Raw genomic sequence first — 144179 nt, forward strand, 5'->3', positions numbered from 1 at the left:
TATATATATATATATATATATATATATATATATATATATATATATATATATATATATATATATATATATATATATATATAACAATATTTTATAACAATTTATTTATAATTTCATAAGTGGGTTTATATCAATATCCTAGTATTCAAATATTCAAATTCCATTCCTATATTCAAATTCAATAATATTCAAATTTTAAGTCTATCAAACTATTTTCCTCTGCAACCCAAAACATCCCCTTGACAGTCTATCTGTTTCTCCGTCAATCGCTACGTTGCAATCCGTAGCTGAATTCTAAATTTTCGAACACCAGCGTCCCAGAAATATCAAATATCACACTTAAAAGAATGCGCCATTGTTTCCACTCCTAAATCCATGGTCTACGCTCAAATCTATTTCGTATTTGATCTCCTATGTAATTCACATTTCTCTCAAAATGTTTGAAGCTGAAAATGTTTACAAGATATAGACCCCTAACTAATTCTTTGAAAATTAGATAAATAATAGGATTTTGGCCGAAGTTCGACCCTAATTCTATTCGTGAAATGAAAACTGGCAATTATTTCACTATTTTATCGTTTATCCGACCCGCTACTGAGTAGCAATGGGCGTGTAAAAATATCGTTCTTCAAATGTCAAACCGGGGTTCGTGGAGTGGGAAGCTCATCCTTCTGGAAATGTAACGTGATCCAATTAGTAAAATTCTGTAAATGGAAAATTCCACGTTCGTTCAATGAATACCTGTCTCTTACGTTCCTTGGAAGCAACTTATTGATACTGGCATCCGCTGCGCTTAATTCAGTGGGTGTAAAATGTATTCTTTGTTTTTAATCCAATTACTCGGTGTCTTGCAAATTCATCGAGTGGCAGGCAGCACGTATGGAAATTCTGACGACATATTAGGTTGCGGCGGTTTCTTAAAAAGTGACATCGACTTGAATTTTTCAAGAGTAGAAGTGAAGTTGTGAGTACCCTATTGTATCTCAGGTTATGAACTTAGGTATAGTAAATAATTAAAAATGGCTCTATTTGGAGCAGTAGCAGTTTTTGATATTGAAGTGAAATAACGTATTTTACCCACAGTTAAATTAAGTTTAGAAAATTAACATTTATATCTGAAAGTATAAATCGCCGCTCTTCGCAGTCACTCTTAATTTGTTTACAACATGACACTAACCGTTACCCAATTCGTTTGACAATTTTTTAATTATCTCTTGGTGTTCTATTTAACAATGTTAGTCAGTATTTTAATGTTCCTCAAAGCAAGTGATTCAATTTATATTTATGTTACAGATATACTAAGCAGGGAAGCCTTAAATATCAGTCTGATTGTGCCCCAAACAATGGTTACTATTTTTTACCTTTATATGATACTGGGGAGTATATACTGAAGGTAGGTACCGTGATAGTTTTATAGAAATAGGCTTTGGGATATAAACATTTAGTTCAAAGTATGTCTGGTTTTATTAGATTGAACCTCCTGTTGGATGGAGCTTTGAGCCGAGGGAAGTGGAGCTTACTGTCGATGGCAAAAATGACCCTTGTAGCCAGGCTCAGGATATCAACTTCATTTTTAAGGGGTTTGCCGTCATTGGAAAGGTATGTGTGGAATTTCTATGATTTTTTCTATTTTCAAAATAATTTTTCATAACCAAAACATAAAAATGTATTGATCCTAGATGTCTCAAGGTCCTTGTTCTAGGAGTCGGCTTAATGTCAAATTCATCTAGAATCCATTTGGTTTAGTCTAATTTTTTTCAGACCCGTTGGTTACACCTTGACACAAATGTTCCATCCTATACCAGTTTATATCCTTACCCATCCCCCTTCAGTTTTTATGTAGTCTTCGACTTGATTGTTGAAGTTGAGTTAGGTAAACCATATTTTAAATCATATCAGTGTATATAATATGATATTAGAAATTCAAAGAGATTGTGTATTGAGAAATGATTCCAATTGCTGATACAAGATTGACATTCACAACATCGGCTAATAAATGCTGTTTTTTGCGTAACTGAGGTGCATCTCATCTCTTTAACCAAGAATCTATCATTATACCAGTGTCTTCTCTCCTTGCATAATTCCTTGTTTCAATGTAATTGGTGCCTACTTGTAAAACTTGTTCGTGCACCTAAGATTTTTCCAAATGGAGAGTTTCTTTTGTGTATAGCCTTACCTGCAACAACATTACTGAGTTAATATCCTTATACAGTGGTACAGATTATGCTAGGTTTGTAGTTGCCATAGTAATTAGTTTTTTTATGTACTGGTGACACCTCATTGTTTTACTAATTTTGTGACTTTATCTTATTTATCGCACAATGACAGCCATTGGTGAGATCCTCAAAGATAGAATTTTTCTATAAAACTAATTGTAATCAAAGGATTTTTGGAAACAGTAATGTAATTCATCATCATTTATTTTCCATTATTAAAATAGAAAGAAAGACTCGTACTTTTCCACAGATTTTATTATACGGTACAACGTGTTTCACCGACTTGCGGCATCATCAGGTACCTGATGTACCTGATGATGCCGCAAGTCGGTGAAACGCGTTGTACCGTATAATAAAATCTGTGGAAAAGTAAGAGTTTCTTTCTATTTTAATAATGGATATTAATTAATTCCACGAAGTGAAGCCTGAAACAATAGAATATCATTTATTTTGACTGCATTCAGCAGATCACATCAATTAATAACTGTTGAGCAATTACCTGCTGAAAAAAAACTATGAGAACACACCAATAAGTTATCAACCACCATTTTAGCTATCACAAAAAGCAATATTTTGTGATTTATTTGTTAATTGCATTTGTAGAATTGTATTTGGCACCAAGAATTGAATGATTAAATGTCTGCCAAGAAAATTCTAACAGTTGTATCATGTTGTATGTACACTTTTTACCACTGAGTATGAGCATTATCAACCAAGGCATGTTAAGTTGCCCTTGATAGTGATGCATCTGTCAGACCCTCCATGGAATGTGAATTCCATAGAATCACTAATTGTTACATGATTGATCATTAAACATTTTTCTGTGTTTACAAATAATTTTTTCTTAAATTTTGGGTACAGAAAGTTATCAATGTGTCATCGTTAACTTTATGTATTTCTGTAAAATTTTTGCTTCTATTAATTGGCATCAGTCCAGTTATTACCTCTATTCTCCAATGGAGTGCTAATTTTTTTAGAGCAAATAAAAGTGTTGTTTTTGTTTTGTTTCAATTCCAACAAAATTTAAGTTATTTTGTTGTCATTAGGTCGGAAGTGAAGGAGCCGTTACTGGAGGTGGTCCCGCTGGTGTTAGAGTTGCCTTAATGACATCAGATGGGAGTTCTGTACTCCAGGAGAAAGAGACAGAACCTGGTGGTGGCTTTCTCTTTTCTCCAGTGGCTCCAGGAAATTACCTCCTCTCAGCTTCACATCCGAAGTGGGTACTTTCTCGCTCCCGTGCTCCAGTTTCAGTCATTGGTGATAATGGTGACAGTGGGACCTCATTAGCTGTGGCAGGGTGAGTAATTTCATGTGGTGTTTCATGTTGAGCAAAATCAAAATATGAGACTGCAATGGTGGCATTGTTTTCTTTTAATAGACACATATTTCTGGTCAGCTCATTCCAAATTGAAGGAGACTGTTTTCACCAAAAGCTTATTGGAAAGAGTTAAAATTCAATGAATTTAAGAGTTTAGATTTGATAAATCCCTAAAAACTGGAATTTTCCCAAGCCCTCTTAAATCAGCAAAAATTGTGCCAATATGCAAATGCAAAGGTTGCAAAATGGCAATGAATTCTTATAGACCAATAACCGTGTTGAGCCTGTTGGGGAAAATATTTGAAATAGTTTTCTATCATCGTCTAGTATCATATCTTGAAACATGCAACCAATTATCCTCATCTCAACATGGATTTAGAAAAAAAAGCCCACTACAACAGCCACATATCACATGGTGAATCAAATACTCGAAGGATTGAATAATAGAACTGAAACTTTAGGATTATTATTTGATTTCATTAAAGCTTTTGACTTTGTCTATCATTATTTACTCTTGTATAAACTGAAATGCTTTGGTATAAGAGGCACATCCTACAAATGGATTGAATCATATCTAAGTGAATGGCATCAGCATGTGGAGCTCTTAAGAAATAGCTCCAACTTTGTTTCTCCTGGCAGAGAAGTAACACTGGGTGTTCTCCAGGTTTCTGTACTTGGTCCTATTTTATTTTTAATCTATATCAATGATCTACCAGATAAGCTTAATTTCATGAAGGGAATAGAGCCATTACTGTATGCTGATGATACAAATATTATTGTGTCCGCCTCCTCAGTGGACAGTTTGACATAGAGAGCAGCTGAAGTAACTCAGATTTTCAATGAATGGTGTCTTCTTAACTTCCTAAAACCCAATTTAAATAAGTCCAGCTTGATCATTTCACTAATGAAAACAATGTTTCAACTGCAATCTCAGTAGATGTAGAAGGTGTCAGCATTCCCCAAAATTCTAAAACCTAGGAGTTATCCTCCATTGAAAAATGTCTTGGGAGGAGCAAATTTTCAAATTACGTAGAAAGTTAAGGTCACTATGTATCCTCATTAGAAATATTAGATATTCTCTAAATTTAGGGGTCCTTCTATCCATTTACTACAGTGAATTTTATTCTCGTGTTACTTTTAGTATCCCCTTCTGGGGTTATTCTGCCTTTGTGGGCATAATCTTCAAAATCCAAAAGAGGATTATATGTATTATAAGCAATACTCCTTGTGATACACCATGTAAACCTCTCTTCAAAGACTTGGTTTATTACCAGTACCTTGCATATATATATATATTTAATGTCATCTTGCATGCAAAGGGTAATATTTCTCCACTTCTTTCTAAATGTAGATTGCTGATGCTTCATACTGATGATTTCTGAATGCTTCATAGGTGTGCTTACTCTGCCAGCTTTTAACTGTTTGTGGTGGTGGTTAGAGATGCACAATATTATAAAAATGCTCCCTCAAAACTCAGAATCAAGGTTGCGATTAAATACTTATGCAGTGGAACTTCGTACAAGCATAATTTGTTCTGTGGCCTTTCTCATTAAGTGAAATACTCGTCTTGTGAAACATTTTTTTTGCATATAAATTAATGTAAAATACAATAGTGTATTCCATGCCAAACAAATAAAGTATGTACTATGTTTATTCAAAGAAAATTATGCCTACATTGTTCAGGATAGTGGATCATCTTTCCTTCTATTGTGGAATGAAGCAACCAGGAATGCGAACTTGATTTGTAAAAACAAAAGAGAATCTAATTAAAAAGTTTATTATCTATGATACATACCCAATTCCTTTTTACTAGAAAACTGTCTAGAGACTTCTGTTTTTGCCAATGCTCCAAAATTTTGTAAAAATGCTACTCAGAGTAATCATTAAATAAATGTGTGGTGCACATAGTTACGGCATAATTAGGGTGATGCTTCATAAGCATGGTATGATGCAACAGTTTCCTGTGACCTCCACATCACAGTTAGCCTGCTGATTTGGACTAAAAACATCTTGGAGGCTCATGAAATTTCTGAATGTTGAATAAGCAGGGGTTTCATTTTCAAATTGCTGGCTGAATTTGTGCGAAATATCAGCGTAAGATGACCTTTCATTGACTTGTGGCTGACAATGCGTTCTCTTTTACTGTTATTTATACAGATATAAGTTTGTTTTGGTAACTTCCAGAAGAAACCTGTCTCATCATAGTTAGTTGGGGCCTGTAACCCTCTGAATCTACGAGCTCCTTGAAGTCACTGATGTAATTCTCTGCTGCCTATTCTCTTAAACTTCTTGAACCTTGCATGGTTCCCCTTAAATACTTAACTGTTGATGATCCTAAAATCTTCTTATCAAGGTCGACAAAAATCACTTTTACCTTCTCACAAATGATATTCTTGTTGATATTGTCATATTGCAATTGCTTTTCATGATTCCATATGAGAAGCAACCTTTAGATTCGTTGAGAATACTTAATCTTTTTGTAGATATTCTTGTCACGCTTTGAAGTAATTATCTTCTCAATCTTGTTCTGGAAGAAAATGCTGTTGACTGATGCTGCTAATTGATGTTGACTAATTGTATATGTGTGCTAGATCAGCCATGCTTACACCTCATTCTCACTTTTCATTGATTTTACTTTTCATTTCTATTGTTATTTTTATTCTATTATGGCTGTCTTCTTTTGAATTTTTTCTTCAGGAACATTTTTTAAACTGCATAAAATATTATTAATTTTGCACACAAAAAATCATTAATGATACGTCTGAACACAAGTGAGGGAAAACGTTTGATCAAGAGTGGCCCTAGCATGCTAGTGGAATGAGTTCTAAACACATACTGAAGTGGCAGGTGCGCAATCATTCCGGGAATGCCCCTCTCTTAACCACTTCTTATGCAAAAAGTCACTTGTTTAGTTTTTCCACTGTACCCATTGGAGTGGTGATTCAACAGTTGTTGGTTGAGTCTCTCTGCTCTGGGGTTGGGAAGATCCTCCAGAAATTGAGTGATCATCATTCGGTTGATCATTTGGAATCCATGAACAAGGTTTTTCATGCTGATATATGATGTGAGAATCATATATTATTAAGAGAAATAAATTGTCGAGTACACAGTATGAAGATGCAGTAATGCAATGCAAAAATTAAATTAGTTAAGTTTCAAAGGAATTTATTTTCCTTATGATTGTAAAAACAATAGATACTAGTTGAATCCTGCACCATTTGTCTGAGATTTGTTTTAATGGACAAAACAAGGAATCGTGAAAAATCAGTCCAAATCAGAAAGTAATCAGGCGGCGCAGGAAAATTGGATAACTGAGAAGTCCAAAATTATGAAGTTAAACTCATAAGGAGGAACATGTCTTCTGCAGTATGATAGTGCAGGATTCAGAATGCAGGAAAGTCTTGGTGGTATGCAATTGTTAATTAGTCCAACCAGGCTTGTGGAGTTGAGCTTATCCTAGACTAGGTTGTCAAATATAAAATGGTTGCTATTTTGTTATATATAATGGCAAGAGATTAAATTTTTCACAAAGGTGCAGATAGCTGCCATTGTCTTCGTCAATTTTTTCCCTGAAACACGCTCAGTTAGTGAATCTTTTTTGAACCTTCTCAAGTGAAGCAGCTTTTGTTGAATGATAGAGATTCTATATCACTCTAACATGCTCAAGAAAGGAGTATGCCTTCATATTTAATGCCTTAGTGATAATTGACACTGTATCTGCTGAAGTGATTCCTTCTTATATTTATTCCTATGTGCAATGTTTAATTTATTCTTAATGTGTGCATGACAGAAGTTTATGATAATTTCAATCACTAGGTACGAAGTGAAAGGCCGTGTACTCGCTGGAGGTGAACCTGTGGCAAGTGTTGGACTGACAATGCTCCATCTTGCCCCATCTGCAGAACCTCCGTCTACTGCCATCGCTGATGAGAATGGTATATTCATTTTTTCTACTGTGGCTCCTGGCCGACACCGAATTGTTCCTCAGCGTGGTGAGGATGACATTCGATTAGATGTAGTGCCTGCTGCCATGGAAATAGAAGTCGGCCATGGAGATTATGCCCTTTCTTCAGCTTTTGAAGTAAGTCAATGTGAATTTCACCAATCAAATATTTCTTTCATTATGTTTACATTTAGCCCTGAGATGTATTCCAAGCTACTTGGATCCATTATTTAAGACATGGTTATTATGAATAACTAGAAATAATATTGATTGAACAATATTTATATAGCATTGGAAATGGAACATTGTTATTCGAATGTATGTAATTGCCCACTTGCAGAATCTCATTTTACATACCCATGTTTAGTGAATCACATTTAAACATTATATTCATTTAAAATAAATCCTTGAACAATAGAAAATTATAAATATTATTTCAATTGACTTTCCTGTTGTAGACACATTTCTCTTAAAAATTTGTGTATTCTCTAGAAGACTTATTGAACTAAAATTTACCAGTGGTATGTCTAAAAATGTTGACTTCTTATATAGTCACTGTAGGCATATTAAGTGTGGCAAATTATTGAATTAGTCGATCATTTTTTAAAGGTGAAAGGCTTTGGGGTGAATGGTCGACTGTTATCAGCCCCAGATGTTGGAGTTGGTGGAGTTCTTATTTATGTTGATGGAAAGAAAGCATCTGTAACTGATTCAGGAGGACATTACAGGCTTGAAGATGTTCAAGCTGGTCAAAGAAGACTCACATTCCAGTCATGTTTGTATATTCCAAATGTTTATATATTTCTTAGTATTAATAATGAAGCTATTACCTATAAAGTGCTGTACTAGGGTGCGTTTATAGTTCAAGGTATTGTGTAATAGGTTTCCTGTGTGTATTGGTAATCTTTCTTGATCATTTTAATCAAGAAAATGTCTATTTCCTACATGTAGTAATCATTAGCCTATAGAAAATAGAAAGTAATAGCTTGAAACAAAATGTAAACTAATTTATTATGTGCTTGTAATTGAGCGGTGCTATACTGGCTGTTAGGTACATACTTTGTATGTTTTCCATTAATTTAATTTACTTTAATTTGGCCTACTTCTGATTATGTTTTCAAGTGATTCTTGAGTGATCCAAGATTATATTGGATTTGCGATACTGTAAAAACTTGAATTTGAGGAATGGAACTAACAAAAGATTTTGTTTCCTAGTTCTGTAATGTAGGGGTCAGTAAATGGTGAAATCGTACTAAGTATTTGAAATAAGGAAATTTAGACATGCTGAGTAGCTTCCCACATGATGTGGTGGAAGTCAAACATAGTGAAAACTGATATCACTAACTATTATCAAGTGGAAAAGTGCTACGATCAGTTTTCATTACATTCAGTTTTCATTTAGACATGCATTGAGTATGTCAGTGGTATGCAGCAAATCAATACATTTAATAACTTTTACTGAACTTTCATTTATGCTGTAAAGGAAATGGATAGCATCATTCTTGAAACCAATCAAGTAGCCTTATATCCTTGATGACACAATTATCTATTGTGTTCTTTGGCTTTCAAGTATTGGGGATTGATCTAATAAAACATCCTTCCGTACCCATTTCATCTCTGATTATGTGAATATCTTGTACCACAGCTGTTGAAATCAGATGTTCCACGTTGTATGGTTAATTTATATAAAGGAGCTAACTGCATTAGTTGTTGTTGCATATCTAGTTCACATTTCCTCAATGTGAGTAAACAGTTAATCATGCCTAATCTTGAAATCCATAATCCAGGAACACACTATCTTGGCAGGTTTGCAAAAATGATTTGCTTCCTAACCTGCATTATGTGGATTTTTACGTTTAAAGTCAGAGATCAGTTGACTCTAAATGTATTTCTTGAGAATAATTATTTATATTTCTTGTTTAATGTATAACTTAAAGATATAATCCAATTAAAATGGGAATAGTTTAATATCAAGAACTTACCCTAACATCATAGTAAATTATTACTTTTGGTTTTTGACCCTCTGCTTGAAAATTAAATCATATGTTTGTTTCACATCCTTGTGAAATCGCATCTTGAATGGTGTGTATATTTTTTCAAGCTAATCTGCAGCCACTAAATGTGGCGATTTTTATTATAATTAACTGCTGTATCTCAGCTTATGAAATAAAAGTAGCAGAAGTAATTAACCGAGGAGTGAAGCATCAGAATAATAATTATCGACTGCGGAAGTAGTAGTGATAAAAATGTATGTCAGTACATCAATGAAATATCTGCGTGAAAATTACTGTAGTGTGATAAACCATTATGACATTTGAAAGCACAAGGAAAAAAATAAGTTATATGCTAAAAGCAAGACAAAAAAAGAGATGGCCAGAAGTAAGGCCATAAAAGAAGGGCCAAACAATAGTATAGATTATGTGCTTATGTACTAGTTTCTATTTTATACATGTATTGAGGATAATTGGTCCAATTATAATGGAGCGGGTGGAACTTTTTCGTTCCAAAATTAACTTTAAATTTAAAAATAAATGGATTTTAAAATTATTTAGGATTAAATTAAGATTAAAATTAAACCAGTTTATGTGATTACATACCTTTGAATTAAAAAAGAGAAGTTGCTAGTCCTTTACCTTTTAGTTGCTTGATGGTGTAGGAGCTTGATTTAACATGCTTAACTGCAGCACATATCCTATGCTTCGTACTGATAAATATTTCTATGGGGATTTTTTCAATTCCAATCTTCAAAGATCATGGAATATTGGGTCTATTCAATTGTCTAATTGTTATCTCATTCAAAGTCCAATGTAAATGCCGAAGTGCTGTTTTTGGACTAATGCAAAATAAATAAATAAATGCCATTCACGAAATAATTATCAATCCAATGTGGAGAAATATTTTATTTATTAAATAATAATAATATTTATTGATCCCAGGGTTTAGCATGGTAAAATATAGGACAAGTCAGAGAACAAACAATCAGATGTTTCAGTGTCCCGAATACTCCAGAAACTTTTCCACACTATAATAGCATTTATCTATTAGAAAATACTTGAGATATTTCTTAAATGTATCCCTAGAAGGAGCAGATTTTATGCCTGGTGGCAGATAGTTGAAAGTTTTGATGGTCACATGAAGGGGCCTTTTAAGATGAAGTTAATTTGATTTTGAGAGCTTTAATGAGTTACTCAAATTTTAGGCTTCTTTTATATTAGTTAGTGCACAAATATAATTTAATTATCAAAGAATACCCCAAAAGGTTAGCAGGTGTATGTAAATGTTAACCAAAATCCATAAAATGCAAATTAAAATTAAAATAGAGGCTAGCATAGTAAATATACTTAAGCATTTGGTGAGATAATCAATGCATTGAGCATTTAAGGACTCCAAATGTAATGAATATCAATAGCTTCTGAGTCAAATATTCAAAAGAATATGTGTTGATTTCATGTTGGTTAGGATGTATTGGGACGTAAATATTATATTTTTTAAATATTTATTTCACAGCTAAAACTTGCTTAATTTTTTTTATTTCAGCTGACTATCATTTTCCAAGTTTCGTAGCCAGAATAGCTCCTGACTCACCACGTCTGCCAATTGTTTATGCTGATAAATTCAGGATGTGTGGTCGAATATCTGGTGATGGACTGCCTTCAGGAACTTCTGCTTCTATGCGCAGGATTATTTTAGATAAAACAGCTGAAAATGGAAAGTGGGAACTAAGTGGAGAATTGGTATCAGGATCAGATGGTCGATTCTGTAGATTTCTGGCCCCAGGTTCTTACAGAGCACGTGCAGTTTCTACAGAAGAGGAGCAGATGACTTTTGGATTGAGGTTAGTCAAATTTTATTGATTTTATTTCTTAAGCAATGTCAGAAACTTTAAATTATTGCTTCCAGCTATAAATTTTATTATTCAGTATGTGACCACCTGGGTGGGAGTCGGAAAAGATACTACATCTTTGGGCCAAATAAAAAATCCTGTCATCTTATCTATAAATAAATTATCAATGTTACTGAAGGTCTTCACGCCCTTAGAGATTATACTTTCAAAGTATTTTTCATTAATGAGTGTTAGCATATTGAAAGAACACACAAATTTACAAAAATATATAGCACATATCAAAAACTTTACTATTGATTGCTTAAGTGACTAAGTTTTAGTTGAATATCTAAGGTAAATCTACATTACATACAAGCATGTAATGGCATATCGGAAATATGAACTTGCATAATGAATAGACATAACTTACGCAATTGACCCTTTAATATTAATTATTTCAACAACCATGTTTAGTTTGAGAAGTTAGGTTTAATTATTACTCATAAATTTATTTTTAAACAAAATTCCATAATTTGATTAGTTTCTGATGTTGGCACTTATTAAAAACATGTACAATATAATCAGTGCCTCACTGTTTTTAACCCCCAATGGACTACAATCTTGATGTAGTGGAAGGGCTTGGATATTCTGATAACCCCTAGAGCTGTGCTGGCAGGAGCATTGGTTATTGCTTCTGGTAGGGTTATCCATGCCAGATATGCCAAAGAGTATGAGCCAGATGAAAGGTAGTCTCAGCATCTGTTTCTCAGTGAGGTGCCTGCAAAGGTATCTGACCCCAGTGAGGTGGCCATTTGAGTGATAGTGTCTTGTTAAAAACACTGTTGATAAAAGCAATGGGAAACACCTCAATTAATTGTCCCATGGAACAATTATGGACAGATCAGAGTTGAGGAATCGTCAAGGTGCCATTGCAAAAGGTCTTTTCAAGCAGACACATGACTCTACTCTTGGTTGTCTGTCAAGACCTTCAGGACGAGTTTAGTGCAGATCTGTTGTGTTGCCAAATTTTCAGTGATAAAGGTGTGCACTGCCACCTTATCAATGCTGTTACGATTTGTGATCATGTGCACATTTAACCGATGGTCTGAAATCAGCACTCCACACATACGTCAGGAAAAAATTGTTACCAATACTTTTTATACTAACCTTGTGTATGCCACCAAACACTCATAGGGAGGAAGAAGTTGAAAGGCTATGCAATCAATCGAAGGAAATAATTATGAATGTTCCTGAAAGGAAACATTCGATAATGATGGTGGATTGAAATTCAGCAGTAGGCAAAAGGAGAGGTTTCAGTGAGATAGGGGAATATGGTTTAGGAACAAGGAATGGCCATGGGAGAATGCAATTGAGTACTGCGGCAGACTGGGCTTAATCATAATGAATTCTTGATTTAAAAACATTATTATCCCAGCTGTACGTTTCTCAGGTGTGAGTGGTGGATGTAGAGTTGGGATGGGCAATGTTACATAGGAATAGGGGGGTAAGACGGGTGTCCAATGTCACCATTGCTTTTCAATGTATGTATATCTAGAGGAAATGGTCAAAGAGGCATGGGAAGAACTGGAGGTAGGAATGAAAGTCTGTGGGGAACTTATAAAATCAGTTAGGCTTGCTGATTATCAAGCTGAAGGTGGCCACTCAGCCTAGGATTGGAAAAAGTTGCCGAGTGCTTTGGATGGGTATGGGATGAGAATAAGTGTGAACAATACAAAGTTTATATGGTTTTTGAGCAAGAGAGATGTCAAGTTAATTATTAAAATAGGAGTTCCTGAACTAGAGCGGGTGGAACGGTTTACTTATTTTTTGGGCAAAAATTTTCGAAGTAGTAGTAGGGACATAATAAGTTGAATTATGTCAGGGAAAGAAGCGTTTGCAAGGAGAAGTGATGGCATGGACATTGAGTAAGGATGTTCAGAAAAGGCTTTTTAAAATTTTGTTGTGGAGCATGGTTAAATATAGCCTCAAAACATTGTAGTTGAAGCAAGATGATATACATAGATTGCAGGCTTTTGGAATATGAGTTTGGAGATGGATAGAAAAGGTGAAAAGGACTAAAAATAAAACAAGTGCTGGGTATGGTGGGGGAGGAGAGGGGATTGTTGGGAGAAAACCAAAGGAGGCAGGAGAGATAGATACAGAGGGTTTTAATTGGTAATGGGATGTTGAAGACTTGTCATAGAGGGGGGAACCTTAGACAAGCGAGGAATGGGTAGGAATAGGACAGCCTTATAGAATGGAATCAAGGCCACTCAAGGTGGGAGGAAGTATGCAGAATTGAAGAAGAGTTTATTGAAGTGTTAGATGTCAAATTGTATTTTGTTGGGAGAGGCAAAGAAATGTATAGTTTACTTCTGTATAGTCTGTGTCTACCCTAAACTCCCACGAACAGTTGAATAACAATAACTGTTCATTATTTTGTTAGGATAAGAGTTCAAGGTATGTGAGGCTGAAACTATGAAGGAGTTATTGGCAATCTTGGGGAATTGAGAGAGCAAGGTTGAGATTAGCAGGTGCAGTTGCACAGGTCATTTTTTAACATGAACGTTTCTATTAGATTTGGTAGGCAGTCTGTGGATATGATTTCAAAAACTGTGGCCATAAAGAATTATAGCTGATGCCATTTGAAAATTTATTATAATATTGGTTCCAGCAACTTGAACCCTGCATCTCAAAGCTGCCAGCCAATCTATAAGTACTCTGAAAACAGGCTTTAATTGCATATCTAATGTTCCTCATCGCTTATTGTGTAATGCAGGAAAGTAACAAAGGCTGCTCCATTAATGACCATCGGCAGACTGTATATGCGAATTGCGAGGACTTGTCAGCTGGCCTGAAGAAATGTTTTGAAATAGGTGAGCCAGGGCTTATTCATTAATAAGAATTTTTTATTCTTTGAGGACCCTTTTGGTGCCATTGTTTTGTTTGTTTGGCTATGGTGAGTACTTATTATGACACCCAATCATTTTAAAGATGTAAAAAATTGCTTATGTTTTCTGCTTTATGACTCTTCTTCAAATAATGCAACTTCAATGACTGTACCATGGAGAGAAAGGAAAATCTTGGTTCCAGTGCTAGGATAACCTTCTGCAAACCTTTTTTTATCATTGTTAATGGCTCCATATCTAAACAAGTCATTCCTGTGATCCTATAATTAGAATAAATTACTAGTGGTCCTGCAGGATGAATTTTCTTAGTTAATCAAATGGGATGAAGATGATTGAGAAGATTAGGGATTTCGAAACAATGAATGGTATCTGATTACTATGTATAATATATTTTAAACAGCTGATAATACTGGAGAGTGTAGACTACGACTGGTAGAGAAACTTGTTGACGCTCGATACCACTGGAAATTAAAGCTTGTTATGGACCTGTTTTAATTTTTAATAGATGAGGCTTAGAGGATTTACTGAGGTTTTTCTTCAGAAGGCTTTCTTAGTCGTGGGTCAGTCCTACGTGTTTTCTGATTACTGCGCTGGTTTGGTTCTTGGTTTTGATGGTTTTGGTGACTGGATAAACATCTAGCTAATGAGAATTCTGTTATTTTGTGAAATCTTGGTTACAGGAAAATAATTTTTTACCTTATTAGAATTGATACTCAAGAGTTTATGGGAAGTTTCATGCTATCACAAAGTTTTAAATATAAACCTAATATTTTTTTAAAATTTCAAATGTTAAATTTATAGATACCAATGTACTAAATGGTAAATTTTTCATGATATTTTTTATAAAAATGTTAACTGCTTATTTTCATTTTAAATTAGATTATCATACAAATAACATTTTTGTATTATTTCTTGGAAATCGAAACAAATATATGATAAGTAGTTTCTAAGGTTTTTAGCTAAATAAAATAATGCTTTGAGTTAGTACATACACTGAAAAGTTTTTGAAAGGGAAACTCTTCTTGAAAGTTTTTTTGTAGCTTGATAAACTAAAATGAATGAGTTTTGATGATTGTGCATTCCACCAAATTCCATTTTTGAAATCAGAGTTGTTATTAAAAAAATTAGGAATTATGTGTCATTTAATGTGACAAAATTTATGCGTGTACTAAGTGATATTTTTTATGTAATGAAACCTGCATCCATTATAGATGATCGTTTTAATATATCATTTCTTTACACCATAAGAATCTACTAATATAAACCTGTTGCAAGTTGCAAGAAAACTGTTGCAAGCAGGATCAGTGTTAAAATAGCTGTTTTAATTGAACCATCTTAGGATCTTACAAACAATGAACAATTGTAGACCATATGTCTGCACAACAAATTCAATTTTTGACATTGTGAAACATGTACTCCTAACTCTCAATTATATATGAAGAAAGGGAAATAGTTATCCTGGATAATGAAAATTCCAGTTAATCCGATGACCTCCCAAGGCAGTAGAATTTTCCTGGTGGGCTTCTGGAGATAGGAATGCTTATCAAATAAAGTGCCCGCTAAATTATGAAATGGCAATCTCTTGCAGTGCAACAAACTTTTCAAAGTTTAAAAATCATTTGCCTTGACCGGGATTAGAACCTGGATCCCTCGATACTCGGCCAAGTGCTTTAGCCACTTAAGTTGCTGAGGCAACCTCTGGCAATCCAAAATTTTGGGGCCTTTAAAGCACATTACACATGGGCAGAGGTGCATTAGCTGATGACTCCGTTGGAAGTTATCGTTCCAACTTCTCCCACAGATTGTTTGAATTTGGTGATCCCTTTGTTGGCCTATACTGAAGGAGAAGGTTTTCTAATAATATGGTATGTGGGTTTATTGGGTTCTTACGATAGGAACTTTACAACTCGTACATTTTTAGTCATCTTTAAGTTTTAAAACTCTAAAAACATCGTAAAGACTGTAAAAGTTAGTGGTATCATGGAACTTCTCATAGACTTAACAGATACTTTCCAACAGGGAATCCATTTTTTAAGCCTACAAGTTGATTTAAAAGGCCACTGAAAATTCTTTAAAAAAATATTATATAATTTTCCAATTTCTATACTTTGTAATGTGTGCAGGTAACAAGTTCTGCAACATCTTCTTTGAAATAATGACTCAATCCATGCTAATTACAGGGGCTAGTGAAATTTCTAATAGCTTTGTAAAATGTCCCCAAGGTGATAAATTTTGTGAAGATGATCAAACTTTTGGTTACTATGGCAACTGTTAATAGCTCAACACGTTTTCATTCATTGGAAGTGGAAACAAGGACCTAACGTGGACTCGAACCAAAAGAAGTATAACCCGCCCATCACTAGCTTTGAGGGTAATATTGTGAATGGTAGCAGGCAAGTTTTTACAGTTTCAAAATCTGCTTTCTATTGTTCATTATGAATACAGTATTTGAAACCGCATCAATTTGCCTGCAACCATTCAAAACATTGACCCTAAAGCTAGTGATTGGATGGTTACCCTTCTTTTGGTTCCAGTCTCTGTTTGATCCTTGGTTTTGGTTAAAGTCCAATTACACCTACATGTAACAAACTAGTTGTCATTGAACTTCATTCCTATGCAGTTTTTAATTACTTTCATTGACTAATCATTTATATTCCAGGTTCACCCCTGATCCTGCCTCATTTGAGGTTGTGGACAGACCCGTTCCCCATGGTCCTTCATTCTCTCGTGTGCGATGTGCTCTCTCTGGCCGTCTTTTCTGCCTCCCTCCAACTCCGTGCCCTGATATCCTAATATCTCTAGCACCTGTTCATAGGCAGTTATCCCCTAGGGAGATGCCTCCTCCTGTTCTGTCTAGGCGTGGGACCTACACTTTTGAAGGACTTGCTCCTGGGGAGTATGAGGTGGTTGTTGGCCTAGGGGGTAACAGATGCTGGGAGAAAGATCTCCACGTTGTAAAGCTGGACTCTGCAAAGACGTGGGCTCCTCCTTTCCGGCAAACTGGATATTCTGCATCCATTATTTCGTCTCATGCCACAGAGGTCACTTTTACTCCACATAGTGGGATGTCACAGGGGTTGGTTAAAGTTCCTGCGGGGACGTCAAGGCTATGCCTTCCGGGTCCTGGGCCATATGATTTAGAGCCTGTAGGAACCAGTTGTCATGGTTTTGAGCCAACTCATGTTCGTTGGGAGGCAGGAATGACAGTTAACCTCAGAGCTACATCTCACACAGTGGGGGGAATTATTTTGTCTTCAGATGCAGTGGATGATCTCTTTGTGGACATAGATCCACCAACAGCAGATGGAAAGGTAACTGTAGAAGTTTATATTCTTGCACAATTTATTTTTCATCAAATTTATAAGAAGGTTATTTTAAAATTATATTTTGGATATTATGTATTTACTGCTATATTATTATGACTTTTTATATAATTGAATCAACTATCAAAGTTCTATTAAAATTTAGTTTATTAATTAAACAGATGCTTAGTAATAATTTGATGGCAGATTTTGATCCACAACTGCTTAAATTCTGATAATGTAAATATAGAGACGTCTCCAACAATTTGACCGACACTATGAACTCGAACGAATCTGAAACGGAACAGAAAAGCTCTCTCTACATGCAATGTTTGTAGTGGATTTGATGAGGACTTATTGCATCAGTGCTCTGGTAAGAGATCTGTAGTGCAGATGCACGTCTGTTGTTGTTCCCATGTAGTGATTTGTGAAGATGGAAAAAATTAAGATTTGAGCAGCGATTAAATACTTCCTCAAGAAAGGTGCCACTACCCTAGAAATTATTGCAGAAGTGCATAAAATGGTCATGGAGGATCACTGGCTGAAAGTGCAAGAAATAGCTCAAGCTGCAGCGATGTCATTGGAACGCGCATATCACATTTTAACTTTGGAATTGGACATGAGAAAATTATCTGCAAGATGGGTGCTGCAACTCTTGACGCAAGGTCGCAAATGCATCAGAATGAAAATTTCCAAACAATTTTTGACCCATTTTAAGAGTAACCAACTAGATTTTCTGCGTCAGTTTGTGATCACAGATGAAACTTTGGTTCACTAATATACCCCAGAGACAAAACAGCATTGAAAGAAGTGGAAACATATTGATTCACTACTGCCAAAGGAGGCAAAGGCAATACAGTCGACCAGGAAGGTGATGGCTTCATTTTTCTGGGATGGGAAAGGAATTCTGCTGATAGATTATCTGCCCACTGGTTAGACAATTATTAGACAATACTACACTAATTTCCTGGACCAACTAGAGCAAAGGATGCATGAAAAAAGGCCAGGGTTAGCAAGGAAGAAAGTAACCTTTCATCAAGATAATGCTTACAGGTATGTCGTTGCCATGGCAAAAATACGTGAGCTAAGATATGAACTGTTGCCACACCCACCTTATTCGCCTGATTTGGCTCTATCAGATGTCCATCTCTTCCCCAAGCTCAAAATTTTCTTGGTGGATGGAGATTCTCTTCAAACAACGAACTAACAGCCGAAGGAGACTGGTATTTTGCAGGCCTGAAGGAATATAATTTTTGAAATGGGATCAAAGTATTGGAATATTGCTGGACCAAGTGTATTAGTGTACATTAACCCCTCAGCGCAGTTCTCAGTACGTGATACGTCGCAGTCGTTAGACCTTATCCACGGATTGACGATCAACGTACTCCACTCCCTCAGTTTTGAATTTTTTTCTGCGTGCCATCAAATTAAAAAAATATATATGGTAGCCCCAGGCCTCTCAGATAATGAGTCTTTCTAATCATTCTGTTTCGGCTACATGAAAAGGCACTATACTCTATAGTGCAAGTTCAAGTGAGGAAGATTGGTCAAGAGACACTTTGTTGAAAAGATACGGCCGACTGGGAAGAAGTTCAGGCCTGAAAGAAGATGTCAGGTGTGCTCCGCACGAGCTAAAAGGAGGGATACAGTGTACTGATGCCCTGAATGCAATGCAGGCCTATATTTAGAGGATTGTTTGAAATTATATCACACAAAACTGAACTTTTAGAATAGAGGTTCTAAATTTAAAGGCGGATAAAGAAGTGAAAATATAATATATTACGTGCGTAAAATTTTTACTAAATAAAATAAACAATTTAACATGGTAAATTTTTTTTTAATTTTTAGAATTAATATTTAAAAAGGTATAAATTATTTTCATCAATGCTGCGACAGAAAGTGAGTTTAGAAAAATTAAATACTGTGAGTGGGGCCCAAGCATTTAAATGCCTATACTGGCTTGAGAGGTTATGATATAAAAAAGTTTCACTGAGGAAAGTCGTTCATTTGTATTCCATTCTGGGAGCTTTTCTAATCACCCTCGTATAACAGGGTTGTTTGTGTATACCAGGAATACTACAGCACAAAATCTACAAAAATTATTTTTTCCAAAATATAATGGTGATATTAGGAGAATTGGAGTATGTATGATACTTATAGAATTTTAAATATTAGACTTACTGGACATACCTTCAGCTATAGCTATCATAAATACTATCAGGCAATGTACATAGTTTCTACTGCTATGTAAGGGGTATATTTTGTTTTCAGTGATTTAACTCATTCAAATTATGCGTTAAAACATGGCATAAATATAACTGTAGAATCGCATGGATGAATATTGCTTTTTGAGTAAAATATAGAATTGTAGTGTGCATGCCCAATGTCTGTAATGAAAAAGTATTATTTCTTCGAATATGCAAAGTTCTCCCTTAATTATCAGCAAACTTAGAGGGTGAAGAGGACGGTGAATCTTGGTCAGAATTGTTGAGGGATAATTGTATTAAAAGTCATGTATTTTTACCTTGGCAGCTGATTTCTCAATATCTCAAATGTGTCCTGTGATCAATGCATAGTTATACGCCAAAAACTATTTTTTACGAAATACCATAAATAGTACGTATTCTTTGACAAAACAAAATTCTCCCTCAATTTTCATAAAAATCTTGGAGGTAAAGCATCAAATGGTGGTCAGAAGTGTTAGGAATGACCTGTTATTCCTACCATTTGGTCTTGCATATGTATTAAACTCATGTATTTTTTTTAACTTTGCAACTAATGATTTCATTAATTATACTAATATTACAGACACGAGTGGGGCCATTGGTTCCTTCTCGAGAAAAAGTCCCTATGGGGACTGAACGCTACCGGTATGTATTCAACATGAGAGCTTATGAGGGAAAAGTTGTGACAGTGCGACCATGGGCCAGAGAATTGCTGTTTGAGCCAGCAACACAAGCAATAGAAGTGGGCTCTGATTGCCGAACTGGAGCAGTCACATTCCAAGCACGCAAGGGTATCGTTCTTTCAGGAGGTACATCTCCTCCTGTTGTTGGAGTGATCATCACAATACTTCAGGTATTTATTTTATTCCAAAAGAATTTTATGGTAAAGGAAACGTGAAGCACCCTTTTGCTCTTAGAATAATGCTTCTATGATCTGTTGTTATTGGTCTTTGTTTAGCCAGAAAGTGTAAATTACTGTACTGTTAGTATATGACATAATACTTAGTTTTGTGGTATCAAAGTATTGGTATAAAAGGCTAAGAAAACTTGTTTTTTATTGTTCTAATACTTGTTTTCATCATGGAAATATTATTTAAAATATACTGTTTAGATTGGTGGATATTTATTGTACAGGATGTTTTGCATTTGGCCATTAGCTCATTTTATTAAATTCATGAAATTCTTCTTAATACCAGTCTGAACCTTCATCCATTGAAAATTTCATCCGTGAACCTTGAGCTAATTCCATCATGCCTTCAGAATGAAATTGTCTAAAACCAATCAGTGTATAAATGCTAATTTTTTGTAAACCTATGTGCCAATCCAAGTTGATAGCTAAAGCTTTTTTTACTATTTCAGCAGAGTGGCACTTGACTGTGGAAAGTATTCTTAAAAGTAAATGTCATCCTAGCTCAAAAATCCCCTTGAGCCATTTTGAAAGGATGGCAGAGTATAAAAATGATGCCATGTTTTGATCGATACCTACTCATAAAATATGAGAAGTGTACTTTTTGAGTTAATTTTGTGAATGATAATAATTGTGAATAATTAAGACGGGACTGAAATGTTTCAACTTCTAAGTGTAAAAATCTAATGCCTTGACTGTATTACGAATTATTGTTTACACTTTGTCATTGATGCATTTTAATTCTCATTGGTAAATGACTCTATTAAAACTACTGCCATGGTGTCTTCCGCAGTTCTTTGAAGTTTGAAAATGGAACTGCTGACCTTGTCTTTTGAGCATTTGTTTTTGTAATACTTGAGATAAACATTTATGGATGAAAGTGCTCTCTTGTTGTTTAGCAAAGAAAAAATAAAAATGCTAGTGTGGTAGTTAATGGTTTACTCTTGAATGAATATGGATATAATTTTAATTTTTCTGTAGAAATGCAGGATTGTAAATTTTCTTTGTACGTGTAAAAAGTTTTTTTATTTTGTGCTTGGAAACTTAAAAGTCATATATTTTTTCTCTATTCAGTTTTGAAATGATTAGGTTTTCTGTAAATATTACAAAAGCAGTAAGAATAGTGGTAGTTCGTTAGTTGCTATCTGAAACCAGAAATTTGAAAAAAAACTCTCACCTTTGGGAAAATTTTCACCCATCTTCAAAGTTTGGCACTTGAAAAAGTAGTGCGCTATTAATTGTGATATTAATTTTATAAGATTTCACTTTCATGGAAGTAGCTCAGAAGAGTTCTCTTGTATTGCTTTGAATGTATGTTTATTTCAGGAAGGACAGAAAGAGATTACTACAATAGTTGAGACAAATGCAGAAGGGGTATTCTCAGTGGGTCCCCTCGGAGGGGAAGGACCATTTGCTGTAATGGCTATGAAAGAAGGCTATGTTCTCACCCCTATCCCTGGAAAAACACATTGGTTTAATGCCCGCAGACTTGCAGAGGTTCTGGTGGAGGTTGTTGAAGAGGTAGTTTCAGGTATGTGAAAGAAAGTTATAGATAATTGTACTTTTTTATGAGTTTGTAGACATTTTAAGATGGGAGATTAAAATAATAAGTGTAAGATATGTGTATTTTATTTTGGTTCACACGTTCACGTTGGTATTAATAGTAACAATTGGGAGCATGCATTTATGCATGCTCCCAATGCAGTTTTTGCAGCATGCAGTTTTAATGCATCCTAAATTAATTAGATGAGAGATAGATTATTTGCCATCTAGTTTGCTATAAGTATCAAGAGGGTCCTATTTTAATATGGGTGCCATTGCTTTATTAAGTACCAGCAGAAGTTCTGAAATAAGTGGTCTCTTTTTTTTTATAAGGCCATTCTCTTCAGATTATTACATTTTCATTGCATAATTTTATATATCATAGATTGAATTCATTGATGCAAGGCTAGCTAATTAACTACCTTCTGTGACAGATTGAATTGAGCATACACTGCATTATGTGGTTCTGCCTTAATGCTTTTGAATTATTGGCCTCTATTAAAACTGTGCAGGTAAGTTCTGACTGTATTCTGAATTTTTCTTCGTGGTATACTATGGATTTATCATGACTACTTGTGATATTAGTCTATTCATTATGTTATGATTTTACTGTGGTTTACCAATTGTTTTGATTGACTTTTCTTCTTTAAGTTTGAATTCATTTGCACTGAGCTATGTTAGAGATCCTTCTACCATATAAAATATTTTAGTAAATATTCTCTTCTGAAATGACTCTTCAGTCAAATAATAGTTATTTTGCTATAGTATTTTTAATTGGTTTCTTTTAATTTTAGAAATTTATGTCATCAATTTTCAAATCTTTTGTACTTTTATAAAAACCTACTGTATGCCACTTTAATATATCCTTGATGAAAAAATGTTGTACTTAAGAAACATGGTTGTAAAAACAGAGCATTTAATTTAAAACCGTCTAAAAAAAATACTATGAATAATTTGTCTTATGACAGGCTCTGAAACAACCACAGTTCCTCTTGCCGGAGTTCTGCTATCTTTATCGGGAGCTGAGCAGTATAGGCGTAACAGTGCCACTGGTAGTGATGGACGACTTGCCTTCGGTTCTTTAAGTCCTTCTGAGTATTTCCTGCGACCCATGATGAAAGAGTACAGTTTTGATCCACCATCAGAGATGGTTGAAGTTGCAGAAGGTGCCACAGTAGAAGTGCGAATTATGTAAGTTATTGTTCAGGTTAAAAACTTTATATTAATAGATTTTTATACCTATTATTTATCCCTATTGACTAATAGTCAAGATAAGAAAGATAATGTTTTGGGGAGGATGTTTTTTGCGAGAAAATGAATGGTTGAAACATGCTTTAATGACTTTGTCTTGTACCTTTGTAATGAGTACATATAACTTTGCAATTTGCAAATACCTAATGGCCTACCTCGTCACAGGGAAAATTTCAGATTAAACAATAAGTTTCTGAGTCATGAGACTAGAAATGTCTTCAAGTTTCCTTGTAAATATATTCAGTTTAACCATCCCAAAAAGCATGCAAATTTCTATGATTTTGGTCTACAACCTCTCTCCTCAAATTATGCTGCATTTCATAGTAACTATGATTGAAGCAATGAGATATTAGTGTATATATTTTGCATATATATCATGGCAACTGTCTGCATACCATGCAAGTTTGTTTATGTTCAAAATTTTACTATTTGCCATAATTTTACCATTCAATATCTCACTTTTTTATTCTATTTTAAATTAGAATATGTGAACATTAACTTTGAAAATAGTGGGATAAAATTATAATGGCATATGCACAGAAATTCTACCTATATGGATTAAAAATTCAGTAGGTATTAACAGGAGATTGTATTGTATGAACCTGTGTTTTTTTATTTGAGATTTCAGCATTACAAATATATGTGAGATCCTGACTGTCAATACATTAACTATTTCCCAACTAAAATAGTTCCATAAATGCAATAATATCAAAGTACAGTAAACTCTCAATTATCTGTGTAGATAATTCATTTAGCAGATTGTCCATGCAACTCTCATCCCAGCACCTCAAAATTTTAATTACATTACAATTTTGAAAATAATAAATGCTTTGAAACTATATTTATTAAAGAAATACTAATTTGAAATACTTGGGCGTAATTAAAAGTTTTTAATTTCAGGAAGTAAAAGGGTTACCAATAGTATTTAATGTTTTAATTCAAACATTTTATTAATCTCCGTATGTTTGATTTCTTGAATGTATGGATAGTACTGAGAGGTACTAGTACTCTATTAGTTATGTACAAGCATTGTGTAGCTTAGGAGAAATTTCACTTTGATTCATTATTTTCTTTGAAAACCTGGCCAGTGGAAATTGAATTTTGAGTCTGAACAACCTTGAAAAGTCCGGTAAATTTATAGCTTTAGTTACCCTTTGTTAGGTGATCCACAAAATTTTCTCAAACTCAAGGTCTTTTAACATTTTTGGTAGTACACCTCTACTGCTATGCTTGAGAATGCATAATTCAAACATTTAGGCTCCGTGGAACATTTCCTTTCTTATGCCATATTTTTTCCTAAAAAGTTCTGGCGTGTAAAAATTGTGCAACTTGATTGAAATGTGGCGGAGTGTTCTGAGGTATTAACCCTTTTAGTGCAGTGGGCCGGTATATCGGCTTTTGCATCTGGGATGAAAAGTTCGGCAGGCTGATATATACCTGTAGGCGCAAACGTTGGCTATTGTTCATGATTAGTGGACTCAAATAATTACAGTTATTCTGTAAGACAATGTAAAGTTCATTATTAAATATTACCTAATTCAGTTAACACACGAAAAAACTGCATACGGTTATCAATAAAAATTACTTCAAAATATTTTTTCCCTTCAATGATACATTTGATTCAATTGCCCTCTGCAGATTTCACTAGTACCCCTGGGAGGAAGAGAGGGTTACCCCACAGAACAGAGAGGGTTAATTACCAGATACCAATATTTTCCAAAACATATGTTCCAGAAGGTATACCAAAAGATGTATGTACCATAGAAATGTGGTAGTCCAGTGGGTAGAGCACTGGGCTACTTAGTGGTAAGCCCAGGGTCAATTCTGGGTAATATCTCTGAGCATCATCAGCTTCATCAAAACTGTGGTTTTTCTGTTGCCAGATCTTCTTGGGAAACCATTGGACCCATAAGGAAAGGTGCTACCCCCCCCCCCCCCCACCCCCACCTGTTATGTTAATTTCGCATGCCACTGGGCTTAGTACTAGTTGAGATCTACCCTCACTTATCAATCCAATCTTCAGGGTGATAAATGTGGGAAGTGGTACCAAAATGTTATTCCATAAGATGTTAAAAAAATTGCAGGATTATCCATTTTCAATATGTTGGTCAACGAAGCAGATCTGTCTGGGAAAAAAAATAAAATGTATATATGTATATTTGTACTGGGTCAGAGACTTTGTAGGGGGACTGCCTGTTTGAATGGGGAAAACTAGGTGAACACATTGGATAAATGGGTTAATTAACTGCATTAACACTGATAATTCTCTATCTTTTTTTATAGAGGACGTAGAGTTGCCTTCAGCTGTTTTGGAGCTGTAACATCACCCTGTGGTGACCCTGAGATAGGAGTTGTGGTTGAGGCTGTAGGTGTCGGTGGTAGTTCCAAGTGCCACAATCTACAAGAAGAGGCTGTTTCAGAACGTACTGGGCAGTTCAGGATTAGAGGCTTAGTTCCAACGGTAAGATTGTCATTCATCTAGTTATTTGCTATGCCAAGAAAGTAGTATAGCAAAGAATCTTTTCAATAGTTACTGATTAATATATTTTTTAGTAGAAGCTAAAAAACTGGCTGCTGATTAAAACTCAGTTTGGAATATTACCCTCTCCAACTATGAGGGCATTTACTATTGCTTAAATATTCCAAACTTTATTTAATATTTCACCAATAAAAATAACTTTAAATAGTTTTAGTAATTTACCTATTATGGGTGAAGTTTCCTACTGTAATCTCAGCCAGTCGGAATTCTTTATGTGATATTGCCACCTGTACATCAGTTGTGGTAATGAAGCTAATGACCAGAGTTAGCAGGTGAGCCTGGAGCAATCTGAGTCAACCAAATTTGTTTTTGGAATATAAACTGATATCCAGTGTTTGTCCATTCGATATCTTACATGTGTGCTAGCTTGCCTTCTTCTTCAATGGGAGGGGTGTGAAAGTAGAGCTGTTCAAACCGTAGAAATGCCATTCTGAGATTTTCAAATGTTGAGATAGCCCTAAGCCATTTTATATTAAGCATATTTTGAGGCTCTCAGAAGATCAGAAAAATAGTACAGTGGAACTTAATACAATGAGCATAATTTGTTCCACAATCTTTCTCGTAAAGTGTAACACTCGTTAAGTGAAACAACTTTCGCCACATCAATTAATATAAAATGTGATAATGAATTCCATGCTGGAAAAAAATAAATAATGTATGTCGTTTATTCAAAGAAAATTTTATAAACATTTTTTAGGGCTGTGACTCATGTTCACCTTTTCTTCTATAGCAGAATGAAGCAACCAGGAATGCAAACTTGATTTTTAAAAGCAAAAAAGAATCAAAAATAAATAGTTTATTATTTATGATACATATCTAATTTCTTGTTGCTAGAAAGCTGACTGAAGGCATTTATTTACACTGAAGTTTCAATATTTTGTAACAATACGACTCAGAATTATTATTAAATAAATTTCTGTCGTGCCTAGCCACTACCTTATTAGGGATATGCATGGTACAATGAAATAATTTCCTGTGACTACCACATAACATTTAGCTTGCTGATTTGGACTTAACACTTCTTAAAGGCTCATGGAGTTTCTGAATGGTAAACAAGCAGGGGTTTAACTTACAAATCGTCACTTGCATTTGTGCAAAATAATATCGTGAGATGGCCTTTCATTAGTGTTTAGCCAAGCAATGGCAAAAATATTTTTAAGTCGCAAAAGGAAAGTTGTAAATTATCGAAATAATTGAGGGGAATATAGATTAAAATAACATCAGAGTAATTGTTCAATGTTGTTACTAACATATATTTTCAAATAGTAACATTTTTATTTGCTGAAAAATCAAGATGTGTCATATTTCTTATTTGTGTACTTTTCATAATTTTTAGTGCACTTATGAAGTTAGAATGAAAACTGGCCCGCAGATAAATGAAGATTTTGAACGAATCACACCAGCTGGAAGTAATGTAACTGTGAGTACATTTTTTTCTGGCACTGCAAGTAAGGGCAATTATGTAAGGGATGTCATCCCCATAATTTGTCTCTTATTTTTCTTCTCTTTATCATGTATATGCAATTAGTATTAGCAGGAGAAAGATTTTATGATATAATTCTTTCTGGATTATTTTCCAAAGTATAAGATTTCTGATTTCTTTGATGATTTCTTAAAAAATCAGAAAATATAATATAATTACGGAGCCTATCTTTTCCGTGCTTGGGCCATCAAGGTATCTCATATTTATTTTACTCAGAGTCATTTTAAATTCAGATCAAACAATAATTAAAATGTTAGAAAGAATTAAGCGGTCAATCTATTTCATGTATAAAAAGTGTACAAGTAATAAATGTCATGCCTAAGGCCCTTATTTATGCATCTGCTCCCTTCTTATGCTCTGTAGTGTCTGCTAGTTGCCCAAGAATCCTAATTTTTGTTGATGTTTCTTTAGAGCAAGACTAGAAGTATTATATTGATTTAAATTAATTTAATTATAAAACAATTAAGAAAAACTTATACTAACTCATTGTGTCATTATATCACTGACAAATGGTGTCTCAATTGTTCATAACGAGTTCTGTGACTGCACTGAGGTATGGCACTCAACTTAATGCTCAAGTTAACCCATAAAATTGGCCAATATAGCGGACCTCCATAGCTTGTGTGTTGTCTATCATGATTTAGAGATGTCCAGTGTTAAAGGCTTAGCAATTAAGCTTAACTGTCTTTAGAATGCTATACTGTGGCATGTGTTTACTTCTGTATTTATCATGTGGAAGCTGATATTCCACATTTTCAGGTAAAATTTAAATTTTGATTATGTTAGCGTGTCATTGAATTTTATTGTAATTCATGGAGGATCAAGATGGTTTTGTGTTTAGTGTACTGCCTTCCCATCCTGAGGACCTAGGTTCAAATCCTGGTGTTGGTAAAATTTTTCAGAGGCACTATATCCTAATTCATACTTTGGTGCAATATGGGGAGCATTTAAAGTGGAGTGAGATGTCTATTAGATGGAATATTAAATTGTAGAACCCTTAATGCCTATAATTAAAGGTAGGCTAATGCCAATACCAGGTTTCTCTCTTGACCCTTTCACCATTCCCTAAACATCCTATGCCTATCAAATTATACCTCTATCCCTAATGGTGCAAATAACCTTAGCTGCTGTTTGCCTCCCCTAATATCTACGGCGACTTGTCATTCATCACAAGAAGCTATCCCAAGAAATGAGAATTTTTTCAAGAAAAGTTTCCTTAACTCCTGGAACTGAAATGTGTATTTTATCATGATAATTCAACCTAAGTAGCATGATACACTGCAGTATTGTAGAAAGCATAATTCTGTTTTGATGAAATAATCTTATCGATCCTAATTGATAAAGATAATTACCATTTCATATGCCAACATTCTTTTAATGCTAGTATTGGAATCGGTCATTTGTGTTATATTTTATTATTTTATCTTTTTGTTCAGATTATCCTGTTGTATTGTGTTCAGATAATTAACATTGCTTTACTTTCTAATAATAAATGTATTTAGTCATTAAAAAGCACAATTTTCAAAAAAATTGTTTTTATTATTGTGGAATTTTATTTACAGATAACTAATGGTGATGTGCAAGGCCCCAAGCTTGTTGCTTTTAAACATCACCGTGCTCATCGAACTGATGTCTCCCTAAGAGTTCTAGTTCCAGATTCATCTTTGTTATCAGATATGCGGGTCTCCTTGATTCGTCATGAGGGTTCGGATCATTCTGGAGCAGATGATGCAGATGACCTTGCAGAATCTTCTTCAAGGGTAAGCCAAGGCGTTGATCTAATAGATGTCAGATAGATATATAACAGTGCTGGCTCACCCTTTACAGTTTGAGCACTCCTTGGTTTTATGAAGAGAAACATCTTTCGTTAGGCAACGTAAATTTCAGGTTCTATGGTGAAACCAAATAAACATTCTCACACTTTATATGTGTGGTTTACCAAGTGCATCTGGACAAATTGCACTCTCATCTTGCAGAGATATAGTCTTGGTATTACACAAACCAAATGGAACTGGCAGTTCCTGCTCCAATGAAGTTTGTCTGGAAGAGATATAGAGGGAAGTGGTGAGGTAGAACAAATGTTAAATGAGAAATCAAACTTCCAGGTTTGATTGCACCTATGCTTGCTTTGCTGGAGAGGAATATGATATAAAATGAGCTGGGCTGAAAAGACTTAAGGATATAGGGTGGGGATGAAATTGTCGTGTTGAAGGTATGTGATCTGAATGAAATTGTTGACAATTTGAACAAATATTGAGCTGGGAGTTTCTTAGAAATGGAGTTTAGCGCTTATGTTTGAGAAGCCAATTGTAATACTGTATTTTCCCATCGATAACACATGCGTTAGCTATACAAAATAGTTCAGATGATTGAAAAAAAATGACGATGCTCGTTATGTAATGAAAATTGAAAAAATCCAAACATATACATACCTCTGTACACAATAATTTAAAGCAGAGTCTCGCAAAAATAAATTAGTCTAGAAGCATGCCTTTCTAATTGCTTTCTATTATACAGATCTGCCACTGTTACAGTTATTTCATCTCATAAATCCATGAAAAAAAGAAGCATATAATTTCTATACTTCATTTATTCTAATTCGTAGTACCTCTTTATTCTAATGCTTAGTACTTCACGTATACATAGAGTACATCGTATTATATACACGTACGTATAAATATATGATAGGATCTGTGCTAGCTGTTAAAGATAAGTCAGGTATGATAATAGTTGACTTAAAAAAGATCCAAGAGAGATGGAAAGAATATATAGAAGAACTTTATGGTGAAGAACTTAGGCCTACAAGTTTAGACATAGAAAAAGAACATGACGTAGCGAAAGATAGCTTAGGTCCAGGCATACTCAACAATGAGATAGAAAGGGCTTTAAGCGAGATGGAATGAAATAAGGCCATGGGGGTGGACAACATTCCTGCAGAACTACCAAAAGGCTTAGGAAAATGTGGGAGGAAGAGGTTATGTGAGCTGATTCGTAGTATCTATGAGGTAGGAATCTGGCTGGAAGACTTTGTGACATCAGTTTTAGTTCCTATTCCGAAAAAGGTAAAGGCTACATCATGTGATAACTAGAGAACAGTAAGTTTGATATGCCACGCAGCTAAAGTTGTTCTCAAGATCATCAATAAAAAGAATAGAGAGCAGGGCAAATGATTACTTAGGGGATGACCAGTTTGGGTGTAGGAAAGGGAGAGGTACTCGTGATGCCATTGAAGTAATGAGATCACTAATCGAGAGGAATATAGAATACAATCAGGAAGTATTTGCCTGTTTTGTACATTTCAAAAAAGCATTTGATAGGGTGAATTGGGAAAAACTAATGAGTACATTGAAGAAAATAGAAATACATTTGAGGGACAGGAGGCTAATCTGGAACCTTTACATGTCTCAGACTGCTCAGGTGTGAGTGGGGAATGGGGAGTCCAGATGGGCAGCGTTAGGAAGAGGTGTAACACAGGGTTACCCATTGGCACCATTGTTGTTCAACGTATATGTGGAGGAAATGATTAAAGAGGCATGGGAAGAACTGGAGGTAGGAATGAAAGTCGGCGGGGAATTTGTAAAATCAGTTAGGTTCACTGATGACCAAGCTTTAGTTTGTCAATCAGCCAAGGGTTTACAAACATTTCTGAGTGAATTGGAAACTTAGTGCGACAGATATGGGATGAGAATCAATGTTAATGAAACAAAGGTTGTGCGATTTTCCAGAAACACAATAGCTAAGCTAAACTATACATGGGTATGTATATCTATTTTGTGTGGTATTCATATTTTAACAGTGTATTCAACTTGTGGTGCTTGCTGAATCTGTGTGCCTGGGATAAGAAAATTCTAAAAATATGATATTTAATTTTAGTACTTATGATATATGGAAATATGTATCATTATAAAAGATTTGGTGTATTGTTTCATTTTCTAGGTTGTACATATTGTGGGACTTGAACGATGGGCTGTGGGAGGAAGTAGTTCAGAGGCTGGTGCCCTTGTCCTCTTCCCTCCAATTGTTTCTGATGGACGTTTACACAGCCTTCGTCTTGAGTCAATTCATGGCGGTGCCGCAGCCCTACGAGCCACATTCCCTCGGCCCACAGTGTCTTTCCGTGCTGATTCTTTCCATAGACATTTCACATTAAAGTAAGTATGACTTTCGTGAAGTGTTTTGTTTGCTTAAAATATTCCCAGTACTTACAGCTGCTAATTTCAATTCAATGGGAAACATGATTTTTTTAGCTTTTTTTCTTTCTCTGATATGACTGTGGAAGGTTGTGGTGCAGACAATAATTCTAGGCACTAGTGATGGACTAATACCAGTTTTTCTTGATATTCAATATAGAGTATGACGCCACCAAGTGTTCATGATACTACTCAATACCATGGGGTACTGTTATCTTGCATACATTTGAAACTTTTAAAAACATTTTGTCTTATGTGGTCTAATATAACATCCGAAAACCTTGCATTTAAAATATTGAGTATTTCTGTGATAATAATAATGCAAATTAAATTCTCACAGTAAATTATTTGTTCATATTATCATATTTTAGCTATTTATTTGGTATATAATTCTAAAAATAATATAAAAACAGTGAAACCCGGTTACAATTGAAAAGGCTGCCTATTTATGACAATCTCAGTGTCAGCTCCTTAGTGCCATGCCCATTTTAGTGTTTTGATGAGAACTTTCTATGCCATGTCAAATCATCTCGTGTATGTCATAGCCTTAAGTACGCTAGAAAACAGTTTCGAAAAAGCAAAAAGTAAACATAAATAGTAACATTTTGTTTCCAACTCATGAACATTAGATTATTATTTTAAATACTGGCAATATCTTGCATCATCAAATCAGTCAGCACACATAAAATAAATATTTATTTGTAATTTTGTATTTCATACTAATCGTGAAAGATTGATTTGAATATAAAAAATATTCCTTGAATTATCTCTTTTCTTATTTTTCGTCCCCTTTCAAGTTTTAGTACACCATTTTTAAATCTATAACCAAAGATATATTATGAGGAAAGATTTTCCCAAATTTTCTTGAATATGTTCTCTGCATCAGAGATAGAATTAGCATAGCTGGGCAGCTCTAAGATCAACCATCCATTCCAGGACTAATATGCAAGGAAGAGAGTAGAAGCTTCATCCAAAATGTCCTATTTTGTATATGATCTCTTTGTAGGATATTGTGGAACTCACTGTCAACCTTTTTGCCTTTACTAACAATTGCATTAAATGTTTATCCGGGGAAGTTTAATTTTTGCAATAGTTACATGTAATAAATCTGTGAAAGAAACTATATTTCTTCGGCAGTATTTTTTCCCTGTAGTGGTGTCTATGTCTGGTGAGTTAACTGCTGATGTTCTGAATGCAGTGTAGGAATAACTTCCTATCTACTCACTAACTCTTCTCCTTCCAAACAGTCTCACATTGTTTTAGGTCCTTCCTTGGAAATGTGAGTGGAATTCCACCTACAAACTCAATTATTTGACCTAAGAGAAGGGTTTGTTATTTAATAATTTATGGTATAACTTTGCAGTGTATACAGCTATCTATATAATTTCCATTCAATAGATAAAAGATTTGTAAGAATGTAAGTACCCTGAAAAACCAGATTACTCGAGAAAAACACTGGTTCTTTCAAATAGTTTATAACTTTAATAATAATATAATTTATGACTAGTGTTGGAATAAAGAAGAATTAAGATCTTACCAAATTTTTGTAGATATGACCCTGGTGTGAGAGAAGAAGGAGTAGTTGGTGTGGGTGCTCGGGTTGGAGGTGGTAGTGGTGAAGGGCCCCATCCTGCCCTTCCATTGGCACTACCACTCTTCTTGCTGCTTGGTGTTGGAGTAGCCCATTGGAGAAGACTGAGGCCAGAGGGTGAGGGTGGTGGGGGAGCATCCTTGGCTGGTATGGGGATGGAATCTGGTGGTGGGAGGGGTGGTCGTGGTGTTAGCTCTGAAGTTGGTGGTGGGGGGGATGGAGCTGGAGTGGAGAGGACCCAGGGCAGGAAGAAAGCCAAGCCGCGTAAAACATGAAAATCATGAGTGGATTTTTTTAAGACAAGTTGAAATCATTTGGTTGTTGAAAGGTAGAACTCTCATGGTGTTGTTCTTCAGTGTCATATTTTGTTTTCTTTGTTGGTCATCCTCAGCCTTTCATGGCAGTTGTTTTAATAAAGTATTATTAAATTATACCTGTCTGATGATTGTATTTCCGATATGAAGCTTTCCATTAAGTTCCATCTGGAAGTGTTGAGATGAGGTAGATAATAATGTTGCCATAGATTATTGGTTTATTATCTCCTGTTGGTTGTAGGTCTAAGAGGAAGAACCATTGCAGAGGGTCATCACAGTAACTGCATTAATGTAGTTTATTGTCAGCTTGTTCATAAATTTTATGCCTGAAATTACTCTTATGATGCAGTCTAATTTTCTGTCTATCACTGGATAATTTTCCACTACAGTTGTGTCCAGATTATTGAAAAATGGTGTACAGTGGAACCTCACATAGTGAGTAATTTGCATTATGAGCAACTATATTGGTCCTGAGAATGACTTGCTTAGTGAGCAACTTTTCACACAGCATGTGACGAGGAGAAAGGAATTCCTGGAATAATTGCACTCCTACTAATTCGGTTTGTGTTAAGCAGTTGTTCCACTAACATCTTAGTGGTATTATTGATCAAATATTTTTCCAAACTTGAGTTCAGACATATCATTAGTGATATTCTTTGGAAAAATTCAATGATGTTTTTTGTTTAGTTTTAAAAATGAACCCAAATAAAAATCCATATGAAGAAAGCCATAACAGAATAAAAATAACCGTAGAATTTAAAAGTAAAATCATTGAAAATCAGGATCAAGGTGTGAGTGAGGTTGATTGAGTATGCATATCAGTCGACGTCAACAATTTACATTTTATTCAAGAATAAGGACAAAATTAAGAAGATTTTTAATAAGAGTGGCAAGAATATCTACACTGTGGTTATGTGTTCTCAACGATGTTGACAATTTGCTGTTCATATGGGTAAAAAAAGCAATTGCAGTGCAACACTATTAATGAGGATATAATTTGTGAGAAGGGGAATGTGATTTTTGCTGACTTTGTTGAGATAATGTCAGAATCATTATCGGCTGAAGAAGTATATAATGGGAACTGTGCATGGTTCAATAGGTTTACCATAAGAACCGGCATCCACGAAGTTGTTAAGCATTGTGAAGCAGCAAGCTCTGACCTCAAGGCTGCAGAGAACTTCATCGGTGACTTAGAGAAGCTCAGGGGTACATACTTCAACAGGTTTATAAGTGTGACGAGATGAATCTCTTCTGGAGGAGGAAGCCAAAGCAAACCTGTATTTTTACTCGTAACAGTAGAAGAGAATGCATTGCCCAACCCCAAACAAATAAAAGACCATCTCAAGCTGTGATATTGCACAAATGGAAGTGACAATTTGACAATTAAACCCCTGCTTGTTTACCATTCACTAAGTCCACTAGCCTTCAAGAAGTGTTAACTCTAAAACAGCAGGAGGCTAAATGAGAAATGGAAGTCACAGGAAACTGTTACATTGTACCATAAGTATGAGACATCGCCCTAATAAGGCAGTGGCGATGTACACTAAAAATTTATTTTATGGTAATTCTGAGTTGGATTTTAACAAAACTTTTTAGCATCATCATAAACACATGTCTCTGGACAGCTCTCTAGCCAAAAGGAACTAGCTATGTATCATAAATAGTAAACTATTTATTTAGATTGTTTTTTGTCTTTACAAATCAAGTTTGCATTCCCGGTTACTTCATTCCTCGATAGAAGGAAAGGTGATCCACAATTCTAATCAAAGTATACAAATATGATTTTCTTTGAATCAATGTTGTACATAATTTATTTTTTCAGGCATGGAATGTCTGGGACATGGGACACTATGGCATCAGAGGTATCCCTTATAACTGGATCAAATCTTACCTCAGCGCAAGGCACCAACAGGTTATTTTGTCAAAGAACGGTACTAATTTTACTTCTCCTAGTAAAGAAGTTACATTAGGTGTACCCCAAGGCTCAGTCTTGGGCCCTATCCTATTTTTACTTTACATTAATGACTTACCAAAAGTTCTGCAGTCAGTTCCAGGAGCCGAGCCAATTTTATATGCTGATGACACTAACGTAATTGTATCAGCACCATCGTTAAACAACTTGACCTTGACAGCAGCTAGAGTTTCCGAACTTCTTTGTGAATGGTGTTCACAAAATTCTCTGAAACTCAACCCTGACAAGTCTGGACTCATATACTTCTCTAATAAAAATAAAGCCCCTGCTTCATTGGCCATTGACCTAGGGGGAACGTGTGTACCTCAAATTTCTAGATCCAAGTTTTTGGGAGTTGTTATAAATAAAAATTTATCATGGGATGAACACATATGCAATCTTCGTAGCAGGTTAAATTCCATTTGCTTTCTTATTAGAAGTATTAGGAAATCTGTAAGCCTTGATATCTTACTTTCAATTTATTACGGAGAATTTTATTCTTTAATTATCTATAGTATTCTGTTCTGGGGTTCTTCCCCTCATTCTGATTCAATTTTTAAAGCTCAAAAATGTTTAATACGATTAATATGCAATGCTCCCTACAATACACCTTGTCTTTCCTTCTTCTAAAGGTTAAATATTCTGACTGTTCCATGTATTTACATTTATGTCGTATGCATTTTTGCTAAAAGTAATATATCCAATTATATGACAAATGACAACGTTCATTGCCACCAAACCAGAGCCTGCAGAGACCTGCATCAAACTTATTGCAGGACTTTAAATACATCCCTGGGGCCTAAATCAATGGGCCTCCTTGCACTGAACAGGCTCCCTTACGATTTTAAGTACGTAAAGGATCCAGTCCTGTTCAAAAAGAAAGTAATATCATTTTTAAGGAAAGAACAGTTTTATTCTGTAATGGAATTCATGGAGAAAAAATAACCATACTGAATATGGAATATATTTTATGCAAAAAATTTATTATTGTGTCATGCTTTTCTGAATTTCATCATTGTTTAACATCTATATGTACATATGACGTGTCCTATACACTTATCTGATGTATCTATTACACTGTGTCAGTGTCTTCTGGGCAAATAAAGATTATTATTATTATTAATGCATTATCGTATTTTACGTTAATTTATGTACCAAAAGTTGTTTCACTAAATGAGTGTTTTGCGTTACTAGAAAGATGATGGGACGAATTATGCTTGTTGTATGAGGTTCCACAGTAATGTGATTAGTGATAATTTGGTTCTTATATTCAGTTCTCTGATTCATTTTCAAAAGTTCTGGTGAATGTAAAGCTATCAATGTTGAGTTAATGACAGTTGCAGTAGTAAATAAAATTGACCATATTCAAAGAAATCACTTATGGTGTTGAGGTGAGAGGTGGGGGACAAAAGTAATAGGTGAGCTTTCCTTGTTCAAGGAAGGGAGTAAAAGAGGAGATACAGAAAATGCAAGCCTTTTCCTCACAATTTGACCTTGTCATAGCATGTTGCAATGCATCACTAATGCATGGCATACATTAATTCTTTCAATTATGCTTTGATTTTGGAGCAGCACTCAAAACATCACTTACTATATCATCATTGCACTATATAAAATTCAATTAGTGATCAAAATGAATGCTAATGCAATTTATATAGTTTATACATTATTTCAAAACTAGCAATCACTAGCCCATACCTGAAGTTAAAATTCTTTCTAATCTGATGAACTGAATCCTAATTGAAGAGGAGCTGAATTTCAACTCAACTAAGAAAATTGAACTGACAACAATTTGCCGATAGTAGCGTAAGTGCCTTTGAAGGAGGACAAGTGGGATTTTCACCACATTGAAGTGCATCTCTGATTTCTTTCCATTATCGGGAGTTGTGAGGCCCTTTGAGTTTTCGCCCAGTAACTGAAGAATGGAACTTTGGATCAGCAAATTGTGCACTGGCTCATGTCATCAGCTTATCAGCGTGATTTTCTACCGAAGCCCTTGTTATTTCCGACAACTCGTCTCTTCAGAAAGATATTTTCAGTTTCAGAAATTTCTGTAAGCAATTTTTTCTCTATTTTCACTTAAAACCCTCCAACTAAGCTGCAAAGTCAAAGAAAAGTGGATGTTATTTTTTCCCTGCATTCAGGAAAGGAAACAACATAAATATATACATCTTACTTAGTAGTTTTTTATATCGGTCTCCATGTACAGGGTGAAATGTAATGCCGAGGAATCCTTAATAATAAGCATTCATTTTCTCTGGATAATTTACACATAGTGAAGAAAAATGTCCCTGTTTGTATTAATAACACTAGGAATAAATGTAAATCAGACTGTACTCAGGAATGTATGTAGTGTCAACAAGCTGAGTCGAGGGAGGTCCAGCTAGCCGTAGTTGCAAGTTCGAATCCCATCATAAAGGATAGGTAAGTGACCTAAATACCAGTCAAGTTTTCTCATGCATGGGAGTATACTATTAGTACTAGTATTACCATGAATTTAATTTTTTTAATCTTCTTGGTTTGCTGATCAGCTCCCTCCACTGCAGCTTGAAGTTTTGTGTATTGAAAACAGACCCCTCTGATTTTCCTGTTGCCTCAGTTTATAAATATCAGTAGATAAGAACTATATTTTCTTATGTACCCCATGCATTTACTTGATCCAATTGCTTAGTAAGTCTTAAGGAGATGGTATAAACCATAAACACAGTAATCAATCCGAAGGTCAGTTTGGTATGTGATAGTAGAGTCCTCCCAGTACTAAGCCCGACGGTGTGTGAAATTAACATCAGGGTAGGGGGGCCAGTTCCTTTCCCTGTGTCGGCTATGGTTCGATTCCCAAAAAATATCTGGTACCCAAAAGATCACATAGCTTGGGTGGAGCTGCAGGTGCCCAAAGAGGCTTGCCTGGGAATCGAACTTGGGACCTCTGGTCAGCAGTCCAATGCTCTACCCCCTGGACTGCTACGACCCACAGAGATGGTATATGGTGAGAAAATGTCTTGGAGAAAAACAACTCTCTCATTAAGGATTACAATTACGTTATTGAACAAACTAAGTTAATCAGAATAATGTATTGCTGATATCTTTTACATTTAATACTTTTATTATGAAGCATTACTAATACTTGCAAACAAAATAAATTTTACAAACTCAGTTGATGAAAATTCAAAATTTGTTTGCAGTTAAAATTTTAGCCTATGGCGAGGCTGAGGTCATATAAAATGCCTAACATGACCTTATATAACTTTAAAATTTGTTTTGGTATTTCTGTAAATTGAAATAAATGTTATTTACACAATTTAATCAGTGAAATCACTTCTAATAAATAATGCTATTAGTTATACTGTCTTACTCAAACCAAAAATTGTCATCACCAGTAATATTTTTAATTAAGCATGGAACCAGAATTAATTCTTAAATCTCTGTAAGACAACTAAAAATAAATGGAGCTAGGTACCTTAAATGCAGGTATTACTTTGCACCAGTACATTTGTCGATGGAGTTATGGCTATTTAAAGATACTCCAAAATAATTATTATTTTTGATGCTGCCACATTGAAGAAAGTGAAGGACTTAATCCCATTAGACTGAAGAGCGACCATCCAAATGTTCATGAATGAGACATCTTAGTTATGGCAGTGTGTGGAAAATAATTCACAAAAAACGGCATATCTAAGGTGCCAGCATACTGGGTTCCATGACTACTGACTGTTTTCCGGAAGCAAACATGGCAGGACTTGCAGACAACCAGTAATTAAAGGGATGTGGCTTTGAAAATTTGCCGCATTTGCCCTTTTCTCCCCATCTTGTTCCAAGTGAATTTTTCAAGTAACCCAAAAAACCATTGTGAGGTTGCCGATTTGACAATACATGTGATGCCAATCATGAGGTTGAACAATGATTTTCGATACAATGCTGAGTTCTATAATGAAAGCCATCAGAAGGTCAAGAAACAGGATAAATGTGACTATGGATGTGGATAATGTAGGGAAGTCTTAAGAAAAACAAAAAAAAACTAAGCTTCTATTTCGATTATTTTCAGTCATAATTAAAAGTTCACAACACACTCTCATATTTCACTTTGATTGGGCCATGGTGAAAATTTCACCAACAACACAACACTTTTCAGCACAGCCTATGAATCAGATTGAATTTACGATTAGTCACAATTTTCCTCAGCTGAAGAAACATTACGACCAAGTTAATTAAAGTTAAAGCTGAATGCTGTCTTCCATTTAAAAAAATAGTAATTTGGTACTTTACATTAAAATCATTAAATATCAGCATTGAAGGGTTTCTCATAGACAGCGGCATTCATCATTGTGCACCATTTCTTACGTTTTAAAATCAGAAACAAAAATGCAGCTGTTATTTATTAGGTGTCATTTAAGTGCTTTAAATATTTCCATTGAGAGCACAAAATAAAAGTATCTCATTTTATTCAACTGCAATGAGAGTTCGAGGAGGTATGTATATGCCCTGGTGACTAGTGAATTCCTCTACTCACCAGATGGTTACTCTGGATGCACTTCGATATGGCTAGGATGCTTCCCTTGTGCCAAACTTACGTATCAGATTGTCTTGGAAAACTACTGGTGACATGAGGAAAATAAGAGGCATTACTTACCTGGTGTATGAATTTCATACACTATAGGGCAAAGTCCACGAAAAATAGAAGATATATTTCTGTATTAATTAATTTACAGGCTTTGCAATTATTATTATAAAAATCACTTAATCAAGCAACAAAGGAAACTATCAAAACTTCTGAAAAATACTCTTTCAGTTATACTCTTTTGCAAGATCTTCTCAGGTGTACTATTACTAAAATGTAAAATATTAATTGCCAATTTTTCATCTTGGACCCTATTATTTTTTGTAGGTTTCTTGATTTGATTAGCAATCCCTCAGGTATACCAAACTCTTATGCCTCTCTTTCATTTTAGCCATTGAACTGCACAAAAAGAAAAATCTTTTATATACAGTATTAAATTTTAAGCAGGAATTATGTCAATCTTTGGTATATGCTCCATAGTTCTTTCAACTTCCACATTTCATGATAGGTTTCAACATGCTGTTAAATAAACCATCACTGAGTATCACAAAATTATGGATTTATTAAATATATACAAAATATGTACCATGTACACAGAAATATTATCATTTAGTAAATAATTGTCATAGACATCCAAGTTAACATATAACTTAACAAACAAATACATATATGAAAACACTGTTGTCTTTCTGAAAGACAAGAGCGATTTTAACATTATATTCTCACTCAGAAGAAAAATGGCAAATCTACTCATATAACCAATTTTACATAGTAAAATTAGTATATTTATATATATTTTACAAAAGTCAATAGTCATGAGAAAACCATGGTCACACTTGCTACCATGAAGATGAATTGATGATTGGGTTGTGCATTTTCACAAAGTGGTCAATAGTTGAAGAGCAAAGTGCACTTTTCTTAACTCACAATCAGTCCATTAATTGCAAAGTAGCTGAATGCAATAGCCAAGAAATACTTAATTTACCTCAATTTTGATAGGTATTTACCTACTATTAGATGTATCAAACTAAAATAAAAATATTCCGATGTTACTTCACATGTGAATATCTCTTATCCTTGGACATCTTAGGGTATGTAAAAGAAAAATTTGGGGTAAATTATACACAAAAATTTGGATATTTGGCTCTTACTAATCTTACTCAAGAGCATGACTGTATAATAACAGCTGTGCTCAATGGCATGAACATTTCAGAAAACCAGCCGTGGCATTTGATCGAATACAGAATGATTTAATGAGTCTCAGTCTTTAATTAAAAGAAGGTACTCTAAGGACTAGGATTAAGCATGGAATGATCTTGTATTCTTCGATGAATCAACTTTGACCATCCAAAGAATTCATCTTTTCAGCTGCAAGGACTAATGCTCCATGTCATCTGCTTTTCTCTTCAGAGTAGAATCTCCAGAATGGTTGAGTACCTGTGATTTCCTCTTAAAATAAGCATCCAATCGAGCAGATGCATATTCCTACCAGACAAGAAAAGTAAAAATTCATACCTAAGTAAAAATTGTTCTCTATATGCTTATTACATAAACACATCTAACAAGTGCTCAACTAAAAAACTCACTAATTAATACCAGGAGTACATAAATGTATGTACACGACTCTCAGTACTGAACACACTGAATCATATGTCATAAGAATCATTTATTCCATGGTGAACTGGCTATTTTGCATGATATTTTCTCTTTGTTCAAAATAGCAATAATCTTAAAAATATTAATTGGTGTATACCAATTGAAGCAACTCTTTTAAAGAGTGAATTAATATGTAAAACAATCATTCCATTGCAAGGACATATTTTTGACAACTTTTAAAAAACACATATTCCTAAAGTGTGAAAAAAGATTTGACAAACAATAAAGGTGACCATTTTTTATCTTAACTATGAGTTGTATCATCAGGTAACACTTAAATTTGCAACAGTACTAACTAGGTCACAGTTAAAGACAAAGGCTCCTTATTTTCCCTTGTCAGTGATCACCTATTGCACACATCACCCTTTTATAATACTTGAATGATGTGCTATGAACAGAAAAGAGCCCCTAGGACCCAAAAATATAGTGACTCTGTCACAATTAATTCATTCTAATCTACAATACGGTCACACTCAGTGAAAATTAATGATATGGCCTTAATTTTGGGTTACAGTTAATTTCTTAATTAAAACAGTCCTTCCTTTCCAACCTTTTCTACAGCCTCCTTGCAGAACATTTAGTAACATTTTGGCTGCTTAGATCAAAGAGCATGACTGCTTGGTGGGATTGATGAGGGCACACATTCTTATGTTGAATCTACCCCACCAGGATTTAGTGTGCGTTGATATATGAATTAAAATTGCGAAGAGAAATTTGATAACCTTTGAGTTACCAGGAGTACATCTATGTCAAATTATATCTGGTTGATTGTGCTGAATAGTATTTTCTAAGCAATTTTAAATTGATCACACTACATTCCATTTCCTCTAAAATGATATGTATTTTTTTATCAGCGGTCACAAACGCATCTTGATGGATTTGTAAAATCTGAGATCACCAGATGGAAAAAACTCTGCTAATTTAGGATAAGCATTTTAAAATGAATGTACATTTCCTTGGCAGATTAATTTGCCATTAACACATTCGTAAACTATCACTTAAATATTTATGGAGAATACACTAATTTCCACAGTGTATCATTTGATTTTCTGTGATAATATGAGAAACAAATTAATATAAATTGGCAATCACTGTGAACCTCTAAAATGATATTCCTAGCCTACAAAGACTTCCTGGCTTAAAACACCTATAAAAAATTCCCAGAAAAGACGGGAGACTAGCATTAAAGGGTAATAGAGAAAAATTGTAAATGCTGTTAAGGAGGTGCAATGATTACCTCTGTAAAAATTTTTGTCAAACTTAAAAATAACAGGTAAACAGTGTTAATACAAAAATGTATTTCAACTTGCCCCACATTCTGATATCAATATTATATGACCAGTTAAAAACCTGAATAATTTTGTTTAATCAAGCCAATTTCGTATGAAAAGGAATTAGAAATAATTCCCACAGCTTCTGCATTTTCAATTTACACCTTCTTAGTTTGAAAAACTGATCAACTGTAAAATAAAATTAATTGACATATGTGAATTTTCTTACCCAATATCCAAATGGTATCTGAGATATCTTAGCATTCACAATACTCCAAAGGCCCCAAAACAGATGGGAAGCCATTGTGAAAAGTTGAACCTCCATCATGACTTGTTCTGCTTCATTGTCAACATCAATGCCTAAGGAAGCCTGTTGATACCTCTTACTTTTTCTCATTGTCAGCAGATAAGACCGGATAAACATGAGCTGCAATGAAGTTAATGTACTATGAGTTAATAAATTCCTACAAATGAAAATAGCTAATGAATATTTTGCTATGGAATATGTATAGGCATATAATAATTTAGTATTATTCTACATGACTGTTTTTAACCATTTGAATGTTCACTACTTCTAGAGTATTTAATGTGGTTAACTGATGAAAGTTAGTTTATGAACCCATCTAGATGGTGATCCAGCAAATGCATGGGAATACAAGTTCATAATTTATAATCTTCTGTCTTCTTCGTATTTGCTAAAGAGCAGTGAAATGCCAATTGATGACATTTTCATTAAATTGTGCAACAGATAAAAAGGTAGGGTAATGTTGTCTCTTCATCTTTGAGCACAACTTATCATCCTTCTGAGTTCAGAAAAAGAATGATATGGGAGGAGTTCACTTTAATCAGAATGCTGACCCCAGCTTTCTTAGAAGGTTTTTTCTCTTAATTTTTTGATGAAGCCATATGGCCAATCACTGGTGACTCTTTGTTATACTTTATTAAAGATAATACTTCAAGATGGAGAAGTCTCAAATTAAAATTAAGTAGATTTTATTTATATTTCCCAAACAAATACTATAAAGCTTTTCATGAAACAATGATTATGACTTATTATTGTTTGAAACTGCCCAATAATATGAGGAAAGAAATTATTGGAGAAATAAACATTTAATTATCACAAATGAAAAGCTCAGAGAGCAGAAACTTATAAAAATGATACCAAGCATACACTTACATTGACATCAACCACTGAATCCTTGATTATTACAGAAACGATAATATGAAAGATATTTTAGATTTTAATCGCAATTCAATGTATTCATTAAACAATTCGAATAAGTTTGCAATTATTAATTGATATGAATCCAGAATTGCCTGATTAATATTTCTTTTGCAAAGTTAAAAGATAGAAATACATAAAACGCTGTCAAATGCAATAATATTTAACTTGAACTGATTAAGTAAATCCTAAAAGCAGCACATAGCAAAGATTTTATCCAAGCCTTAAGAAAAGTATCATAGCAGGAACAGTATGGATTAGCCGAACCTTTATCCAGTTATTTTGAACAAATCTTCATTCTTAATCCAAATATTAATTTAATGTAGTTTCACTGAAGCTTCTACATGGAATAATCCTTCTCTCGAAAGCTTTTACTCACTTTTTCCTGTCCTGCAACAACTATCATTTGGCTATGACACATTTAAGTGGCTACTGAAGCACAGTAGAGACCAGATAAGTCTTCTCCCACTCCCTGCCAAAAAAAGCATGATGCTGAAACTTCTACCACCCTTGTCATTTCTCCAAACTTTCTGAGAAATGGACTAATTTCTTACCACAGAACAAAAGAGATATAAAACAGTAAACTGATTTAAAAAAGTTATGACAGCAGTTTTTAAATCATTTCCTATATGAAATTCTTTAAGATTTTTTCCTAATTGAAAAGGTTAGTCGAAGACAGTTTTTTTATGTTCAGTCAGTTCAGATGAACATTCCCATGAGCCTGGCATTACAAGGAGCAACCTGATAAGTCCTTCTGTTATAACAAATGTTCAAACAGGTAGGAAGGTGCCAAGATAATGGAAAGATGCAAGCCAGAGCAAATTACACTCATCATGATGGTAATAATGATAAAGATGAATCAATGAAAGTATAGGTTTATAATAGCATAAGATTTTTCATGATAAATGATAGATGACATATAAATTTTCATAAAATTATGCTATTTGGCCAAAATAACCGCTCATGGGCTATGAAAATAGACAAGTTTGGTCTGCAAAAGATAAAACTTTAATTTTTCTGTTCTAAATTTCACTTCACGCACTAAAAGAGGTTTTTGAAAGTATATTGTTCGGCAACCAGGGAAGCAAGGCAGAGAGGTAGACATTTAACAAAATTTAAGCAATGAAAAAGGAAAACGCATTCACCAAGCAACAGCTCATCATGATGCTACATTGCAATGCCTTGCCCATGTCACCTTCAATGGAAAACTTTAAGTTAAGGGTAATCATTAACTTCAGGAGTAATTTTAGTTATCAGGCAATCTACAGCATATCCTAATGGAGTATTTACTTATTGACCTCATTAAGATAAAAAATTCAATGGTCAAGAAGAAAATAAAGCCATTTGATTATTGTCCTTTTGAGGATTTAGAATGTAAGCCAAATCAATATTCTCCATTAGTTATGCTTTCAATTGCAAAAAATTCAATCTGTCCAGCACTAAAATATTTTTTTCAGAATTATTAAAGTGCATTTCTTATGGTAACTTGAATGTTGTTAAAAATATCAATTGTAGGTAATTAACAAGGAAGGTTCCATGTACCCAAATGAAAAAGTGCACGAACTAAATTAAGATAAATAAGCTATATTTTTTGCTTTAAAAGAAATTTCTGGATGCCATTTCATATCAAACATGCTTTAAAAAGGAACAATAGGCGCACAAAACATATCATAAGTGCTCAGTTTTTTTAGATGTAGGCATTAAACTGGTCATGGTTCATTTAATATTAATTAGAAGAATTTGCACAATGATAACATATACCATTTCAAGGTGCCAATGTTAAAAAAAAGTTTCATTTTCAAGGCACTAGGATTATTCAAATGCTTTTAGTCACATTTAAGTTTACATATTTTAAAAGCATTTTTAAATCTTATATAAAAGGGAATAGTCAAGAAATAAAATAATATTTTGCCCAGAAAAAGTTAAAATTTTCAAAATCCTTCATTAAAAAACTGAGCACATGACACCATGCACATTTTTCATTGGAGTAGTTATCAAAACTCAATTTAAGAAGTAAAATTGATTATATTGTGCTTGAGTAAAATGGAGTAGATACCTTATGAACTCATGAATATTTTTCCTTAAATTGGAAAAAATTCACTTCAGTATATTCATGAGTCCATCAAGCATTATTAATCTTTATCAATGCATTTGATAAAAGCCTTAAATAGGAAAAGTGCTTTTACTATTCAACCTTCCAACATAATTGTCCAATAGTGCATTCATTTCAATTTATATAAAGCACAACAATACACAAAAGACCATTCCAAAAAATGTCACAAATATTTCCGCAATATTCCTTCTCTAAGTGGATTTGCCATTAAAATTTTAATGGTTAATTAAAAATTGTAATCAACTTTAATCAGTGAAGCATAATTGATTAATAAGCTTTAATTCATACAGGAACACAGCCATTTTTACACAGAAATGATCTTTCAATGGATTTCATAATAAAAATAGCAACAACTTTGAATAGCCAAATAGGGGTACTCTAACTGTCAAAGCTTCACATACACATTATTGTGCCCTTTCATGCTTCATTTTACTGTAATTTTATTTTACAGATGCCTATTATATATTTAATTGAAGTATAAATATCCAAATGAATGTAATTTAACTGAATTGTCACACATACCAACAATACTTTATAGAATGTTTTAAGCTATATGTCATTAACCTTCAGCAAAATGGCCAGATATTATTTAACCTATTCAGCCCAAATGGGTGAAATACTGGTGCTTTACATATACACATGCAATTGTCAATGCCATGGGTATTACTAGGGGTGCCTTTGTGTTATCTATTCCTCAAATTTCCCGAAAATAATCTATCAGAAAACAAAATTTTTAATTGATTTTCTAGCAAATTAAAATAATTATTAAAATACCTGAACCCAAGCAGAAAGAAGAATTCAATGGTGGAAAGTTTAGACATACCTAAATTCAATATTTAGCTGTGATAAATATTTTTCAAATTCTGAAAACCTTAAAGAAAAAGATATTTGAATAAAAGTGTTAGCATAGCCATGCAGATCCCTTTGTATAAATTAAAGCTTAAGTTTACCCAAACAAAAAATGGCAAGAGATTATATTTGATGGAATGACCTTTTGGCAGTTGTTTCATTTCAGGAAAAACTTTCTTCAGTATTTTTTAACCTGTAGAGTTACAAACTTTTTATGTAGTTTGATGCAGATAAAAAAAAAGATAGTCAAAATCAGCTCAACTCCTAATTAGAAATCAAATTATTCTAATCAATAATCAAACTTTTATTATAATCTTTGAAGAAGCTTAGATCAAGAGGAAAAAAAATAATTTTTATATCAAACAACTATCTCATAATATAAATGCTGTCATCCTTTTCATATTGCAGATAAGCAATGCTGGACAGAATGATAGTTATGCCATGAGCATACTTGTAGCAAATACTAACAGCCTGAAATTCTTTATTCGTTAAGGAGGGTTAATTTCTCATCAATCCGCTATTGCCGTAAAAAGTAAGTCAACAGTAGATACTCCACTGTTGCAGCTTTTTCGCTATCCAGCCAGGCGAGTAGGTGTGTTGTGGGAGTAGGTGGGGCCAGAGTGACTAGTCACACCAGCAGCAGACCAACCACTACTGCTCGGTGGCAGCGACGACTGAGGAAGGAGAAGCACACAAAAAAAGGGCAAATCGAGACAAAAAAGAAACATGCATCCCCTCCTTCAAAATAGCATACTTACTCCAGAATTTAAAACCAATTTAAAAGGGGCTTTGAGGTCCTCATTTCAATTGGTCTCCCCCAAAGTAATCCCCAACCATATCCTTAAAATCATAATGTTAACCAAGATTTACTCCAAAAAGATGTCAATTTGACAAATAAATAAACTATCATCCATGATATTCAATGCATATTCAATAATATTACACCAAACTAACTGAGATCAAGTTATCATATTTTGTTAGGTTTCAAAACGATTTTGTTGCAAAAACCTTGGCCACACTTATATGCTACAAATAAGAGGGTCTTGATAAAAAATCTATGATTTTCAGTACTTCATTCTTTGCAATAGTATAGATTCACTTTGACATGGGTAATTAATAGCATTTTGTTGAAATATATAAATATTTCATGAATTTTTTAGATGCATTATTCATATAATATACTCTATATTCATTATTACACTGCTGAATTTCTTTTTCAAAATAAGCATTTTAAAAATGCAAAAAGGTAACACAGCATTTGTGTATAAAATAAAGTTAAACAGTAGGATACAGCTCTTGTAACTGATAATGCTTGTAATTTTGACAATTTTCTCGATAAATATTCCTCATGTTCTTCATTGGGGCAAATAAGAATATATCCGACATTAACATCAAATCACAATGACAAAGAGTCCACATTCAATGCTAATTTGAAGCACCTTAATCGAATTGAATTTTACAAAAAATAATTTTTTAAGTTTATATTTAAATAGTGTGCCAAGTTAAAAGAAATTTTAAACCTTTTTGGTGAAAGTCGCTTCAAGTTAACTTCAAAACTTGTCGATAACATTAGTCCCATGATAATTAAAATCTTATATGCATGCTTATAACTCCATAGTGAATTAGGTAGCCAAGCTGGTTAGATGCCAATATACAAATAAATATTTTAAATAATATTTTCAGAGCAGATAAATTGTTTTCCAACTCTGACATACCAAAACCAATAGTTTACATGGATGATAGTTTCCTTTCTACATTACTGATTATATTTTAAGTAAATATGTATTTTTATAACTTCCTACTTATCATATAAACCATTTGCCTCTAAAAACACATTCATCTAATTATTTTGAACTTCTGCAGATCTAATATGGGTATTCAAAATTTTATATTATCATTTTGAAACGCAATGGGGGACTTTACCTGCAAAATCATAGCACAAAGTCAAAAATAGAAGCCTCTGCCAGGGTGTCCAAAGCCACATACATGACTTTTAGAATAATTTTACTGATGAGCTTTAAGATGCAGCATATGAAGTTAATGACAACAAAGGTCATTTATATTCTATATATTAATCAAAAATATTTAATGAAATTGCATAGGCACTTTTTTTTCAATTAGTACTATGACAAGCAGGAGAGGGATAATCACTAAGTTTATAATGACAACAAATATGATTACTTACAAATCATACATAGACCTTTGAAAAATTTTGATGTTAATGATGGTTTTAATGTAAATGAATATATGAATAAAATACTGCAGGCATGGTTTGTGTATCATATGTTGATAGCTATTCAAAAGCGATATTGGTAAATGAGTAAGGAAATATGACTGATGGTTGAATGAATATGGAAAGCACATTTTAAAGTCAAATAATTTCTAAAATTATAACCATTCATTTTACTATGCATAGTGATTTCAGAAAGCTCTCAGAATACACACAGCATAAGCATTTCTGAATTAATTTTTCCCCTTTTCTTAAGAAACTTGTTCTGGAAGGGCATTCTAAAATAAATATCTACCTTTGGTTGTGATTTCAAAGAGTTCAAATCAAAGTGAGACCAAACTCAATGCAAATATTTATAACTCAGCAAACATGGAATTATGTGCATGCAAATACTATGTTGATATTGCCATAATATACCACTTCCAGCAATGAAAAAGTTACCAGAAATAAAATAAAATGACTTGAGCTCTTCCATAGCAACCAAAGATTAGAGATAAGTTTCCGACCCTTCAAAATTTTTTATCATGGGGAAGTGTTTTACTTTAGAAACTTGAAATTCTTGGCATATCCTTTACTCTAAGGAATTCAATTAGAACTCTTTTGTGAGATTTCTTAATTGCATAGAATTTCCACCAAATGCTTTCAATGTATTCTTTTTTACTGAGAACATGCTCCTGGAGCTTTCATAATACCATAATTAATACCCATCCCCTTGATGAGACTAACTTACCTGTTGCTCTCTTGTTGGGAAAGCCTTTGGGCAGGATGAAAAGTTGGGGTGGCTGTCAAGGGTGTAGTCATATGTCCACTCACAGAAGTGGTTGGCAATGTCAAATCCTCTATAGTTGTATGAACAATATTCAAAGTCTATGATCACCATGTTGGAATGACGCCGGCTTGGGGAGGACAATTGATTTGTAGGCCTCATCTCTGGCGTTTCTTCTTCTTTAAGAAGAATATTTCCCTCCTGCATATCATTATGGCAGAACACAACAGGAGAAGAGACTTTCGTGACTTGTTTCCTGTAATAAATATTTTGCAACATATTATTTCAAATGTTTCCACCAAAGCAACTCTCATGAGAAGAGCACATTTGAATAGCACTCACAGCAGTGCTTACCTGAGCCATTCCACTTCATCAGAAAAATTAGGCCTGAGTACATTCTTAATCAGCACACTTTTTTCATCAGAAGATATATTTTCCAACTCGTAATCAGATTTCATTTCCTGAACAGTAGTCATCCATCTGAAATAATGAAAATGTTTCACAATAACAAACTGATAAAGTATTTTTATGACAGCAAGCAGCTCATGAGTGAGATTAGTCCACATGCTACATATCAACGTATAAAAAATCTGCTCATTTGACTGGAAAAGCTTTCTGAAGAGAATACAGTAATAGATACCGCCCTAATCAAGGAAAATTTAGATTAAGATTTTAGTAATTCGTTTAAGCCAAGAAAATAAGAATGACGGTACGACTCATAACATTGGCTATTGGGCCGAACATCAGGAACATATGAAACAACGAGTATGCACATACTTTTATATGCATATTTCCTTTTAGGATCTTACCTCTGCAACGTGTCCCACAGCCATCTTGGCTCCTTACTTATGGGCACATTCATTGAGTGAATTAGTGCCATTTTCTCAGCAATCAATGGGATCAACTTAGGGTCACTCATCTGTACAGTCTTGAGGGGCTGAGCCTATCAAGATAAATATTGTACAAATAAATCAGTATTTTCCATAGCGTGCCAGGTGATGATTAAGCTAATAATTATTTTTGTCATGGCAGATGGTACACATCACTGATTTACCATCACCATGCTAAAACGTAAAGACAAGAGGGACCAGTCAGACAATATCTATGCATGAATTTATACTAGGTAATTTAATCAATAATGTTTCTCTACTTACTTAGTGAAAATGCAAAAAAATATGAGATTTATACTCAATGAATTCCAAAAGCACATGTAGTGGCCGAAAAATTGTAGCTTTTTCAGACTACCCAGATTTGAAGAAAATTAAACTGAAATGTTTTCAGTGTAAATTAAACACATTATGCTTAAATCAATGTTTTGACTCCAGTGATTATTAAATGAACACGTTTCTGCTGTTACTAGTGATGATTTTAGATTTAACAAAATGATCATCTCCAAATCATTTCAAGTGAAATATCAATAGTCCATTTTCAAAAGTGCTGTGAATTTTCAGTTAACCTATTTCAACATTATATACATACAGATTGAAAATTTAAACTGTTCTTAGATCATGTTCCAAAACTCTGATATAACTGAGGAATCTTCAGAAATAAGAACATGTTATGTTATGATAATAGGATGACTTAAGTTTACAGCAGCATCAATCCTGCACCTCTTACAAACTTGTAAAAGGACACTTATTATCAAGAAATTAAAATCACTTACTGGTATGTACTCTTCCAGCCGACCACCAGGGAAGACTCCATGAAGACGGGGTCCAAGCCTCCTCTCAGACAACAACGTAAAAATGACAGATTCCGTAAGAATGCCCTCTAGGGGGGAATGGGTTGGCATGGGCACATTGGCTGCCCCAGGCCCACCACCACCGCCTCCACCCACATTGTTACCCCCATGGATTTGGCCATAGAGGCGGAGCAGAACCCTTGCTGGTTCCCCTTGGCGTGGGGGATGGGTCACAGGAAGGGCACAATAGAACAGCCAGTTGCTCAAGCCTCCACTGTGAAAGATTTTTTGCTAATATAAGAGACAAGTACATGGAACTCTATGCACAACATCGATTCACAACTAATGCACTAAGCTAAATTGAGATCCTTGGACTATTCTTCACCTTAAATTACATTAAGTCAAATAAAATAGTTGTGGTAAAGAACTAGCTAAAGCATCAGTTAGAGCCAGATGAGAAGTGGTCTATTGAATTTTCATAATAAGAATAAAACCAGACTTTGGCACTGAAGCCCAGATATCATTCAAAAAACTGCTGGAGAGGCTGTGTGACAGTAACTTTTAAAGGAGCCATCTACTAATATGCATTCAAATGCAGAACTTTCAAGGTTTGTCATTTCATGGATTGCAACTTGAGCATTCTAATGATTTCATGCTTACATTCTCTTAAATAATCATCAGCCTATATTCCAAATGTGTGGCTTACAATGAAGCAGAGAAAGAATGGGTCAGTGAAACTATGAAGAAAGATGGCCATCTTAAATTTTACAAGAGAATTGATAGCATAAGTCCAATGCATTATTGCCCAACTGGATATTTAATCATTGATTCAGTCACCCAATTTGAGATGAAACATGTCTGTTATATTGAAAAATGCCATATCTTTGAGGTCCATTGCATCATCACACATAATTATAGACATAAAATTTCACATTTGATGACACTGCAGCAGATTCAACTTCTTAAAATGAACATCTTCCCTGGCTGTGATCAGCAATAATTTCTTGCATGAGAAATGCATTTCAAGGAAGTAAGTGTACCAAGGACAAATACATAGAGTATATTTAGAGAAAAAATAAAGAATCTGGCTGCAAGTAAAATATTCAACCAAGAGGTTGATTATCAAGCAAATAAATGAGTGTAGTTCACTAAGAGTAAAAGATACCTTCAAATTAATGTTAGGTTATATGGAATAAAAAGTGCAACAAAGTCATATTCGTCCCTAAAAGTTATACAATCTGTAGATTTAAGTGTCATGCAAAGAGTGATTTTTTGCACCACTATGAGGGAAACAGTGCATTTCATCCAAAGAAAAATACCATAAAACTGATTTATTATTCTTTGATTTTTGACATTCTTGAATCCTAAGGCCATTCTCTTGGCCTTGGATCCTTTCAATTCGGCTTCCTTTTTCATGAACCTTTAGGATTGAAAAAGAGCAATTTTTTTATTGTACAGACTAATTGAAATTAATGTTGCTAATTTTAATGGCTGAATGATTGTAATTATAGATGATAGCATCTATTGATGATGTTTTATTAATCTTTGAAATATAAAAGAGAAAATTTGGAAACATACGAGGGTCATCCGGAAAGTAGTACCCGTTCGTGCCACATGAAGTGCTGACGACGCGAGTAGCCGCTGGACGAGGTCAGATACGAGGGTCATCCGGAAAGTAGTACCCGTTCGTGCCGCATGAAGTGCTGACGACGCGAGTAGCCGCTGGACGAGGTCAGATAGCTTCAGTGGCTTGTCTGCCTTCTCTGAGCCAAGTTGCGTGACGCTAGCATTGCCTGTATTGTTTCTGTGATTGTTTACAATGTTTAAAAAAATTGAGAACGCCGCCAGTTGTGAAGTGAGGGCAGTGATTAAATTCCTCAATGCAAGAAACGTTCGCCCATGTGATATTCATCGCCAATTAAAGGAGGTGTATGGAGACAATGTAATGGACGAGTCGTCTGTTCGGCGGTGGTGTCGCAACTTCAACATGGGGAGGGGGAACACACACGACGATGAGCGTTCGGGGAGACCGCCTGTCATTACAGACCAACTGGTGAGCTCAGTTGACGAATTCGTGAGGAACGATCGGCGCGTCACAATTGATGACATCTGTGAGCATTTTCCCAATGTTTCTCGAACAATTGTTCATGAAATTGTTAAACACCATCTGCATTATGCAAAAATTTGTGCAAGATGGGTCCCTCGCGTATCTCAATGAGCTGGCGGCGAAGGACTATGCAGCAGGAATACAGAAACTTGTCACACGTTATGACAAATGCCTTAATTTGCTTGGAGATTATGTTGAGAAGTAGTTTAAAGTATCCTCTTTCAAATAAAATTTTTTATGTTTGTTAATATTTACTTTTGTGTCTTTATTTCACGAACGGGTACTACTTTCCGGATGACCCTCGTAGCTTCAGTGGCTTGTCTGCCTTCTCTGAGCCAAGTTGCGTGACGCTAGCATTGCCTGTGTTGTTTCTGTGATTGTTTACAATGTTTAAAAAAATTGAGAACGCCGCCAGTTGTGAAGTGAGGGCAGTGATTAAATTCCTCAATGCAAGAAACGTTCGCCCATGTGATATTCATCGCCAATTAAAGGAGGTGTATGGAGACAATGTAATGGACGAGTCGTCTGTTCGGCGGTGGTGTCGCAACTTCAACATGGGGAGGGGGAACACACACGACGATGAGCGTTCGGAGAGACCGTCTGTCATTACAGACCAACTGGTGAGCTCAGTTGACGAATTCGTGAGGAACGATCGGCGCGTCACAATTGATGACATCTGTGAGCATTTTCCCAATGTTTCTCGAACAATTGTTCATGAAATTGTTAAACACCATCTGCATTATGCAAAAATTTGTGCAAGATGGGTCCCTCGCAAGCTTACAGATGAGCACAAAACCAAGCGTATGGCTGCAGCACTGACGTTTTTGGGACGTTATTCTGATGAAGGAGACTCTTTCTTGACTCGCATAATTACTGGTGACGAAACATGGGTTTGTTATGCATCACCTGAGAGTAAACGACAGTCAATGGAGTGGCATCATGCTCATTCACCAAACAAACCAAAAAAATTCAAGACAGTTCTGTCCACCAGGAAACTCATGGCAACCATTTTCTGGGATCGACGAGGTGTATTGCTTATTGATTTTATGGCCCGTGGAGACACTATTAATGCCAATGCGTATTGTGAAACATTAAAGAAATTACGGCGGGCAATACAAAATCGGCGGCGAGGTCTATTGTCTACTGGTGTCATTCTCGTTCATGACAATGCCAGGCCTCATGCAGCTGGGATAACACAAAAACTTTTGCAGCAATTCAAATGGGAAACTTTCGACCATCCACCGTATAGCCCGGACTTGGCCCCTTCAGATTTTCATCTCTTTACAAAGCTTAAAGACTTTTTGGCAGGAAAAAGATTTGACAGCGATGAAGAACTTAAAGAAGGAGTGACCCTGTATCTCAATGAACTGGCGGCGAAGGACTATGCAGCAGGAATACAGAAACTTGTCACACGTTATGACAAATGCCTTAATTTGCTTGGAGATTATGTTGAGAAGTAGTTTAAAGTATCCTCTTTCAAATAAAATTTTTTATGTTTGTTAATATTTACTTTTGTGTCTTTATTTCACGAACGGGTACTACTTTCCGGATGACCCTCGTAATTGAGGTCAAGGTGAATGATTTTTACACTCTGAAATTGTTGCATTTTATTGATCTAAATGATAACCTGCCAGAGCATATAGAAACTCAGTAAATAATCACTTTGATTTCTCTTATTTTAAAACAAAATCCTTGACAAGTTTGTATCCAACTTTGTAATCAGAAGTAAGCAAGCAACCAGAGAAAATATGCCCCTTCGCTAGGAGTTGCTAAGAAAATTTTCGCCCATATGCCCAGGTACCCCAGTAGCCTAATACAATATGACAACCTTAACAGCAAAGGGAGATATTCAAAGGGAGATCTATGTTCTATGAGTTGCCGGATTCACTCGGAAATTTTTAAAAATTCGGATTTCCGAACCTACAGCTCCAACGTGAAACCATGATTGGCTTGAGATAAAAATAACAGCGATGACATCGCTAGCAGGAAAGTTCAGCGCAGATCTTCCTGTATAATATGATGATTCAACGGTTAGCTTAGAAGGCGTCACCCCACTATTTTTCGGGAAACCCATTCGATCAGATGGCTCGTGGTTTGGGAGACGCCACAAATGCAAAATTAGGCTCTGCCTAAACGTGCCGAACTAAAGGTTGGGCATGAAGAGTAATTGAGGTCTGCTAAAAAAATAATAAGCATTTTCCAATTGTAATACTCAAGTTGCAATGGATCTATGAAAACAAAAAAGTACTTGTGGATGGAGTGCTCTAAACATCATTAGAGTTAAATACAAAGGCCTTCGTGCTGATTCCGTATTTAAACGTCCACCGACTGATTCGCTGAATTGGAAAGAATAAGGGGCGCCATCTTTATTTGCCAAAATGTAATCCTCACGTTCTACCCAATATTTAAAGTTTTTATACACTTGGTCACTTTCCAATTAGGAGAGCTTCAAAACGTGGAGAATCCAAGAAAACAGAAATACAGAGGCGGTCCTTTACAACTTAACTTCACGGGATGAAAGCGCTTGTTTTTAAAATCGAGAAAAGGAAGGCCCAAAATAATTTTCACCCTGCCGAATGAATTTTATTTTGCCGTCACATAACGTCTAATTCTTCTCCGGGATGAGAAGGGAGTGTTTCAGTTTAGCGTATGGCTCGCCGTAAAAGGATTCGGCCATTTGTTTACGACGCCACTCCCAGCTCCGACATCAACCAACAGTCTAGACTTCCGTCAGCGCCAACTCTCTTTTGGATTCGCGAGATGAAGGATCTGGCGAGCTGAGACGCCACAGAGAGCGTTTTGTCTGATGACCGAAAGGGACTCCTGCCTAATTTATTTCCGCGGAACCAGACATCCAAACTTCCCCAGGAGAGGTATCTCACACCCAAAATCGCAAGAGCATATTTTTCAAAAGTCAAGCGGGGGAAATAAACAGAGTAGAAAATTACATTTAATCCATACGCAATAACACATTTCATTGAATAACCAACGCAAACGCTTCGTTGCATTGCACGTTTTGGTCACGCCTTTCTCAGCTAAGACCTGTTCCTCAAAATTGCATACCTAATCCTTTTGAACCAGTAAAATTTCATTTCTATAAAATAAACATTACGAGAAATAATGAAAAAGGCACCGAATAAATGAAAAGGCACCAAAATAAAGCACCGAATAAGGTCGGGAAGGATTAATCCTATATGCCTTCGGACAGTTTAGCTTTTACCGTGAAATTGGGAGGTAGACATTTTTTACTTTCAATGCTAGGAACACACTAATTGTGGGTCAATGAGAGTTATTGATTTCTAAAATTTCTATGTCAACCTATTGAAAATTCATGAGAACTCAGTATTTTTAAATAAGTAAGAAGAAATACTATATTTTTGGTAATTTATAGAGGGTAGAAGTTACTCTTAACGTTTGCGCTAGTTAAAATTTCACTGACTCTGCATAATTTTCGGGCAAAATTTTACGGTTTAGGTAACAATTATAGAAAACTAAAGGCCAGTAGTAGAAGGTGATTTAAAAAAAGTAAGATGCATCTCGCATGATGTATTTCATAAAAACCTTGGTGAAAATGAAGTCCTTTATATTCACAAGAGTGAATAAAGGATAATATAGTACATGTATGTGCTATTATTGCCTTGTTTTTACTCTTCGTGGCATCTAAGTTTCAAGAAAACATATTCTTTTGGACTTGGACACATTGTATAACGAAGATTAGGGCAGAAACTACAAATAAGCGTGGAATACTCCTTGGACGTCCTTCTTCCAGGAACTATTTGGTGAAAATGGAAGTTACGTTCTTCGGGTTCTCATAAATGCTTACCATCCCAGGTAACCGGACTACAATTGGTATTACTCTTGATTCATATCTGTTTGAATGCATCACCATATTTCTTCAATTTCACTTTTGCAAGATTCAAAATACAACAATTTCAAAAAACAAATAATTTCGAGGCTTAACATCTATGGAAGTGAATTTAAAAAGTATTCATATTTCAGTTCACTTCTTTATTTGGACTTCACTTAAGAACGTGGAAACCGTAGAACGCGCACCGCTCCAATTCAGAAAACAAAAAACGCCCTTTTCTCGCTATCACTTCGAATGCCCATTTACTGTACGATAATGCTCTGGACTTGCTAAACGATAACGTTCTAGAAGCTTCTCTGGGTACGTGCTAGCGTGCGAAATATTATTGCAATTTTTCCTTTTACTTAAGCCTGCAAAAATTATGGTTAAATGTATTTTTTAAACATGAAGAAAGACATATATCATGCATGTATTTTTGAAACCGTCAGTATTTTCAATGGTTCCCATACTTGAAGGGGATGGCGTAAAAGGGGTTGATAACGATAGTATCCACGTCAAAATTACTATTGTTTGCGTATGAGTCAGGCAAGACATCACATTTATAATTTAGAAGCAATGCACTTACACCATCACCTTTATGAAAACGGACCCAGGTGTGTGTTTGCTAATGTTAGTTAAAGATTATCCACCGGCCACTTCATGAATAAATGACTTGCTTAGCTTACCTAATTGCTTTCTTTCCAGAAAATATGAGTGGAACATGTCTTTATTTCTTTCCTAATTGAAAATTTGGAGAAAACTGCGGAGAAAAGAGTAGTTAAAAATGCTGCAAGATAATGTTGAAGGTAAAGTCAGAAAATATCCTACTAATTAAGGCATTATTTTTCTCCAAAGCTGCCTCTTTTATAGATGGAAATTTGCCATAGCGAGAGTCGAAAGCGCGGATATTATCTTGATAATGTTTTCATTAGAACCACAGAATTAATTTGAAAAAGGATTATAACAAGGAAATTCCATTAAATGAGCAGTAGAGCATATTAAAAAATTCGTACTTACCGTGGTAAATAAGCTAAAGCGATAACTCACAGATTCCAGTTAAAAATATCCAAAATATTATTATTATATTAAAATATTGAATAGGAAACGAAGTGAAGGTTTTATTACGAAGCAGTTTCACTTTAGACACCTGACGAGGAAATTTTTAAGTTAATGAACTTCAAACCTAAAAAAAATGTCATCGCCGCATTTTTGAGACGTCATTGTTACCATATTATTTTCATCATCTCACAAGAACGTTTAGAAGTGCTTCAAATCTAAGTCACTCTTGAATGCAATCATACACATTAACTGGCCAAAAAACATAGGTTTCTCGCAAGTACCAATTACTATCTTCGTCCAGAATTTAAGTGACTGAGGAAAGAAATAGGAGCTTATGTCTCCACGAAGGGGAGAGCGGAAAGCTGAAAGAAAGAGAAGTCACCCGTGAAGTTAATTATAAATCAATGCAAAATAACCTTCGGCAGAGGGTCAGGCAATGCATTTCGAAATTACGACGCACTGGTTGATAAACAGAGATATAATTAATTTTCGTACACCCTTTTCAAATAGCCATGAAAATGATTTCTTTTTTTAACTGCCCCACCCAAAATTGGCTAGATTAATGTCCATTTCTAACAAAGAAACACCAATTACGAGGGTCATCCGGAAAGTAGTACCCGTTCGTGAAATAAAGACACAAAAGTAAATATTAACAAACATAAAAAATTTTATTTGAAAGAGGATACTTTAAACTACTTCTCAACATAATCTCCAAGCAAATTAAGGCATTTGTCATAACGTGTGACAAGTTTCTGTATTCCTGCTGCATAGTCCTAGTAGTAGTAGTATTTAGGGGAGGCGACCGACAGCTAAGGTCATTTGCGCCATAGGGGATGGACAGGAAAGGATGAAGGGTGGAGAGAAACCTGGCGTCGGCATTAGCCTACTCTTTACGAAAGGCGCCAAGGGGTCCGCAGTTTAACGTCCCATCCGACGGACGGCGTACTCACTCAAAGTGCCCTCCACAAAGCACCTCAAGTAGGGATCGAGATACCTCTGAAAAATATTCAACACCGCCGGGATTTGAACCCGCGCCCTCAGGGTGGGAAGCCAGTACGTTAGCCCCCGCACCATCTCGATCCCCCTGCATAGTCCTTCGCCGCCAGCTCATTGAGATACGCGAGGGACCCATCTTGCACAAATTTTTGCATAATGCAGATGGTGTTTAACAATTTCATGAACAATTGTTCGAGAAACATTGGGAAAATGCTCACAGATGTCATCAATTGTGACGCGCCGATCGTTCCTCACGAATTCGTCAACTGAGCTCACCAGTTGGTCTGTAATGACAGACGGTCTCTCCGAACGCTCATCGTCGTGTGTGTTCCCCCTCCCCATGTTGAAGTTGCGACACCACCGCCGAACAGACGACTCGTCCATTACATTGTCTCCATACACCTCCTTTAATTGGCGATGAATATCACATGGGCGAACGTTTCTTGCATTGAGGAATTTAATCACTGCCCTCACTTCACAACTGGCGGCGTTCTCAATTTTTTTAAACATTGTAAACAATCACAGAAACAACACAGGCAATGCTAGCGTCACGCAACTTGGCTCAGAGAAGGCAGACAAGCCACTGAAGCTATCTGACCTCGTCCAGCGGCTACTCGCGTCGTCAGCACTTCATGCGGCACGAACGGGTACTACTTTCCGGATGACCCTCGTATATACATACAACTGTAATATTTTACAGGGTTCAAAAAATTATAAACTTCGGCGTAAGATTTACATTTAGTTACGAGACAATTATAAAAGAGAACTTTCGGTGCGCTTATGCACACCAAAACACCGGTGTACCTGCAAGATATGGGTCTTTGATTTTATCAATGGTTCCACAGAGTAATTTTAACAAGATTAATTTTCGGAACCAAAACCAGGTGATGGGCAATGAAGAAAGTTACCGATTACATTTCAATCAAGGATAAGCAATTTATTGAACTGAAAAGCACAAATACAATATACTATGGTGGCCTGCAAGGGAGGAATGCAATAAATTGTGAATAACTTCGGCGTGACGTAATTGATGGACCAACGTAAACCACTCGGGTGTCTTAAATTCTCTTCCGCAACTGCCCGTGGTGATCTCATAATAAAACTAGTTCACATGTCTAGAGACCGTAACCGTCATTGATTGATCATGATATCGACTTGTTTAAGCATCACAGGTTTCGTGCGTGACCATAATAAGCACCTCTTTAACAACAGAGGCTGCGCTGTCTTACGGTGCCCGATTTCAGGGTCGTCACAAAAAGTAATTTGATGCGACGAACAAATAATAAAAATGGCAGAAGCACGTGCAAAAATAATCCAGAAATTATTTTCTCCTTTGCATAAAATTACTCAAATACTGACTCCATATGGAATACACAAAGGAGGCCCAAGAGATTCCAGGCGAGTGTGAAAAGGTGCACATAATAAACGAATTCAAAGCGGGCCATCGAGGTCAAAAGACTTCTATTAAAAGGGACAAAAAATAAGGCGAAGATGAGGAGGATGATTTGCGATACATAAAAAATAATATTCCCGTTACCGTGTGCTTGTTTTTGTATCTCACCTTATGCGCTTCAGAACCATGTCCTGGGATGTGATGTTCCGCCATGCTCCATGCAGGTAGTCTCTGCAGATACGGAAAGCCCTCTCCCTCATCTCTAGGCTATCGGGGTTCATCTTTTGATGCAAAAGAGTAGAGGAATCATGATCGGATGAGAATCTGTGTGGCAATTACCTTTCTGGAGGGCGGGGAGGGGAATTTTTGGAAACAGCGGGCGAGTGGTGTAGGGGAGGGTGGATTTATGGGAGAGGGTTGGGAGACGAGGAATAATCAGCCGAGGGGAGGAAAAGGGGTTTATTTCTCTCCCCCTTTTGACAATGGAAGACGGGCGCGGGCACAGGAGAGTGGAGCGAAGAGGCGAACCTCCCTACTATTCTACCCTCCTCCCCTTCGACCACGGGATGGGTGGATGGGAGATCGGAAGGATCGGCGAAATGTCAGGCTGGGCGGCAAGGCACCCCCCAATGAAAACCCAGGACGAAACAGATATTTGGTAGAGGGGTTGGACAGAAAGGGTTATTTTTCGTCGCGAGAGGGAACCTTCCCCCGGTGGGTGGGGAAGAGAGGAAATATAGTGAGGGTTCTCAGAGAAGACCGGCGACTGCACGCACCCTTCCCACACGTTTATGTATCTTGCCGCGTTGGAACCGTCGAGGTCTTTGCTTAGGGATGTTGGGAGGCGTGGTGGGCGGGACGGGCGGCCGCGACTTTGCCTGATCGATACAAGGGGTGGTTGCGCAGTGGAAACACGATGCACGGTCCGGAGGAGAGGAAACTGTCGGGGGGCAGTATGGGTGTGGGTACAGGAAGGAGGGGAAGAGGGTGCAGACGAAGGTAGACGGGGTCGGTCACTCATGTGACACGATGAGGTAAACAAAGACTGAAATGACAACATCGGTGCCGGTAGCTAAGTCTTTCGAGATAACCGCCATTCCCCTACTCGAGCGTCACGAAGTGGGACGCGAATGACACATGAGACACTTAGATAGGAGAGATCAAAACATTCGGTCAAATACACTCTCGTGTTTATTCAGGCAAACGCGCTAATCGGGCCTGTAGCGTTTCGGAACTCGAGACATTACGCACAAGGTATCAGGGTAACAACTTAAGTCTAGTAAAAAGTAATTTTCATAGCAAAATACGATATGCATTTTGGGTAGCATATGCCCACACGGGGTTCATTTAGGTGAAAGGATTTTGGCGGTTCGAGGTGAGTCTGGAGTTGTGGGAGCGATGGAACATTCATCGTCTACGCCGAAAATTTCTGCTTCGCTGAATTAAAAAGGAGGTTGCGCAGGGGAAAGGGGTGGGGGGATGTGACGAGATAAGAGAGTGAGGGAAAATCGATGCGTCGCACCGTCCCACGCCGTGGGAATATCGAGGGCATTGACTTTCCACAGCATCAGGCAGCGGCGCACGAACGAGAGATACCGCACCACGCCTGTGTGTCCATTCGCAAGCTTCTCTCCTCCCCCTCCAACGCCCATTCATCTTACACTTCGTATGAAAAAAATAGTATTACGGACATAAACACGACCGCAAACATTTCTTTTATTTTCTATTTCCGTGCTGGGCATGAGACGTGCCAAGTAGAACGTAGTATATAAACTCGCTGCTCCCCTCCACTCTCCCCGGAACCAAGGGAAGAAGCGTGGAGAGCGGACGCCAGTCGCAGTCCTGGTTATTTCGGAGAACCAAACGCGAACCCATTCAATCGAAAATACGCATTGAATGAAGCCTCAGAAGCTACATTCTGTATCCGCCGCAGATTAAAAAAATCGACGCCGCGTACTATATTTCGTTCTCGAGATAACCGGAGTCCGGAAACCACTTATCTCCCAACGCGACAGAGGAAACTCTCAAATTGCGAAATTCGAGGGGGAAATGTTACAAGGAACACCTCACATATGAAGCATTACTCGGAATAATTACTAACCCTCAAGTTCATACCAAAAAACACTCAAAACGAACTGTGAGTAACTGAAAGCACCAGTGTTGAAACAAGACCATTGGGGGATGCCGCCAGGGCTCTTCGCATTTCGCTCAGCTCCCAATACAAAAGTACCCAATGTTACAAAGGGTTGCAAAATGCGACTCAACCCAATAAAACCAACTGCATTTCCAACAGTCCTGTTGGTGTGTATGTTTCGCACCGTGCGAAACAAAGTATGCTCACACGAAGTACAAGATACAATGCCGTCACTCCGCTACATAAAATACAATCGGTTCCACTTGCCTTACTAGTTAAAAGGCCAAGCGAACAGGTGACAATGATAACTCACCTTGTCCTTGATCCCCATGTCGGCTGCCGAAAGTTTTCTCGTATCCTGTAGAAATAAATACGTCGGTCCGAGAGCGAGACAAAGAGGATTGAAAAGAAAATCCTCCCACGGTATGGATCGAATCAAAAGGATTATTTATTAAGAAAAATCCAATACCGCCCGAAAAGTGGGTACAAAATGCCGCAATACACTCGAAGGGCAATATGCGGATCGTAGTCAGGGTACAATTCACAAGAGCACGTTTATTGTTTACTAGGCGTCGAGAACGAGCAAGAAAACACAACTGGTCGCCAAATCAGACTCATCCGAACTCCGTCGCTCGCTGTCCGCAACTGAACCAATGAGAATGCATTCTTCTCCTTCACAGTCACCCTCCCTCCTTTCCCTCACGTATTTCCCCTCTCCGAAACCAGACCTCCCTCCAAGTCTTCAACGTCTCGGCGCCTACATTCCACTCTCGCAGCCCGTTCCTTCCCCCCCTCGCCCACATGTGACGCTCTCAGGCCATCCTCACCCCTCCTCGCTACCCGACAGCAGCACCCTCTCCCCCCCCCGCCTGCACCGTCTACCCCCTGCACATGCCCAACACTTCCCCCTTCCTCCCCCGCTAACTCCTGCGGAGGCCCCCTTCGGCGCGCGCTCAGAACCTTACCCTCCCCTCCCAATGCGAGGGCGCAAGCCTCCCCCTCCTCCCCCTCGCCAGACAACCCCAAACACCCATCCTGCCCTTCACTTCGCTTCCAGCCGCCACCCTCGACAACCCCTCCCCCCTTCCCCTCTTTCCATGCTCTGCTCCCCCTTCCCATCACCCGCCAGCCCTGTCTCGGCTATCGGACAGCTCTCTCCCACATGCCTGTCCCCAGCAAGCCACCGAGTCTGTTTCAAGAAGAAGGAATGAGTTTTGAGCAGTTCTAACTCTTCAAAACCACAGCTTTCCTTCACTCGCCTGCGGAAAGGGGACGGCTGAAAAAGTTTCAGAGGGATGGTTTCCAAGACCCGACGCAGCGGGTCATAATTTTAAGTCAAAATAAATGCAGAAAGAATAACAGTACGTCGTCGTTATTTGTAATTATATCTTAATTGCTCATACGGCTGATGATTCCAATATGCGATATTCTATTGCCTGAACGTCAGCAAAACTTTTCTACTAATATGCGGAAAAAAGCTATCGGTCCACTTTCTTTAGAGGCACTCGTAACTAGTGCCCCTACCGAGAACGTGTGAATTTCGCACGAAATACGAGTTCAGCGCTATCCTCCCTTAACAATAACAAACTTTGGGTTGGTAACTGGAGTGCTGTATGGATGACAGCAGGTGTTCACTTGGAGGTTTCAGACATCAACAAAACCTTAAATAAAAGAGGAATGTCGATTTTTCTACAGAGGAAAAATTCCTTTTCGCCCAACGACCGCGGCTCTCGTAACGTTAGCAGTGCGATGGTCACAACGGAGGCGTGAAACATGAAGGACCACCATGAAGCTTATCTCCGAAAAATCTGCAGAATGGGGCACCTTAAGGTAAAAAAGTCCGTTTAGAGAGAAGGGTTGTCATGTGTACCTCATGCAGGAATTTGACGACGTAGAAGCGGCGTTCACCCACGCCAGACTTTTCGGAGAAGGCGTTTCAGGCCGCCATTATTTCATTATATGTAGACCTCTGTATCCGTCAGAACCTCCCTAGTACGTGTAAATACAAATGGATAGCCCGAAACATTTGCAATGCAAACGAATGAGCACTCCGGCAATCTTGACTGAAACACATAATTACGCTAAGGATTTAAAAGGAATGGGAGAAGAAGGCATTACTTTTACGAGCACTTCTCAGTCACGTAATTGCGTAATTAAAGGCTGGTATTCTGGCACCTCTTGCCACACGCTGTCTTACGGACTTTGACATATAATCAGATATCTCCCCAGTGTCAGTTTATTTTAGATCCCCCTAAAGAATCGAATTTAGGGTCGTTTTGGCCCTAATCTATAAAATAGAAGAAGCCTCTCCTCATCCACATGCTGAAAATAGTTCTTTTTAAGTCCATCTATTTCAGGGCATCTCTTGAAGATCCTTTCCCAGGACGGTATAGAATCATCGCGTTTGTAGCCCCTTGGTACAGGCAATATTAAATTTGAATTTTTCTCAAATAGAAGCGAAGAACTTCGAGGAATTGTACCCTAAGCAGTTTCTAACTTGCTTAGTGTATACATAAGTCCGGGCTGGGTCTAGCCTTAAAAACTTGAGTGAGGTTGCGCGACTTTTACTAACAGCGTTCAAATAAAAATTGTACCATTCTTCACCACTATACAAGGTTAATAAAAAGTATCACTATATCCCCTCCCCTTAGAACTTAAGTCAATCCTTCAAAGAACGACGCTAAGAAGGACACCATCCATAACCTAACGCTTCTTCTAACACATTCATTCGAGCATTCCAAGATGGGTTTAATAGGTGAGACCATAGCTCACTGCGTACCGAGTCCGACAAATTGCGCAATATGCGTTCACATCCAGGGAAGTGACAGTTGCCTTTTCTGTGCCGCATGCGTGTTCCTGGAGGCTAGGGCTTGGGTAACAAAATCTCTCGTTGGTTTTTAGTTCGGGGTGCCCATAAGTAGTTGGGAGTTTTATTAATTAGAATTATCCTGTCATACAATTCCCATACCCATGACACGTGTCGATAGCTGTACAATCTACCCACTGATCTACAACGTAACAACTTTCATTGCAACTCAAAACCATGACCGAGACGGGGTTCGAACCCCAGGCCTTCGGATTACATAGTGACCAGGAATCCTACCAGACTATCCAGATCAGAAAGAGGACCGTATTGAATGGTTAACTTGAGAAATAACCGCTATTACCGATATCGCTTTTCCATCTTGGGAAGTTACCGCGCAGATCTCTGCTAATAGAACTTGTTATTGTAGTAAAAATGCGAAAAAAAAGAATTACTCACCTCGCAAGATTCCGTCTGGAAGCATCATTTTCCATAAAAGAGACGGTAAACCGTTTGCAACTAACCTCGGACATAGGCTTAGTTACGCATTCTGCGGGTACAGTTGGCCGCGGGAAGGTCGTTCATCAGAATACCTAGCGAAAGTGCTGTTTTGCCCGTGGGGTGGGTTATTGCGTGAGACTCGACTACCACCCGATTAACCGCTTTTTTTAAAGCCGTGTATTTTTTCCCGCTGTCTTTCTATCTCTCACGCCCGGTGGCTATATTTGACAGCGTCAACAAAGTGAAGTAGACGCCCATCGTGGCGGAAGGAACGGTTTGTGAGGTCAAAAACATTCTCCCCGTTCCTCCACCGCCTCTACGGTGACGTGCCCATCGTCCATTGGGTGTGGTGCACAGATAACGCCAAGGTATGCCGGGACGCAGGGAAAAAAATAGTGGACGCAGAAAAATGCCTGCAGAAAAAAACATCCGATTTTGTTGTTGATGTTTTAAGGAGGTCAGATGCTAGCTGTTTTTTGCTCTTCACAAAGTTTTTTTTGGAGCAGGGGCGGATCTAGACTCCTCCAACGTGGGGAGGGAAAATTAAGGAATGCAGGTAATTTAAGATTGTAAAAGTGATTGATTGATTAAAAAATAGATGTATATTAGAAAATTTCCAAGAAAACAATCAGATTGCATAAGCAAGACCGTTTAAAAGAGAAAATAAACTATTAAAAATTTGATTCCATGTGAACAATACCAATTACCAGAATTTTTATGACATTAGATGAAATATTTAAACAATAACTCAACCCTTCCATTTTTGTTTTCTAAAATTTATCAACCACATTATTTTAATTAACGGCAATACCATTTTTTTATATGAAACAGTGCTAGACCAGGCAGTTTCTATTGTCACACTATAGATCTCAACCAAGATTTTAAATATATAGAGGGGGTTGACGCCCCGCTTTGTCACACTTGAATCCGCCACTGGGGGCAGAAAGGGAGGGAAAACGCAGCAACCAACCGAGGCCGAAGTTCAGGCCGGAAAGTTCAATGAGATTTGATGTGCGTGCTTTTGAGGTGAAAAAACCGACACAACAGTTATCAACCCGAAGGTTGTTTTGATTGGTGATCTTAGAGGCTACCCAACACTAGGTCCTACACGGCGTGTGAAATCCAGACATCAGGGTACACCTACATAATACGCCGCAAGGGTGTGTGGCGGGGAGTTTTAGGCAAACAGCCATGAATGCACAATCATTACACCTCTGCACAGATATTCCTTCGATCGTGCACTCGAACAAATTTATTCATAAGATGAAGGTACTTACCTGCAAGAATAGTAGGCCAATAACAAGATTATTCAATAAAAGGATATATTCAAATCATGCTGGGACAATTTCATAAAAATGGGTCTATTGCATGCGGGTTATCGACAAAATATATACAACTACCAATGCTAATTACACCCCCTTCGCTCCTGCAATCATTTATATTTTCACCTCTATCCGTGCGAGAAAAAATGTAATTTTAAATATATCTATTCTACTGTCTATCCTCCTGATTTTACGTACGTTTTCTGATCTACCAAGGCAATTCGGGGCCTGTAATATGTCTTTAACATCCTCGGATAAGTGACCTGCCTCAAATTTATGCAGTTAAATTAATCTGTATTACAACATACGGTCAACTAGTGAACTCCCATCCTAATTCTTCCAATAGTGTCATCACATGGCTGCGTTGCTCATAACAACTTTCCACAAGCCTAACTGTTCTACGTTGCACGCGATCTAGTTTTCAAACTAAGCCTACCTCGTGAGGATTCCATACACTCGCAGCTTACCCTAGTTGGGGCCTAAATAATAAAATACCATTTCATTACATTGTTAACGTATCCTCACCCAAGGGGCCCTTGGGATTCTTAAGCTGCGATTTTAGCAGCAATCTTAGATCATTTGCAAACGACACAGTTAGTTACAGAAATATAAGGAAACCGGCAAATAGTATGCTACTCTTTAACGATTGAAAACAAATCTCGGAGTGATGCAAAATAATGGGGATTAGAATTTACTATCAGAAAATGTGCAATACTGTAGTTTCCGAATAAAAGGAAAGATAAACAAGATATGAATAATAAAATCGATTGGATTGAGTTAAGCACTTCAGAACAGGTCAAATACTTAGGAGTTTCACTGACGTCCAAATCTTGAATGGGGTACACAACTTAGAAGAATACGCAAGTTAGCCTTGAAAAATACTATGTTTCATTAGACGGGTTGTCGGAAATTGTATTGAAACATTTAGTGTTACTTTGATTTAATTAGGCCACAGTTGGAATACGCACCAAGTATCTGGGACGCATGGGCGATTAATTAAAAAAGTACATAAGGTTCAGATAAAATCTGCTAGATTTGTCAAAAATTCCCACGAGAAGCGATTATGCTCTATGGGTATGCTGGAGAAATTAGACTGCTAAGCCTTTTTATCCTCGAAAAGAGTAGGCAAGACAGACTTCAAGTAAGATACAGGGCCTCTGAGTTTTGTTACGACACAGATGGAATTTTCGTGACTAGATTGGTTAATTCTATCGCAAGGATAAAGAGAGATGGACACCATCACAGACAGATTCAAGTACTCATTCTTCCATCATACGATACCCAAACATACAATTGAACACAAGAACCCGAACAAACTAAATTAACTTGTATACTACAATCTAATGATTGGTCAACCGAAAATAATATTGCATGATGCATATAGTCATGCACGCGCACGAAAGTTTTTTGTGCATGACATAACTTGCACTCAAGTGTATGTATAGACTAATAGCTTTGCATGCTACCTCGTGGTGTTACCACCCCACCACACGCCCTTGCGGCATCTTAAGGTGAATGTTGTGAAACTTTGCTTATCTTTCCACCCATGCAGCGAGCATTCATCAAACAAAATAAGAGTAAATTCATAATAGGGTACAAAATAACCAAAACAGTTTAAAATAATACGAGAGAGAGAATGCAATCAAGGCTTCCTGGAAGTGTTTAGCAGTGAAATAGGCTACGTAATTATGCTGAAACAGTTCTTTTCTCCTCTAAACTTCCTTGATTACGCCCATCGTTTCCGAGTTTCAATCACATCATTAATAATCGGTATGGAAGCATTATTTTCTTTTGATGGCATCAGATTTCTTAGAAAACAATCACAGGCAAGGACGAAATGAGGAAATTATAGTATTGTGAGCAGTAAAAATCGGTTGTATTCGTAAAGAGACAACGTCAACCCCTGCCACACATCTAGTGGTGGCTTGCAGGGTACTATATGATGTATTGCAGTGTAAACAAGGATCAGCATTATCCACATTTTCCGATCAAGTAAAAATAATTAGTTTGTGATAGTTTTACTCCAAAAAGTAATGGAGCAATTATTAGTAAAATTTCCCGTTTAAGTACATAAACTGGGCTTGCTTCTCTTTTTTTAGAGTGATAGCTGTTAGAAAAATTGTAATTCCTTTGAATTGTCTTTTTTGCAACTTAATTTGGCGGTTTTAATCTAATGTTTCTTATCCCGGCACAATGATCACGACGTTATAATCGGTAGAGATTTAAATGTCTCATCTATTGACTGGAACACATAGGGTTTTAAACCTTTTTAGCAGCTTCATCAGATGCCGCTAATCCTTGAAAACGCTGGTGCGACACTTGGCAATTAGAATTAAAAACTTAAAAAAGTGCGCAGTGACACGTTTTTGAAAAAAGAGCAATTCCCTCCCGAACGCCTACTGCATTGGGAACACCGAAATGGAATGTGCAGACTCAATTAATTCCCTCGGCGTTACCCTCACTCATGATCTCTCCTGGGTGAAAGACATACGGGGAATATGTGGACAAGCTAAGAAAACATTAGGATTTATTAGAAGAGTACTTGGTAAATGTGACGAAAAGGTTAAAGAGAAATGTTATATGTTGCTGGTTAGGCCTTATATAGAATATGCTGCAAATATATGGGATCCTCTCGAAGTTGGATTAATTGCGGAATTGGATCATGTGCAGCGTTGAGAAGCTAGATTTGTAAAACGTTATGATAAACTTAGTAGAGCATCCAAAATATTAGAGCAGCTAGGCTGGGAATCACTCACGGATCGAAGTTTAAATTACAGATTATATCTCTTGCTTAAATTAGAAGGACCTCTCTTTAGCAGTGATGTTGAAAATGTATTATTACCCCCATCGTACTACGGTGGGAGAGATCATATCAATAAAATTAGAGAGATTAAGTGCAGGACAGATAAATTTAAGATGCCGTTTTTTCCACGAACGATAAGGGATCAGAATAACATTGTTCGACCGCGGTAGGGCCATATTCGGGTTTAAATTGGCGTGTTGTGTATTCACCCCCTGCCACACACCCTAGCTGTGGCTTGCAGGGTACTTAAAAAAACAGTTATTATTTTAAGTTCCACAATATAAAGCCCCAGCTTTAAGGGATAGTATCTTGATTTGAATCAGGGTCGGAGATGTTTCTTCTACTGGGGTAATTTTCCAATTAAGAGTAATGTTGATTCTTCATTTGTAATAGGTTTAATTATAATAAGCATAAACATTTGGTCATGACTAGTTCCAACTGAAAATTAATCTTCACGCTCCTATGCTAACAATGCATACAAGCTTAATTCCACTAATACATGACAACCTTCTGTTCTGCGACAGAGTGCACGAGGACTCAAAATATTGATCCAAAAGACGCAGCTCAGCCACGAGCAGGCTTTCAAGATAGTCTGCAAACAGTTTCAAAAAAACCTCGTCAAATGAGAGATTATTCCTGGCGCGAGCTCTTCGCAATAAAAAAAAGAAAAGTCAGCTCTCACGGATCAGTTATTTATCTTTTATTTTGGCAGGTAATTCGAAAGTCAACCTCGTAAAACATTATACGGGCCCAAAACCTCCTCACAAGACTCCTCGTTAAACGCTCGGTCAACAATGGAAACGCATGTGATGTTTCCCACTGACGCATTCATTTAAATTAATCCCACACCAAACATTAAAAGCATATAAGATGCCTTTTCATAGACAGGAGAGAGAGTGAGAGAGCGTTAAAAATTCCGCTAAAAACTTCAGGAGCCGTCAACTTCTCAGTACAAACCCTCAGCAACCTCCAACGTGGGTACGCTTTTTTATGTATCAATCATCTACACTTACATGTAACTCTGTAAGCCACTGCAAGAGTGTGTGGCAGGGAGTGATTCCACGCCGGGTACAACAAAATAATCATTAAATAGATCAAATATTGGTTACTGGTAGAAATGTTAAACAATTAAAAATATGTAAATAATATTAACTCCTTGTGGATTTTATGAAGGAGTAAAGCACATTCAAGAAATCCCATCATATTATGGGAGACAAGACAATTCATTCAAGAGCAGAGTGACACATTGAAATTAGTGGAAGGTGTTTGTTCCGAGAAAAATAAGAGAAAGATAATTATTGCGATCCACAGAAACTAGGTAATAAATAGCATATACATCCATCATCCATACAATGCCCCTAAAGCCGCCGTAGGGGCCTGTGGCGGGGTGGTATTATTAGATAGTACGTCCTTTACAGGTTTCCTTTTTCTGTATTTATTTTTTAATGCAGTTGCGGAAAACGCCTATAGCACTTTTACCAGTTCTTGAATGTAATGGATTTTTTTCATTTACTTTCCTTGCGTAAATGAAATTGGCTTCATTCTTGTTTTATATATGACAAATATATCTATCTACATCCATGCATTACTCCAAAATCCATCGATAGGACGTTTGGTTGGAGGTGTTAGGTCACCAGTCATACTAAACCTAATCCAATCCCCAAACCCATGACCCCCCGAGATCCACCGCCGATCATTTATAAAATTATATTTTTTAGATAAAGTAAGTTTATTATTTGTGAGCATGATCTCTCTACTATTGTCGAAGAGCCTTCTCCGCAAATTTAACGCACCCTTTTTTGCAGTACATCATGTGACATAAAGTTTTTGTAACTACCAGTCTTTTGTGTACTGTATGTGACCGCAAATCTGCGCGTATTATGCATGCCTTGTATTATACCATACCAGTGGCTTGCAGGGTATCCAGCAGTTGTACAATTAAGTGAAATATTTTAAGTTGACCCAATCTGTGTCGAGTTAAAAACGTACGACACAGTAGAAATAATATAATAGGATACTGAAATAATAGGAGACTAAATAAAAAAATAAAATGAACATATTTAAATTCAGTGATTATTAAGGAAAAATAATAATAAAATCCTCCACTTCTGCGCTTATATTCTGCAGGTAGATTGATGACATCCCCTTCAAACGTTACAACTTTAAGCAAAGTATGAAGACAATGAGAACAGCACCCACTCCTTTCGACCTTTGTTATATTTACTTCGTTAAACTATGCCAAAATTTAATGAAGGTCAGAGAACGAAGCCAACAGTACATAAGTGTGAAATGTTTTGTCGGTTTTCATTTAAACAACAAAGCTAAAAAAAAAACACTTTTGTTGAGATGAGCACGACTATTTCCAAGACACATTTGGTTATTAACATTTTGCGTGATGTCGTCGCCGCTCAAAAGAGTTAATTAATGATTTTTATACTGATGAAAGGCGAGTCGAAAGAAGTGAGCTTGGAGGCACCTAAAAATTATATCTGTCCAAAGCGAAGACCTTTCTCATTCTTCGTCCTCGCCATCTCAACGCAGACTGATTACCCCAACTAAAGGCTCTCTCATGTCACGGAGATAAGACTTCCTCGGTTCAGGCTTTATGGGGCGAGGATGTCTGAGATTCCACGGCCGAAATAGCACACTTTGATGACATGCAGTACAAGTATGCATTCCATTGATTTTTTTGGGGAGATAAAATTCCAAGACACTTAGAATGTTTATATTACTATGCGGGAGAACAACGAGGCGACAAAGAACAATATTTTGTTCTAAAATATTAATTGATATATGCTCATTTTGCAGCAGAATTATGATTTTCAGCAGGCGATGGAAGAATAAAATCGAATCCAAAAAGTGAATCAATCCAGAAAGTGAAGCCGTACAAAATCAACGTGACCGACTTTGATATTGTGTATTCAATAACATAATGGCATTACGATTTCGTCATGGAATTATATATTTATTGGGTATTCTTTCATCTTCTCTAGATCTCGTCATCTAACTTAATATATTCGTCATCGGGCCAACGCTACGGAGATAATTACATGCTAGGTCTAAGGCAAGGATTCCATGAAGCTTCGTAAGCACCGACGATTGCAAGAAAATGCAACGTGTACGAAATACATAGCGTTCTTGGCATTGAATTTCTTTAGTACTTGAGGTCGTCCGCTAGAGGGAACAAAATGAAGGAGTCTAACGCTTGGCTGAATACGTTATGTCTCGCAGGCATTTGCTTTTCTGCCTCCATTTTAGTGTAAATTAATGAACACCCTTTTTCTTGCAAAATATTTCTATAGTCTGAAACAATATACATGCAGTAAATTAATTTGTCCTCTTCAGTCGATGGATAGCGACTAGTCATATTTTTTAGCAAAATACTTGATGATTATAAACTGTATAAAATTGGCGGAAGCGAGAAATTTCTACGTTTTACGTAAGAGGATGTACATCCTCTTACATCTTCGCAATACTTCGCAAGCCGCCGTAAAGGTGTGCGGTAGGGAGTGCTGGGGCACCAGCCTTACATTTAGAAGTATTAATTAGCTCATACACACATTTAAATATATATTAGCTAGCATACAAAAACACTTTAGCTCAGGCCCGCACACATACCTGCATTTATATATAAAAGATGAAGTAATTGCTGTGCGTGACTATATTACTAACTTGTAACCCTTAGCCTAACATATTTGAACACTGGGATTTAATTTCATTATGATTGGGCACCGTGCGGGGGAAGAAGGAATGCTTGAATCGGACTGTGACTGTGTCCACCTCATTGATTTTATCCCGGTTAACGAATCTGCAAACGTAATCTGGCACCATAACAATTCCCTCTTTCTCATTTCCTCTTGGATAAGTTCAGACAATCACACTATCGCTACTGAGTTTTGGCGAAAAAGCCAACACAAAATCAATAATGTCAAGAAGTTTTCTTTCACAGTCCATCTAGCTCCTCCTTTTTTCTTAGCATTTTACATTTTCACGAAAAGAAACGCTTGTCTATCTCACTTACTAAGCCTCTGTCAGAGTGTTGCCAACTCTCTCGGATTATACGGAATATCCAAGGGAGATGTTCGGATCTCCGAATCTCCACAGACTAGAGAAATAACTCATTTTCACTCTGGATATCCTTATTAAATACGATTTTTCCATCTAGCCTCGGCTTACATATTTATGATCGAAAGTATTTTAGAATTCTTGACGAGCCATTCTTCCATTGTCATGGCCAATATTTTCCACAAGCATAATATGACGTGATAATTCTGCGAAATGCGAAATAGGGCAATTTTATAATACCTGCAGACCAAATAAGTGGTGGCCAATTGGTTTCTTTGGAACGAGGGGTAAGTTAGGCTATGCAGACAGCTGCGTTTGGTGGGTTGCATAAACACTAAGGTTTAGCATTTTTTTTATAAATCCTGAATAGGCCGTATCGCTCTCTGATCTCAATTCCTTGCGTCACTTCCTGAAGTAAAAGAATATGAAATAACATAGAGTATATTTAAGTTCCCTACAGTGAGATTTGCTATTTACCTATAGATTTTGTGTTGTGAAGTCATCTAAATATTTTGGGCAGATCTGACAACCATGTTGCCAGCAATTGACAACATGGTTGTCACATCTCCTCGTTTCAATTACTTCAAAAAAAGTGTAAAGAAAGTATGCTTCTTAGAGATATCACTTAATATTTCTCTGAATCAACCCTCGATTGAACAGGTAGTTAATAACAGAGGCTTACGTCGATGAAGTCTTTGGTATAATAAGAATTTCACTATCCAAACCTACCCTAGAAATTCTGCTGTTTTCACTCATTGAATCGAATTTAAGAACTTCAGATAGTTAAATGTTACTTAATTCAATGATTTACTTTGTTTTCGAAATAAAATCAACATTCAAAGTTGATGAAAACCGACAATAAAGCGGAGATGGTGGTCGATATCTAGTCAAAAGCATCCAAATCCGAATCATTAGACAAGGCAGCATCGCCTAATACTTTCCTTGAGGCTATTTCTACCGGGGCACTCGCCTCGGCACAAAAGGGAATGAAACGTGCAAAAACCAGTCCGGCGCGCCTCTTTTTTTTCGGCGGGTAGTGCGCGGCATCACCGCGTTACGGAAGACGAGCGCAGAAATGCAGGCGTCGTTGCCAAATTTTGTCAACACCGTCCATAGAAGGGAGAGGGCACGAGCCAAAATGGCTTGTGGGTGGAACTCAGAATGTTTGTTTACTTTCGCCCCAAAAGCACGACCCTCACGCACATTGACAATGCTTTGAAGAGGCGGCCTGATGAAATGCGAAATCGCCGTGAGGTGAAACGAGGCCATCTTATCTCGGCCATTTTAAATGTACCCATGTCATCGGGTTACTTCAGCACTCACTGTATTCACGGCTCGAGAGCGATGAATCCGCAACTACCGACCGCGCTGGTTTCGGCCGACCCCGGCGAAAGCGTCACTGTGAGAAAGAAATAAAATGCCGTGCCGCGCCCATTTAATTCATTTCGGTGCCCTGTGAGTCATTCGCGAGTGTCAGCACACCGCGTGCGGTGTGGTTAAATTGTCAGCAGAGATTCTTTAGAGAAAAGGGAGGTCGCAAAAATATGAAGAAGTCCCGCAAGGTCGCGACCTTTCGATTTCTCTAGACGTAGATTTTCGCTAGAGCTTCGACAACACTGAGAGACGAGGGAAGTAGCGGATGATTAAGTGGCGCGCCAGACGGTACCAAGCAGGCACATGGAAGTAGGGCTGCAAATGGGCGGACTCTTCCTCGTCCAATCCCGTGAGGCCTGGAAACAGTGCCAGCCTGTTATCGCTCGACTCCTCTGCGCCTTTTTGCATGTCTTCTTTGGTTCCTTTTATGGACGGCTATTAATAGGCAGAGAACGCCAGCAGGACGATGCGGAATGTTAAACAGCACATTCTGTACACACCCCTCGCTCACCAAAAGGCTTAACTATCGAATATCTTCGATACTCTACCGCTTTTGGCCAAAATTTGATCTTGAGATATATTATAAACCAGAGCGATAAATGAAATTATTTTTGCCTATATTGTGGAACTGCTTCATCGCTGTGATTGAAAAACTTTATAAACTACATTTCACAATTTCATCGACGGCCAATGTTTCGTTACTGCGAGACACCATAAGTTCCGACCTAACGATGTTACGCTTAGCCTAACATATTTGTTTTAACAAACGGTTTTATTCAAGGAAATATTCTTTCCATCGTGTCACGGTGGGCAATCATCAAGTTCCCAAAGCGATGGGAAACTAATCACTCGAATATCACATGTTTAATTAAAAATGTCGACTACATATGTTAAAATGTTTAAGTATCGGAGGTTTTTAAATAAAGCTACAGGCACAGCTGCATCTAATTGCAAAACACTTCTCTACGAATGCGTGGCGAGCTGCCAGTAACAAGAAGGATAATAAAATAAGGGTTAGGTATAATAACTACAGTATATTAGGCTACTTAGAATCAAAAGAATACTTTTGCCCTTTTCCACGGTCACTTGCAGTTATTCCGATCCCTTGCTGTTCGCGAGAAAAATGGTGTCTTAAATCTGTCGTTTATTCACCGCTACACAATTTCTATACAATGACTCGCAAGGGCCTATGGCGTGGGGACATCTGATTTCTCTAATATAATTTGCATTAAATCTCCTACCGTAGTGCGTAGGGCTAATTAATTTATCCGAATAACAAGCGTCGCTTAGTTTAAAGGCTTGTTGGAACAGCGTTCGAAAATGATTACTCATCTGCCAAAGAAATGACCTTAACGTTGACTCTGAATACCAGGAGCGCATTAGTCATCGATTACGTTTCTTGGAATGACTCCCTCGTGACTACTTAGACTAACAATATAACCATTGTTTGGAAAAATATTTCGTAATCAAAACTGGAGAATACATTTGCACCACGAAAAGCAATCAAGAAATCCAAGCTGCACCAGGTGCTGAGTTTAATAGATAATAACAGTTAAGTCTGACACTAAAAACCTAACTTTATGCAATAATACGGTTTAGCTTTTTTTCTGCGAGTTATCGCACAGTGGAAACAGATACACTTGAATACCACCTTCAATAAATGCCACTTCCATTACACACTCCATCAGGCGCTGATATTCTGGAATAAAAGATGCTCGTTCAGCTCACACGGATTCAAAATAGCGAATAGGCCATCATTCTCGATATTTCTTTCCACGCGCTTTGAGAGAAAGTTTGCATTAATAAACTGGTTGGAGACGCCATTCCTTAGCGAACAGTGTAATGAAGGACGTGATGAAGTGCTTAGGGCCGAATCCTTCAACTGCAAATTGCGACTACCACTTTTTCTTGATAGGCACGGTTTACTACGAAATGAAATTTTTAGTAAAAATTTATCAAATGGACAAAAAATAATTTATGTGTCTATCTAGGTCTCTACACCATCCCAAAAACTGTTGCCAGATCGTGTGGCCGGGGGTGTTATTTCGCCAACCATTCTACTCCTATTCCACTATTTCTATTTCTACTCCACCGTATAAACACGTCACACCGCGATCCACTGAAAGGACACGTGGAAGGCGGGCGACCGGATGTCACTCATGTAAAATTCGTGAAACATGTAACAAATATTATACTGCTGGTTGTAGTAAAAGCTCTAGTAAAAGCTATGGCAAAATTATAGGGATGATGTAATCGTAAATTATCGGTCCTGCATAAGTAGAATGCTAAAATGTAATTGGTGACTGCGTCGATGGTGAGTCGGCCATTAAAACTTAAAAATCACGATTAAAAATGGCCGACTCACCATCAACGCAGTCACCAATTACATGGTAGCATTCTACTTATGCAGGACGGATAATTCACAATTACATCATCCCTATAATTTTATTTATATGATACCCCACCACCTAGCTCAAGGGCACATGGCAGGGGACGTTAGGATGCCAGCCATAAAATGAGGTGAACGAGGGAGGCCGTAACTTGTATTTTCCTTATTATTTTCGCCAGTGATTCCACATTTCTGTCTTAGTTGTGCTATTGAAATAATGTGAGTGAAAAACGAATGCTTGAAACTATCCATTTAGCAGTCTGTCTCTTTTCTTTTGAGACAATTTTCTGTCTTTTCGATGTAATTGTGACTGTATTATATCTTCTATGGAGTATGCAAAATCACACGATTGGAATACATCTACATCTACATAATACCCCGCAAGCCGCCGCAAGGGCGTGTGGCGGGGGGTGTTAGGTCACCAACCGTAAAAAGGAAAAATACCTCATGCAAAAAAACAACACGGAAAATTACACCCACAGCAGCGCACACACTCATGCAAAAATCCTTTCATCCAATATTTTACTATTATTATATTGGCTTTACGTTTAATCTAGCTCTGAGTCCTCGCATATCTAAAGATTCCGAACGACTGATTACGCGTACGCTATTGATGATACTAACTTACGATAAATTAGCAGATTCCGTGCTTGCAGTTAGATGAGTTGACAAGGAGGTCATCGTTATGGCGCTCCACATCTGCGCTGTTCCCCGCAACGCTGTCCCTATGGCCAGCTCTCATCTTTGGGTACATGAACTGCTCCCGTTCGCCATTATGGCACAAAGAGAAAACGTATTTATCCTGCTACCGATGTCTTTTCTAATGAGCAGATTAGAATGGAAACAGTTTTGCCACAACTTCGTAAAAGCCATCAAGAATTGCATCAATGTGGAACGTAAGCGACGCATGCTAAATCTTAATTCCCGATCCTAAAATCATTACTGAATTTATTATGCAGATAGTTTGAAATGAATAAAAACAGCAACAAAATAATAACAACTTACTTGTTTGATTAGAATATTTTTCCTCATGGACGTTGTTTGAAACTATTTAAATGCGCGAGAAAAATCTTTATGGCTTGAATTCTAATCTACCATTTGAAACTTTTTGGCCATTTAACTTTATTTCTAGTCCTAGCCAATAACACCGACGCCCTATCAGTGGATTGAAAAGCGTCGAGTGCTGACACAGCCGCCCCCCCAGGAGCGGTTTAAACTTTGGGGATCTATCTTATCTATGAGCGTTGCGTGGTCAGCAATCGAGGGAGATAGGGGGTCCCTCGCAGGCATGCCAAATGACGGGATATCTCCGTCGCATGCCAAAGAGCCAATGACGCTACTCTCGCCTCTGGAGTCTCTTAAATGACGAATGCGGGGGTTACGAAACCCTTCCCTGACGAGAAACGGAAGTATCGGTCGTATTCTGGAAATATTAAGCCTGCAGGTGCTGGCCGTCACTCGGGAGAAATGGAGTAATGGCAATATGCCAAATTGTTCATTACAGGTAAACGAGTTTCGTCCTAACTCCGAAAAAATTAGCTATTAGACTGTTAAAAAAATTAGCTGTTAGAAAACACACTTTCCATTGACAGTTCCGGAACAATTGAGATAAAAGAGAGTTAAGAACATAAATACTGATTCATCTGGAAGTTAATGGCATAGCTAAAAAATTCCTGGGATGTCATGGACTATATTATACTTTATGATTTTATCTGTACGTCTTTTCACATCTGATTGTATCCTCTTTTGCTTAGCCCTTTGACTATACGGGGTCTGTTCAAAAAGTATCGCGGATTACGTATATAGTATTTGAGTTTCGATTTTTTGTGGCGTTATGTTATTACTTATGTATCTCACTTATGCCGAACAGTTCGGCCATTTTGAATATTCAGTTAATTGTTGGCAGCTGTTTTGCTTGGATGTATTTTGGCTTGTCTTCGATTTTTGTCTGTTCCAAAAAATGGATCAAAGAATCTGTATTACATTTTGTGTGAAACACGAAATTAAGTTCGCGGGCGCATTCCGAATGTTGACTGTGTGGGAGAAGCTACCTTGGACTGAAGCAATGTTTATCGGTGGTACAAAATGCTCTCAGAAGGCCGACAGGAAGTGAACGACAAAGAGCGTGCCGGACGCCCGATCACGTAATTTACAGATTATCTGGGCATGACACGGGTCGCCACGAAATTCGTACCAAAATTGCTCAATTTCAACCAAAAACAGCAACGCATTAACATTGCTAATGAGGTGATAAGCTCTGTCCTTAACGACCCAAATTTACTCCAGAGGGTCATAACTGTTGACGAATCATGGGTTTATGGTTATGATGTGGAAACTCCCAATCACCCCAATGGAAGCTGCAGCACGAGCCAAGACCGAAAAAAGCGTGCCAAGTTCGGTTGAATGTGAAAGTTTTGCTTACAGTTTTCTTCGATTGCAGGGGCGTGATGCATCATGAGTTCTTGCCACAGGGTAGAACGGTAAGTAAGGAATATTACCTGCAAGTTATGCGCAATTAGCTCGAAGCAATTTGCAACAAACGCCCGGGTTTGTGGATGAACAAAAATTGGCTTTTGCACCACGACAACGCGCCTGCTCACACATCGTTACTTGTGCGCGAATTTATGGCCCAAAACAACGCACTAATGATGCCGCACCCACCGTATTCCCCAGATCTGGCACCCAGTGACTTTTTCTTGTTCCCGAAACTGAAGAGGCCTATGAAAGGACGACGCTACGCTACGATTGACGAGGTAAAGACGGCACCAGAGGAGCTAAACAAGATTACAAAAAATGATTTTTTGAAATGCTTCGAGGATTGGAAAAAACGTTGACACAAGCGTATAATATCTAATGGGGATTACTTTGAAGGGGAAAAAATAGATATTCATGAATAAATAAATAATTTTTGAAAAAAAAATGTTGAAAAAAAAGTCGTGATACTTTTTGAACATGCCTCGCATGTGGAATACATTTTGTAGTAGCCTTGGAAAAATAACAAAATCTATTTCCAACCACTTTACCTTACGTATCAGCAAACAATTTATACTTCAATGTTGTGGCGTTGGTCCGTGAATTTTGGGCATTTAATTAAAAAGATCGAATCCTATTTAAAACTCACACTTAAGAAAGATCGCGGCAGAATTAATTTAATTTATTTCAAGTAAAATCTCAAAATGAAAAAATAAGATTTCTCGTAAGTACATACATATCCTAAGGTTTGTGGAGCGCACTGAATACCAAGACTTCAAGAATATCAAGACATCGTCCCATATTAATGATCAGCAACTTGGGCCGGAATAAAATACTGGCCTTCAAGTTGTTTCTTATAGTTTTTAGCACAAGCCTTCACAAGTAGTAACACTGGAAAACTTGCGATTGTAACACAAAAGTTAACGGAATCCCTCACTTGAGCATCGCGTCACTACTACTTTCATTATATACTGCAGGCAACGTAGCGAAACATACGAGGTATGTGGAGCTGGATAGTTCTGATAGAAAATATGCATAGTGAAACCTTACGGCTACTCAGTGAATCTCTGTTGGAGCTCTGAAAAAAAAATTCCCCAGGTGAGGCTCGAACTCACAACCCCGGCATAGCTCGTATACTGTCATATAAGTACCGTGCGCTAACCAATTGCGCCACTGGGGATTTGTATCAATGTGCTGATAAAATACTACTGCGTTCATACGACTAACATGCATTGTTTTAACATTTATACTCCCGGGATGATTATAACGAACACACACAGAGCTACATTACGCAAGTAATTAGGAGAAACACACATCAAACTTCGGCGACGTACACGTATTACTTCCAAAAGTGGTGATACATTCAAATATCAATTCTTTAGCGGGACCTAACGGCAAGAAGCCATATTATTTTAAGTTTTATTCACAATGCATGTCTACATTTATTAAATTCAAGCATAGCATAATAACTCATGAGAAGAGATAATCATCAAATCATCATTGACTAACTAATTTTGTGGAAATAAAATATAAATTGGCAAAAGTAAGAAAAGAGAACTATCATAATAACTTAGTAATTTAATGAAGGGAAATACGATGGATTAAACAGGACCAACTGTGGCCATTCATCAAATACACTGAAGGGGAACAATCATCAGTTAAAACGGTTAAGAAAAAAAACGAAGAAATACTACCGGCCGCTACTTAATGGAAATTTTTAAAACTATTATTTAAAGTGGTACTCGACTAATGTTATGCCAATGTATTTTAAGAAATCCATTGTACAAATGATACAGCAATTATTCGTACCCCTCAATATTAAAAAAATATATCATCCAGAATACAGTAAAAACTAGTACTTAAATTATGACGGGAAGTTCAGAACCTTTCCATCATAATGTCTCATATCTTAGGATAACTGAGGTCTATCATGTTAAATGATTATGAATAAACTAAATGTACCAGAAATATTTCATCGAAAGGCAAAATAAAGCACCGAATAAGGTCGGGAAGGATTAATCCTTCCATATGCCTTCGGACAGTTTAGCTTTTACCGTGAAATTGGGAGGTAGACATTTTTTCCTTTCAATGCTAGGAACACACTAATTGTGGGTCAATGAGAGTTATTGATTTCTAAAATTTCTATGTCAACCTATTGAAAATTCATGAGAACTCAGTATTTTTAAATAAGTAAGAAGAAATACTATATTTTTGGTAATTTATAGAGGGTAGAAGTTACTCTTAACGTTTGCGCTAGTTAAAATTTCACTGACTCTGCATAATTTTCGGGCAAAATTTTACGGTGCAATAGGATTACGGTTTAGGTAACAATTATAGAAAACTAAAGGCCAGTAGTAGAAGGTGATTTAAAAAAAGTAAGATGCATCTCGCGTGATGTATTTCATAAAAACCTTGGTGAAAATGAAGTCCTTTATATTCATAAGAGTGAATATAAAGGATAATACTATATATCGCTTTCCCCGTAAGGTAACGTTGGTGACTTAGTGATGACAATGAGAACGAAGAACAATGAATTACTCGAACATATATTCCAGTAATGTACCATTTTATTCTTGTACACAAATATCGAAGGTCTTTAGGACTTAACCAAATCTAGAAAAAAATACGTTATATTAAAAAATCGAGCCAGCAGCCTTACAAGTTTACCTTCGACTATATGAGGAAATAAGACATGGTCCAGTTTAAAACCAGTGAGGAAACGAAGGACTGGGGAGAATTGAGGGGGGGGGATGAATTCTGCGAATGGCGGAATGACTCATCTGAAACTTTCTCTCATACACGATCTCATTTTTTTTCAAATTTATTCTCCCATTTTGTTCTGCAATTATAGCATGTGAGATGACGCTGAACTCAAGAGAAATCGATGGATGGAAAGGAAATCTATCGTAAAAGGTTGATATTAGTAGCAAGCGTAAATATTTACTCACATCAATGGCGGCGGAATGCGTATGAGAATTATTGATTTTTTTATCGGCGACCCAGAGTAGCCATATTGTTGGGACTTATTTAAATAGCTTTTACGCTATCGACGCTTTCAAGCAACTTAAATCACGTTATAAACGCACGCTGAAAGTCCGTAATTGTCGAATGATAAAAATATGAATTATGGATATACGAGGGCTATTCAGCAAACAGTGATCGTAGATTGGAATGTGGATAATAGCTCATCATTGGCGAAGGATAATTAAATAGGTATACAAGTATTTCTTCCACATCGCACATTGTGTACGATGTGGAAGTGACAGATTAGTATTCCTTTCTTGGAATTCCAATTTATCTAAACATTTCATCCTTCCGATTCAACATAATCTCTATGCTTTCCTTAGCAAAACTAATATTCTGGTGAACGAAGTTGTAACGGTACTTGAAGTACCCAAGTAAATTTACTTTCTCTTTTGTCTCATAATGGAAAACTCCCGTAGAGTGGAGGGATTTTTTCTATAATACACTAATATATCAGTAAATATAATATGAATTAATATAGTATGATATAATATAAAACAACATAACATTACATAATATCATATTATTATTAAGTAATCTACGAGATAAGACAGGTGTTGGATGGGCACAACTACCAAATAAATATTTTGTGACCCCTAACAAAACACAATCCAGCAGCCTACTCTACATCAAGTCCCTGTTAATCTCTGAGTACTTTCTTCCTCCCTTCATCCCGTCCAACATCCCCATCCTTCCCTTTCCTCATTTGCCTAATATCCCCCCCCCCATTAAAGTCTTCAATATTCCACTGCCGGTCAATACCCCCTTCATCCACTTTTCCTGCCTCCATAGGATATCTCCCAACAAACCCCTGTCCTCGCCCATCATACCCAGTACTTCCTCATTTGTTTTCTTCTCTGTCCATTTCACCTTCTCCATTCTTCTCCACACCCACATTTCAAAAGACTCCAATCTACGTCTATCCTCCTGCTTCAATGACCACGTTTCCGAACCGTACATAGCTACACTCCATATCAAAGTTTTTACGAGTCTTTTCTTAATATCCTTACTCAACGTCCCTGTCATCAACTCCCTTCTCCTCGTGAAAGCCTCTTTGCCTAGCGCAATTCTTCTCCTTGAGTCCCTACTCCTTTGACCGTGTTGGTCCAAAACACTTCCGAGATACGTAAACTGTTCTACCTGCTCCAGTTTTTGCCCTCCTATTTTAATGTTTAGCTTGGCCTTTTTCTTTCTAGAAAATCGCATAACCTTTGTTTTATTAATATTGATTCTCATCCCATACCTGTCGCACTGAATTTCCAATTCACTCAGCAATGCCTGAAACCCCTTGGCTGACTGACAAACTAAAGCTTGGTCATCAGCAAACCTCACTGATTTTACGAATTACCCTCCGACTTTTATTCCTACCTACAGGAATGTTGTCTTGAGCAATATTTAATCAACAACATATCATTAATGAACATTGAAGGGCATCGTAGGGCGTTGATGAACCAATAATTTTAAGCAGTACTCTACTGGCTTAAAGTAGGTTCGCGATGAACTCAGACACCTAACACTACTTTACTTCTGAGCTCTGAATGACTACTAAATACCCTTAAACCACTTAATAAATATTAAAATACCTCGTTTTTATTAAGCTTTGCATGCTTTATTTCTCCTTTCATTAATTTCCAAATATCCTGTTTTATTTTTACCTCACTAGTCGAACATTTACTTTTCTATTATTCTTGCGTATCCAATTGCCTCTCATTATATTCTTCATCCACTTAAATTCTCTTCTTCGAATTTAACCCAACAGCCGTTTTTTCTTCTCATACCATATCTAGTACTTTTTTCCTTTTTGTCCATCATACTTTTCCCTGATGAATAATTATTTTCTCAAAATGTCCAAAACTAACAATCTCTATTGAAAAGGAAAAGTGATAACTTCGCCTCGTGTTCGCAGAATTCAAGCCAGCAGAGATATGAGATTTCTAGGTTGATACACGTAGTTTTGAGAATGAATCACCACTGCTATAAAACAGATGGCGACAGAGAAGATAATAAAATGGGACAAACACCTGTTTATCTATACTTCCTCACAAGATGAAAAAATGGAACCTGTTGTCCAAAGAGTCCCCACAGTAAAATTATTAGAACGGTCAGTCTTTGAGTTCTATTTAATTTAAAAGCGACAGTTTGAGTTGATTTATTGATGTTACAATTCAAGACGCGTATTATGGATATCCAACCTGCATTCAAGGAGAGAAGCACGAATTTATTTTAGAGTCAAAAGATCTTTGACCGAAGAAAATTGATCATTTCCACATTATATCTAATATTTCGAATTTAATGACATTATTATCATTGAAGGATGCAATTGAACTATCGTTTACCTCTTTGCACAGTCAAATATTCCCAAGTATCATAAGGAGAAAGTCAATCAGGCTGTATCCTGAGGCACAGTGATTTTAAGGAATTGCTTTGCACTTTCGCATAATGCATGCTCCATTTCAAAGATAATATCTGCGTATCAATATTTTACTATACGAGCAGAGGAAATGCGCATGTAAAACGCTTTCTGATGATGACATTAATTGTAAAAAAATTTACATTATTTGAAGTTTAAACATGAGTTCATAATTAAAATATAAGTGGGTTTTTCTTATTTCAAACAACGGTAACAAAGCTCTCGAGATCAAAAATTAAAGTAAAAGACATCTCACATACTGAAATATAATTTTGCACAAACATTTTGCAATTAATTCACATTACTTGAATAAGTTAAGATGGATAATATGCTTCGCCCACGATGAATATTCGGGAAAAAATTATATGCACAGCGATTGCAGAGGTGGAAAATTATGTGAGGAGGTTTAAATCATGGCACAAAGCAGCGCGGAAACATGCGGAAAGGTTCCAATTTTCACACTTGTTTGCTGGGCTAAACCTGTTCCACCTATGACTACATTGGGTGCTAGGAAACATTCTCCATCCACAGCACCATACAAATAACTTGAAGTCATGGTTACTCCTAGGGCCACAAAAATAAAGAGAAGCTAACTTTATTTAATTAAACTCAAATTATTCGCTGCGTTTGGCATGAATTTTAATACAAATTAAGAGCTTGATACGATATTTACTCCGAAACCTATGCATCACCTTTTTTAAAGTCAGCGCATTGAAAGAATATGATTCTAATCAACCTTTGCTAACTTAAAAATTCGCAATTAACGCAACTCTAGCCCAAATTTGTCTTTGGTATTTTCAAACGAGAATAATTGCTCTTAATTGAAGGAATCGAGTGAATGATCAAATAAGGAAGTATCGCGCACTTTATACAAATAAATTAAATGTCACATTATTTTAAACGGCGCATATGTGCTAATTTTTCCTGTAATACTTGGCGGTATGGGTCTGGTTACATTGTGGTTTTTCGCAAGACGCTACGCAGTACGATTGAAGATCCGCCGGAGCGCCAATTTATAAATATCAAATAACGACGCGACTACCCTGTGTTTTGATTGCACTCGAAGCCAATAGAGAGCACGTAGAAGCTGCCATTGACGTAACACCCAAGCGATTCCGTCCGGATGCCAAGAAATGACGACCTTTTCCGACGTTAAAGGTCCAGGGAGAAACATTCGGGATCCATTTCATCCGCTGGGTATGTACACTATGGATACGTTGATTAAATGAAAACGTTGAGGTGTTTTCCAAAGATATTTTGTAAACAAAATGGGAAACAAATATTGCCTCGAGTCAAGCCAAATTTTTACGAGAAAAAACATTTAAACGTCAATACATGAATCATTTCCGCGTTTTAAGACGCTGTTATGAAAATATGTCCGTAAATCTTTGTAAGTATGAAAACATGCCAAATCGGAGTAATAGTCAAGTTTCGAATGATGGGTATGTTTAAAATTCTCAGGCTTATGAAATAACGGTTCTCAGTTGGATGAGATCCTTTAAGGTTCCACCGCTCACCTTAGATCGAAATTTACAAAGCACGTACTATTTCATACCGAAGGAACGTTGAAGTAATTACTAGAACAGGTAATTGTTGAAAGTGTAGGTAACCGAATAATATTTCAACACGTAAAAACATATAATTTTGAACAAAATCTGAAACAGTCTGAGCATTGCTTTACATGTACATTTAGGTACACCAATTATTACCGCCCCCTCGCCGATCCTCGTACCTCTGGTTTGTTTATTTGCGAAGAAGTGGACCAAAAAATCGAAGCGACCAATTTTGAAGTCATTATTGCACCTTCATAATTTGTTCTAAAAGAGGTGGGGACAAGGGATGTGTTTCAGACGTTTTTTCACCTTGAAAATTTTGAGTGGAAGCGAAAGTTATATGGGAGAAAGGAGAAGAAAGCCAGTCAAGATACATGAATGAAGCGAAATGAAGAGAAAACACGGACTATGCAGAAATATTGTGTCGAAGTGTTTTATATCAGAGGAAAGAAAAGAGAAATCTGAGTCGCCTTACGCTGATACATGCTTTGAAAAAAGTCTTGACGCTCAAAAATAAAACTGAGGAGGAAGTAGCAAATTAAGAGAAGGTAAGTCCAGCATTATCAGAAGAAGTAAAGGGAGATCCAAGAAATCCAGCTGTGACCAAAGTGTGCACCTAGAAATATAGTCAAAGGCTGATAGAGATGGATGCTTCATAAGCTGGAGGATGCAATTAGCATTGTTACTGGAAAAAAACACCAGATAGTAGAGATGAATTAAAAATTTGAATTCAGTGGAGGGCAAACCTAGAGGTTGAAGATAGGTATGCTTTAGAAACTGGGAGTAACAGCGGTGAAAAATCAATTTAATTTTTCTAGGAAAAAGGTTTAGTAATAAATAAAACCCGGTTCTGTTAATACTTGAAATGGCGTTGTTACTTTTGCAACGCTAATTCTAATAAATGAATTCTATTTTATGATCGCTAAACCTATATTTAGGAACAACGTCAAGATTTCTAACGAGCTTCTTGAAAGGGAAAAACATTTGTTTCGGAATTTATAAGTTATAAAATGTAAAGTAAAACCAATGGTTCTGCAAAAAGGTTTGAAGGTCGTGGGAGTGAAATGCAGGTTTGCCTGGTATAAAAATTGAAGAATTCCACGAATCAATTATTGAAAATGAAATATGGGTGGGGAAATCTTAAGAAAAGGATAACGACGGTTGCAGAGGAAACAATAGGGACAGTAAATGCGAAGCATAGATTAGAAGAGAGATTCTTAGAAGGTAAGCAAAAAAGAAGCAATGGACTGTGCAAAATGCGAAATAAATTCTTAGAAGTAATAAGGAAATGGAGGTATAAGTTAAAGGCTGAATCTCCTTGGAAAGAGAACAATGGAGGGGATGGGGAATAATTAAGGAGATGGAGAAAATCGAATCAATTCTCTATAGGTGGAAAATAGAAAACGATTTCCATAAGTGGGATGGGATAGGACCTTATTATGGGCACAAAAGGATTTTAAGAAACGGGGAAGTGTTACGTTAAAGAAGTTGGTTAAAATGTTAGCTCACTCTGCTTTTAATGTGCATCATTTGATGACAAGGATATATTAGATGAACAAATAGCGTAATGTAAAAAATATATATGGAAAATGAAGGCGAACCATTTCACAGAGACTGCGTCCTCACGCCATTACTCAAAGTTGTAGGAAACAAGGATGGAAGGGTTTATTTGCCTCTTTCAAAGGATTTTTAAAGAATAAATTAAGCTAATAAACTCAATAGGAGGTTTTAATACCACATTTGAATAGAAGTATTATCACAGGTTTCGAGAGAAAAATTACTTTAAGTTTGATTTCGCGTACGTTATTGGTTATGCAAAGAGTTACTTAAATACATATAGATTATACACATTTAAAATGCATTTACTTTTGGAAACAGAGCGGCCATTACTAATATTTGAACTTGAAAAGAGAAGAGAAACGAGAGTTGCCATTGATTAGACAGCTTGCAGGATAAATGTAATAATATAAAATACAAAGCAAGAAATAAAAATAATGCTTTATTTGCTTCGTATATTACGATTAGGTTTTCGGCGGAATTCGAAATTTTCGATTCGAATTTTCAGCTCCCATAAGAATGACAGGAAGAGACGTGGGAAACCTACGCGATTCTACATCTTTGTAGTTACCAGAGTGAATAAGAATGAGGAGCGATAGAAAACGGGAGTGCAGAGTAAGGAAAGAAGAATAAGGTAGAGTAGACTGTTATCGATCTCAATTTTAAACTTATAAGCCGACGAAATGGCAATAGGGGTTTGCTGGTTTTTGCACCGCATAATATAGTTTTTGGTGTAGGGAGTGAATGAATATTAGTCATAAGAGAACGCGGGTAATAAGATTCTATTGGAATTTAGAGGCTCAGTTAACCTCTAGCAGGTGAAATAGCTCAAGCATCTATAAATTTGCTATAGCTTTAAGGTAATGTTTGGTAATAAATTGTTGAAGTTTGAATGAAAGGAGCAAAATATGCTCGCAGCAAATTTTTAGCCGAAGGAGGTGATTTCTTGCCAAAAATAAAGTAAGATAAGACTAACATAGAGTAAAGCTTATGTACTTCGTACTTCTGGGATAAAGAGTGAGCGTAATATATGGGAGAATATTGAATATACGTAGTTACAATTGAAAGAAGAGATTTGGGCGGCATTCTAGTCATAGAATGTAAGAGGATCTCACGTGCGAAACACTGTCGGTTAATAGAGTTTATGCTAATCGGAGGTGATTAAGCAGTCAAAATAGAAATGTAAGTTTTGATAAACCGCCAAAAAACTAAATCGCCGAAAATCTACGATCCCATATCGCCAAAAAACCTTCCCCCGTGGCAGTAGCCCAACCATAACGAAGTAAATGAAGAAATACCCAACGACCTATGAGGGGACAATGGTCCTCATAATCACACTTGAAGGATTAAATTAACACATTCCATTAAATAAGAAGAATACATACCCAAAAGATCCCATAATCTACAACCTGACGGCCCGTTTCATAGAGCTCACATCATACTAATATGAGGCTCAGTTACTGAACTATAATGACGCCATATCAATAATGTATTTTATAAAAATCAATATGCAGATTTAACACTCCGCACGGCTCTTGTGTTCTTATCAACACAAGATTTTTAATTTCACCGTAGGCGAATTAGTTAACCACTCAAAACCTATTAAGGTTAAAGATTCATTTTACGTTTTTTTTATTTATTCATCAAGTTTATCATATCTCAAAGTAATGTAGACTTTTTTGGTGGAAGTTTATGAATTAGTTGTACACAAATTAAAATTCCCAACTTTTAGCCTAAAGACTTAGCCCTCGATTCCAACTTTCTAATTAACCTACTATTAAATATTTTTAATTTTTACATTATTCATCAGTAATAATGTAAAATCTTGATGTTTGATTCGTCATAAAACTACATGATACTTTGCAAGCCACCGGCATGGTGCGTAGCAGAGGGTGTATCTATACTAGGCACGCAAGTTATACGAAAGGTTTGCGGTTGCGTGCCGTACGTAAAAGACTGGTGGTTATAAAAACTTTTTTGTCATATTAGGTAATCACAAAATTATGTGTATCAAATCTTTAGAGAAATGAACTTCACTATGGGTGGAGCGATCATGCAAACAATTAAAAATGAAATTTTTACCCTTTAAAAAAATTATTTCAGTATATTTAGCATTTTATGAGTAATGAAAATAAAAGAATGGGGGAAACAGAAAAAAGAAGCCCACTTTTACATTTATTCCCTATTTTATGAGGGTCGCAACCGTTTCCCTTATTTTTTTTCGGAAAAAATTGATACCAATCTATTATGCAATCTATCCCTCTGATCTTGAAGGCATGGTATTGCCTACCATAATATGATGAAGTTTTTAAAATATGCTGCGCGTTTTCAGAAAACACATCTGTGCGGTGTTTAGAGTGGTTCTCATTAGAATTCCTCCAGAATTTTTGACGCACTTCTCCGTTTGCTGTGTATTATTTTAACATATGTGTATCGCTGTCATAGTCCGCACACGATCTAGTTATTTCATTAAGCCTACTTCATGAGTATTCAAAATTTAACCTGCTCTTAAATTAGGCCTAATAAGCTAGAATTATTATAGTTTTGACTTCAGGGAATAAGCTTAAAAATCATCACAGGAGTTAGACGTTACGGAAGCAAACATGGAAATTGTTTCAAAAAGTGATATAGCATAGTTTTCAGGAACATGAGGTACATTTCTCATTAAAGTTGTATTTATGCATTGTATATGTGAAGACAAAAATCTACTAGTGAGTACACCCAATGCCCAATACCCCAAAGCGATGCCCAATCCATGCAACTGAGTACATTTAAGAAAATGAAATTTCCTCTTTTCAGCATGAATAAAACTCAGGCCTTTTTGTTTATTTTGAATAATTCCTTTCTTAAAATCAATAAAATTCACTAGAAAGAAAATATTCTCCTCTGCAGCTTAAGAAGTAAAATAAAGAAGAAATGCCGCAGAGGTCCGCATTGGTCGATATTCTTGCCACAAAATACCTTTATGGCAGAAAGGATATAAGGTGAATTTAAATTTCTATAACAGCAGAAGCAGAACACGATATTGACTTCATAACCTAAATAAAAGGTACCTCGGGGATGTTTATCGTTGTCAAGTTGGAAACGTCAATAATGTGGCGTTTTTCAAAAACTGTAGGTTCGATTTAAAGTGCTTAAAATTATAAGAAATCGCTGCGGTGCAACGGAATTTACTACCAAAAATAAAATTCTTGATTACAGATTTATCTCCGAGAATTGAGAATAATAAAATGAAACACCACAGGAAATAACATTGAAAACAATAATTTTGAAATTACTGGGGCTTCAACTACTAATCGAGATACTAACTTCCCCTTTTCCGGCGATATATGAATTTAATATTCCTTCGAGGGAATTAGTACATCTACAGAACACGTGTTCATCAACCAATCAATAATGTAATTTGCAAGAAATAAAAATGTAACAAATACGGCTCAATAAAACGTGACATTGAGATGAATGCTAGCAACTGACGATTCAAATATTTTTTTGTTTCAAAGGGCAGTTACTGAGGGAGAATTTGGTTAGTGTTTTTTAGTTTGTGTTTATTTTTGGGCTATTTATCAAAGCTATGATAGAAATGGAATTTTCTCGAAACCTCTCGAAGAATATTGAATTGGATTAATTTCGATCAGAGGGTTACAAATCAAACATATTCACTTCAGCTCCAAAGTAATGCCACTAGTCGAATTTACCGAAGAACAGGTAAGTCATGTTTTTCATGGGGAAAGGAGAGAGCATTGATTATGCTCATCGAGCAGCAAACGTATATCACCCCTGATATAAAATTGTATGCGTCACAAGATACGCTACAGAGTTGAGGATTTCGGAATAGGATTAGTCACTTCAATGACCCTATGAAGTAGTGATCACTCTTTCGACGATCCCATTGCTTTATAATTAGCCTGATGCCGGCTGGCTAAGCCAATGGTCAAGGGCTCGTATCCTGCTTGAACCATAAACGACATGAGTTTAGAAGATAACCACTTTCTTCGGCAATGATATTAGGTGTCGAAATTATGTTGTGGTAGAAGCGCCGTTTCATTGCATTTCTACGGAAAATAATAGGAAAATATATACGTTCATGTAAAGAATTTCCGTGGACACATCACGCATTTCTCAGAAATCAGCAGAATTGAATGGAAAAAGTTCCAGAATACAATAAAAAATAAGTTATTTCAAGCTAGAAAATGTGATTAGATCAATAATTACACTTTGTCACTATTCGAACTTAATTTATTACGACCTAGGTTTCGATGGTTTTGGCGTCATTTTTACTAGAGGTCTTCATCACCGGAGTGATGGTGAAAGTCAGAACATAACTTCTGTTGACATAAAATTTTCCACTATCCCTTGGTTGCGGAGACAAATTTAGCTGTCTGCAACTCAGGAGGCAAATATCTGTAATTGCCGTATCGTCCTATTTTTATTGAGCTACCACAGACTGAAATAATATTTCAGTCTGTAGTTAAAACTGTCTTCTGTGACAAGTATAATGCTTTGTACGTATCTGCCACGCTATTATCAGTTTTAGTGAACTATTTATTATATCACGAAATAATATTCAAAACACAGTAAGCAATATTTATTACCCTTTTTGCGTTTAACCTGTGACGACTAACCGTGCAAAGAGAGACCCCTGATGTCAGTCTGATCAGGTCGGATCGGCGTCAAGTAAATAACGGATTACATGTGTATCCAATATTAAAGAAAGAATCTCACGAGTACCATTTTCTGGTTCTAATTATTTTCCATTGAAGAGAGTTCAGTAATAATCGTTTCAGAGAAGTTCCAAAGAAAATCGGAAATTAATAATAAAAATTATACTTTTCATTTATTTGGTCTCCTTTTTGAGGCATTTTTGAATCGGAGAAGTAATTTACCCTAAGATACATTAGTGCTTGTAGCTGCTATAAAAGTTATTTCTATTATTTGAATTATTTAACATATTAATTAATAACAACCAAGCAACACTTAACTTTGTTGCTACACGCTTGGCGTTGAATCACCCCCTGCCGCACAGCCTAGCCGTGGCTTTTAGGATAACATATAGAAGTAGAAGTGTGTGTGTTCCATAGTATTTACGCGAAATTCCGCGCATGTTTTTAGAGAATAATAGAGGGAACTTTGCACCGATCCGACTGGTTCCATTTTGGTCTCCATAACGAGGGGCGAGATCAATGAGATTGCCGAGCTTCCACCCACAGCAAAATGTGGCCAGGAGATATATCGGGACTCAGAACGCCGCAGAACCCTCCCGTTCCTTACCTCGGGCCTGCGAAAAAATCTTTCGGTGGCGGGAACCGAGGATATTGAGGGAGCGGAGCATTATACTCGTACCAGCCGCACTCCCGATCTATTTATATTCCAATGGACACGACGCCGTGTCCCTTTCCGGCTGCAGGCTTTTCAAGCGCCCCCCACCCCCTCCACGATTAAGTCGTTCTCCTCGCCATTGAGGGCGACCACCGAGTCGTGAGGCAATTATGTAAGTGAAAGTGCAAGAATGGGACATGAAAGGAGGGAAAACGCGTATTTGTCAGCGGGAGAAAAAAATGGCGAGAGAAAAAAAAGAACATACCGACCTAACGTCCGTTTGACGCGAGATTATAAACGGAAAAGTTTACAGTTAGCGGCGGGGATACACCATCCAGATACCGCTACCAGCAACAATCCCGCACTTTTCACACGCCGATGATGGCATACGTGATTGGAATTCTTCAAAAGTGGGCATGCGAGCGGAATGGCTAATTTCAATTAGATTCACGTCCACCTCTGCTAAAATAAGGAAAATCAAAATCATAATAGAGGATAATTAGCCCCATTAGGTAGGTTAGGGAGATCATGAAAATGAAATTCAAGAGAGATCAACTGTAGAATCGAAAGATGTAATATTTAATGTTTCCTGGAAACAATAAGGGGTAAACATTTACAAACAGCCGGGCTAGGGGAAAAAATGTTTTTTTTAATTAAGTGGTCTAGTATTTTTCCATTGTTTTTTCTAACCCTCATTTTGTTCTTATTGCTACTAGCAGCTCGTCTTACATGAATATAGAAGCATTTTCGATATCGTAGAGCATGTGCCTGCAGCTAAAAATTGCCTCCATTGTTTGGAATATTTTGAATATTCATTAGAACCTAACGTTTAGGCAATATTTACGTAGTCGTGGAATAATCCACTGCCACGCACACGGATACACCAGTGATGATTGGCAGGGTATCAGTTAGCTAGCCAGCATGACGATGAATGTAAAAAACCGTTTGTTATTGTGTGTTATTCAATCCGTGTGCTACTGTATGTTATTCAATGTTCCATCTAAATCATTAGTCTAAAGCTTCATTCCACATCTATAAAAGAATTACGAGAGCAATATGCTCAATTATCAAACGGATTTTCTTCTCTATCAATATGGCCGTTAAATTCTGGCTCTCACCTTCCATTCTAGCTTACCATTTCTCTATACTTTCCTTCGAATGACCTGCCTTTATGATATGCTCGCAGACGTCATTTTGGTTATTATGAAATAGCATTTTGGACGCAAAATGTCGCCATCATACACTAATTTTGCTGGTGGGTTTGAGACGTGACTATGTTGTTCGCCCTTTTCAATGAAGAAACGCCAATTCAGTTTGTTTCTCCGAGTGGAACAATTTACGATACATTTAACTGCTCTTTTTCCCAGAGTTTTATTCTCGTTTTCAAGAAAACAGAAATAATCACACAATTCAAATTTTGATCGATTGTTAAATATACTGTACAACACTAGACACAATTTTGTTTATCTTTCCATTTTTATGTGTCGCTGACTGCCACACGTGTGCCCTACTGATGTTGTTTTGCCTCCTTTTGCCGTTTACTTTTTTATGGCTTTGGCCGCTTGCTCTGTCATGACTGAGGTTTCTGGAATGTTCTTCCCGTTGGTTTCTCTAATTTTTGCAAGGCACTCCTCTATCCCGAATCCGCCTGCGCTTTTTCTAGATTTGGCCTCAGTTCGTTCCATTGAAATCTTTTTCCGCTGCGCACACATCAGGAATGTAGCGTAGGTTTGAGAGGCCTGATATTTAACCCATCGTGAAGTGAGGTCATCTTCGACCGATTCTTCGGACGAAACTCGTCTAATGGTAAACACAGGTTGTCTCTTGAAAATATCTCTCATCCTCAAATCATGCTATCAGTAACAATTTTGAGCCAGTGCGCACGTGCGTCATCACTAACTTCTGCCCAAGTGAATCGATTTATCTCAACCTCTAAAAATACTATTTGTGGTATCCTCTGTGAACCCTGCTCAGGGTAACATAAACCTGATCCACATGAAATGTTTGCATAAAGTAAAGTATTCAAATAAAAATGAACATGTGGGAAATAGACACACGTTGAAAATAATTGAACTTACTTTGTTACTACTACTTACCCGTTTTTATGGCTTTGGCCGCTTATGCTCCACAAATGTCAATAAGGAAACGAACCTTTCATCGCGTAGGTAACGTTGATTATGCCTCACATATCACAGGTGAATTTAAAGTCGACATTTCTTACGTGACCATCTGTTTTTAAAGTTCCCAAGAACGCGTAAATCAGTAGATAGCAATAATAATAATGAATCTGGGCTAGTTAAATCAAAATGGGTCACTTATCCTCCTTGATGTATATTAGATGAACGATTGTGACACAAGAGTAGCTTTGAAGGATTAGTTTACAGGCATCCCGTCGGATCTGATCATTTTTCACCGCAATCAGTCAATCAAAGATAATAATAGTCATTCCGAAATACATGACCATTGTAGAGTAGCTACAATGGTCGTGTATTTCGGAATTTATTAACCTCAGAGATACCGAGTATATTTATTCACCTAATTCATTAAACTGTATTAGCAGACTGATCTCTCCAGCAAGCTAAGACATTTATTTTTATTTACCTGGCCATACAATGGATGAAAAACACCTACGTAATTTCTCGAGTAGCGCCCTGTTCCTGTATGATGCATCTTTTTTATGATTAGGAGTTTTTCGTCCCCATCTCATAATGGTCCTCTCGTGTACTTTCGAAAGGTTATTTTTAAAACAAAAATGACGCTAGCAATTACTTTTTAACACTAAGGGTTTGATGTCTCTCGTATTCATTACAGAACATTTGAAATCAGTTTCATAATTTGTCAGCTCATCGTGTAACCATCATTTGCTAATGGATCCTTTGAAAATTGAGATGTTCATGCGATTAATCACTCTCCAGTAAATGCTAGTTGTATAATCTCAGTTTTTCCATCATTTTAGCCATAAGTAAACACAAAGCGAATGAACGCCATCGAAGAATCGAAGTATATTCACTCGGGGAACAGCAGTTATGCGAGTAAACAAAATCAAGCTTGTCGTCGATGATGCAAAACTTCCCTAGCTCAGGAAGGCTGAGCATCCACGACACGTATGCCAGCGGTCATTTTTTTCTCAAACCACTTCGTGTCCCTGTACCTTGAGTATGTCGTTGCTTTTGAAAATCCCTGTGTTAATTTAGCAGAGTATCCCGCAGGGTATTTTTAAAAGAGGACGTGGTTGAGCACTTGAGGTTATCCCTGCGGTGGAATTTATTTCCCTATTCAAAAACCACATGATGTGTATTTTATTGTGACAGGAATTTTTGTTGTATTCCTGCCGTAATGAATAAGAATTACTTAATTTTTCCACACAATCTTTTATTTTTATGACCGGGTTTCGACGAGGATCGTCATCATCAGGTGACGATCCTCGTCGAAACCTGGTCGTAAAAATAAAAGATTGTGTGGAAAAATTAAGTAATTCTTATTCATTATGAATCGTTTCCACAAAGTGACGGCGGATACTATACTGTATTCCTGCCGTTAGTCAACTAAATTGATCCTCTGAGCAGGAATTCTTTAACGCTAAAATCGTCCAGTGGAACTTTGAGTCCACGGTTTAATTAATTAACAAGTTTGGTCGCACAACATCTCTCGATCGAAGGAGCTCAGAATCAGTATTTTGACTTGATATTGCTAAGGTCGTAAGAAGTCGATACGCAACATTAGCCTTCCCCGGTGAACTTGGAAGTTCTCGGCCACGAACAACACAGCTATGACCTTAAGACGTCATGGCATATGCGAACCACCTGTTCCCGCCTCTGTAGGGAGTTCCGTCGCGGAGGTCCTTCGATCTCTTTTCCAACGACACAATGGCGAGGAGCAGGAATAAGAACGCACGCGCGATTTGGCTCCCTGCCGACGACCTCGCTCTCCCACTCTCTCCCAACATTGTACTCGCGATTCTGGTCCGCTTAAAAGCCAAGAGACTCAGCTTTGCGCCAAACGATAACGGAGTTTTGCCGATGAAAATGAAACAAATACCCGAAGGGTTAAAAAAAAGATGTAAAAATGTTATATTGCAAGATTGTTCCTATCACCATCAGGAGGAGTATTAAAATATCACCAACAGTAGGAATATTACCTGTTTTCGTCCCGTTGAAAAATATGGGACTTTCGTCCATTAAAAATTTTTTTTTTCGACATTCTGCTATGCGAGAAAACAAGGTTTAAGTATAAGGTATTATTAACCGAATACATTTCATTTTATCTGAAACAGACAAGTGCTGAATAGAAGGACTATTTTATCCAAGTACACATATGGCACTGACCACTTAGTGCATACATGCCATAAACGGTCGTCGAAGAAAATTATTGTTTAAGTTGAAATGGGAAACACCACGTGAATTTAATCCATTATTTAGTCACGTCAACTTTGCTTTTGTGTTGATCATGTTGTTATTATTATATAATAAAATGTATTTCTTCCCTTGTATATATATATATATGTATATATATATGTGTATATATATATATGTGTGTGTATATATATATATATATATATATATATATATACATATATACACACACTCATTTATACAGAAACACATACAAGGAAAAGGGATAGGAACACACACAAAGGACGAACACAAGAGAGGTGGGGAAGGCGGAATCCAGCAGATCACGAATGTAAAAATATTTCCTAGACCGGGATTTGAGCTCCGGATCTTTCCACTTGCCGGGCGGAGGCTCTTAACCACTTGAGCTATCCAGGAAACGTAATTTACACTCAGATCTGCGATGCTTTAATATAAACCATAAACACAGTAATCAACCCGAAGGTCGGTTTAGTAGGTGATGATAGAGATCACCCAGTACTAAGCCCTATACGGCGTGTGAAAATTCACACATCAGGGTAGGGGGGCCAGTTCCTTTCCCTGTACCGGTTATGGTTTCCCAGGAAGACCTGGTACCCGAAAAAATCACTTCAGCTTGGGTGGAGCTGCAGGTGCCCAGAGTGCCTTGCCCGGGAATCGAACCCAGGAATCGAACCCGGGAATTAATCCGGGACCCTCCGGCCAGCAGTCCAACGCTCTACCCACTGGACTACCGCGACCCTATGCTTTAATATATATATATATATATATATATATATATATATATATATATATATTTCAAATTAACTATTTTAAATTCAAATACCCGTAATCGAACGTCCTTAATTCGGCCACTGACCACTTTGAGAAGTAAAATTTTATAATAATTAATGTAAAATATATAACTCTTAGCGCAAATCATCGGCAAAAAGTTAGAAAGAATATCCAAGTATTTAACTTTAACAACATAATATGATTGCGACTATAAAATACGTTGCCCATTCTTGCATATTTTGCATCGCCACAAGATGAATGAGCCCATTATCAAGAGTCAAGCTATGGCCCAGTTCCAGTGCCCATTTACACTTATGCCTCTCCCACATTGCCTATTGGGCTTCCCAACTAACTAGACATACAAGGTCGTAGTATGGTTTTAGATCGGAGATCTTCAACTTGCCGCCCTCAGACCAATGCTGTGCCTCGGTTGTTTGCGGTATATTAGATTTTCTTCAATGTGAATGCTCATATGATAAAGCAAAAAGTATGGTATATCACTATGCCACTGCGAAAACATGATTACTATTGAAGAGGAAGAATTGTTACCCACTCTTAGGTCATATATGCATAATAAATCTTCAACGTATTTTGCATGATCTGAAGGTCTCACCAATTGTGGCACTACTGTGATGAAACCATGGTTTTGAAAACTTTTTCATACGTGTGAAACAACGTGGTTAATAGTTTTTCCCAAAAACTTCTAAAAATATCAATATGAAGTAACTCAACTAAGATATTTGCAAAACTTATATTTTCATGATAAGCCTGGATTAAGTAAATATCGCAGGGGTTTTTTGCAGGTTTTATGCATTTATTTATTTCCTAAAGTTTACATGAATGGTGACTCATGATTTTAAGTGTTTAACTACAAAGAATTACGCCGCATCAAATACGAGATACAACTTATTTCGAAGTTGTTGAAATAAAAATATTTATCTAATTTTTTCTTCATCCTTGTGCGTTATTGCAACCATTTAGAATGTTGGATAATAAAAAAACCTATCAAAAATACAAATATAAAGTAGGCATTTGGGATAGGGCATCAATATTTGGTTGCTAATAATATAAAAATGGGCTTTAATATATGTCTCTCTTAAATGAAATACGACCTCAAACATTTCAGAAAAATGTCTTGTATCTTTGTAGGTCGGAAACTTTTCAGACCACCCATGTTAACTTTCTTCAATGAAATCCCGGTCGCAACCAGCAGGGATTGAGATGTTCAGTTTTTAAATCATCGTGGGCGTAGGAAGAATCGGCAGAGCAGCGCATTTCTCTTTAACTATACAATAAATGTTACTGATTTAGACTATCGTCTAATCTGGACTAATAGGAACACCGAGCCTCGGATGTCCTGGCCCAAACAGGAGGGAAAAGCATTTAATATGCTCGTAATATTCAATGAGTAAAATTACCTATTTAAAACAAATATTTCTTAAATATTGGAATGCAATGTAAACTGTTGTCACCAAAGCAAAGGATGAAATTAAACATAACACTAAAGATAACCCATTTCAACTTTTGTGAACACTACTTCTTATAATATTTCAAATTAACCTTTAATTAATTAATCATGGGAGTAAGAATATCATACAAAATAATGGAATGCCAGCTGGTAAAAATAAATGCAGCAAGTGGCAAGGGCTTATTACAGGAAATGTATGCGTTTTTGATACATAATTCACGGAAAGCTTATGATATACTGGCAGAAATTGATTACACTTAAACAATGATTTTCTTTGCCGAGAATATTGATACTGTTGAAACCTTTGCATGCAATGGGTAGTCGTGGGTAAGATGAGAGTTTATCATTCGTTTTCCATGAACTCGGCAGCTTATTGCTTTGACATCGGATCGTCTCAATAATTCCCTTGTTTGTGTATCTAAATAAATAAACAACTTAACCTCCACAAGGGTAAAGGCATCCAATACACCTCTTTCACCATATCCCCTATATTTACTAGGAATGGATGAATTGATGTATATATATATATTTTTTTGTTGGCCGGCTTCAGCAAAACAGATTTGTGGGAAGCATGTGAGCTTCCACGACCTGATTGTGGGAGTTACGAAACGGGGAGAGCTGGAAGTGGGGAGTCGCTGGTAGCCTACATATGGTTTCCACGAAGAAATTATTGAAAGGAAGTAACGCACGGGGCAGAAGTGAACTCATTTTGCGATGGAAAACATGGATCATAGCATATAAACGACAAAAATAAGTAGTTATCCTCTTACGATGAATTCCACCCCGAGATACACAGCCTTATTTTAGGAGTCGATTTCCTCCAGTGGACTGAGCTGAGGAGACTACGTGGTCTCAATCACGCATGGCCACGTGGAAACTATGAGGTCAATGCAATCCAGGACGACTTCGGAAAAAAAATTTCTACGCGTCCAAATTTCATAGTAGCCTTCTAATCTCAAATGTTTGCGTCGCATTAAGGCATTCTGTTCATCTTCAAAGATACGTTATATTTTATTTGGGAGTTTTCCATGGTTTCTCAAGTCCTACTTTACAAACTGAAATGCTTCAATTTCATTGCCCGTTACCCGAATATTTATTATATTATGACTAATGAAGACGGCGTCGTTGTGCGGTAATCAGATAATGCGTGTGTGCGAAGCCAACGGGAATACCAAGAGTATTATGTAAATTTACGAATCAATGAATAAAACAATTCCGAAAAGTAACTTTTAACAACGGATACGCAAGCGCATGAATTTGGATATGGTAATCTATTTCTAGAGGTTGTCATTCCTCGAAAGATTTTATATAAAAGGAAGTTGAAGCAACTCTATAAACACACATGGGATTGAGTCAAGACTGAAGAGAGAATATCCTCACCTAGTTTTCGAAACATAATCTCTAATACGGCCAATGGAAATATCTTTTTTAGACAGAAGTTCAGAGAAATATTAGTGCTTTGGAAAGAAAAAGGAAACACAGACTTTAAAATCCCTAAGACGTAAGGGTGCGGGTGAAATTGGTAAACTGCGTTTCAGTGATAAAAACTTAAATATTATCGGTATCTGCGGGTCGCATCAAATTTTCCCAAGCATCAGTATTAATGCCGTACAATGAAACTTAAACTGGAAACGTATTACCATTCTCGTTGGAAATCGGCAAACAGTGGGTGAATTTTAATAGCATGAAAGGGAAAATGGAACACATACTCGTATAAAGACAGAGGGGAAAATTGCGCGTCCGAAACTAGGAAGAGCAATTCAATCATCTAAATGAAAGACGATATCGTTACGTGGTAGGCAGATACATATATTTCAAATAGTTCAAAAGGCAGAATATGAATGTCATGCGCTTCTCCATTGAAATAATAAAAATATATAGTTTGTCAGAAACATCCAAGGCAGAAGAAACAGAAAGATAACTTGTTCCACGGTCGTCATACTTCATTTTTATATGCATGTACGTTGATATTGCGAAAACATATCAAATATGCGAAGATTACAAGAATTTGTGACCCGATTATTCCGGCGAAAACTTATCAAATACGTGAATATCACGAGAATTTGCGACCCAATTATTTCGGGGACTCAAATGAAATATGAAGGTTAAATATTCGATATGTAAAATGAAGGACAGAGGGGGACCAGCGGTGAATTATAGGCATAATTCAAATATATAGATATAATTCAAATAGAGGAGAAAAACACATAAAGGACAAACGCATTCCGAAATTTTGGACGGGCAGACCACCTTCCTCTGCGGACAGAAGGAACTTCATTTCGGAATACGTGGGAGCGTCCTTTTTTGTGTTTTTCTATATGTTTGTTGGCCAACGCCATCTAACTCCTCCCATATATGGTTATTCAGAATGACAGACATTTATTGGAGACTTTTAAAATGTGGGTGTGGAGAAGGATGGAGAAGGTGAAGTGTTCAGAAAGGAAAACAACTGAGGAAGTGCTAGGAATGGTGGACGAGGAAAGGAGATTTTTGGGAGAAATTATAAGGAGGCAGAAAAAATGTATGAAGGACATATTGATTGGCAGTGGGATGTTGAAGACTGTAATAGAGGTGAGAATGTTAGGCAAACGAGGAAAGGGCAGGAATAGGATAGGGATGTTGTACGGGATGAAGGGAGGAAGAAAGTAACACAGAGATGAAGGGACTTGATGTAAAGTAGGTTGCTGGATTGTGTTTTGTTAGGGGTAACAAAATATTTTGGTAGTTGTGTCCGTCCAAAAAACAACCTTAACCGGTTGATTACCAGATATATTTTCCACTTCCTCATTTGTTTTCCTTTCGGCCCACATCACCTTCTCCACACTCACATTTGAAAAGTCTCCAATCTACGTCTATAATCCAGTTTCAGTGACCACATTTCCGCGCCGTATTTAACTACGCCCTCATCAAAGTTTTGACGAGCCTTTTCTTAATATCCTTACTCAATATCCCTGCCATCAATTCCCTCCTCCTTGTGAGAGCCTCTTTGCCTAATGCAATTCTTTTCCTTTCGTCCAATTTGGTCCAAAACACTTCCGAGATAGGTAAACTGTTCCACCTGCTCCAGTTTTGGCCCTCCTATTTTAATGATAAGCTTAGCAATTGTCTTAGTGAAAAATCGGATAACCATATATATATATATATATATATATATATGGTTAGTATATACTATATATATATATATATATATATATATATATATATATATATATATATATATATATAACGATTGTATGGAAAAACTCACACGAGCGGCACAATAATGGGCTGACACAATATAACACAAATAGAAAAGAATAGCAACATTTAAAAGGACACTCACACGGTAAATTGTTCGAGCTTTCGGCCCTCTCAGAGGCCTTCTTCAAGAGAGACTGAAAATATGCTGTTGCTTAGGAGATGGGAAAGAGGTATGGGCGGGAAGGGGAGGTGTGGAGGGAATGCTGGGAGGGAAATTAAATATGGCGGTTAAGGGTAGGAATTTTGAAAGAACGGAAAGCTAATATGTAGGCGGATTCACGAGTTCTCACCTCTATATTGGTGGCTGAATCAGGTAGGGATTCTAGGATGCTGAGGGCAAAACACTGGTCGAATGAAAGGTTGTGGGAATTGGCGTGTGAAGGGATAGGAAGAGAAGAGAGTGAGGCAGAATTGCAGGAGTACCGGTGATTATTCATTCGGATGGATAAGGGGGTAATCCGAATGAATAATCACCGGTACTCCTGCAATTCTGCCTCTCTCTCTTCTCTTCCTATCCCTTCACACGCCAATTCCCACAACCTTTCATTCGACCAGTGTTTTGCTCTCAGCATCCTAGAATCCCTACCTGATTCAGCCACCAATATAGAGGTGAGAACTCGTGAATCCGCCTACATATTAGCTTTCCGTTCTTTCAAAATTCCTACCCTTAACCGCCATATTTAATTTCCCTCCCAGCATTCCCTCCACACCTCCCCTTCCCGCCCATACCTCTTTCCCCTCTCCAAAGCAACAGCATATTTTCAGTCTCTCTTGAAGAAGGCCTCTGAGAGGGCCGAAAGCTCGAACAATTTACCGTGTGAGTGTCCTTTTAAATGTTGCTATTCTATTCTATTTGTGTTATATTGTGTCAGCCCATTATATATATATATGTATATATATATATGTATATATATATATGTATATATATATATATATATAAATGAAGTACAAAGAATTGAACAATAAATTGAGGCGGGCAACAAATAAGGCAAAAGACGCATGGTGGAAGACGCAGTGCGAGGATATGGAAAGTCTGCAGAGGAAGGGTGAAATCGGTGCGCTGTACAGCAAAGTTAAATCGTTATCGGGAAGTAAGAAAGGAAGAGCTACGCTAAGAGTTAGAGATAAGGCGGGTAAGGTAATAGTTGACGCAGGAAAGATCCAAGAGAAATGGAAGGAGTATATAGAAGAACTGTATAGTAAAGAACTCAGACCAACAAAGTTAGACATTGAAAAAGAAAATGACGTAGAGGAAGACAGCTTAGGTCCAGGCATACTAGACAATGAGATAGAAAGGGCATTAAGGGAGATGAAACTAAATAAGGCCGTGGGGGTAGATAACATTCCCGTGGAACTTTTAAAATGCTTAGGAAAATTTGGGAGGAAGAGGCTATATGGGCTGATCCGTAGCATTTATGTGGAGGGAATCTGGCCGGAAGACTTTGTGAGAGCAGTTTTAGTTCCGATTCCGAAAAAGGTAAAGGCCACGTCATGTGAGGACTATAGGACAATTAGTTTGATATCCCACGCAGCTAAAGTTGTTCTCAGGATCATAAACAAAAGGATAGAGAGTAGGGCAAATGATTACTTAGGGGATGATCAGTTTGGGTTTAGGAAGGGGAGAGGTACGCGTGATGCCATTGCAGTAATGAGATTATTAATCGAGAGGAATATAGAACACAACCAGGAGGTATTTGCCTGTTTCGTAGATTTCGAAAAAGCGTTTGATAGAGTGAATTGGGAAAAACTAATGAGTATACTGCAGAAATAGGAATAGATTGGAGGGAAAGGAGGCTAATCCGCAACCTGTACATGTCTCAGACTGCTCAGGTGCGGGTGGGAAACGGGGAGTCAGGATGGGCAGTGTTAGGAAGGGGTGTAAGGCAGGGTTGCCCATTATCACCGTTGCTGTTCAACCTGTATGCAGAGGAAATGATCAAAGAGGCATGGGAAGAACTCGAGGTAGGAATGAAAGTGGGCGGGGGATTCGTAAAATCAGTTAGGTTTGCTGATGACCAAGCTTTAGTTTGTCAGTCAGCCAAGGGGCTGCAAGCATTGCTGAGTGAATTGGAAATTCAGTGCGACAGGTATGGGATGAGAATCAATATTAATAAAACAAAGGTTATGCGATTTTCTAGAAAGAAAAAGGCCAAGCTTAACATTAAAATAGGAGGGCAAAAACTAGAGCAGGTAGAACAGTTTACGTATCTCGGTAGTGTTTTGGACCAACACGGTCAAAGTAGTAGGGACGTAAGGAGAAGAATTGCGCTAGGCAAAGAGGCTTTCACAAGGAGGAGGGAGTTGATGACGGGGACTTTGAGTAAGGATGTTAAGAAAAGACTCGTAAAAACTTTGATATGGAGCGTAGCTATGTACGGCGCGGAAACGTGGTCATTGAAGCAGGAGGATAGACGTAGACTGGAGGCTTTTGAAATGTGGGTGTGGAGAAGAATGGAGAAGGTGAAATGGACAGAGAAGAAAACAAATGAGGAAGTACTTGGTATGGTGGGCGAAGAGAGGGGTTTGTTGGGAGCAATCCTATGGAGGCAGGAAAAGTGGATGAAGGGGGTGTTGACCGGCAGTGGGATGTTGAAGACTGTGATAGAGGGTAGAATGTTGGGCAAAAGAGGAAAGGGAAGGAACAGGATAGGGATGTTGGACGGGATGAAGGGAGGAAGAAAGTACTCAGAGATGAAGAGGGACCTGATATAGAGTAGGATGATGGATTTTGTGTTTTGTTTGGAGTAATAAAATATTTGTTTGGTAGTTGTGTCCATCGAAAAACCTACCTTGACCGGTAGATTACCTAAAATATATATATATATATATATATATATATATATATATATATCGATGATATAGAAACACTGACACGAGCAGTATAATATTTGGACTGCACAATAGAGCACAAATAGCATAGATAACATTGGCCTTCTCCGAGGCTTTCTTCAAGTAAGACTGTATGTAAGAGTCTTACTTAAAGAAGGCCTCGGAGAAGGCCGAAAGCTCAAGCAATCTACAATTTAAGTGTCCTTTTAAGTGTTATCAATGTTATTTGTGTTCTAATGTGCCGTCCAAATAATATATATATATATATATATATATATATATATATATATATATATATATATATATATATATATATATATATATATATATACATATATATATATAGCGAGATGGCTTATAAACTAGTGAAGAGGCAATTCGGTGAAAGAAAAACAAAATCGCAAAACATCCGAGCCGCTAATGGAAAAATACTAATAGATGATGACGACATTGGGAATAGATGAAAAGAAAACATTAAAGAGCTCCATCAAGCTCCCAAACCACTTGCAGATGGCTTAATTAAAGATGAAAGCACGATAGGTAAAGACGATCGAGGCCCGCACATATTAAGAAGTGAATTCGAGAGAGCTGTGGCAGACCTGAGAAAGAACAAGGCCCCAGGAGTCGACAAAATAAACGGAGAAATAATCAAGGCACTCGGGGTCAAAGCGAAGGATGACCTCTATGGAATAATCAAAGAGAACTACGACAGCAGAAAGATACCAGAAGACTTCGACAAAAGTATAATGATTGCAATACCGAAGAAACTGAAAACAGTTAGATACGAAGAACGCACAACATTGAGCCTGATGACTCAAGCATCAAAAATCCTTACTCGGATAATTAGCCGAAGAATAGAAGGAAACCTCTCAGAAAACTAATTTGGATTCAGGAAAAACCAAGGAGCAAGAGAGGCAATTCTCAGCTTAAGAGTTCTGGCCGAAAAAATGAGACAGGTAAATAAGCCATTATATGTGGCTTTCGTGGATTAGGAGAAAGCCTTCGACAACGTCGAATGGAACAAGATGTTCAAGATACTAGAAGTGCTTGGATTGAACTACAATGACAGAAGAATTATTCATAATCTCTACAAGAATCAGGTTACAGCAATGCAAACGAAAATTAGAAGAAAAATAGAAGTCAAAATAAACAAAGGAGTATGGCCATTAAGAAGATGCAACCTCTCGCCATTAATATTAACGTATACCTGGAAGCGGTAATAAAAGAAACACAAGAATTCGGTTTTAAAGGAGTCCAGGTAAATGGGGAAGAAATCAGCATGCTCCGGTGTGCAGATGACATCGCAGTTTTGGGGGAAACGCGAGAGGAACTGCAAGCAACTATAAGTACTATGGAACAAGTACTGGGGGAATATAATACGAACTTAAACAAGAAGAAAACTTGTCCTTCAGTGTAGAGGAGAGAAGGTGAATGCAGATATCAAAATTCGAGTGGTGAAACTAGAGCAAGTGGAATCCCTCTACCTGGGCAGCAGCATAACGTGGGATAGAAGATGTTCGACCGACGTCAAGGGAGGAATAGCCCCAGTAAAGAACGCATTCATGAAGAAGAGGCAATTACTACGTACAAAGAACCTAAGGCTGGAAACAAGGAAGCAATTCGTCAAGACTTTCGTGTGGAGCATGGCGCTTTATGGTTCTGATACTTGGAACATTGGAAAAGTGGACCAGCGAAAAATGGAGCTTGCTGCGAAGTGGTTATGGGGTTAGTTTGGGGGAGAAGGCTGAAAACGGATTGTGGGAATGGAGGATGTGGAATGAAGAACAAAGAATTACCGTGGCGAAGAAACAATAAAGCTCTCCCGAAGAATAATAATACATGACGCCTTGTTCTAACTCCATCTCTATCGTAGGCGTAAAATAAAATTCGTAGAAATATAAGAAACTCCCAATTAGATTATTCTAGGGCCAGACAGATATAGCAATAGCATCATCGACTCGCACAGCCTCCCGGGAGTGGAAGAATATTTAAACCATAATTTAGTGGCCATCGAGAGAGTAAAAAACTTAACAGCATTAGAAGCCGGAGAGGGTGTGAAAGTGAAATATAAAAGATTTAACTGGAACAGACAGAAAAAAACATAATGAATAAATTAATTTAACTATAACATATAAGAAGAGCATTTATAAATAAGACGATGAATCGGGAATTATGAATCAACGGATAGAGGGAAAAATAGGCACGAGAATTAAGATGAATAATGAATAATGAAGGGTATATAATGGCTTAAAGGAAAGAAAATATAGCGTATTAAATATTGAAGAAACGAGAGAAAATAATGAAAAGAAAAACTGGATAGAAAGCACTGTAAGGTTATGGGCTAACAAAAGAGAGCTCTAATTGGGCGCGCCATTAAGGAAGTGAAAGCATTTTTTGGGGGTGGAAGAGAAAAAAACCAAATAGCTGGAAGAAAGTTGGAGGACGAGACTGCCCGAAAGGGATTCGGATAAAGGTTAAAAAAAACGGAAAGGGCCTTAGTAATTATATCAGGCCAAAATGTTTATCAATAGACAGAACATGTGACTTGAAACTGGAGGAGAAGGCGAACTGGGCATTTGGAATTAATTAAGCTCACAGGGAACAAATTCACTCGTTTTCAATAAAATTGAAGAAGGAATTTCTAGGCCCCTGCCGATTGCAATTGTGAGATAAAATTTGGCCAGAGGGAAAATCAGGTTAATTTCAATTCCCATCTTCAAACGAGTACTGCAACGGAATTTGAGGTAAATAGGACTAATTTCACGCATGGAAAAGATACCACTAAGGATCATTAAACAGCTAGGTAACAGAAGGGAAACTACTCACTATGCTGCTACTTCGTGTTAAAAAATGCTAACAAAACAGCAAATGCCATTACTGTAAGGATAAGGTCAATAGAGAGTAGCATACTATACCATAAAAGTAATGCTTCATTCGTTAATTTCGTACGAGTTTTGCAGGAACAGTATATGAACATAACGTTTAGGACATTTTTGCAGAATATGGGATTAGAGTCGAGGGATACACATGCCTATTTCTAAATTCTTAAATTTATTAGTGCGCCTAGTTAAGGGAGCGGATGGAGAATAGATGAAGAGTGAAAGTAGGAAAGAACAGGGCTGCTCAAATTCCGTTGCCGTTCGGACTTTTTAACTTATACGCAGAGGAATGCTTGGGATGAGGCAAAGGGATGATGATGCTAGTAATACGATAAACTTTGATTGGGCAATCACTCCAGAGATTTCAGTCATCGCTGCCAATATGAGATCAATCTGAGATATCGGTTGTGAAGATAAATAATTAGAAAACAAAAATAATGAGGTTCTCTGAAAATATGAATAATAAATTTTGTATTAAAACACGAATGCAGAATTTCGAACAAGGTGAAACGGCTCACTTAAGTGCAGTATTTTAAACGAACATGAATAATAATCGATATAATTATAATAGTTCGCACACAGTGTATGTTTGGTAGCATGCATATGATATGTACTATAACGTGTATGTTAACATATGGCTTCGGCATGCATGAATTAGGCTATACACAGTGAAGTTTTCCGTCGCTATATCAGGCGATATTGTGGAATGATGAGGGATTGCAGAATAAAAATAGCAGTCATTCCCTTTATTACAACTCATTACGACCCTCGGATTTTGGAGTTCACATGGGCTATCGCTTAGCGTTGAAATGCGTGATAATTTCTAAGAGATGTGGGAAATTACTGGAAAGATTACATTTCGGATTATTTTATGACTCCTAACTCATACAACTAAAACAATTGACAGGTTTAAATATCGAACAACTGGTTGAAGGAATTGCAAAGAGTTGGCAATCAAAACTTGGTCCTAACTTGTACGTAGAGAATCGAATTCGTCGAATGAGGCACTAAAGCATACCTTTTGGTAGAGGTGATTTTTTTAACGGTCTTCGTGTAAGGAGAAAGGAGAAGAGAAAAATAGCATTTCAATGCTAACAGCAATAAAGCTCTGAAACAGGGGAACTCGATTGCTAATACTGTAGTCACCCAAATAATGCTCACTGCTCCACAGAATACGATACATCTCGAAGAGATCGGTTTGCTACGGTCGTTAGTAAACTGGTTCCCACTCCGAGGTTCGAATCCTTGTGATGGCAGGATTTTGTCAGTGGCATACTATCCCTACATGGGCTTCTATGTGGAGATTGCTTCAAGCAGAGTACACATTCCACTAGATGGAATGTTAAATTGGGGACCCCTTGGCACCATTCGTTATGAGTAGGCTAATGCTGGCGTTGGGTTTCTCTGCAACCTTCCTTCTCCCATTCCCTGAACACCCTGCTCCTACCACATTACCCACCTATGGAGTAAATTATCTTAGCTGTTGGTAGCCTCCCATTATAACATCTACGAACATATAGATATTTTTGCTCCCGGGTCAGAGTAATTTCGTTTAGCACCTGCAACGGATAATAACTTCTTGTAGCATGATGAAATCCATTGATGCTTGTGACATCTAAAAATTAACAATAAGTGAACACGCAGAGACCACTTGACAAAAATTCATCATTTACATGTGGTGAGTTGCATGGGTCTTCTTCAATAGATCCTACGGTATTAGGTCGAAACTAACCTTATATTATTCTGAAGATAAACTGCAAGCATTCATTTTCCACGCCAATGGGACATTACCAATGTAAATGTTGACACAGCAAGAGATAAGGCACGCAAACACCCGGCCGCATATTTTGGCAGTGACAGCATCAAGCATCGGAAAAATAAATATTAATTAGTCTCAACGTAAACGAGATAACGAGACCGCTGTTGTTTCAGTCTGTGGATCGCGGGGGATCCGTAAATTTCGAACCATTGAGAAATGACGCCGAGTGAGGTTGGGAAAGTGGGCGACAGAGCGTCTGGTGAGCTTATCTGAGGTGCCGCGGGGAAGAGCGTGGTGGGTATCGGAATACGTAAGTGAGCAGGGCACATGGTGTGAAGTGTGCGACATGTGCCATGATGTCGAGTAGGGATTTTAGCAACGCAGTTTTTCAGGAACCATGGCAAGGGGAGGATATTTACGGTGATACCTTGGCATAGTTATGCGCGCAATGATGCAGCACGCGAAGTTCGCGCTCAGCAGTGAGAAGGCTACTCTCTCAATGTTAAACAACACATTTCTTCGAAGTAGACACGCTCCATGAGAATATTCCCAAGGATTTATTAATCAAATGTTCGAGGAGATGGGGGGGGGGGTAGGAGGCAGTATGACGGATCACTATAAATTTATTTTCTGAATATCACTCCCACGCACTGCAACGCACTTCATTGCAGAAGTTAACGAATTTTTTCCGTTAAATATTCGACGCTTCCTCCTAAATATGAGTTCACTTCCGCCCCAAGCGTTAACTTCCATTCAAGAGTTTTTCCGTGGAAATCATAGATCGGCTACGAAGAACGGTCCACTTCCAGTGCTACTTGATAAGGCCATCTGTATCCAATTCATCAGACCCCAAAATAGATGCTTAGTAAGTAAAATTGGTACGTTTTACTCATAACACTTGAACATTAAATGTCAGATATCTGAGAATAACTCGAAAGACACATTAGTTCAGGGAAAATTATTTGCCATCCAAACATAAGTACATATATTGTCAAAATGGATGTATTGTGTCATCTGAGCAGGAATTGGATAGTAAGTCGTTTTTAGAGTAATGTATTGGGAAATCTTTCACTAAATGGACATTTTCTTGAGGCCAAAAATTCGCTGGGAAAAGAATGATCCGTGGGTTAATTCCATGTATGATGATACTTTACAGAGGTAATCCATCGGAAGCATGGCATCATTCAACGGGTTGGTGGAAAGTTGACGATGGCAAGAGCGGATCGTAATATTTCATGAGGAACTTTCGTTGCGTTCGTGGGGAAATATTTCAGGGTGATTTTTTTCCTAGGAAGAAGGGAGCGGGATACACAAATATCATCAGCCAACCCACCAATTTTATCTCAAAAGCACAATAAGCTCTTTATTTCCATGTGACACAGAAAGAGTCTACTTTGAACATTGATAAACATTTTTTATTCAGCATAAAGTAACTCTTTGAGTGAAATTATTGGCCATTTATCTCAGGTTGAGCGAAGAACGCCAGGGGGAAAATATTCAGCGACGAAGCACTCCACGGAACGAAGACCTTTCGTTTTGAAACGCAATTGGTGAGGAGACAGATGTTTAGTTTGGTGGTTTTCTATGACGAAGTCTCCAAACCAAACTCTTTTCATTTTTCTTACATGATTATTTACGAGAAAAAGCCTTATTTGTGTCGTGACGTCGTTGGATTTTAGAAGCGAGATTTTCTTGAGGACCCGGCGAGGGAGAAAATAAGTTTTACATGACAATAGTGTGCAGTGAGAGAGTAAAAATGTTCAGGCAGTCAGTATAGCTCAGACAATTCGATATAGCAGGGTGGTGGTTTTATGAGCGCAATTATCATTTAATCTGCGCCGCAAAATCCCGTGCTCGGTATTCAAAAGAAATCAAAGGGAGTGCCGACGGATCTCTCCTGGAAGGGGTACCCCTAAACACATAAAGAGATAAAAACTTGCCGTTACGATGCTGAACATACTGCGCAGAAGTAAAATGATTTGAAGGTAGACCAGTTCCTCGAACCTATTGCCTTCCTTAAAAAAAGCACCATGGTATGCGGTCTCCCGGTTTCGGCGTAGAATTGAAAATCGATGACAACTGAATTCAGCGGCGGTTCAAATTTCTCAACAGAAATAAGCTCCTAGATTAACAACCGAATCGAAGTATGAACATTAGGCCAAACTTTCCACTCAATCCCTCTTTCGACGATAAATTACCCAAATATTATACAGAAACAGCAGACATTGTAAGAAGAGGGCTGTCACTGTAGTTCAGTTACATTTTTATTTCTACGGGATGAATTAAAATTTTTAATGATTTGAATCACGAATGATTGAATATCTGACAACTATTTGTCGGCCTCATAAGTTCGGTGGGTATGGAAAATGTGCAAACTCCATGGATGACACGAGGCTTTGAATCTCAATTAGAACATGATTTTAGTTAGCACTAAATTATTTGATTTGATTGGAACTTTCGGTACGACATTACCTCAGGCGCCAGAGGCATAGATGCGTACTAAGTAATAAAACACGAAGTTCAAGGAGCAAAATCTGAGGAGTTGGAGGAAAAATTATTGAAAATATAACTGTTAACTGTGACAATATAGTACACTTTTCCTTTGCATAAAAGTATGAGAAGTGATTTGCCAATATTTGCCACTATTTGATGGAATAAGGAAGCACCCGCTTGTGCATTTTCTTATTCGCTTTGGTTTATTTACACATGACCATAGTAGATGGATGGTTGAAAACTGAAAATCTAAAGAGATTGTTTTCTTACTCGGCCACAACATCCGATAAGAATGACTGCCCCTTTAAATGGTACTTAAAATAAAGCTCCATTCATTGCCAGCGTTATATAAATCGGTAAACACTGTCCAGACCCATTGATTTATGCGTCAAACTAGAGATTTAACTGCAGACTCTTGCTTCGTAAATCACTCCAACGCAGAATTTCAAACCCTTCATTATTCTTTCCTTAATTCATCAAGAAAAATTTCATCAATCGTGGTGGCTACGACTGAGAAATACCTCACCTTCACAATTAGCAATTAACTTCAGAATCCTTGCGAAAGGTTGATGATACCGTAATGATAACAGTGTCCTACGAGGATTAAAGGAGTTGATATTTAGCGATTACATTTGGGAGCGCTTGATTATATTTAAGCACCACGAAATTTAGCGGGTGGCTTCAGGCCAAATGAATTCAATCATTCTTGGACAATCTTTCCATATTTATTTTTGTACTCGAACTAAAATGACTTATCACCCCTAAATCAAAGCTGCATACTTCTGGAGACCTCGCGTGTTTAAAGTCGGGTTGTGATTTGTAATTTCTGCCTTAGGAAATAGACTGCGGCGGAATACGGATTATTACGCATTACAGGTCATTTGCGGCCTACTTTCTAAATATAAATAAGCGGAATAAGAGAAGGTTCAGAGGAGCGTAATGCGAAATAGTTCGGTGGGGAGGCGGAGGAGAGGTGATATATAGTAAACGTATACTCCCCTGTCAGAATACCCGGGGTGAAAGGCAAGGAATTCTAAAATCCTCAGCGAAACGAAACATTAATGTAATTGCAGAACGCGTAAATTACTGCCCATGCTGCGCCCCCAAGACATTTATTTTCCCGCAATAAAAAAAAACCCTTCGTTGTGCGTGTATGTGTATGGAGAGAGGAATATTTTACACTTTTAACGCATTTTGCAGCTATTATAAAACAAAATCAACCAAAAATCAAAACGATTTTTCTTGGGGCAATGGAAGCTTCATAATAAGTTTGAAATTCCGTACGTGCCAATTATGCTGACCACAAATTTTGAGTCCAAGTGACTTAATTATTCCTAAGTATGATTATTGGAACTAAATCATTACGCGAGAAAAAAGTATGTGGAAAAAGAAAACCTGGATCTGGCCTTAGCCTAATTTGGCAGGGAAACGTCATCGAACGTAAAACCTTGAGGGAATTAACATCGTGGCTGTTATTCAGTGTTCGCGGCATACATGGGCGGTTTTTACTAAACCAGAGATGAATAAATTACAATGCAATAATCTCAGATTATAAACATCTTTCGCCTTGACCGGGATTCGAACCCGGAGCCCTCGATGCCCGGCCGAGTGCTCTAGCCTCTTAAACTCCGCACTTTTGGAGGCTTTAAAAGAACAAGACGTCAATTTTAAATGAAGTTTCATAATTAAAAAAGAAAAGGTTCTTTTGTTTTATTTCATAAGTGCTAATATATTCAATTTATTCTAGATCGTAATGCATAAGTTAATAACTTCGATAAATAAACTTGCGATTTTTATTTCTTTGAAGTGAGGGAAACGAAAAGCCGAAATTTAACTAACGTCGTAATTGACAATAAATCTCAAAGAAACTTACTGACACTATATGACAAAATATTTTACATCCTCTGATGAAAAATGCTGAAAAATCCAAAGAGAAAAAATATCACGTGTCAGGAAAAACTGCAGATGCCAAATCACGAGGCATCGAAGAAACTCTTCACTTTATGAGTCTAAAAATATTTATCTTAGGGTAATCATAATATGCCTTATTTCTAATACGAAGTGCGTTCTTGTTCTAAGGTCATCCACTTTTTTCTCGGACCTGGGTGCATACGGAACGATACAGTTGAGCTTATAATACGTAAGCAGTCTTAATGAAAACAAGAGAAGCGTCTTCGATACCTACAATGGCGTCATTTAGTATACAAGAACAGCGTAATTATCTATTGTCTCTAACTGCGAGGTTTCACTCCCATCGAAATTCAACGTTCATTGAGTGAGAAATGCGGTAACGGTGTTATGGATGTGAAAAATGGGCGTCCTTGGATGCAGTGTACAATAAGGCGAAACGTCGTGTGACAGCGAACCCAAGAAACGTCGGCCACGGACCAGCCGGTATTTTCTGTGGGCAACAGGGATCCATGTGCGTTCCGAGCGGCCACGGAATCATGGCGTTGACGCTGTGCAACGCATAGTTTTACAGGGAGATTATGCTGAAAAGTGACGGAAATTTCGACATTTAGGTGCAAGTATTCGCCAGAAGATATCAAGGGACCTTAGAACTTGAACGCACCTCATAATGCGTGAATCTGTACAACGCGAGCAGTCAAGAAAGCGGACGAAAAAAAAATGCTATCTAAAATATAAATTTTCTCTATTTCTTAAGCCAATTCTCATTCTAAAACGGCTGATTCGATAAGATGAACATTTAAGTGCAGAGGTCAGAGGCCAGAAACCCCTATTCCAATCGCACATGTAGCGAAATTAAGCCCCCCAAGAGATAACAAACCAGTACGAAATGTTACTGACCCCCACTGTGGGAATTTCCACGCCCAGAGACAAGGGTCATAAGTATGCCACATGCGGGTCCGCTTATAGTTAGAGATGATTTGCAGAGGGCAAATGTTGCGATTTAATATCGGCGGTTAATATGAAACGAGTCATTCTTGAGAGTCCATTAAAATTCAGTTTTGCTCAAATGTTAGTTACAAACAAGTACAAAATAATTGAAATGATGAAGTCAATGTCAACTTGAGGTACATGCACTTCGTGAAAAATACTTCTCTAGACATGCGAGAGGAGGTGCTAGAACCAGAAGGAAAATAAAATATTGGTTAGATAAAACAATGACAAAATTATAGACTAATTAGAAAAAAAAATTAAATTTTCCAATAGCGCGGTCGTTTGTAGTTATTCCGATCCCTTATCGATCACGGAAAAATGATATCTGTTGGTTCTACACTTGATATCTCAAATCTATTTCATGATGTCTCCCTAAGTAATCCAACGGGTCAAATGATATATTTTCAACATCACCGTTGGAAAAACACGCTTCGAATTTACGCAAGAGATTTATTCTCTAAGTTAGCGTTCACTCCCTGAGTGATTCCCAACCAAAAAGTTCAACAAATTTTACTGAACTCAACGCCATTCAGATTTAAATAAGCTGCATTTACTATGGATAGTTTTCAGAAACTTTTTTTACGTCACCACTGTACCAAAATCAAAATTTGAAGTTCATAGTAAAGGGCCACAATTTGACATTGTACGTTCATCGAAATCATAGTATGTCGAAAAAATACGTCATGTAAATATTGATCCGTCGTTTTGTCTCTGATCGTGTAATCTTGGACAAGATGAGTTAAAGATACGGGCCAAAGACTTAAAGTCATCTTGAACCTTACCTGACTATTTAGAATTATTGAACCTGTGATGGTTGCAGAAATAAAATAAAAACGTAAGAATACTTAACCGGCCCTCTTATTCTTTATCTTTATCGATAGTAAATGTAGTTGTGATTTAAATCACTTTGGATAGCCAATCCAGTATATTTACTTTGGGAAATCACCAATCTCTTGCTCAAATAAATTAACTAGTTTAACTAATTGGCGTTGGAACAAGATTACTAAGCATATTTAAAGAAGTTCCGGAGGAGAATATTTATTCATCAGAGATATCGTCACAGCGCCTATGACTATGAGGTCAAACGAATTCACTGGGTGGCTAGACAAACCTAAAACGCGGAAGTTGTGACGGTCCCTTCATGGCCAAGGGAAAAAAACGCCCCGTTATGAATCCGTTGCATCATCCGGAAAGGCTCGCGTTTTGGTTAGCCCTAGTCCAGTTTCGTAGTTTTTACTCCCAATTCCATAAACTATCAACTGCGCACTAATGAAGTGACGAAAGATAGCAAAAAACATCAATGAATGGCGCGAAAAAATCATAATTCGAGAACTAAGTTTGATCCGATGGCTGGTGTGCGGACCTTGAACGTCTAAGACCCGTATTCTAACGACATATGAGAAAATGGTATGTCAATGACATGGAAATTTCCATGACAAAGATGTCCACAAGCATTAGGAAAAGGGAAGAAGACGTAAGTAATAGAATAGAAAGGATGGAAGTTGGAATCTCAGAAAAAATCAAATACTTAGGTATTACACTTATGGGTACTTGTGTATTACACCTTCCATGGGGTAAGTACATCCGGAGAATATGCGAGTTATCCCAAAATACATTAGGTATAACTATACGGTTTGTAGGTAAAGGTATATGCATAGCAAGTCTTAAGGGATTCACGTTAATTAGAAAACATTAATTAAGGAAGTGGATAAGATTAAGAGAAAATCCACTAGATTTGCTCAAATTGTTCCAAAAAGAGAGTTAGAGTGGCGGGTATGCTGAAATAATATAGTTGGGAGACACTTGATCTGAGGAATGGGAAAGGAAGTTATGCACTTAGAAGTTTAGAAAGGTATAGGCCACCTGAGTTTTCTCACGAAACCGAGGATATTACTAAGGTTCCAAATTGTATTGGTAGCTTCAGCCATCGGGATAAGATAAGAGAGATAGCCAACGTCACCAACACATTCATGTACTCCTTCCATCGCGTGATATGAACTCATAAAAAAATCTAACTCATGCACCCGAATATTTTTACTTAAAGATAAAAATTTAATAATTTAGTCCAACACCCTCATTTATCGCATGATGCCCATTCATTTGCATGCATGCATTCATCTTTCTGCGTCAATAGCTAGTGCTCTTGCACCACAGGCCACACGCCCTTACAGTGCCTAACGGGCTATATAGGTAATACGCAGAAGCTGTGCTGACGCACGAAGTATTCCCTGCCATATATAGAGAAGGGGGGAAGAGGTAAATGCTCCGTAGCCATTATTCCTCCCAAAATCTCATATTATCCAGCATCTACATAACATTCCGCCGCAAGAGCGTGTGGCGGAGTGGATTAGGACACCAGCCTTTCATGAGTAAATTCTCACTTAATTCATAAATACGTATATGCACATATGCAAAAATACACGTGCAAATACACGTGATAGCTACATCATGCATGATTGATGTGTTCGGTAAAGTTTAAAATTTTGCTTTTTGAATTAAGACAGTAGGAGTGGATACTTCTGGTTTCATTATTATTGAGCACTATACAAAGAGAAAACGAACATTTGAATCTGTCACAAGTGGTATCTAATTCACTTCTTTCATCCCAGTAGTTAAATCTGCCAATGCGATGTGGGGCCATAATAATTTCCTCGGCGTCGTAAACGTACTCGGATATTCTAATCCTCTCTAATAGCCTTATACTTAGAAACGACCGAAGAAATTGATACAGTGCGTTAGGAGCGCCATACAAAAGTAAAACTCGAGCTGAGGTTGTATGCATAGGAGTTAGGACTTCATAATTTTGTTCCTCATCACATGTTATCTCCAAAGATTAGCGAATAACTTTTCGATCTCCAACGACGAGGATTTTCTTATCATTCATCCTAACCCTCACGTCGACAACCCGCCAACGATATCACAAATAAAACCACTGGAGTTGTCAAGCATTGATTTCCGGTAGATTAGAGGCGCATAAGTAAGCGTCTATCTCTTCCAGAGGAAAATTCCATCGCAAACTAATAGCATCATCGACCTATCTTAAATGTGCAAATATAATGTTGTAGAGAGGCACAATTTGCAATAGATCTCCCGGGAGAAAGCACATTGTTTAAATGTATTCGTGGCATAACAGAATAACAACAGTAATTATACCCCCGGGGTTAGAACTTTGGCCTTAAAACAATTAATGACCAAATACAGAATAAAACTCAGCCACTTACCGGACAACTTCAATTATAGAGAATAGTATATCGATACTACATATGTCAGTCGTTAAAAAAAAATAATTTTACGCTAATTTTACTAATTTCCCTAGTTTGACAATAACAACATGATACGAGCTTAACAAAAGAGAAATGCAAATTTTAATGTAGTTGTAATTTATTTCATGAATGCCTATTTCGATGCTCATTCAGTAAGTGCACAGGCTTGATAATTAGGAAGAGTGAGGAATATGGACCTGACAGGATCCTTAAGTGATGCGTCAGAAAAGTAAATTGGGAACATGTCTTGACTTCCATTTTAATACGGTCCAAGTTTCGCCCACACAGTTACATTCTAACCAATTCTTTTAATTTAGGATTACAGAAAGTGCGGTTTGCCCTCTCCGCGATTCCAAATGTTCCCTTCGTTGATACTATACGGTAATCTGGTCGAATAAAAAAGGCGCCCGGGCTTATATCTCCCAAATCTAGAGTGAGGTTTAAACGACGAACGGAGCCTTTCGTCGCAATTTTATTTTGAGAACCAAGAGCATGGCCAACGATACACTTAACCTTGACCGAGTGAAACTTGTGGCGAAAAAAAAACTAGCGTTGACAAACTAGAATCATCCGCGAATATAATCTGCCATTGTGTAACGCATGTGGCAATTCATGAGGACTCGGGTTCTATTCCCGGGAAAGCCTCCCTGGGTACTCTCATCTCCACTCTAGCTATGCTATTTTTCGGGAACTAGATCTTCCTGGGAAACAATTATCAGCATAGGGAAAGGAACAGTCCCCTCCTTAACTGATGGGTGAATTTCACACGCCGAATAGGGCTTAATACTGGCTGCACTCTACCATCACCTAATAAACCAACCTCCGGGTTTATTACTACGTTTATGGTTTCTATGTATGTATTCATACGGATAAAGGTAGCACGCCATCTACGTACGTCCACCTCCTCTCTGTGCCACCGCCACTTCTCCTGTTTCGCGGGCCAAAGATACCTACGCGTCTCCATTCTATTGGTCAAAGATGGGGGCGCGTTATTTGAGTGTCTTCTGTTTGCTGAGCTTTTCTGCCAGCAAAACTTTCCCGCAGAAAAAAAGAAAACGTGGAGACCGTCGGCAGGCGCCAAATGCGCACCTAAGCGACGTCTGGTGATCGAAAGAAAGAGTAAAGATTAGAAGAATACGACACGTGAGGACATCAGGCGATTGTACGTACTAGTATCTCGAAAGGAGTGAGGGGAGCGTATCTCGGCAGTTGCACTAGGTGCAATGCTGGAAGTATCTGAGGAGCTTATGAAAGTATTCTTTCCTGGATGTACATTTACCCTGACCTGTGTTAAGTACTCATCGTGTCGCATTGCCCGTTCCCCTCCTACGTCCGGGATGAGCGGTGCAACGAGCTATTTTAAATCCCCGATAAGATCACTGACAACAAAACTCTTCGACTTCCGCGTATGTTTGTCATTTGTCCATTAATACACCAGGTGGATTTCAGGGAATAGGATAAATATATCAAACCAAGGATCAGGATGAAGTCTATTTAAGTTCGGCCAGACGTAATCTTCATTCACTCGACCGAGCATTTATTTTCCTAGAGTCAAATTCATTGAGTTATAATTCTGTTTATTAGTGCACCTCCATATACTATTGAAACCATAATGATTGTTATCCGGTAGTATACAAACACGAGAAAATCTAGCTGTTTTCGTCAGAATTAACTCAAAAGAATTAAGTTATTTTTCATTGAACAATTAATCAAGGCATCCTATAGTTTCAATATAAGTCCATAGGAATTCCACAATGGCATTTCTTAACAGCCATTACTATTGAAAGAAACAACTATTTTACATTGCATGGAAACATTTTGACTATTGCAGTGCCTTTTACAATGTAAAAGTTATACTGTTTCGAGGTTTGATAGTGAATGTGCAAAGGATAATGTTATCTGATGTTAAAATTTGGTTAAACCAAGGCAGAAGTTATCCTGTGTAGTTGATCGAATCCATCAATTTTAAATATTTCACATGACGCTAAATTCGTAGCGCGTATTTATAAATTCGTTCAATCCATGACATGTAACGATCGAACGAAAATCTCACTTCAATACTCAATACAACGTAATACGGATGTTCACAGCCCTTGTAGCAAACCTTGATTAAGAAGTATTAGCACAATATCACAATTTCCTCTTGGAACAACGGATTCATCGTCATAAAAATAGGATAGAATGTCAAGTCGCATGCATATTTAAATTACCATTCGAAAACCACCTTAAGCAATAACACAATATTTATCTTTGTTTAGAATTTTGATGACCAGCTGTAACGTGGGTTTCCATCTCATAGTTCACTTACACAACTTTGCTTTTAACGTGTCATTTGTTAAAAACTCATAAATCATCAACGAGGCACCAGACACAATGAAAAGATGAGGAGGGAATCTTTAACGTATTTTCCGTAAAATAAAAAATGCAAAGGATATTACATGAACACAATACGATCGGAGAAAACTAACATTTATCGTAGATGAATATCGACTCTGTAGACGGAAAATATATTTTTGGAAACTCGCACGGCTGCGAGAGTACCTAGCTTAAGGGCGAGCTGAATCCTTAGCGAAGAGTATGGGGGATCGAGATGATGCGGTGGCTAACGTACAGGCTTCCCACCGAGAGGACCCGGTTTAAAATCATGGAGACAAAATATATTTGCAGTGGTATCCCGACCCCTACTTGAGGTGTTTTGTGGAGAGCACTTTGAGTGATAGCGACGTCTGTCGGATGGGTCGTTAAACTGTGGACCCCTTGGCGCCTTTCGACACGAGTCGGCTAATGCCGACGCCGGGTTTCTCTCCACCCTTTCTTTCCCATCCATCCCTAATGGCGCAAATGACCTTAGCTGTCGGTCGCCTCCCATAAAAAATACTACCCGAAGAGAAAGGGTTGTTAAATAGACGCGCTAAATCATGGGTAATTTTATGAATGGGCGATGAGTAGCGAGTACGAGAAAGTCAGGATGACGGAATGATGAACAGATCATTTCATAGCAGCGGGGTGGGCAATGGCGAATATATGAAGAAAAACGAACGACCAATGTGACTAAAAACCCACATTTTATTGCTAAGAGCACATATCACGTTCTATATTAAGCGGTTTTTTGCCAGTGGCATATTTTAAGAGCGTACTCACCAGCAGCTAGAAGTCCATATGGAGATGGATATCCCAATGCCCTCTATCTTTAGTCCAGTGCGGCGCAAGGACTCGGCGACCTTTGACCTTCATTCTGGCGCCGTTCAAGGGTTACTGCCTCAAGATAATCCATCGGGAGGGATGGGGGAGGGGAGATGAGCAGGGTCACGTGCGGAGCCCAATCCGCGACGTAATCGCCTTGATGGCGGGGTAACATGGACGAGGGAATAATTGGGCACGTCAGGATTCGAAATGAATGGACAGAATGGGATTGAAAACGGATACGTAGTGAAATGGGCATATTTTTTTTCATCCAGCGTTACTTATCTATGCCAACCATCAATTGTATCCAATTTACCATTAACTAGAATCCAGTAATAGGCGAGGTCTGATGTCAAAGGTTTTCATAAAAAGTAAAGGGGATTGTCAACATTTGGGGTCCGGAAAATTTTAAGAATGGGTTCCTGGAAAATTTTATAAATAGTTTCGGCCATGTTTCCGTCACAGATAAAAAAAAAACTCCCTTTCCGCTCCATCCCTCTCAGAGCGTGAAGGCCGTTGGCTGGGGTAGGGCCCCATGCACCCTTTAATCGGAAGTGACTGTGATAATTCGACCGTTTTTTTCATTGCTCTAACTATTTACAGATAATCATTCTTAATATTTCATTCCTCAACATTTCCCAAAACACAGACGAATAACAACCATTATTCGCTCTGCAAGTCCAAGGGAAAAAAATATTTTTACCCACTTCATCACCACAACGATTTTTGTTAATTATGAGTGTATTTCGTATTGATTACTAATATGGTGCCATAAATTGTGAATTAAAAATACTTTCCGGAAAACTAAAAATAATGACTGTTTGATGCGTTTTGGGGGGACGTCAAATGAATGAATTAATTTTGTCGCAAAAGATGAAGGATGGATATTTTCCCTAAGTATACGGCATGTAACGACGAATATGAAGATTTTAATCTTTATTAACGAAATAAAATTTATTTATTTTTTCTTTATTTCCAGCCAGCGAGGGCAATTTTTGGAGTGGATAATATCGGATTCAGCTAACTAATCAAAGAGCGTGAGTTTCGCAGAGAAGCAATTTGAACGTGACCGCTGCTTACACACTAAACGTCATTATCACGAGAGAAACCTCATGGTTAGATATCCACCCAAAAGTTGTCAATCTAAGGTCCGTTGCGGGTCAAATAATTTCCAAACATTTTTGAAGACAGATAAATGTTTTGGGGAATGAAAAGATTACACGTCACATGGAGGAGAATGGTCGGAAAAATGGAAGGCTCATTCTACATGTATATGGTACCCAGTAAGTTACCGCTACTGTGTGTGGTGGGGAGTAATAAATTTAAATCCCGGATAATATACTCGTATCATTTACCCGGGAGAATCTATACCATGGGCAAAGAGAAGTGTTTACAACCAGAAGTGGCATGCCATATCTAAAATAATATTCGTCGAAATAAGAAATCCTATCACCAAAACATCAACTTGGGAATTTTTTTATGGACAAAAGACAAAGAGGGTGGTGGAAACAGAGAAAAGAATAATTCTATGAAAGCGTAAAACAACGGAGCACGGGAAGGATCAAATGGCCGAGAGTGAAGAACGAAGCCACAAGAAAAGAATAAGGAGATAAAGGAATAAACCAAAACGACATATTTCGAGTACCAACAGCTTGTCACAGACGATAGAGGAAAGAAAACAGGGCGGGAAGCACTACAAAGGAAGGCTGCGAATGAAATACATAAAAGTAGGCGAGGGAAGACTTGACAGAGGAGCTAAAACGAAGGAACGAAACGACAGCACGGAAGGGGGACCACACCCCTGAGGTACGGAAGAACTACATGTACATCGCCGGAGTGACTTGCAGATGAAGAGGAGGGGAGGATAGAATAAGGGAGAGAAGAGGACATGGGTCCCTCTTCATGACGTTACAGGTCAATTTGTAAGTGCTATAAGGTGACTTACGAGTGTTTCTGCGGAAAGAGCATTTTATGACTCTACGTGTCGCCCGCGTGGGAGAGGGTGTCTTCAGAAGCGAAGCAATTCTTTTATAAAACAACATATATTGTATATAAATTTTGTCGATGGTTTTATCTGAGTATTCCACAAGGTAGGGTTCAATTGACTCGTCATTTAATCTATGAAGTTATTTATTTCTACTAAGCTTCTAATCTCTTTAGTAATTTTGACAACAAGATATTTGAATGTCGACTATTTTTATAACTCCTCCTTGCACAGGGTGAAGCAGAATAGACTCCCTAGTTTCAAAAAAATCACTTAACAGCGCGCAGGTAAATTAACGGAGTAGGAGTAGTGGTGTTAGCTGGAGGAAACTACATCATCTTCAGCAGTTACCATGCAGTGATCTGAAGAGCATCGAGGCTTTGTCGTAGAAACGTTCTTCAAGAAAGATAATAGAGTAGTTGCGACGCAGAGGGCGCTGTGGTCTAGCATTGAAGCGCATTTACACTTCTCCGGCTCAGTAAATAGGCAAATTTTCGTTACTGGGCGACTAACAACTCTCGCGAAGTGTACCCAAGACTTTTTCATAGCCCCATAGTGACAGTTTGGTGCGCTGTGTCCTCCATTGGCATTATTGGGCTTTACTTTTCTGAACCTCGAGGTTCAACTGTTACTGTGAACTCTGTGCGCTATTGTTAGATGCTGGAGAACTTTTCACTCCCTAAAATGGAAGAGTATGGTGAGGAATATGACACAGAAGCCTTTTGGTTTCAACAGGGTAGTGCCACGGCTCATACCGCCCGTCGTTCACGCCAAATCCTGCAAGAACAATTTCCCGGCCGCCCGATCTCCTTACAGGGGGATGTTCCATGGCCCCCTCGCTCCCTGGATTCGAGCCCATGTGATTTTTTTAAATTGGGATACTCACCAAGGTCGTCACCTGGATGAAATAATTTTGAAAACCTGATGAAAAAAATAACATTGTATGCAGTTTTCATAAATAGATACCTTTTTTAATTATCTTGCTTGGTTTTTTTATAATTTACCCGTCAAATCAGGGAATCCATTCTGTCCCACCCTGTAGTACTAAGTACCTGCATGCATTTCCTGCTACACCACATTCCGTTTTGTTTGTGCTTACTGTTAAAACCCAGTTCTCAACAGAAATTGTAAATTTATACAAGACGTGGTGCCGGATTTCAATCGAACTGATGCCTATCAACCGAATTTTCAAATCATAAAATTATATCAGAGACAATTAGAGACATTCCGATCGGATGATCTATAAATTCAGAAACATCCGTAAATCGGGAGTTCGTCTACATTCAACTTCGCCATTAGAGGATTTTCATCCACAAAGCTTTACTTCCAAGAAAAATATGATTATTGAAATTTCAGTGGATTCACCAATTAAGAACAAAAAAAGACGTCTCAAAATTTGATTCATATGTAGAAAGGGTTTGAAAATTTCGTTCCCATTTGCTCCGATAGGTCCATTAGTACTTCAAATTACGCCATCGTCATTGTGACCAATTTATGGAAAATGCAATATGAACTTTTCCACCACTACTTTATTTACGACATTTTTGATGAACGAGCAGAATATGCACCAAACGGGGCATCTAATGAATCCGTAAAACTTGGCCTTAGACTAGCTCATGTCTAATGCGATACGGATGCGGTAAAAACACAAAATCTCGCGTTCTTTGGAGCTAAGAGTACCCATAAATTTAAGAAATTCGGACCATACAAGAAATATGCGCGGATTTTATTTTTCCATTGAATTTATCTCAAAATCAAGGTTATTCAAAACTTGGATATTAATTTCAATCCTAGTTTGTCCATGGAATTACAGGATTAATTTAAGAAGTATGGAGTGAAAGTAAATCATTTAAAAATGAAACTGTTAAGATAGTCAAGAATTAAAACAGTCAGGCTGAACATTGGAACCGGATAGCGTAGTTTAGAGGAGGATATTTCACCTATTTGGGCAAAGTTTTGAACTGAAATGGTACCAATTCATAATTAACCATTAATGGAGGGTACTCCCAATATTAGGGTACGAATTAAATTAGTTTAAATTAACTTTATGAATCAATGATAAATATCCTACACAAAGAGGTCAACCTTGAAATTAAAAGAGGTTTTAATTAAATGGACCGCAACATTTTATGATTTACAGCCTAATTTTTGAAAAATTGAGATGAGCTTAGAATGGACATTCTCAATTGCGAGCATGGAGAAAATCAGCTCGATGGAGGGGATAAAAAAAGATGGAATGTGATGGGAAAGAAGAAGAATTATTTTTGAAGGGATTTTGAAAAAGATAAAAAGCGAATTTAAAGATATTGATAGGTATTGGGATGCTCAATACCTTGAAACAAGGTAGAATGTTGGAAGAGCGGAGAAGAGAAGAGGCATTTCAGGCGGTGTGCAGTGAGATGAAAAATACAGAAGCACCTAAAGCAGAGTTTCGCTTGGAAGCAAATGCTTTGGAAATCCACGACGATGCATTATTGTCTTCAGGTACTACATAAAATATAACCTTTAATCGGTGATCGCTAATAGTGATGTTAAAAACGAAATGACCTTATAGTATCTTGTTTCACACTTGTCCTTCATGGGAACTACCAACGGCAATCTAAGAATAGCTGTGATAGTTAGGTACGCTTTTTTCCCAAAGCCCTGACGCTTACCGCTTGTCCCTTTGAACTTAACTTGCCTAATCGACACACCTACGGGACCGTATAAATGGACTTTCCGCTCCGTCGATCTATGGTAGGTTTTACTGCTCATAATTTCACCCTTGAAGCCATGAATTCCTCTTCTCCCTCACGTTAAGTTTCGCAGGTTTCGTGTTTGCAAAACCTCTTGAGGAACGAAGGAACTGCTGGTTAAGGGAATGCTTTCACTCTGATTTAATTAACTTGAGGCTCCCATCGGAGTTTTCGTCCCCTCGCGAGAAGTTTCACAGATCACTTTGATCTGTGAGACCACTGGCGCCAGAAGTCTCAGCGGTGACGGAGCGGTTCATTCAAAACGAAGGGCGGCATCTTCGTTACCAAATAGAATGTTCTGATTTATTTTGGGAAAATATCTGGGGCATACACATACAATTTTAGGATATCCGTATGCAGCGAAACGCAGGAGAATCATGGATAGATTATTTGGTTGTGGGCTGACGATCTTATTTTGCGGAATTGATTATTTGTTGTCATAGTGAAAAAGGTTTGATGGCCGCGGAGGACGGCTTGTTGTACATACTCTCCCAATAATTAAAAGCTAATAAAAACCTCAACTTATCACTTACGATTTCACTTTTTAAAGAAAAACTCTCGGAAAACGCTCTGTATCTCTTGAAAAGGGAAAAATATGTAACCAGTCATGCCGAACATTACGAAAATAATTCAATGAAAAAGAAAAAAACATATGCATATCCACTAATCATCGGCAAGGCTGACTTAGTTGAAGGCGTAATTTCCGATGAAACCAAAGAACAAAGAACCAGAAGGCCTCAAAAATGAAAGGATGCCGTATTGTGCTTCTGGCATTAAAATTGACATCGTCTTTTGCTGCGAAACATGTTCTATTATTGGAAATCTTGAAAACAAGTATTAAATCGTTTTTTTCGATTGTCTACGACTAATTTGACAAGTGTCATCCGTTATAGCAGTAAGAATAGGTATCGCAAGCAGCCATGCAAACTACAAAACAATCTGAGTTACACATTTACACGTTAATATGGCAATATGTAAGTGGATTTTTTTTCAAATTTTTAAATTAAAATGCTGAAATATATGGTAACATAGTGAACGAAATTCTCGGATCTGGTCCTTTGCTCAAATCTGTGCCATGCCTGTTAAACCTGACTGTACTACTTTTCTGCGCAACAGAAGTTTCTAAAAAACCGGAAGCAGAATAGGGAAAGGAACTGCCCCCTCACCTTACTAGTAAATACATGAATATCTAAAATCTTAGGGATTAGTAAGAGGTAAACTCTACCCTTCAATATCAAATCAGCCTGCTTGACGATAGTATGTGTGCGTGTATATTACCATAATTATTATTATTAGGTGCTCGACCGGAATAGGTAGGCTTTGGATGAACACAACTACCAAATTTTGATCTCCTAAGAAAACAAAACCCAACATCCTACTTTACAAAAAAGCCCCTTTCATGTCCGCATACTTCCTTCTTCCCTTCATTCCGTGTGTGGATGCACAAGGGTGCTACTTCGAATACTTTTTAGTGAAGGTATCAATTCTGGCAATAATTTTTTTAAATCGATTCAGTCCTACTACTTTTGGGTCAGCCCTTGTATATATTATCCTATTTGATGAATGTAATTTAATTGGGAATTTTCATTCAGCTATTGCATTTTAAAAGTACTTAATTTTTACGGTAACAAAATTAAAATTTGACATGCGTAGACTACAGCTAGCTACTCGTATGATAGGAGAGTTTTTTTTGGCGATTTCTTGTATCTGAAAGATCTTTTTATGATACAGTTATACAGCTGGAATTCGTACACTAAATTCGCAAGAACATCTTTTATTTTGGCTCACGAATGTGAGAGGTAAGTAGGAAAAAAAACCGCTTATCTTGGCTCGGATTCGAAGTCATAATTCGTGAAAATTATTTTTATATCACTGTCTACTGAATTTGTCCATAAAACCAAACCAAATGAAGAATTTACACTTTCGGAAGCTAGCGTTTCTTTCAAAGAAGCATGATATTAGCAGGAGTAAATAATCTGAACTCTTACGACAATATCTCGGCACGGTATTAAATTCGTTTGTGCCTGAATACCGTTTAGTTTGTCGTATGTTCACGCGATCGGGCCCTAGCGAGCGGAGAGCTTATGAAACAGTCACCACCTTCCATTTAAGTTTTCTGTATATTTAGGAAACTGACCTTTTAAGATGATGATTGAGAGAGTCTGCTTTTAATGGTAATGCCTGAATGATACAAATCATTTTTTTTTGTACTTTTACGGTTCACGATGGTTTTATGATTGCCAAATATGATTACACATCACACCCACACACATACAAATTTTTGGAGAGAGCAAATTTTATTCTTGCCCTAATTCTCCGGTTCAGGAATATTCAAGGATTAGCCGAATCGAACTTATCTAAATGTTTTCAATCATCCAAGGATGAAATGATACATAGAACTAGGCTGGGTGTTTATAATACCTTCTTTCACAAACGATATCTCCTTGTTATCGTGAGGTTCATGGATAGATTACTACCAACATGACACTGAGTCATGACTCTCAAACGTCAAAGCGTGAACGGAAATTTACCAATTGAAATGTCATAAAATGTAAGACATCATCTGCTTTTATGTCATTATATGCAACGATAAGCATATTAACTGCTAAGGTACATTGGGTCACATTCTCAGTCACCAGATGATGTGCCTAAAACGTCCTACCGCTAATTTTTAATTTTTGCCTGTACGGAATCCAGACCATTTACGTACAGGATTTGAGTCTTCGGTACTCTATGGGAGGCGATTTATAGATTGATCGTAAGTCCCTGGCTCCGGTTCCTCAACAATCGATAAAAAGCTTGCATTCAACAAATTTCATTTTAAGGTTTATTGCCTTAATGTAGACTCATTTAAGGAGCAGATGTCGACAATTTCCAAGGACGAATATGCCGATACAATCACATTTCATTCCAAAGATAACTAGGAAATGTCGGCTAGGAAAACTCACAAAACTTCAGGCATTAATTTATTTAAATATTTGTCAAGGGATGCTCTTAATCTTTAGAAAGAAGGGCTCATTCATTAAGTTTTATCTGTTCAAACAATTGGATGGACAGTTTAATTTCCTCTTAACTTGGAGGTTTATCTTCGCTCCTAACGTGTGAGATCAGACAAGTATGACCGTTAGATTTGACTAAATTGTTTCTATAAATAATAAAATAAATAAAAATAAATAAATCAATCAGTTCCTCAAGGAAAGTGCTTATTCTCAATCCTACGTGTAAATATGATGCGGCAATAACTTCATCGACCTTTCCGGCAGTATTTTTCCAACCCAAACTGAAAACGACATTTTCCTCGTCCCTGCCTCATCCTCTCTTCAGAGAGAGAGAGAGAGAGAGAGAGGTCAAAGAAGTCGTATTGGAAAATCACTGGAGAAACCAAGGTCTAAAATTTGCTTCACAAATTTCCAGCGATGATCAACACCTCGTGAAAGATTTCGTTACTCGTTCGACTTAGAATGCTGAAAGAGATTTACTCATATGGAAAAACAAGACGGAAAAAGCAATGTCTTTTTCCATTAATGAGGAGAATTTACCAATAAAATGTGTCAAGCAAGGACTTACTGTAGGAAACGAACATGCTCGCGATGTCAGTCACACAAAAAAACGCAATTAAAGTGCCCAGGACTAATTAGAGTGTAGAAATATCCATTCGATCCGAAAGAATACCTACCTCTAATGTGCTTTAAAATACCTCTTAGCTATCCAATCTCAGGTAAATCTCTATAAATATCCCTACGTGTTTCATAAAGGGTAAAGTGTTCATATCGTTTCCCACCGTATAAATCGAAGTATTTCATTAACAATCAAGAGGTTCATCCTTACAACAAATGTTAGAAAATGATAAATCCGTCACTAGAGATTTAATAGCCTTCAGTTTAGCTAAGAATCTTGTACAAAGGAGAATAAAATTAGACCAAGACACGCATATGTAAAAGCACTTACTTTTTCATAATCACTCAGTTAGCGAAACTGCCACCTGTTGGAGCTACCACCTAGAAAATAATGGATTTGCGCAATTAAATTAAGAGATATTAAAAAGACAGAACTCAACTAAATTAAGAAGTAAAATATCGAATCTAGCCAGTTTATTCAAGATTAAAAGATTACACGTTAAGTAATAAACTTAAATTATTTCTAGTTTTGTTCTACCCAAAGGGTTGTTTGAAGTTGCAATCGTATTTTTTATTAACTCCTATCAAAACAAATGAGTGTCCCTGGAGGACACCGTTTTGACATTCGATACACAATAAATGAGATTTTATTTAAGACCAAGGAATTCCCCGAATTCGCTTGCAAATTCATCCTATCATGTCGTCTTCCTACTTATTCTGAGACACACTCTTGTGTTCCATCTCGTACAATCTCAAGGGTTTCGGTCGCAGTCACGATCGGCGAGGGGAGAAATAAAACATTTCTCTTGAAATTATGACGTAGTTAGTAGAGCATTAAAGTACTAAAAATTGCTCATGAGAAGAGTGAAGGTCGATGAAAGGCGCACGAAAGATTTACCGCGATTCTGTCGATCACGGAGTGAATACTCCACTGCTGTCATGGTAATTACGTATGAACCTCAAAAAATATCATTGATTAAATTATTTACACGACTAGAAATTACATCCATATTTGCTAATAGAGTTTGCCCTAACTGAAAAATGTATCATGTTTCGCGTCTTCTTTAACATATGGCAGTCTGCCCATGGTTCACTGAACACGGATTATGGCATCGTCTCGTGTCCTTCACGGGGACGGTTTGTAGCGTTCCGTTAAGTTGTCAAAGGCGTCATCAGCGTGAATGAGGAGCATATATGAGTCGAATGAGATGATGTAACGAGCGTTGAAACAATGAGCTTCTGCATAAAACTATCATCTGGAAGAAGTCTTGCTTTTCTCCTGAAAGCATTTTGAAATTAAACAGCATCGCTCAGGTTCATTAACGCCTAAGTTCATTGAACGCATTATGGCAAAAGCATATTCGGGATTCAATCGAATAAATGATATCGAATCGAATAAATCAAAAGGACTTATAGAAGCTTCGTTTACCTTTTGATTTCCGCTGCCAAAACATTTCGACTCCCAGAATGGAAAATAAGTAAGGAGCAATAATTTCAATGAAAGTAATATAACATACCATATGAAACTAAAAATGATAATGATAAAATAATTACGAGGGTAGGCTGAAAACTATTGCACACATTGCTTGTAGACCACAAAAAACCGTTCTTTAGAAGCTTTCCCTGTGGAATGTGGAAGTAACATTTCCCCTCAACACGCATGCGCAGGTTTGAGGTCGTTACATTCATCCAGTGTATTTCGAGAAGCGGAAGTATGGAGACGTGTTCTAGTGCTATGTCAACTCGAGTTAAACAGCGTGCTGTCATCGAATTTTTAACTGCTTAAAAAGTGACTCTTTCTGAGATTCATCGTCATTTAAAGACTTTCTATTGTGACGATTGTGTTGATAGGTCTACTGGGTAGTAATATTTCGTGGTTGCGAGCCTGGAAAAGTCAAAATTGTTGATGAAACACGCAGCGGACATCCGATCACTGCCAAAAACGCTAAACATCGCAAACTCGTCGAAGATTTGATTCAAAATGTCCGGCAAATCACTCAAAGCGTATCGAAAATCATGTTGGTCGAGCTTGTCGAGTTAAAGGCAGCCTGGCGCCAATAATCTTGCAACATGACAACGCTCGTCCACACGCCTCGCGCACAACTGGAGAGGCTCTGCGAAAGCTGAAATTTGAACCGATTCCACACCCTTCTCATTCCCCTCGATTTTTTTCCTCAACTCAAAAGACACCTCAAGAGTAATCATTACACCTCGGACGATGAGGTGAAGGCAGCTGTCAAGTCCTGGATTCGAGAAAAGTCGGAAAAGTTTTTCAGTGGCAGAATGAAAAAACTTGTTACAAATTGGGAGAAATGTGTTATTCTTAACGGTGAGACTATGTTGAAAAATAAATACATGATTTTGAAACTTAATATTGCAATTTAATGAACTTTTTACCCGATCTTGCTATTTTTTGTTCGCGATCTACAAACATGTGTGCATTAATTTTCTGCCAACTCTCGTATATCGAATTCGAGGGTATTCTAACCAACCAAAAGCTTGTAAAAAATGATGAATGCACGAATCCACTCTGAATTCACTTCTGATCTTCATTCTATCTAAAAAATTAGGTCGAGATAATTTAAGTGCGGCTTGAATTTTTTAAATGGTATGCGTGGCATATACGTACGTTGAGGGTTGGAAAATGAGCGTTCCCAGGTAGTAAAATCAAGATGGTTGACAAAAATGTGAAATGATTTCATTGGCTAACTCTGATTCCACAGTGTGCGTAAGATGCCACCATGGATAATGCTGAATAATTGGGAATGTAGCAGGATATAGATACTTTAGACTTCAACCTCAGAATGGACGTTTTTTATAATACGCAAAGTTGCAAATATGGGATGTTTCTCCTGATCACAAATTGAAGGCTGCGACCTGCATAAAATGTACTCGTCACGCTCTTTTGCCATACACGATCGGAGAAAGGCTATGAGTATGAGGGAAAACCAATCCTAAGATTCTCAACTCATTTCGATGGTTGTGCAATAACTTTTTATAAAGGAAATTTCATACAGGATTTACTTTTAGGAGGAAGAAACTGATAATTCCTCAACATCACGTAACTGAATAACGTGAGAGTAAGTTGATGAATGGAAATTCTTATTCTTTATTCCAAGGAGCAAACGGTGGATAATGCAATAAGCAGAGATTCACCTGTTGGATGAAGCAACATGCGTATTTTTCTTAAAATTTCACGATTTCGCGTACTTGATCCCCACCCCGAGGGTCCGCTTTCGAATCCATGCGGTGACAGTTTTTCATTGGTATCCCGATCCCTACTTGAGGTGCTTTATGGGGAGCACTTCAAGTGAGTATGCCGTATGTCGGGTGGGACGTTAAATTGAGGACTCTCTCTCTGGCTCCTTTCGATAAGAGTAGGCAAAAGTCGGCGTCGTATTTTTCTCCACCCGTTCCCCATTCTTTGTAATTCCTACTTCTTCCTAATGTACCCACCTATCCCTAATGACGCAAATTTCCTCGGCTGACGGTGGCCTCCTCTAATACTAATGCCATTACTACTTCGTATGACGAGCGCCCAATGGAACGACGTCCTTACCCTTCCTCTCTCACCAGCCAAGAGCGTGCTTTCCGATCGACCGCTACTCGCTCGGTGTTGAGGAGGCGAAAGGAAAGTTGCCCGTCCACGAGGGTCTCCAATGGTGGCAATGTGTCCCTCCCGTTGAATCTGAGGGGAGGACAGCCGGGAATGAAAAGAGGCCTCAAGGGGGCAGGGCCTCCCTCGGACGCCTTCCGCTACGAGGACCTCAGTGGCACAAACGCCTCCAACTTCCACGACGTTCTTATTTTTAGACCAAACACGCTTTCACGCTCTCGCGAAAGGAATAAACTCTCATGCGAATGCTCGTGCATACGTAATCGGCAGAAATAAAAAAAAGTGAGTCGAGCTAGTCGAAATGGCCCTCCACAGCGGGACTACAGCCTGTTCTCCGGGCGACCTTGCGAAACAGCGAAGGAAGGGTGGAGTCGAAGCGAGAAAATAAATAAAAAAATGAAAATGGCCAAGTCGTCCCATCCTTTTTACGCATGAGATGGAAGGAATGGGGAAGGGCAGTTAACATTTTTTTGGCCGACTTGGAATTGGGATTTTTATTCCACAGCTATGCTGAGGAGTCGAAAACGTAAGCGGTCGCAAACTCCAGCAATAAGGACCTGGTAATAGGCGGGGTGGCCAGAATAAAAATTTGGTTTAGGGGTCTCATAGGTGGTTTTTGGAGTATTCATCATTGGACTTTGGTATTATTGTACCGCCCAATATCAAGAGATGTAATTATAATAAGGATATTTTATTGTAGATTTTTATAATGTACGAATGCATAGAACGTGCCTTCAGGTACATACGTATGCCGTTGTATTTGTTTTCATTTCTGCGGTTCGTTACTTCCCTTTTTTATCAATAATTGACGTAAGGTAGCTAAGTATGAAAATCATTGTAATATGTGTTCTCTAATTGTAACTCAAGAAAATAGTGATGTGCACTTTAACTTGTGTGTTGAAGCGTACCTACAGTTCCGAATGAAAGTGAATGTTAAGCATTTAGCTTGTTACCTTGTCATTATTGACCATTTGGGTACGTCTGGCCATCTGAAAAGGAGAATTTTTGTGCCACATTTAAGACTTTTTAAAATGGATACCGAACAAATTTTATTTGGAAAATGGAATACGTCTGGCCATCCCAGCGGGGATCCCAGGAGGAGGATGACGGCGGGCACGAATTTTCGCTGAGACCAGATCATCGAGAGCGAAAAAACTTTGCCGAATGTGGCCCACGAAAGAATTTTCCATGAACCAAGGCCACGACTGCCGGGGGACTCCCTCTCATCTCCACGAGTCTCGGGGGAAGTTTAACTCGGATCGGGGAGAGGAAATGTATGAGAATCGTTTGTTTACTACTCCCAGGTGCAAAGCTGGAAGGTTCAGCAGAGTTTTTGCCCTCAGCGGAGTTTTGCGAAACACCTGCTAATTGCAAGCACACCAACTTCAAGGTGACGGCTACGGTAAACCAATCGCATGACTGATGAGTGCACGTAGTCACCGAGTGGTTTCATTTTGTGCACCCCTGATTATCCCTCACTACCGTATAAGGTGGGGACACACTTTGGTGCTGCCAATAAATTTACACTATCAAAAATGAAAAACCAAAGTGTTATAGATGAATTAAAATTAATTGTGGGCACACATGTTGTATACAACAATTATTTTGCTTAGTGAGGCTTCACATATGAACCCCGATAAATATGGGGACAATCTCAATGGGGAGCTATTAATTTACCACAATGTTAATAATTTACCACTTTGTGAATCCTGGCCTTGTATAGCAGAGTCCATATAGAGGGCAACGACATTAAATCCGTTTTTCTACACATTCTGAGTATGACCTCAGAAAATAAGTAAAGATTTTTTTCTACCGTTGAGAATTTGGCAATCTACTGCATTGGATTATTCCCTTCACCAATCCATTGCTATTTTTTTCGGTTTTTTAATATTCAAGCGTATCAGAAATTAGAGACAAAAATGAAGATCAATTACTTACTCCAGCTCAGCGAAATGCTGATAGATATATGGCTATGGATACATGCGCACGCGTCTATTGACAGCTCATTCGATTTCCAGTCCCACCTTGAGTAAAGACGGTATGGTCTCAGGGCGGAGCCAATTTCGAGGTGGCCTTGAGAAATGACCTCTGACTCTTCATTCGAAAAGATATTCGCATTAATTTTGAAAAACAAACTTTCGAAAACGGCCAATAAAACATTTCTACGAACTCGGAACGTCTCAAGGAAAACGTTTTTTCGAAATGTAATTTCCTATCCACGGTTTCGTATAATTCCGTTGAGAGATTATTGGACGAACTGGCGTAGATAAATTTTCCACAGAAAACGGTAAAAATTAATCTGGGAATAATGATGTTCTTAACAAGATGACCGATTGCCAGAGGTGACAATAGTTTCGAAGTTAAGAAAACTGATCAGCAAAAGAGCATCGCCTCAGGTGAAAACGTATTTGAATTTGGGGTCCACATCTTTGACTGGCGATTATCTCAGTCCCCGGTCATGAGAATTGATAAAATTTTTATATTAATTCTAAACCTCTACACTTTACAACAATGCGAATATATGTATGCATTTGAAATATTATCAGCTCCCAGCACTCGACTAAGTTGGCAGCAATGCCGTAAATGGAGTTAAGAAAAAGTCGGAGATCCTGATTCTAAGGAAGTTGCCTTCGATTCATGTGAATGAAGTTTCCTGAACGGAAGCAACACGAAGGTGCCATTGAAGGAAAGAACATGCTTATCACTTTGGAGGTCACGAAAGTGTCGTTTGAAAGCTACAAATGCAAGCGCATTTGTGGTACGGTCACACACTATTAGTAACGATGAAGAGGGCGAGATAATAACAACCTTCTGTTTTGAACACGAGGATGGCGAGGAATGGGCGGCCAACTTGAGAGATCACAGATCCATCCAGATATGAAAAAGGTCCAATGACCGAATGTGAACGAGCATATTCGGAATGGGTTTGTTGCGGCATGTGAGAATAACAGAAGATACCATCATAAAACCTTTGAAAGCTTTGAGTGAAAAGGAGGGACGAATATAAACAGAGGTAAATGAGGATAAAAAAGTAGGAGAGAAACGATTGAAACTAGACATCAGCACTTGTATGAAGGATGAATGCATACACCATCGCTGCCTCGTGACCCCGCATTCATGACGTATGGCAAGAGAACTCAGAAGAAGGAAATGGTGCGGATAAATGGGGCCTCATGTATTTCAATGTACTCGTATCTCAAATCTCAGGCAAGCATTCTCTGCCACTTTATTCGCGCCAACAATTACCTTGCCAAAAATTTCAGTAAAACTTTTGTGACCTGATAAATTTTATATGCACATAATATATGCATCAAATTGTACATATTACATATACATACAAAAATTATAAATATATAATATATTATATATATATATATACACTCATATCCATATATATAATCTAGAAATCCAAATTTAGTAACTGCGGGTATTGCTGTGACAGTTATTTTACGGAGTCATCCGCTGATGTGTACCGAAATGCAGGAATTTCACAGTACAAAAATAATTCGCCTTCTCCGGGATTTATAGAAATAGAAATTCAGAGTAAGAGGACGCCTTGGTAACGGGTTATAGCACTCCGCTGGACATCAAGGAATCCGATTTTGATTCACCGTGAAGGCGAATGATTTTTACGCGGTGGAATTCCTACATTTCAACATCGTCAAGAAAACTGAAACTAACTGAAATACATGCATGTACGAAAACGCGGAATCTTCCTTTGAAGGCACTCGGCTCATTTTACTCCATGGCAAAATTTAAAGGCGAAAATATATATATATATATATATATATATATATATATATATATATATATATATATATATATATATATATATATATATATATATAATTATATATAAATATTCGCTAATTTTAATGATATTCCACATTCACAGTGTTCGGCGAAAGTTTAATTAACCAAAAACTTTATTTGATTTAATGAATTCATTAGAAATAAATAAAATTATCGGATGAACAGCGCTTCAAATAACCTTCGACGGAGATGCTTTGGAAATGCCGCACTCCTTGGGTTAACCCTCCGACGCTTCATGAGTTCAGTTTGGCATACATTTCGTGAAAATTCCGCGCAGCTTTCTTTAATTCATAATTTTAAAAGCTCTTGCGAAATGGAAATCTTTGAAAGGGCATGTGGACATTCGATATTCATAAAAAAAGACGTAAGAAGTAGGTACTGCTACGCAAATCGTACTCATTCAATGTTAGGAATTAAGAGACACGAATTTTGTACCCTTCACAGCTCAAAATTTGAGACAAAATTTATCATTAATTTTCAAACAAACTGGAATTAAAGCATCCTTCATCTTTCTAGATTTAACTCTACTCCACTTTCTCTACCTCTTCCCAAAGAATTTTTGCATTATGTGTTCTCAGGACTACCATTTCTATTTTCTCTGAAATGATAATTGTCATAACATGGCACAGCTAATGGTGTTTCTTTATGACCCTCATTTACTGGTTCTGATATAAAGAAGTTCATGCAACATATCGATGACGAAATAAATAGTATTTAAAAAAAGGAAATAGGAGAGTTGTACCCAGTAAATAATACACAACCAGTTAGTTGGTTTGGTAAAGGCTAGGGCACACCTTTTAATGCATCCAAAGATACCATAAATTCTAAGAATATTTTTGTTTTAAGGGAAATTTGTTCATGTGAAATACTCATAGAAAAATTGTGGCCAATTAATATTTTTTAAATAATTATTTTCCTGCGCCATTATAATAACAACAGAATTAAGAGTTAATATAACTTCATTTATCATTTATACTTATTCTACAAGAGGTAACCAACTAACTGTCAATGGTAGCTTAGTAGGAAAATACCACTGTAATGTGAATAAGAAAATGCATTAAGGACTACCTGCAAACAATAGATGCTGCCTAGAACTGGGAGTGACGGGAAAATCCGGTGAGTGTACACGAAGAAATCAATTGAATAACAGTTTACAACGATAGTTACACTCTTTGTACCATTATGATAGTCCTCAATATATTTTAGTATTTCATTGCAACTCGTATAATCTTTTGCAATTACACCAATCATTGAAATCCTGTCTTTTCATGATTTTCGGAGGTAATGGTTGCCAAGATTATTGTTGATTTATTTTAAATTCACTATTATAAATTTAGGCTGAATGGCTTTGTCTTTACATGAATTTCGATTTCACTTGTTATCTTTGGATATTTTACATTTGGTGTAATGAATACGAGTCTTGAAAACTTAGGACCACAAGCAGTCATCAGGACTCAAGCAATCCATCTTGAAGATAATGAATCTTAGATATTTACGTTTCCACGTGACAGAATTAAGTTACTTACGCCATTGAGACACAATAAATCAAAGTTCATGAAATATTTAATGAACACTCATATCTATATTCTCGCAGAAAGCCTACAAATGTTGACGCTACAAGAAAGGACTTCCCTAGGAGGTGTCCTCCAACCTACCCGGATCATGATAGTTTTTTAAACGTACGCATTTTTTGTATTGGGGGCATAGATTTCCACAAGATTCATGCAATCTCTCCTTTTTAATTCTTGCCTTGCTTAGAATCATTTAATGAATGCATGGCCGTTGTGATAAACTGCAACGGAAACTTATAGGAAATAAAAACGAGTGAGTTTGTAAGCTGTTTTAAGTTTAGATCCCACCGTAAACTGAAGTTAGGAAAATCCATTATTAGCCAACACCTCACCTATGCTCAAGGAGGAAAGTAAGGATTCAGACTCCCCACCTTCGCATAACGCGAGTATGTCACTATTCACAGCAACAGTCAGGTCGGATGAATTTTCTTTTCTTTATTACATAGATTTTACGCCATTTTGAAAAATGCACAATGAAAATAGGTACTTCAAGCTACAAATGTCTCACCCCGTCGTGACTCCATTACCATGGCGATTGCACTTCGAATGTATTAGTGCCTTTAGCGTAGTGCTTTTAGACGCCCGTTTTAATGGCGTAATCGCTTTCAGCCAAACAAAAGCCTACAGCGTATTTCGCGAAATTGTAAAGCTGGAAATGATGAGCAGGATACGAAATACGGTAATAGTGAAGCCTAATGGAAACATTTTGGTGGCGAATTCTGAAACTGACGGATACACATTAAACAAAACGCCCACAGTTAACAAAGGAAAATAGATCATTTAAGAAAAAAATTCAAAAAGAAATGTGAATTGACGTAAAATTTCCTCAAAGAGAGATACAGAAAGTAGTTCGCTATCACAGGCTGAAAATACGAGGCGAGGGGCGAAACGCAGCGGTGGAGGTTAGGAGCTTACTGTTCTAGAAGGCCATCACTTCCAACATAAACGGGTTTTCTTCGCTGGACGTCATATTCCAGGTAAGGGATGCCAGAAAAGGAAATGTTAGCTTTACATGTGCGCTATGCGTGCAAAATTTTTTTTTATTTCCTCCCACATTTTGGTTTAAATTGGTGTGAATTTCCAATGGGGACCAAACTGAGGCGTGAGGTGGGGGACAAACATCCTAATTATGGCACCTGGGTAAACTCCGGATGGCTGTGGAACCAACATTTTTATCAGGAAAGACAGACGGATCTCTGGAGATTATTGAGGTAAAATGAGGCATTCCTATGAGGGTGCTCATGACCTTGTGCTCTATTTCTCTGCTTATGTGTGTATCAGTGTCTAAGCGGAAAACAATCCATATCTTTTTCAAAAGCATCGTTATTAGATTAAGAAAATAAAAAAGTGCAATGATTAAAAACATAATTTCCCAAAGATTTCAACGTAATTCATACTTTAACTACCTCTTTAATATTTAGCATTGACTATCTGAAAATGCATACCGACTTCTTTTCGTTATTTCAGAGCTGGGTTTAAGACGAACGATGCTTTACTACGTCTACACTGGAGTCAGTAAATTCTAGCATTTCGGTGTGTCCAAAACGGTAGATGAAATAAACAATCATTCCAGTGTTTCTTATCTGTAGCGAATCAAAGGCAAATAATATAGGAAGTTAAGAGTTGTTTTCACATTAGTGACTATTATGAGACAAAAACTTACGGCGCCTTAGTAAAACTACCATTGTATGCCAGGACCCGCTCCCTATGGACACTCCGTAAAAACCTAAAATAATCACAGTGAATATATGTCCTGCATTAGTCCTAGTAATTTCATTAATCATTAATTTTAACGTTAAGCTTTGTGTGCGTGCATAGTAATATTCATGAACAATATAATTATTTTCTCTGAAAAAAAGATGAATAATGATGCACAGCAATGCAAGATAAATAGTCATATAAATCTCCGAAGCGTATGGCTAACAATAGTTCACGGCGTTGAAAACTGCTGTAAACGTTACTGTAGTATAAATTCATAACCATCATTTCAAGAAATACTAACTACTAATTGTTATCTTCATAGTTCTTCGGTTCGTGCTCACCGAGCACTATACTCGTAGATGGCCTAATCCGTAAAGGCATCCTTCTTTGCCTATGAAGCTACCGGAATCATATTACAGTAGACTCTAGCCCAACACCCTATTTCCGGAGTCTCAGTGAAATGAACAATCCTCTTTTGCCATAGAAAAATGTGCTTTTCCAGTAAGTCTATGAATGGGGGACAATCTATTGGGCTAGTCAACTTTATTTTAAGAATAGTTTTTGCAGGATGAAAAATCGTATGAATATACGCATGACAGCGGTTTGCATGAAAAAGACATTAAGGCAAAGAGGTATGTGCAAAACTACGCCTATATAAATGAATAATTTACCTGAAAACGAGCCAATTTAAAAATAGCTCTAACGAATCTAATACTTCATTATCTAAATTAAAAGGGTTTCCTGGCTTTATTTGCTGCGCAAAGATAAGGTCGTATATAAATTCATTAAAGTATATATATCAAATCTCTAAGGTGTCATACCTGATTAAGGGTAAAATACAGGTATATATCTGCTGACTCCAACGTTCTATCGGGATAAAAGGAGCTAAGCGAGTAAACACCATACAGTCACTTTTTCCCTTACCATTTCACAACAGAAATAGTTTCTCATGCATCTTCTATTTTTGTAGTCATATTGCTTTGAAACAAATTCAGATTGTATGAAAGAGAAAAC

At 37.3% G+C, this 144179-nt stretch overlaps 2 protein-coding genes and 1 non-coding gene across 7 annotated transcripts; 1 reads left to right on the forward strand and 2 right to left on the reverse strand.

Annotated features, from left to right (window-relative positions):
- Positions 1-658: 658 nt before the first annotated feature.
- On the forward strand, positions 659-33669 carry LOC139687728 (BOS complex subunit NOMO1). The gene is made up of 16 exons (XM_071584994.1): positions 659-961; positions 1291-1390; positions 1468-1596; positions 3260-3510; positions 7348-7612; positions 8084-8249; positions 11012-11309; positions 16866-17517; positions 20317-20586; positions 21967-22171; positions 23151-23373; positions 25717-25894; positions 27309-27392; positions 29018-29215; positions 31392-31606; positions 33196-33669. The coding sequence occupies exons 1-16, from the start codon at positions 810-812 to the stop codon at positions 33509-33511; spliced, it is 3702 nt and encodes a 1233-aa protein (XP_071441095.1). The 5' UTR covers positions 659-809; the 3' UTR covers positions 33512-33669.
- Positions 33670-40492: 6823 nt separating this feature from the next.
- On the reverse strand, positions 40493-64016 carry LOC139687731 (choline/ethanolamine kinase-like). 5 transcript variants are annotated; one of them, XM_071584998.1, is made up of 8 exons: positions 63694-64016; positions 61415-61527; positions 51827-52118; positions 50973-51106; positions 50518-50643; positions 50128-50419; positions 43213-43410; positions 40493-41541 (listed from the first exon to the last, which is right to left on the reverse strand). In XM_071584998.1, the coding sequence occupies exons 1-8, from the start codon at positions 63709-63711 to the stop codon at positions 41434-41436; spliced, it is 1281 nt and encodes a 426-aa protein (XP_071441099.1). In that variant the 5' UTR covers positions 63712-64016; the 3' UTR covers positions 40493-41433. The 5 variants fall into 5 exon arrangements, 4 of the variants coding, with proteins under 4 accessions (XP_071441099.1, XP_071441102.1, XP_071441100.1 ...); XM_071585001.1 differs by lacking the exon at positions 40493-41541 and adding an exon at positions 44585-44677 and having other exon boundaries at positions 43302-43410; XM_071584999.1 differs by lacking the exon at positions 40493-41541 and adding an exon at positions 47724-47841 and having other exon boundaries at positions 43313-43410.
- An 18183-nt stretch (positions 64017-82199) lies between these two features.
- On the reverse strand, positions 82200-82289 carry TRNAI-UAU (transfer RNA isoleucine (anticodon UAU)). The gene is given in 2 exon segments: positions 82200-82235; positions 82252-82289. It is a non-coding gene; the product is annotated as a tRNA-Ile (tRNA).
- Between the last annotated feature and the right edge of the window lie 61890 nt (positions 82290-144179).

The sequence above is a fragment of the Hetaerina americana genome, unplaced genomic scaffold (genome assembly GCF_022747635.1).
Source record: "Hetaerina americana unplaced genomic scaffold, ioHetAmer1.1.p SCAF_2, whole genome shotgun sequence".
NCBI lineage: Eukaryota > Metazoa > Arthropoda > Insecta > Odonata > Calopterygidae > Hetaerina > Hetaerina americana.

Coding starts and splice junctions, on each gene's coding strand:
- LOC139687728 (XM_071584994.1), top strand. CDS start 810: ATGTATTCTTTGTTTTTAATCCAATTACTCGGTGTCTTGCAAATTCAT. Junction 1,391..1,467: donor CTGGGGAGTATATACTGAAG/GTAGGTACCGTG, acceptor TGGTTTTATTAG/ATTGAACCTCCTGTTGGATG. Junction 23,374..25,716: donor ACAGTAGAAGTGCGAATTAT/GTAAGTTATTGT, acceptor CTTTTTTTATAG/AGGACGTAGAGTTGCCTTCA.
- LOC139687731 (XM_071584998.1), bottom strand. Junction 51,107..51,826: donor GGCTGGAAGAGTACATACCA/GTAAGTGATTTT, acceptor TTATCTTGATAG/GCTCAGCCCCTCAAGACTGT. Junction 50,644..50,972: donor CTGTGGGACACGTTGCAGAG/GTAAGATCCTAA, acceptor TCATTATTTCAG/ATGGATGACTACTGTTCAGG.